Raw genomic sequence first — 141139 nt, 5'->3', positions numbered from 1 at the left:
TTGCTACAGACAGTGGATGAAACAACAAACACCTTTGGCTCCAGAACCAAACTGTTGGAAATGGGCTGAATGCTGCTGAACTGGAGCCGGGGGAGCGAAGCGCCTGGCAGGCATCAGGATCCTGACTGGCAGAGCAGAAACAAGGCCGTCGCTCTGCGTTTGTTTTCGCTTTTTGCTCATTTGGCTCATCGCCTAGTTTAGGTGAACTTCTCATGTTTGTATTAATCTGAATAGATCATGTGCTCCATCTGGCATCTCGCTGGTTCTCTTTGGTCAACACGAAAGGTAATTAAAAATAACTGTAAGTGAGCAGGTAGAGCGCCGATGTGATTCTCAGTGCGCTGAAATATTTAAAAACCACAACCTTTAAAAGCCAGGCTGGAGCTGCAGGGAGAACCGCCGAAATGTCAACATTACCACATAATTAAAGCAACATAAAAAGCTTCCCACATTCACACTCTGCTTTTTAAAGAACCTTAAAAGGTTTGACTAAAGGAAATAAAACCTGTAGTTCTGTTCCAACTGTTTCCAAATTACAAATATTATTTTTTAGGAATTGGTTTTGGGCGGCGTGTGGAACCAGCAGGCCACCATGTGATGAGGTCTGTCCTAAAGTGTAGAACAAGTTGAACATTTGTTCTTTATTTGCTTCATAGACATTATTAGACATTATCAGTTTATGGGATCAGAGTTCCTGCTGTTTTTCAATTGCAAAATTCATCTTTCACACTCAAACTTCTAATTTTCTTAGTCACAGTTGAAAAAAGTTTTGATATTAATTACAAATTTTTGCTGTACTTAAATTTTTTAGATTGTTTGTAAAAATTAAAACATTCTTTGCCACTTTTTATGTTAGATTTTTTTTGGAAAGAATGACAGAAACCAGTGAAACCAGTGCTTCCAGTGCAGCTGCCACCAGTTTAATGCCATCGAGTGAAAACAGTAGTTTTATCTGCCAGTTTTGGACATTTGTTTAATCTGTATTTTGTTTCTTGCTGTCTGAAAGATAAAAACATAAATGGTTTTGAAATGCAAACCAAGGTAATTTGGTGCAGCCATTAACTTCCCACTTTGCTTGTTACTGGTTGAATTTTTATCCCTCCTCCCAATTAGGGAGAGTTCACATTTAAAACACACACACACACACACACACACCCACCCCCACACCCACCCCCACACACACACACACACACACACACACACACACACACACACACACAATGCTGCTTCACAAACCTGCTTTGCATGGTTCTGAAGTTTGATTTTAATTTTCCCAGCTGAGGTTTGGTTCAGATGTGCCTGCATTGAAAACTCTGCTTTCATCCTGCCTTTATTTCCCTGCAGCTTCTGCTGTTTGTTTGTCTAAATTACCTCCAGTTTTTGATAGAGACGTCAACAGTTTGCATGAGTGAGTTGTAAGTTGCATTGATGCCAGATTTGTGATCAAAACACTTCAGTGAGACACATTTCTTGTCCCTGTGTGACTCTAAAGAAACTAAGAAATCATTAAAAGTTTCTGGCTTACTTTCTGATAAACTTTTATCCTTGATCGTAATCGGAGGAAAACAAAGCTGTGGAAAGTGATTCTGTTTGCTGAGATCCAATTTTCCTAACACAAAATGCTATAGAGGCTTTGATGAATGGCATTATTTGTTTCTTAAAGTGCAGTGGTGAGCAGATGTTTGGAAAATACACAGATAAGTTAGAGATTAATCTTTGCTTGTAAGCCGGTGAGGAAAAACCCAATAATAATGGGCTGGAACTGATTGGATTGACCTTAGATGGCATTTTATGATTAAATGTTTATTGTAATCTGACGCATCGTTCTGGGTTTGAACAAAGCAAAGTTATGTTTTGTTGGTAACTATCTACAAGTGAATCTCCATAAATTAGCATATCATTGGAAAGTTCAAACTAAAAACTCAGCCAATATTTAAATTCAATCAACTCAGAGTGATATTTAAATCATTTCTTTCAGCAAAACTGATGAATATGTCTCACAAAATCATAAACAGAAGTACTTTTAATACAGAAATGTGCTGTGATAACACAACATCATGTTTTTAATCTTACGCAATATTTAAATATTGTTAGAAACACAATGTTGTTGAACTCCAAGCATTATTATTTATTATTTTAAGAAATTGGGTCTTTAAATATGTTGCAGTACTTTTTACTTTAAACTACTGGATTAAAATAAGGTTTTAATGATATGCTAATTTATTTAAGATGCATTATATACTATTAAAATTATTGGTTTGCCCTTCATTTTGATGCCTGAGCAAGAAGTTGGAGTTTATTCCAGCATCTTTTATTGTTATTATGGGAGCAGTTTGTTGTTTCTGTTTCTGATGCATTAAAGCTAATGAGGTTGTGAGACTTCAATGTCACCGTCACGCTGCTGCTCCCATTAGGTTCAATTTAAAATCTCCATTTTGGCTGTCTCATAGCATCTCTGTGCTGGAGGAGCGTCCAGATTCAAACTCCAAGGCTCCAGAGGCAGGTGGATAAAATTAAACTTTACATCAAATAAAAACAGCTGCACAGCCAGGGAATACAAGATGAAGTGAGGAACGAGAGAGTGGAGGATCTTCAGTCTCGGGGAAAATATAATAAAATCTCTGAGTATCTGTACAGGAGGAGATAAATGAAAAGCAGCTGATGTCAATCAACTGGCAATTCAGATGGGAAATGAGGCAGAGAGGCAAACTGATGGAGGAGATTCAAGAAAACTTTAAAACCAAATCAATACCAGAAAACATCATTTCACGTTTCATTGGGGCATTTTATTCACACATACGACAACAAAAAGGAGGGATCCATATTCACATTTTAAAAACATTTGGATCATTCAGGTGGAATGGAAAGGATATTTCCCATACCCATATTTCTACCTCACCCTATGCTTAGCCAACCACTGTACCCCATGCACCTTTCACCTATAACCTAATCTACCCTACCCTTTACTGTAAACTACCCCACTCTACTTTTTGGGACTCTCATTCAAATCAAGCAATACTATTAAAATATTCCATGAAGAGATTGGACGTCCATTCAAGAAATGAACTAAATCTTCATCATTTCATAAACTGGTGGCAAAGCTTTATGTCATGGTAACTGGGCGCCTGGCCTGGTCCATACTGGTATTATTTATCTTAAGGATAAATTGGTCAATGTTTATTTAAAAAATAATAATGAGGATCAACAAAGCAAAACTGCGATACTCTAATAATATTCATGTTTATCCCCCTCATTCTTAGGCATTAAAATCTTACTTTTAAAGACCATGATAGAGAACATTTCTTTGTTTATGTTGCATTTGTCTGTGAGAATAAAGCAGTTTGAAATGCAAGACATCTCGACCGTCCTCAAACAAAATCATCAGGGCAGAATAAAGCCGAGGCCAAGACCTGGTAAAAAACTGACGATTGTGGGATAATTTAAAGAGACATTCTGTGCTCTTTCTCCTGAACTCAGGATCTCGTCTCTCTGGAGGGGGAAGCTGCTAAACTTAGAGGCCATGTGAGAGGAGCAAATGCTTTTTTCATGTTGAGTTTTTTGAGTCATGGAATAGCGTGTTCGTAACAGTTTCTCTAATTTTATTTATATATTTAGTTCTTATAAGAAATGTCATTTAAGGACATCAGTGCACTGAAATATCTCTACTGGACGGTTAAACAGCAAAGCTTTCCAGAAAGCCGTTAGTTTCTTCTTTAGGTTTTAGTTTCTGTCATGGAGATGAAAAACCCTTGGCCTGTAAAAAAACGTGGGAAAATATTTAATAAGATAAAAAGAAATTTCATGAGAATTATTATTATTATTATTATTATTGTATTATTATACCTGATTTAAAATCGTACACTGCCTCTGTTGAAAAACTTAACTTTAATGATAAGAAACTTGTAAAAACATGAACTCTTCTTCAGGAATTTAATTTTATCTCATAATTTAAATTATAGATAATATAATATTATCTCATAATATCCCTCTGTTATATTTTTTATTTTTCTTCTGCTGTAATAGAACTTTTATTTTATGTATTTGAATGTATTTTGACACTTTTTGGTAAGAAAATAGTAGAAAAATTACACATTGTTTTAATTGACCAATTTATTTATATATTTATTTAACTTTAGTTTTTTTCATTCTACTTTTAAAACCAACACTGTCAATGTCTGTTTTTATATTGTGATATTTGTGCTAAAGATCCTGTATGTACGTTAATGTTGTGTTTGAAATATAGTTAAAAAAAAATACAACAAAACTCTTACTTCTATTGCCATTTTGAGTTACCATGGAAACGTAATAGGTAAAAAAAATTACTACGCCCCAAAAAGCATTTTTGCTCATTTTAACTTACACACTAATGTTTTCACATTGAATGGAGTAATTTTGTGTTAGTGAACATGGGTCCATTTGTTTCTTACTGATTTCACATGAAATTTTCCATGTGAATTGGATCACATTCACATGTTCTCCCATGTGAACTTCATGTGTTTTTCCTTTGGTAGCTCTGACAGGATAAAGATCTGATCTGTTGCTCCATAACTCTAGAAAATCAGGAAATGCTCTTGAATTAAGAGGTTGATAATAAAATAATCAAGATTAAGCGTTTCCATGGTGACTGAAGGGTGGGACTTTCCCTCTGAAATGGGATCCAGAGCCAACATTCCCAGAGATTTATGCTGTTTCCATCAACCTGAACGCCCTGAACACATGCTCTGCGCCATGAGTTATGGGTCGGGTTTGACATTCACCTGTCTGGAGGATAAACTGCAGAGAACAACTCAGCAAATCTTCACCACACCAGAACCTCCAGGCCTGCAGGTGAGACGCCTTTTTTCCCCTTTTCTAATTAATATTCATCGTCAGACGGTCTCTTGTGCTTCCTTTAATAATGAATTTCTGCCCTGCACATGATGGCTTTCCTGAAAATACAACGATTTCAGTCCTCTGGTGTAATCCGTTAACATTTAGAATCTAGTTTCTCCGGCTTCATGTAAATGTTACAGAACAGACCTCAGAGGATAGAGGAGGTTCTGCTCCGTCTGCAAACTCTTTCATTATTGATTAGCTTCAACATTCTGATTAACCAACTCTCACAGTTCCCTTTAAGCAAAGTAATATTTTCTCTCTCCAGTATTGTTCTCTGGGATATTTGCTCAGCCATTAGTATGAATGTCCATGTCCAAATCTATATTAAAATTCCAAAAATGTAACGTAGAAGGAAGAGTTTCTCTCATGGATAATTCAGGAGCGAGGCTTAGATGTTGACCCTACTTGCTGACTTGGTTTGGCCTTTTGGAGTAATTTATTATTTTGTCTTCAGAGGTCATGCAGGTCTGACCTTCTTGCTGCTCGGCTGTGATTCACACCGAAGCTGGACGAGGTCAGCCGTAAAGCTTACTGGATGCAGTACATTATATGTCAGCAGTTTCTACTTTTATTGTAAAAGTTTTCAAGGAGAAAAGATCTCAAACGCTTGCTTGTGTTGGTGAAAATTTATATTTCAGGTTAGTAAAAAATTATTACATCAGAGTAAGAAACACATCTTTAACATCTGTAAAAATATATTTACTCTACACATTGTTTAAATTAATCTTTTACATTAACTAGTAGCCACAAAATAAAATGTATGCAAAGTTTTGCAGGTTAAAGTATGAAACATTAGCGAGGTGAGGACACTGTAGACAGGAAGTAAATGAGAACAGAGCAGGAAGAACCATACTCACCAAAATAAAACAAAGAACTTTAAACAAGAAACTCATCAATCTAAATGTAGTTAAAGAAAGTAAAGCTTTTAAACCCTTTGAGCAGCCTGTTCCCCTCCTCGCCTGTGGGGGCGCTGCATCAAGAACACTGATGGAAACAACACAAAAACCTCTGAAGAAGAAAGTGAGTGCAATTTCCTTCTAAACAAAAACTGTCAGATTTTAGCAGTTGTAGGTTTTCTGTTTTGTTTTTAGCTAGAGACCATGAGCCATTTCTCTCGTTTGGGCTTTTATTTTGGTTGTATTTACCCAGAATGCTGTGCTCTTTAGTCCGCCTGGGATTCAGCACCGGAGTTCGCTTCAGCCGAACTGAGACTGAGGTTTGAAGGTTGGCCAAAGTTTGATTTTTTGGTTCTCATCAGAGTTTGTTTACGCTTTCATACCTCCCCAAACTAAACAAACTTTCTAGGCTAACAAACTAGTTCAATTAAAGTTCACTAAACCGGGTTGGTGTGAAAACATCCTTAAATTTAACTTTATAACAGATTAAACATGACAGCTAACACATCATAGATGTAGTTAATTAATGGTATCCAGTGTCCTGGATGTCTTATGGTTTAACACAGCTGATTGAAATGGTCCAAGAATCTCCTCCTCAGTACGTCGTAAAGCTGCTAATGAACCATCGTCTGATTCAGCTGCTGAGCCAGAGAGAAAACTTAAACATGCAGGACAGAAGATCTAATTAATGAGTTAGACCAACTGTGTCCCAATGAGGCCAGATCCACTTGGTGCCAATCCAACCTGATGGGAAACTGCTCAGAGAAACATTTCTGCGTTTAAATGTTGCTGCTACAAACTACAAATTATGAGCAAAATCTTTTTCTCAACCCTAATGAGTCTAACCTTGAAGACAAATTGGAAGATTGCTCAAACTGTTGAGCCAAACTTTTTTTATTTTACTCTACCCTTTTAAGGATAATTTGGACTAGAAGGTACAACGACACACAAACACACGAGTGACCCAGTTTTCTGGCAGCATGGCAGGACAGTGTGAGCTGACTCACTGAAGTGCAGCCACCGTCAAATAGTTGGAGGAAAAGCTTTTATGTAAAAAAAAAAAAAAATGTTCCAACGGCAATAAACAACACAAAAAAGTCTCATCTGACTTCCCGTTTCTCAGCTCTCCATTTCGGCCATTAAGGCGTCCGCTGGGACTGGAGCGGGAGAAGATGAGTACAAATTACCTTCCTGTCGCAAAAAAACATGCACACACTAACCCTAATTGCATCCTTAAACAGAAGAGCAAACACGCACACACACAGACGTGAGTTAGGAGCACACCGGGAAAGTGTGGTTTGGATGGCTGGACATTAAAAATGCATCAGAAGTCAATTAGCATCGGCTTCAGGTTGGAGGTGGAGGAACAGGAGAGAAAGATACAGGACAGAAAACAGAAGCTGATGAAAAGAGGAAATAGAGAAGAGATAAAAGTGAAGGAAGTGAGAAAACCAGCAGGGAAATTAAACACTGCTCAATTACCAGTGATTGGTTTTATAGCTGATAATTAAACTCTAAAGCCTGTCCAGAAATCCAAATTCAGGCAGTGAAACAGTTCCTTTATTTATTAACATCTCCGCCAATATTTCATCAGTTCATTGTCTTCCAGTTTTATTTCTCCCATAGGTTTTCCCAGTTCACCCTGAAGAATCCCAAGAGATTCCTGGGAAAGAAAGGAAATATTTACTCAGTCCAACAGGTTCTGGTTCTGCTCTAGAGTCTCGTTCCAGTCAGACAGGTCAGGAAAACCTCAACAGAAAACATCCTGATCATTTGCCATGTATGCTACGTAGATAAACCGGTAAATAGAGAACTTTCTCTTTGAGCCCAGATCTTTTTTTACCCCAAAGCAGTGCCCCATTCCATCTACTGCTCTAAGAACGCCATCAGAACGAAGGGTGCAGCAGGTGGAGCACATCTCCAATGAAGATCTTCTGTCAAAAAGACTTACACACCAAACACAAACAGATCCTGGGGATATCGTCAAAGGCATTGGGTCATGTAAGAGCCTTCAGTGCCAAAATGGCTATAATCACTTCAACAACTTCCATGAAGAGTCACTGGACTCAATCTGCAGACCCAATCTGTTCACTGGATTGGGTAGAGGAGAGAACGCTCTCAGAGCCTTAGCTATTTGTTGTGGAGCTCAACGAGCTCAGGCAGAAGGACGATCAGGTTGTGTGAGTCGGGCTGCAGAGTGGTGTTGACCTTGGCATGCTGATTCTCTGCTTCATAATCTGTTATTTGTAAAAGGGAATTTCACCTCATGAGTGGGAACTAAGCTGGACCTGGAGCTTGAAGTTGATTACCAATAAATGTATTTGGAGGCAGCAGCATAAACACTTCAGGCTCTGGAAACCAACACAGTCAGTGCTATGAAACAGTATTTACCTGCTCACAGTTTTTATTAGCATCACTGGAAAACATGGTGAGGTGATGATCTCTGGCTGCTTTGCTGCTGTAGGATCTGGATGACTTGCTTTAAAACATTCTGGTTAAAAAAAAAAAAGTTCAAGTGAGCATCACTTAATTCTCATCAACTTGTTATTTGTACTCATCTTAAACAAGTGGCAGAAACTTTTGGATAAAGAAAACAAATATAGTAATTCTTTATGAGTTAATCTATTTAAATTGAGTCCATGCAACAACTAAAATAAAATAAAAAGTGAATTATTTGAAAGTGGTGAGGATTTCGGGTGGTAAAAGTTTAACATTTTAACAAACCCAGACACTACGCCATTTCTGCTCAAGCAGACGGAAAATGAGACCATGAATCTTTAATGTTTGTAGTAAATATATTGCTGCTGTTGTAGGCAGAAAAAAAAGAAATGTTGCTGAGAATAATATTTTAGATGAGTTTAAGAATATTTTGTACCATGGAAAAGTCTTGACCAAATAGATTATTCGCATTTAACTTTTAATGTCAAGATTTACTATTTAGTTTATGTACAACTAAATGCATTTAAAAAAAACACATTTAAAAACAAAATTGTTCAAGTTATTTTAGGATTGCAATACTTAAATCACACAATATAATTTTACTTGTGTTTTATATGTTGCAGTAATTGAGAAAATTGATTTGTATAAATTTAAGTAAATACAATCTATTTTTCTGCTTAGCCAGCAATTTTCCAGTTAGTTCCCCAGTCTGAACTTGTGAACAGTGTCTTGATTCAGTCAAATCTTCTATCCTGTATCTCCTGAACTCTGATATTCTACTACATCCACTCTGTGAATGTTTCGCTTGCTGGTCTTCATCATGCTTTGAATGCAGTATCTGGTTTCTCTTACTTTAACCCGCCCAACTTGCACCTCATGTTAGCCTTTTTGATACCCGCCCTGTGAGGCGGTGCTTCACAATACCCCTCCTGGTTGTTTCAGAAGATGAGAAGACATGGTGCCTGAGTTTTAGACACCAGTAGCCAGCTCATGCAGCTTTTACTAGATGGCAGTCCTAAAAGTATATACCTTTAAAATATGAATAAATACATAATATTCCATAATTCTTTGATCCAGCAGTGATAGAAGTTTAGTAATAATTCAAATCCTTCATCACATTTGCCCCACATTCCCTCCTAATTCAGGGATTGTGGTTTCTTAATTTCAGTGTTTTTGCTACTGGACGAGAAACAGAGTTAAAATTGTCTTTTGTTCCTCACAGCACCTGTGCAGATCGATCACTGTGCGGTTTGAAGAGTTGGGTAGGAACTGTGTTTGCAGCCCCGGCCCTCATAATGAAGAACGGCTCTAGGAGCCGGTTCCCATGGTTCAATTCAAAGAACCGACTCTAACAGCCCAAACATTCGGGACCGACCCATCAGCTAGATTCAGCAACCTATCTGTTTTTATTACGGATACGATAGTTTATAAAAACAGACATAGTATAAAACATATTTACTGAGATTACATTATAGAGTTCCAATTATAGCAGCATATTTTATGTTTCAGGTCAGTGTTGCTTCATAGACTGTCAGCTCCATCAGTATCAACCTCCAGGTAAAACAGCCGGTGTTGTTGCACAGGTGAGAGATCTCCTGCTGCATGTTTCATTGGTAATCGTTCTGCACTGATTGCTGGAGAACTCAGACTTCAATCATAGTAGCAGGCAGAAATGAGGAACCTTTACTGGGGTCAACAAAATGGAAGACACGGCGTGTCTTATCTCTCAAATATCAAATATCTCTACAAAAGGAAGAAAGGAGACCAACAGATTATTCCACCAGCTTTAGCTCTGTAGAGCAAATAATAATAATAATAATAATACAAAAGACTTTGAGGCATTTTTTTTTTATCACATCACAAAAGAGAAAACTTTTGTCTAGATTAGTTCTGGAGAGCCGGTACCTCAGGCCAAACGGATCCAAAGAGAGACAGCAGACAGAAGCAGCACAAAACCAAGAGTAAAAAAAAAGACAAAAAGAAACAGATAATATTTCTGTGGGGACTTAATGGACCAAGAACTGATTGATGGATGTAAGCTCTCGCTGATCTCCATCATCGCTGAGTGTTTGTGCTGCCGAGCCTCTTGAGGGGTTTAAAGAAAGGCCAACAGGAAAACATCTAAACGCGAAAATGAATGTACAGAATCACAGAGGAGGACAAAAAAGTCCCAATACAAACAGATAGCCAGCAGCGACGCTACATATTAAAACAAAGATTTAAAGGAGAGTATCATTTTTCTTTGCAACTTTCAGGTTTGTAAAAGTGTGAGTGTGTGAAAACTTTTGAAAGGTTTTATGTTTCATTGGACACAATGAAACAAATCTGGAAATCTAAATTCACACATTTTATGTAAATATTGCCAAAAAAAACGTCTCTCCATAAACTGCTTGTATAACAACATAGACAGTGTAACCAACGGTAACACATTCCAAAGATGAAGGAAAACTCTGTGATGTCACAACTAGAGTCATGCTTGTGATGTCATCAGCACTCTATCTATGTAACAAACTTCTACCTTCTTGTCATTGCTTGCTGCACTACTGAGGAGTTCAGACGCACGCAAAGCGCTTTTACAGTGAGATTGTTAGCCGACTGATTTGAACAAGTATTATTTTGTCAAAACATGGCACATCAAAGCCACAATTGTTCCATCAGTGATTTAGCCAAAGGACGTCAGTATGGGTGGGTAGGGAACAGACCTCCTCCCTTTGATTTCCACATAGAGATACAAAGACTTGGCTCTCTTTTAAAAATGGAGAAAGCAAAATTATTTGAGCAGAACCAAAAGCTGGATGACACCCAAACAAAACTGGAGGAAACAAAAGCTGAGGTAGAGACACAGAGGGCTCTTAAGGAGATTTTCATCGGCAGAAGCATCGAGTTGAAGAAACAACTACAGGAAATTGAAATGTGCAACAATCCAGAGACTCTCAGCCCAGCAATTATCGATTCCGAGGTGGACAGCGACACAAAACAGCAGCTGCAAGAGGACCTAGACCTAGTGAAGGTAGATCATATTGCCACAGAGCGAGCGTTCATGTCAAGGATTGAGGAATTAAAAGACAAAAACAGAGCACTCCAACAAGAGCTGGATGACATGAAGGCTAAATACGAGGAGCTTCAGTCCAAATCTGAAGCAGACATTAGTGAGAGGAAACGTCAGGCTGACATGCAGATGGTCAATGAAGAGAAGATCAGACAGGACCACAATTTAATAGAGAAAATGTCAAAGGAGATCAGAAGCTTCAAGGAAACTGAGAAATACCTGTTGAGAGAACTAGAACAGATTAATGGTTCATACCTAGAACTAAACTTGAGGTATGAAGCAGATGTGACTCATATGACAGAAGCTAATTTGGAAAAAACCAAACATGAACTTATTGAGCTCATCAAGGCACTCAGAGCAGAGAAGGACAACCTCAATCAGAAAACTGCAGAAGATATCTCTTTCCTCCAATGGCAATCAACTAAGGTAATAAAACATCTGCAATCTGTTCTGGAATTCGCAACAGTTAATTACCAAGAACTAAAAGCCAGATATAATGGAAATGTTCTGACTCTAATGCAGCAGTTAGAAACATTTAAGCAGCATGTACATAAAGAGTTTAAAACTTATTCAGAGCAAATGATGAGTGGCATGAAGATTATCACCGAGCTTAAAGCTGAGAAAGACAGTCTCCTAAAACAACTGACTGCTTTTCAACAACTTCCCTCCGGCTGTGAGCTTAACTCACAGCAGGAAAACATGAAAACTGATCATCAACACAAACACGAATTAGGACCTGAGAGACAAAAAGAACCAAACGAGAAAGACAAGGTTTCTGACACTGCGTCCATGGATCAGGACCGTCTGACAGAGGAAACCCTGTCAGAAAACATTGATGTTCCTGATGCCTCTCCCAACCAGGTAAACGACTTTACGGAAAACATGCAGAGTAACATAGAATCCATGGACGTGACGGACCGCTCTGTGGAAAATCTGTCACAGGAACCAGTGGGGGCAGTCGCCAAGGAAAAATCAGTGTGGAAGAAGATACGACACTGTTTGGGGCTCAGAAAACCACAAATGTTCAAGAAGAAAAGCAAGAAAGCCTCTGAGTCAAGCGACTAGGAAAAAATGTAATTTCTGAACCGTTTGAAACCCCAAAATATATTTCTTATTTTAGATCCCCCCCAAAAAAATGACCGTGGGTTTTTCTCCGGGTGCTCCGGTTTCCCACAGATTTCCAAAACCATATAAATTAGGGTTATTGACCAATGTAAATTGTCCTCAAAAAAGGCAGTATTAATTTCTGGAAAATTTAATTTGCAAACGGTTCCGATTGGAGAAACATTTGTGGTGAGAAAAGCAAGAAAACCTCTAAAACAAGCAACTAGTTAAAGAGTCCAGGTCAGTCCTGAACCATTTTCAAAACCCCACATTACATCTTACATTTTAGACTAAAAAACAAAAAAGGACAACACGGTGATGCAGTGGTTAGTGCTGCATCTTCACAGAAAAGTGTTTTTCATTCTCAACCAGACGCCTGTTTCTGTGGGAGTTTGTCTGTTCTCCCCGTGTTAGTGTGGGGTTTTCTCCGGGTGCTCCGGTTCCCCCCAGGATTTCAAAAATGATGTAAATTCGGGTTATTGACTAATGTACATTGTCCTCAAAAAGGTAGTAATTTCTAGAAAATTGAATTTGCAAATAGTTCAGATTAGAGAAACATAGTGAGAGTTGCTCTCCACAGGTTGCTCTCCACAGGTTGTTCTCCACAGGTTGCTCTCCATAGGTTGCTCTCCATAGGTTGCTCTCCACAGATTGCTCTCCACAGATTGCTCTCCACAGATTGCTCTCCACAGGTTGCCCTCCACAGGTTGCTCTCCACAGGTTGCTCTCCACAGATTGCTCTCCGCAGGTTGCTCTCCACAGATTGCTCTCCACAGGTTGCCCTCCACAGGTTGCTCTCCACAGGTTGCTCTCCGCAGGTTGCCCTCCACAGGTTGCCCTCCACAGGTTGCCCTTCCCCACCAGTTTCTAGATGCAGTCAAGGTTTTTTAATGGGATCCGTTTTAGTGGCCTTAGCATCTCGTCTCTGCTTTTTGCAGATGTGATGAGGTCCTATTGGCTTCATCAGCTGTGGGCAAATAATCTTTGTCGTAGGCCTAACAAGGCGAATGCCTGAACTGGAAAAGGAGGGGCCCTTGCTGTTGCTGTTGAGCCATGTTGCATTGCTTGATAGCTAGTTGTTGCCAGGAATAAACCCAGTCCTGTTTTTTTTCTTTGCAAAAGTTGTTCTCACTGTTGCTTTTGATATATTTTAAAGAAATGTTTATTGTCACAATAGAAGGAGCAAAGAGTCGGGGAGGAGACAACAGACCAGAGGCCAGCAGCAGGACCATGATGTAGGATCTTCTCTTACCTGAGAATAATTTGCTTAAGACGAGCAAATTATTACAGACACACAATTACTTATCTTAGAGATACGTAATAATTTGCTTATTATCTTAGAGATAATTTAATTATCTCTAAGATAATAAGCAAATTATTACTTATTACAGATAATAATAAGCAAATTATTACTTATCTTAGAGATACGTAATAATTTGCATATTAATAATAATTATCTTAATTAATAAGATAATTATTACTTATCTTACAGATATGTAATAATTTGCTTATTATCTTAGAGATAATCCACTTATCTCTAAGATAAGCAAATTATAACTTATCTTAAATATCAGTGATAATTTGCTTATGCCCTAATTTCCACACGACTCACACAAACACAACCCTAATGCTCTTCATGTAAGTGGAGCACAAAATCAACACGATGCTTATGAGCCACACAAATGTGGACACGTTGTGTGTCTGACCCACACAAACACAAACACGCACAATGCGACACAGGCACACACATATATTCCTACATAGCTTATTTCTTACAAATGAAGTAAATCATAAAAATAGTAAAATAAACCCCAGCTAGTAGATATGAACGCTCCTCTTGCCGGTGCTCAGATTCTGTGTCTGTGACACCCAGAGGAGGTGAAATGATCCCATATGCCCCATTTATATTTTATTTGTAAATATTTCTGACAAAATGTAACTGTTGTTGCACTAATTATTACAGTAGTTTAATTTTTAGCTTCACCGCACAGTCACATTTAGATATAGAAAAATCCATATTGGAATATTGGAATATTCCAATGTTAGCTATTGGAACAGTTAGCAGGCCATGACGGCAACACTGTCTTTAGAAGACTGCTTGATACTGGATATTACGACATTTAATTTCTATTTACATTGAACTGAATTGTTGATTTGCTGATGCATATTGGAGCATTAAATATTTGACTAATTCTGACATGTAGCAAGTGGTTTGTGGTTAAAAAATTCAAGCTTATGATTTTTTTACTAAGTGTCCAGATGAAAAGCTAACTGGGACTTAATGGCCAACATGGGAACTGGTACTTTTCCCCACAATTTTAAGGAATTACTAGTGATGTTACGTGATGTGCCGAGGCTTCGAGGCGTGTGTCGAGTAATGGAGGGGGCGTATCGAAGCTTGCTTTATTTAGGGGAGGAGCCGAAAACGATGACGTCCGAAGCCTCGCTGCCCGGCTGTACCACGTGACTGCTTCGGGAAGTGGCTCCGATTTTGGCGCGGGGTTTGACAGCTTTAGAAACCCCACAGGCTCCATTCAAAATGTGGGTTGTTGTAGGCGAGTTGCGGTCAGTTGAGAGAGTGGAGAAAGAGGAGGATTTCCCCTATGTGGGAACATTTCGATTTGATAAGCCCTAACAAGGTAAGGTGAACTGAACATTTGCAGATGCATTAGGTTTGCTTATGAGGAACTGTATTTTTCACTGTTTCTTATTTTCTGTAAAGGTGAGGTGTTTATTGTGCTCCAAGGAGTTGGGGTACAATAATAACACCTCATCCATGCTAAGGCACTACTGTGCCTTGCATGAGAATAGGGAGGAAACTGGAGCTTCACCCAGCCAAGGTATTTCATTACTATATTACAAACACACTATCACAATCTTTGCATGCTGATGTTTGCTTGTTGTGCAAATAAAGACAGGTAACAGACACTGTATTTATTCCCTTTTAACCAGCCACCAGAAAACAAGAGCTGGATGAAGCTCTAGTCTCCATGATAGTTAACATGGGGTATTCTTTACGCTTTCCTGTACCTAAGACAAGGAGCTGATGATTGCATCATAATAGTGTCCTGTGTCTGGTTCACCATCCCAAGCAGCCTGGTGTTACCGCTACTGTTTCTACACAGGGCAGGAGAACTACAGTGTTGTAAGCTGCAATGTTTGATAGAGAAGTTACACTTTTAGGGTTAAGTTAATGATATTTAAAATGTTTATCTAGGGAAATATTTATTTACTTTACTATTCTTATGAATTTTAACATTTTACTTCTTCAGTTTTTCCTTAAAGGGGATGTATAATGCAAAATTCACATTTTGCCTGTTTTTGTTCTTTATTTTGTGACTCTACTGCTTCTTAAAACAACCCCAGCGCTTAAAAAAGTCAGCAGTTTTTTAGCAATAAGTTAATATTTTTAGTGTTTAAAAACCTCTAGACTGTAACGTCATAATTCAGCCGGCTAGTGATGGGATTTTCGGCTCCTTTTCGAGATGCGGCTCTAATGGCTCTTCTTACTGTGGAGAGCCGGCTCTTTCGGCTCCCAAACGGCTCCCCATATATATTTTTGACACTATTAATTAATTAATAGTTTAAACCTAATTTTATAATATTTTGTTTCATTATTGACATTGTTAAGCACTTATGATGAGTAAAAATGCCGCATAACAATGCTATAGCAATACCGATGCGTGTGATGTCCGCATGTGCAGGTTGTTTGTCCAGCCTGCAGATAGGAAATGCTGACTTTGCACAGTCTGCACTCTGCCCTGGAGCTTGATGTAGCATTAAAATGAGTCCAAATCTTGCTCCGTTTTCTGTCACTCATTTATTTTCACCTATTCAGTTCTCACACTGACTCCCCTTCTTTCTGTGCTTCTTGACCGCTGACTGAGTGTCTGTACATAAACACCTGCCGACGAACGCTATACAGCTTGGCCAATTGCCTGCCGTTTCCACAAAAAAAGTGGAGATAAACTTTTATTTTCAGTGTTTTCCCGCCACATTATTAATTGAAACTATGTGTGATTGGTCAGATGTGTGGAGCACACGCTTGATATGAGGGCAGTGGACCGACCGAGGGAAAAAACTCTCAGCTCTAGCACTGGCAGAAGAGCAAAACGAGCAAGAAGAGGGAGAAGGAGGGGAGAGACAGCGAGGCACCGCAGGACAAAAAAAAAAAACGATGTGGGGAAAAACTATCGGCTCTGGCACTTGCAGAGAACACTTCTGGATAGATGCAAACTACATCTCGTTGCTTGTACTTGTGACAGTGCAATGACAATAAAGTTGAATTATATTCTATTCTATTCTAATTCTGAATCCCAATATGTTTTTATATATAAAATGCATCGTCTCTCACAAAGAATGCATGGATTATCTGTAGGTGTTGAAACTTTTATCATATAAATAAGAGCAGTGGATTAAGTGTTTATTGTTTAAGTGCAACCCTAACTGTTTTGTCAAACCTCATTTTAGCCAACATTTATCGACACCAGAACATAATTCTAGCTTCATAGCCAACACTTATACAATATTAAATAAATTGTGTGATTTTCTTCCCAATTAAGTCATATCATTCAACGCTTATGAACAGGTCTGTCAAATCATTTACATTTATTTAAAAAGCATAAAACAAAGCAATGCAAAATAAAATGATGAAGAAAAAGTTACAAAACTTTTAGCTTAAATCTAGAGAATCTGAGAAATAAGTTTCTAATCCAAAGTAATTTGCATCTTCATATAGTTATCCACTAAATCTCTAAATAAACTATTTTGTTAAATATTAACAATCTAAAATCTTTTATTTAGTCCAACCATTCTTTGTAATTTAGTTTTTCTGGAGTCCGTCTTGAAAATCCTGCCCTTATTTGGCATTTTTGTGACGTTTCACTGCTTTGTGCAGAAACAGCAGAGGAAGCATCAGACTCCCGGGCAGCATGAGAAACATGGTACACACCAAGACTAAACAGTAACGGTTTGAGTCAGACAGGGGCATGGCAAACCAAACTACAGTCATAGCACATCGCAGCAGCAGCACCATCAGGATCGATACAATAACGATAAAAGCTCTTCGCTTTCGCTGGTCAAGTTTCTTCTTGAGTCCAGATTTTTCACCTGGACCAGGACGGATCATACCTGCCTTGTAGGGAGAACATAATTGGGATCCAGCTTAGACACAAATGTCCTGAATCCAACGTCATCCACAATAGTGAAAGGCTGGGTATCCACACTAACTAAATTCACACTAACATGATTGCCATGACCTACATCAGACTGCAAGTTTTGTAAATTCACACTAACATGATTGCCATGACGCCGGCGCCACCCTGATGATGTAGAGCTGGAGAAAACCTCCGACAAACAAACTGTGTTATAATGGCAGAAGTAGTGGAACGTCAGCATTTAGAGTCAGCTCTAAGCAAAGACGAAAAGTTACTTTCTATAATCAATCTATTAAGAGACAAGTCAAAATCTATTAGAAATCAATTAATTAGATTTATTTTTAAATACCAGGGTGGTTGGGCGAACTCCCATGCACCCTCCAGGACCCTGCCGAGGGTGTAGAGCTGGTCCAGTGTTCCACGACCAGGACGAAAACCACACTGCTCTTCCTGAATCCGAGGTTCGACTATCCGACGGACCCTCCTCTCCAGGACCCCTGAATAGACCTTGCCAGGGAGGCTTAAGAGTGTGACCCCTCTATAATTGGAGCACACCCTCCGGTCCCCCTTTTTGAGCAGGGGGACCACCACCCCAGTCTGCCAATCCAGGGGAACTGCCCCCGATGTCCATGCGATATTGCAGAGTCGCGTCAACCAACACAACCCTACAACATCCAGAGCCTTAAGGAACTCCGGGCGGATCTCATCCACCCCCGGGGCCTTGCCACCGAGGAGCTTTTTAACCACCTCGGCGACCTCGCCCCCAGAGATTGGAGAGCCCAACCCAGAGTCCCCAGGCTCCGCTTCCTCAGTGGAAGGCATGTTGGTGGGATTGAGGAGGTCTTCGAAGTACTCTGCCCACCGGCCCACAACGTCCCGAGTAGAGGTCAGCAGCACACCATCCCCACTATAAACAGTGTTGGTGCTGCACCGCTTCCCCCCCCTGAGACGCCGGATGGTGGGCCAGAATCGCCTCGAAGCCGTACGGAAGTCTTTCTCCATGGCCTCTCCAAACTCCTCCCACGCCCGAGTTTTTGCCTCAGCAACCGCCCGAGCCGCATGCCGCTTCGCCCGCCGGTACCCATCAGCTGCTTCCGGAGTCCCACAGGCCAAAAAGGCCCGATAGGACTCCTTCTTCAGCCTGACGGAAGGCGACTTGGAGAAGGCGTTCGACCGTGTCCCTCGGGGAGCCCTGTGGGGGGTTCTCCGGGAGTATGGGGTACCGGGCCCTTTGATACGGGCTGTCAGGTCCCTGTATGACCGGTGTCAGAGTCTGGTCCGCATTGCCGGCAGTAAGTCGGGCTCGTTTCCGGTGAGAGTTGGACTCCGCCAGGGCTGCCCTTTGTCACCGATTCTGTTCATCACTTTCATGGACAGAATTTCTAGGCGCAGCCAAGGTGTTGAGGGGATCCGATTTGGTGGCCTTAGGATCTCATCTCTGCTTTTCGCAGACGATGTGGTCCTTTTGGCTTCATCAGATCGTGATCTGCAGCTCTCGCTGGAGCGGTTCGCAGCCGAGTGTGAAGCGGCCGGGATGGGGATCAGTGCCTCCAAATCCGAGGCCATGGTCTTGAGCCGGAAAAGGGTAGAGTGCCTTCTCCAGGTCAAGGGGGGTGTCCTGCCCCAAGTGGAGGAGTTCAAGTATCTCGGGATCTTGTTCACGAATGGGGGAAGAAGGGAGCGGGAGGTCGACAGGCGGATTGGTGCAGCGTCTGCCGTTAAGCGGGCGTTGTACCGGTCCGTCGTGGTGAAGAAAGAGCTGAGCCAAAAAGCGAAGCTCTCGATTTACCGGTCGATCTACGTTCCCACCCTCATCTATGGTCATGAGCTTTGGGTCATGACCGAAAGAACGAGATCGCGGATACAAGCGGCCGAAATGAGTTTTCTCCGTAGGGTGGCTGGGCTCTCTCTTAGAGATAGGGTGAGAAGCTCAGTCATCCGGGAGGGACTCAGAGTAGAGCCGCTGCTCCTTCACATCGAGAGGAGCCAGTTGAGGTGGCTTGGGCATCTGGTCAGGATGCCTCCTGGATGCCTCCCTGGTGAGGCGTTCCGGGCACGTCCCACCGGGAGGAGGCCCCGGGGAAGACCCAGGACACGCTGGAGGGACTATGTCTCTCGGCTGGCCTGGGAACGCCTCGGGATTCCCCCGGAAGAGCTGGAAGAAGTGGCCGGGGAGAGGGAAGTCTGGGCCTCCCTTCTGAAGCTGCTACCCCCGCGACCCGACCTCGGATAAGCGGAAGAAGATGGATGGATGGATGGATGGATGGATGGATGGATACCAGGGTGTTTAATCTTATTTAAAAGTATGTATACCTATAAGTATGTGTATGTATATACACATACGTATGTGTACCTAAATACAGACGCCATTAATGTCTGTATTGATGTTCACACTCCTTACCGGCAGGTGGCGGTAATGCTTACCTATCGTTTTTTTTGTTTTTGTTTTTGACCAACCGCCAATAAAACTGAAAAGAAGAAGAAGAACTCAACCCGTTACCCAAAACATTTTTTGAGTCATTTTTGCCTTATCAACCAAAATCTGAGGTAAAAACGACAAGCAAGGAAACATTTTCAACGAGTCCTGCATCAGGTCTTTAAGGTTATTTGCGGGAAACAACGTAGAAACCGTCGTTAGAGACCAAGTCTTTCTCAGCCAGAGGAAGAATGAGGGAGACAAAGTCTCACTGGGTGCGTGAAAGCTGGTGGGACGCGTTTTGTACAAGAAAAAACAGGTGAGAAACGGAGCCTAAACTGTATGAACGGAATGATTGAAATATGCTATGAAATATTTAATTTGCAGAATCCTGGTAATAAAGCTTAAATTGTAAACTGAACGATTAGATTGCCTCTAGACACAACAGAATCGATAATTAATAATCATACTATGGAAATGACTAACAAGATCTGATCAAACAAGAAACTTGACTACCTCAAGGGATTTCTGAAGTTGGAGAACGAACCGTCTGACTTTCTTTAGCCGATTAAATTTAACCTTACCAAAGTTTTGCCTTAGAGCGAACAGGTACTGAGATTGAAGCGGATCAGATGCCTTCAGCCGTCTGCTAGAGCTGGACTCTGGCCTTCCTCACTATAAATTAATGGACGGAACCGTGAAATCTTCCCTCTACCTCAGAATTATGGACAAATCAAGAGCTGACCTTAGATTTACGTACATTCAGTTTGGCAGAAAGGTCCAAAGCACACCAGCAAGACCACCTCTGAATGATAAGTAAATAAAAAATAAAGAAATACCATGAAGCTTGTTAAAGTCTTGACTCAAAAACCCTCCAACATGGCTGAACTAAGACGGTTCTGTGAAGACAAGTGGACCAAACTGGTTTCCCACCAGAGTGAAGCCTCCTGGCTACTCACTATAAGAGTTTCCTTGAGGTCAGAAGAACAATAAATCACATTGTTTTTCTAGATTTATTTGGTTGCTTGACTGAATGCACCTGAAACCCATTCTTTATGTCTTGTTAATGGAGGCGGATGAAACAGAAGAAGACATCGATGTTTCTCCCGTTGCTGCAGCCCAGCAGAGGCTCAACCTTTTGACACCACCAGTCAGTTAGTAAAGCTGTTGAAACTGCTGCAGGGACTGGAAAACTTTCGTCAGTGAAAAACGTCGGCCCAGTTGACCCTCGGTGGATACATTTCTCATTTGAGGATCATGGCCAGAGGGATTTATGGAAATCATCTGGTCTTCTCTGAGAACTGATCGTTCTCTCATTATTCAGCTCGTTTTTCTTTATACGTTGTCAAATCTTTCTGAATCTCTTCAGCCTTTGCTTCAGTTTTGTTGACCTTTAATGTATATTTTCAGGTCAGAAGAATTTAATCCGAGTGAAGATTTGACTAACTCCTCCAGGTTTCTCTGAAAAATGCTGCCTTTCTATTCCTATTTCCAAAAACAGTCACAAAACTCCACGTTTTTTCTTTGTACGACTTTGACAAAAAAAAAAAAATTCTGTGAAAGAAAGCTGACCCAGTCACAGCTCTTTTCACCGTAATGAATGGCACCGTTGGGTGTATTGTATGTTATCTGTAGGCTGCTTCATAAGGCCTTTCAATGACGTTAAATGAGTTTATGAACCTTTATGGTCCTTGAGGTGCAGCGGCAGTCAGAGAAGCCTGAGTGCTTGTGAAATAGATGTTTGCTCAGCCAGATGTAAAATTGGGGTCAAAACGTTTTGCCACAAAACACTGAAGCAGTTAAAACCCTGAATACTGATGAGGCAGGTGGAAAAGAGGAAGTCCACTCCTCATGAGCTCAGCGTAGGCGTTGGACATTCGTCTACTTAACTAATGTCTGTATTCACTGTAAACTCTGTGAAAGTTTTTAACAAACCATTTATAAGCTGCAAATGTCCTTATTTGTAGAGACAACATGTAGAGAAAGCTGAACTCTTTGTTTAATGGTGGTTTGACTTTTGTGTAGAAGCTCCAGTGGTTCCCAGCATTTCCTCTGGTTTCCTCACATCTAGACTTTGTGTTTCAGGTAGCTTTCTGTGGTCAAAACTTTTTCAATATTCTGCTGTCAAAAAAATGCAACTTTGCAATTGTGATGTTTCCATTACATAAGAGATGCAATAAGCCTCCTTATGACGAACCGTTGGATGCTGTGAGCTCTGGTGGAACCAGAAGCATACTGACCCAGGAGACCAGACAGGAAAACCTCCTCAGCCCAACGCACAAACGTTTTATAGAAAAATGGGAGTTTTTCATAAAACCACAGGCTTGACTTTTTGTTTATTGGTTTATTTATTTAGCACGGATGCTGCAGTACTTCCTCCTGGTGGACTGCAGTAGTATTAAGATTTCTTTCTAAGCTCTCTAAAACAACTAAAACTCTCATTTTTTCTAATTACATAAAAATGTTTTATTGTTTTATTGGTTTACTTGTTTAAATGTTTTGTATACTCTTCACCAAAGCTCCTCTGCATTTCCCTTAATTTCCCCTAAACAAACTGAAGTGTGTTTACTCTGATTTATTGAAGTAATTGAAGGTAAACTGAATGAGTGTGTCATGTTCTGTAACACGAAGGGGACGTGTGCAGTTTACTGATAAAACGTGCCAGATGTGTTTAACGCTGACCGCTCACTCATAACGCCAAACATTGAAATCATCTTCAGATCCAGGCAAAGCTTCAAATGACTTCCTGTTAATAAAAGCCGTTTTTTCCAGACGTGACATCTGTCGGGAGCCTGTGGGGGTTTAAATCACTAAACGCTCTCTTCTCACCGCTCAGTCTTTGTTACATTTACGCTCTGAACATGAAATTCCACTTACTTTATCATCTGGGAATAACCGTAATTACCTTTTCCTGTTACACTGCTCAAGTCATAATTAGTGACTTGTGAGTTAATGACGCCTGGGAAAGCAAACAAATTTACACGCCTCATTTCAACCAACCAAAGTGTGCGTTGAGTTCGGCTTAATTAAAACCAAACATCTAATACAACGGCCTATTTAACCCTCAAGAGTGATAAGACGTGTCATTTAAGACAGCAGAGATAACCAGGGTTTAAACTCAACAGCTCAGTATATGTTTATCTTCTTTATGCCTTTTTATTCTCTATTTTTTATATATATGCCTGTAAAAGAAAATGTCTGGTTACCTGCTGCAGTAGTTGAGTTTCCATTGTCATATAAATGCTCCATTTGACATTACAAATATAAATTTGCTTATTTGCTTAATTTGGAAAGGAGTTCAGAACTGAGTCATTATCTAACAATGACTTTGTGCAACAAAATGTAATGGAAATGTTTTCCATGGTCCATCGACCAGTCGGGTGGTAACTAGTTACATTTACTCAGTTATATTTACTTGAGTAACTTTTAAAAAAATAAAAATAAAATAAATACTTTTAGGAGTATTTTTACAACGCTGTACTTTTTACTTGAGTAATTTTATTATGAAGTATTTCTACTCTTACTTGAGTAAAATTTCTGGATTTTCTACCCACTGAATGAAGAACAAACTCCAAACATTCACCAGACACAAACACACACCTGCTGTTTTTTTAAAGTTTCATAAGTTTCCAAATCAACTTTTTTGGAAAATGTTACTGTTAATTTTTGTTGCTTGTAGAAATTATTGTAATTTTTAAATATTAAATGATTGCTAATTTGATCAGTTACTTTGACCTCAGTCATTTCTTGCTATGTTTTATTTTTAATTGAGTAAAATATGTTGAAGGATTCCTGCTCTTACCTGAGTACAGTTTTTAGGTTTTCTGCCCTATATTGAACCGGTTCAAGGAAGAATAACGGATCACCTTTAGGGCGATAAAAACTGAATCTGTTGAGAATTTTATTGAATGTTTTTGTAACGAGGAGAAAAATGTAACATAAACAAAGTTCGTCCGCGCTGCAGACAGACACAAATCTATGTTCTGAAACCAAACATCCTCTTCCCACTCCCACTCCAGATGACCTTTACATACCAACAGTCGGAGCAAGGCTCCAGCTTACTCCACCTAGTTGATATATAACAGACACTCCCTTCTCTGTGGTAGGGATTAACTATTGTGTGCAGAAATAAGAAAATACAAAGTCAAAAGTAAAGTTTTCCATTACACTCCCAAAGCAACTTTTACTGCATAAACTCATATTTCTGCTCAGAGGATTAAAGTTTTTGTTCCTGAGTGTCTCTGGCACTGCCTGCTTCATTTTTCATCTCCTTCACTGTAAAATAATTGTCTTAATTCAGGTGTCAGTTAAATAACTGGGTTTTGGGTGTCCATGTGTTTACTCAGCTGCAGATTATATTTACTTCAGCATTTTTCAATGTTTTAGTTTTAGTGTGAACAGACGTGTGCATCAGTGAGGCTGCACTGTGATTCCTTTACTAACAGAAACATTCATTTAAAAGCAGAATGCCAGCGGAGGAAAGGCTCACTGATCTCTTTTCTCCCTCTGGTGGTTTAAACAGGACTGACATCTGGATGAGTCTGAAACTGACTTTGAATCTGTTTGTACGATTGGATTTTATTATTTTAATTAGTAAAGTTCCTTGAGATGATATTTGTTGTGAAATTGTTCTATATTATGGATAAATAAACCAAACTGAATTGAATTAGTATGCCTTCATACAGTCCATATTCTGACCTTCTCTAAGTTCAGGATGGAGAGATATATCGACCAGAAATAATCAATAATCAGTTTGTTATTATATGTGATGTTAACTGTTAGAGATTTCTGATGTTTACATGGTTTATCCAGCACTTGTTGCATTGCCTTTGCTCTGAAAGCAACATTATAATGACCTTAGTGAGACAGCAGAGGAATATGTATTACTGGACCTACAGATGCCAATAAAACCTTTAAAAGATTCAAAAGTTCAAATGGTTGATTAAAGATTCTTCCCTTCTTGGGGAAAACGTTCCAATTAATTTTGTGTTTGAATTACTGTAATGAGTTATTGCGCTTTGACCAAGCAGTTAAGTTTAAGATTGTAAGTTTTATTGCTTCCTTGTTGGTGAATAATTGACTTGTCTAAATTGCATTTAGCTTTCATTAAAATGTCACAGACTGTGGTCTCCAGTCACACTATAGAGCAGCGTTCAGAGAGCATCTGTGAAGAACCTGAGGTAATATGAATCACAATAACATTTCATTTCCCTCTGGGATCAATAAAGTATTTACGAATTGAACGGAACCGTTTACCTGCTTTGTAACCCCAATTTATCGTATCTTAGGTTCCTGTGCAGCTAATAAATGTATCAAAAGTTTCACCTGTAGTGCTAACCTTTGGACGGTTGGGGGCAGCACAACGCCAGTTCTGCACCCAGGCTGCCGTCTACACGTAGTTGAAGAAGAAACGCGGAAAAACAAACGCTGGTGTTGGAGGAGCTGAGTTTTCGCTGTTTTTTCAGCTTACATGTTATATGTGATTACGGCTTGGTAAGTTTTGAGCAGGTTAATTCATTTGTTTGACTCGGTGTTAAACGGCCGGAGTTTAAACTGACGGAGACCGGCTGCTTTAGTAAAGCTGCTAAAACAGACACAGCATGGCGTCTGTCTGAGCTTTTGTATCTTAAGCTCAGACGCGTATATTAAAGTAATTCAATGAAAGATTTTCACTTTGTATCCGTTGAAGTTGAGGCTAAAAGAGGAAAGCTGCGCTGTAGCCGCGGCTCCGCACCATTTCTAAGCCGGCGAGACAAGCATCGCCACACGAAGGAGGAGATTATTCTGTATTTCTATCCGTGTGTCGCTCAGCTCAAGCGGGGAAAGACGAACAGTAACAGTCAGAATAGGGAAATAAAAATGTTTCTTTAACTAATGGATCTCCGGAAAACAAAGGAATTAAAAAATATATATTAACAGCTTTCACTCACTTGGTGACATTACGTTAAATTTGCTCTAAATTAAATGCTACATTAATGTCCTTACTGTTTAGTAGAAGTGCCTTTTGGAGCAGCGTAATTAGGTGACATGCTTTCAGTTTTCTTTCCATAAGTTGTTAAGTAGAGGCATTAAATGAAATAAAACAAAAACCCTTTTTATTTAAGCTTTAAACCGTCTATTAAAACTGAGCATCCAGCCTGTGAATTTGAAATATGAACAGAATAATAGAATAGAAACATCCTTTATTGTCCCACAGGAGTAAGTTAAAGGTAAACAGAAGCATGTAGATACAAACTATGATATAAAATAAAAAAATGAAAATAAAAATAGCTCACTAAGATTGAAAGAATGTGCAACTGAGTAGAATAAATTTTGAAATGTACAATGTTTATGCATAAAAAAACAACAGATTGTTTTCAAGAAATGAAAAACCTGTAAATGACATCAGGGATGTAAAACATTTTATTGCTCTAAAGTCTTAGCAGCTGCTGGAAGGAAGGATCTATGATTACGCTCCTTTGTGCACCTCGGATACGGAAGAGGAGCTCGTCTGAGGCGGTCGTTTGTGCACCTCAGATGCAGACTGAAGCAGATCTCTGGGTTTGCAACAGCTTAACAGGAAATAAACAGAAATAGACATAAATGCAGTTTCTGTTTACCTCTTTGTGTTATTCTGGTCGATTTTATCGAAAATGGCGACTATTTGCGGCAGCCTTTGAGCTCTGGTGTGTGTTTCTGTCTAAAACACAGTGCTGGTGTGTTTTAGACAGACAGTTTGTGTAAAACACAGTTAGACGACAGTGTGTAGCTGTGTTTAGACACTGTTGACAACAGTTAGTTTAAGTGCAGGTTCTGAGCACCAGTATTTGGTCCGAATGGTCCCGGTTATGATGTTTCGTGCTGTTTTCCTTGTTAAAACAGGAGGAACGGTTTCTGGTTGCTTTGCAGAAATTACAGCTGCAGCCTGCAGATGCAGAGCTGCAGGATTGCTTCAGTTGAGTCAAAATGTCTCCAAGCAACAAACAGAAATGTCCTAATTCCATGTGGTGTCATCATGGTTTTGTTTTTTTATCTTATCGTATGCAGAGATAACCGGACGGGTGGAGCTACTAGCAGACAGTTGAATGGTGGTGCTGCTCCTTTATCTCGCCTCTGTAATGCTCAGTGAGCTGAACTGTAGATGTTGTCTCATGTGGCGCAGCAGCCTGAGCCCAAACCTCAGTCAGACCTCAGTTCAGCGCTGCAGCCTGCCGCACATCAAACCGTTCTCTGAACTTCCTCAGACATCAAACGATAAACTTAACAAAGTTTCCTCTCGTTTCTTCGTGTCTACCTTCAGGCTCTGTCTGTAAGGCTGGTTTGGATCAGTCGATCTTCGCCTCTCTGGCGTCTCTGTCTGGTTCTTGAAGGACTCGTCTCACCACAGAACCCGTCGACCTGGTTACCGCCACCTTTAGGAGGAATGTTAGGTGTTGTTGCGTCATCCTGTGTTCCTCCGGTTGCTGCCTGCAGGTCTGGTTTGTTCTCTGCTGCTCAGTCTTGTCTCTAAAACAAGACGCTCTAAAACAAGTTGTGGCCAGAAGCTGCTGCCGCTGCTGGCCACACCCCCCGACTCAATGTTTACACTCGCAAGAGACACTGTCTGCAATTATACAACTGTATATCTTTGAAAAGCAGTAGTAGAGCCTCCTGCACAACCAACAAGAAAGCAGCGAGTGGTTTCTGGACGGTTAGTCAACAACAAAACACTTGCTGTTGTTTGATCAGACATCGTATCCAGCTGACCAAACGTTCTGGAGCTCAGCTTTGGTCGCTAGGTGACCAGGTGGGGTTGCTAGGTAACGGCAGGGCACGTTGGTTATGTCTCAACAATTGGGAGTTTTTTTTACATAGATTGTTTTCCTGACACCAAAAAACATGAATTTGTGGCCAAAAATCAGCTTTAAGTGCTTGTGCTGTTTTTAGAATGAAATTAAATCATTAAAAAATTGGAATTTTTCATAATAGATCCCTTTAATAAATGAATCAATTTTGACAGATAGAAGTTGGCCAACATTAGGAGTCTATAAATAAGTAGACAATGTATTCTTTTAGATTTTTTTAAGTATCAATAACTACTGTTGTTGGACTTCTTGTCAGTGCTTTTACGCAGGCTTATTTTTGGGCAGCACAATGCTGTTCCTGCTGTTAAACAGCAACATTAGATCATAAAGATCCTTCTGATTATTACTCTGTAAACAATACAGTTATCAGTGAAAACAGCTGGACTTTGTGTCCTTTTGAGGACTGTTTGATTCTTCAAAGATAATATCTTATATTTGACTAAATAAACCTACAAAACATTTAGATGTTACGTCCTTTTTTTAAATTAAAATTTCTCATTTAAAATCATTGTTTTCACTGCTAAAGTTTTTAAATTCTCAATGAATCTTTTTAAAATCTGTTTCCACTGAAGAATGTGAAAACTGCTGAAACGTTTCGGTCCTAAATCTGTAGTTCCACCAAACAATCAGCAGATGGCAGCAGAATCATTCGGTTCAACCTGAACGTTCAGTTTCTGCAACATCTGGACCCAGGAAAGGGTCATCACATTTATTGAATATTAAAAAAAATGCTGAAACTGGAAAAAATAAATATTGAAACCAAATGTCAAATTTTGCTCTTGAGATCTGAGAAGTATGAAAAGTTTGTTTAAAATAAAAAGGAATGAAGCCAAATCTTTCTTTTTGAATATAGATTGAGTTCATTGTTTATTACTCAATTGTATGTTTTCAACATTTTCTTTTGCAATTTGTCAGTTTCACATTTTTTTATTTTCAAATTCAAATCTGTCTTTTCAGTTTCGAGTCTTTTTTTCACTTTCAAGTTGATTTTTTATTTATTTTTTCAGTTTCAGATCTTTGTTCCCTGTTTGATCCTGTATCACGATCAGCAGGCGGCAGGGTGTCTGGCCCTTATCATGTTACGTTCATGAAGCAGAGAAACAGTTTCTTGGTTAAGTTTTAGGTTTTATAAATTATATTTATTGAACTGTTTTCCTTAGATAACTTAAAGTACTGACAGATTTAGCCATTTTAATGAATGGATGAAAGTTATTCTTTTTTTAACATGATCGTTTTTACATGAAGTTTCCACTCATTGTGTTTCTAAGCTCTGCATATCAGCCTTTACTGTAAGCTAGAACTGCTCTGCATGCTAATCACATGTTTGTTATTGTAGCTCAGACTCTGATTCCTGCACTGCCTGTGTGTTTCAACGGGCTGAGACGCTCACAGGGAGACATGATGAGCTACAAAACAAATCAAAATTTATTCTGTCACCGTTTTCTCCTCAGGGCAATCCAAGCCTCCCCTGTGTCTGATTCGAACGCCTGTGAGCGGAGCGGACAATCCTTTGGAAATGAGAGCAGGAGATCGTTCTTACGTTGCTCCAGACCTGCAGGAACAATGCAGCCAAAACCGGACAGGCAGAGCCGGAGATTTATTTTTTTTATCCCGGATTCAAACCCACGGAAATGTGCAGGTGTGAATGTTTTTCTCTTTACTCTGATGCAGCAATATTTTTATTTGAATGAAGATCTGTGGACTTTAATATTTATGTTTATGAAAATATTTTAGCTCATAAAAATGGTTCCTGCTTCAAATTAAAAATCTTCTCTTTATGAAGACAGCAAACACTCAGATCTCTGTAGGACCTGACAGAAAAATAAAATCATGATAAATCATTTATAAACTTTGCAACTAGATCAGTGAAATCTTTCCATACTTGGCCTGTAGGGAAATGCTTACACTAAAAGTCTATGGTGACCCAGAAGGGTCAAAAAATGCAAAAACCACAACAACAGAAGTTATGCTAATACAGAAGCTATGATAAACTTGCCATACGATAGCTTTCATCTTATCATAACTTCTGTTGTGGCCTGTGCATTTTGTAGCTAGTTTTGCAAGCTAACAGCTACAGTAACTGCTAGCTTTGAGATAATGTAGCTTTTATAGCTTGTTTGTTAGCACTTTCAAGATAAGTTTGCATATTCTCATATGATTAAATATTGTATAAGCCAAATAAAAGGTTAGTAGACCATACTAAATTAACTTGGAGTTAATTTAGCTAATATTGCAAGCTAACAGCTAAAGTACCTGGCAGCCATGAGCTAAAGTGGCTGTTAGCACGATAATCAAAATATTTGTTATAAGTTTGTGCATAAAAATCTCCTAACCAGGAGCTAATATAGTAAGTTAACAGCTAAACTGTCTCCGAGTTAAAACATACAATATTTAGTAGGGCTGAAAGTCAGAACTGTTCAGTCGGACCTTATAAAAAAACACAAATAATTAGTTATTGGTTTTAATTTTTCACTTTTATAATGGTAGAACATCAACCTGACTGTGAGTACTCAATGAAAATTAACTTATTTTCTTGGCAGGTTTAAAGAGACAACAATCCGAAATGTCCCTTTTTAGACAAATAAGTAATAAATGCAAAATTATTTCCCTATTGGTGATTGATCTAATATTGATTAGTCATTTTCATAATTGCTGTGAGAGGTTTGTCACTGTTGGCCTTGAAGCAGCACAGACTGGGATGCCCGCATGTCCAGCAGCATGTTTGAGTTTTCTTTATGTTTACTTTATTGCAGAGAAGAGACACAAAGTACAGAAAACAGCCAACGCAACGTTCAGTGTCGGCAACAGCTGTTGCTCAACTCCAATCAGCCCTGACTGTTTCTGGTGAGTCAGAGGTTCAACAAACAGAACCAGGAGGATTCAAAAGATCCGACTGCCGCGCTGCAGGAACATTCAGGATCTTCAGAGAAGAAGAACGACAGAAGGATGAAGAAGCTCAGTTTGCTGCTCTGCCTGGTTTCTGTGGCCATAACACAGGTGAGACAAAACTTATGGACTTTATCATTAAACTTTACTTTCCTAAAACAGCTCTAGTGAACATTTAACGAACCAAACAGTTCAATATATGCAAAGGTTTTGTTGAAATTGTTCTTTTTTTATCCTGAACATTCGTCTCCAAACAGAAGATAAATGTTTCTCTTGTGTTTTTTATCCAGGCTACGTTGTTGGACCCAAGAGGAGCCCGTCCGGTGGAACCGGCCACCAGAGACCAGAAATGTGCCACCCAGAGAGAGTGGCCTTTCTGCACGGACGACGACTGGGTAAAGCAGCAATAATAATATGAAAATTATATTTTTAATACAATTAACCTTCTGTCGAATTGGATTCAATGATTTTTGTAAACATCTGTAAAAATAAGCCTGATATGAGGCCAAAAGGCTTCAACTGTTTAATTTCCAGAGGGACGAATTTAAAGCAACCAACAATGAAATACAATAAAACTAACATTTTCTTCGTTTTCTGATTAAAACCTCGATGCATTAATAACGCTTCATATATAAGCTGCATTAATAAGCTTCATAAAAAATATCTTGGAATATCAATATTTCTTTTGGAAGACGAATTTGTTTGTTTTTTTCCAGCACAATCAGCTTTAGCACAACTTTGTGTTTTTAAGATGAATTTTAGATTTGTTGGAGATTTTCGAGCGATTGCTTTTGCACTTTAGACTTTATCTTACTGAGGATTTTTCTCTATCAGCCTTTTTAAACCTGTTATTTCTAATTATTTAGGCTTTTTATGGTAACACTTTGTCAGTAAACCACTTAATTAAATTCTAGTAAACATCCTTTTGTTTTTAAGAAAAAGCTGTTTTCTTATTTAACCCCACAAAAATGTCAATTGTACAGCTTCTATCACAGAAAACATTAAGTGCTACATTAATGCTACCTTCTTAGCTGCAAGTAACGTTTGTGTAAACTTCACCACGGATAGCCAAAACTCTGTTAATACCAGGTTATATTAACAGGCGTATTAACTATTGCTGTTTGCAAACTTAAATCTGAATTAGTTACTGCTGCCACAGGTAAGCTAGTTAGCTTTATTTGTTACTTTTTTATTTTCTTTTTTGAGTCTTTAGTGTAAATATTTATAAAAAATCAGGTTTGTCATCTGAAAAAGACATTTTTATTAGTTATTATAACTTGATATGTCAACTCATTTACACCAGTTACTAATAAATTTTATTTATTTTGTGTCAGCAGCTTAAAGCTCAACATAAAAAAGCTTTTATTTTAGTTTGCTTGCTTATTATTGTTGTTAAATTATTCATTTCTTTTTAGATTCTGTGAAGTTTTAGTTGATCTGAAGGTCCACTGAAATGAAAATGTTTATTATTTTTATTATTTCAGGTTTTTGGTTTATATTTTGTTCATGCGTTTTCCAACAGTACTCAAAATGCCCGTCAGGCTGCAGGATTCAGGGCCTGATGGATAAAAACGACCATGAGCTTCTGAAGAAGATCGCAAAGATCCGCAGCCTGCTGGATCAGCACAAGGCCCGACATCGCTCCGTGGACCTGGTGTCCAAGCAGACCTACGACATCCTGACGGAGAAACTCACCCTGGACACCGGTCAGCCTCCATCACTGCCTTTAACCTTGTGAACATTTGGTAGAAACAGGAAAACTAAACGTAATAGCGTGTTAGGTCAAATTTAAATACTCTTTATAAACCATAAAGGCCTTCAAAAATTACATTTATTAATTTTTTTATTTATGATTTATGATCAGTACCCATTTATTTCCCAGTTTGATGCTAGTGAGTCGTCTCTTTTTCCTGCAGGAAATGACAACATGTACTACAACCTGGCCCAGACGCTGCGTCAGCGGATCACTGAAATGAAGGTCCGGATCGACAGGCAGCACAAAGCGCTGGCCGCGCTGAAGGCTCGGGTCAAAGACCAGGTGGTGGAAATGCAGAAACTGGAGGTACGCAGAGACAAAAACAACAAACGCTCCAATCAGACGTCTGGAAAATAATTAGTCTGCTTGTTTTTTATTAGCATTTCATTTGGCAGTAAAACAAGGTTTTTATTCTTGTAATGCTGAAAATACATGTTTTATTGGTTATTGATAAGAGTTTGAAACATTTTTGATGTGCTATCTTTAAAAAAAAAAAAAAATTTAAAACCCTGATCTTTTTAAAATGGATCTTTATTTTACATAGTTTTATTATATTTCCTACCTCATCCTGTCAGGTTTGAATAATTTTGGGCCTAGTTGTTCAAAATTCAGGAAACTCCAACGCTGTAAAATAAAAAAAAATTCATTTATTTGTGAACGTTGCTGTTTGTTTTTTTGTTTTAAAACAGATTTGAATTAAATCAGTAGGTTTTAAATCATAAATCTCAAGTACAATAATTAAAATTACGCTCTACAATTCTGTTTTTATTTGGTTTACCATAAGAAAAGTAAATGTCACAATCTGGGAAAGAAAAAAAATAAGGCAGCAGCAAAACTTAATTTATCTTTGTACTGATTTTTATTTTTATAACTTTTTCTCCTCTATTAGATCGATATTGACATTAAGCTGCGCTCCTGCAAGGGATCCTGCGGCGCTCACACCGTGTACCAGGTGGACCGGGACAGCTACGTGGCTCTGGACAAACAGGTAAACACCCAGGAAGATATGGCACTCCTAACATCAGTGTAGCTTCATAATTCATAAACTGTATCTACTGAGATTTATGTAATGTATGCAAACTTAGTTATTTTTGCATCCAGGTTACATAAAAAAAGTAAAAACTGCAACAAAAAAAATAACTGAAGCTACAAAACTCATAATGAAGAGAACAAATTTAGTAAAAAGAATCATGTTTAATGAACTGGTGGTTTATTATAGCAGAAACTGTTTTGCTGACATGTGTTTCCTCCCCCAGGTGAACCAGCTGGACGCCCAGGTGGCCCAGAGCGTGGACACGGTGGGGACGCTGTACGTCATGAAGAGCCGGCCGCTGCAGGACGTGATTGTCGACTCCAGGTTCAAATCCAAGGATGTGGCGGCTCAGCGGACGGCGGACTTGTTCCCCCAGGTGAGGAACGCTTTGGGTTCTCCAGAAACAACCGTTTAAAGAGGTGTGTCGGATTTAAGCAGAAAGAAACTGAAGGACTTAAGAAATAAATCCCAGAAAATAATAAAACAATGTTAATTACTTCACAGAAATTAGTTTCCAACTCCAGATTTCGAAGAGCGGTACCATACTGGGTTTTGATATGTTCTTTCTGTTGATTGAAAGTGCTGGATTTTTTCATCAGAACCTCATCTGGTTCTGCAGAGGAACGTCTAACACCGGGTGTCCAAAGTGCGGCCTAATATATCTGTTAGCTTGCTACATTAGCTTCTATCTTATAAATCCCAGTATTAACTGAAAAACAACTGAATTGGGCTTTAATTCCTAGATTAAGGTTTAATCTTCTGATTAAATTACCGCTTGAAGATTTCAAGTTAAGAATATTTCAGTTAAAGCAGAGACTAGCAACCCAACAGCTAAATTAGCTCCTAGCTACTGGTTACTTTAGCTGTTAGCTTGCTGTGTTACTTCCAAGTTAGTAGATTTTTAGTTTTTTTTTTAACTTTTACTTGTAGACCATTTAGTTTGAGGTCACAGCTGCTAATCGTGATTTTCAGTTGTAGCAGAAGACTCACTCATCCTGAATGTACCGATTAGCAAGCTAACATGGCTCTGAGTTATTATAGCAGTTAGCTTGTGTATCGGCTCCTAATTAACTAGGCTTAAAGGTGTTATAAGGTTTTACTTGTAGTATACAGCAGAGATCTGGTTTTCTTTCTGACCAATGCAGTTTCTTTATTTACTACTTATGATTGTAAGTATGCTTACAATCTCTGTAAGCAAAATTTTATCATGCGATTATTTTATTTAGTGATGAATTTATTGTTAACTTCAGCCTGATTCAGTGTGAACCTTCCTGAGTGAATTTGTAACCACAGAATAATTAAATTATTGGCTCCTGTTCTTAAATCGTAGTTTCTTCTGTTTCCAGGTGAATACTGTTCAGTTCATCCTGGAGGAGGAAGGCTCCAGCTCATCTCCGGCCACCGTCTCCAAGGTCCCAGGTACTTCCCACTCAACGTCTCCCTCCTCATCCTCATCCTCATCCTCATCCTCATCCTCCTCTTCTGGATCACCGTCTAAATCCATCACGGAGCTCTCAGGACGCGGCGACGGCGATTTTTTCAGCGACTTCGACGGCACAGGACTCCAGGGCCAGCCCAGCGTCAGCATGAGCACCAAAACCGTCAGCTGCACCAAAACCATCAGGAGGACGGTCGTCCACACCAAAGACGGGCCGGTGGAGCGGGTGGAGGAAGTGGGCGGCGGACCCGGATGTGACGGGATGGGTGGCTTGACAAAGGGTGGCCTGGGCTCCTTGTTCCCAACGCTCACCGGCTCATCCTCCTCATCCTCCTCATCCTCCTCTTCATCCTTCCACTCCGGTGGATCCAAGGGAAGCATATTGGCAGATTCTAAATCCGGGATGAACCCGTTCGGAGCCGACTTCGGCGCGTTCATGACCGACAACGCAGAGGACGACATTCCTGATTTCCATGCTCGCAGTGTGAAGAGCACGGTTGTGGAACGGCAGGCGGACTTTGTAGGAACAGGTACCAAAACCACCGAACTGGAGTAGGATCTGTAGGAGACGGGAAGGAGGCGGCCAGACAGCTAGCTAGCTAGCTTGTTAGCTAGCCATATGTACCAAAAACAGGAAGTGAATACAAAGCTGCTATTTTATTGGTCCTAGTTTCCACATTTAAACATTTAATGTGACATAAAAGTTTGCCTAGCATTTTTGAAAAGCAAAACTAACACATTGATTCTCCAAGGACTTTATAACATTTTTATTACCGTTATCAGCTCTTTAACATCGACCCATTCTGTAACAAATATAACTTTAAATGTTTCCAATGGTCCAAACTAGGGCTGGGTGATATGGCCTAAAAATAAAATCTCCAGATCCGATTTACGACTTTAGTTGACTTTTTGATTTCTTTTCTAAACAAGAAATTACAAATGACACAAAATATATTAAAAATCGTGGTCTCAGTTTGGTTGAAGTGAACTCTGGTGCGGTTCAAATGCAGATGTGAAAGCCAAACAAACCAGCAACCGCTCCAAAAGCAGGAAGTGGACTACAGTGCAGGGCATTCTGGGTAAATACAACCAAAACAAACATGAGACTCTCATGCTCTTACAGAGAAATTTGACAGCCGGCAAATCTGAAGCTGCTTGTTCACATTTTGTGGAGGAGGAAGTTGCGCTCAGTGTTCAGAGATTGTCCTCTTGTTTCCTTCAGGAGTTCTTGGTGCAGCGCCCCCACAGGCGAGGAGGGGAACAGGTTTTTCTAATCAGTTTGTTTAGTTTGACAGTGAAGTGAGAAAGAGAAACACAGCAGCTGAAAATGCAACAAATGTTGCAATTTTGGTCCCAAATTGAAGAGAGAATACCAGACTACCAGGTGGAAAGAGCGCCAATAATTGATTGATTGATGAATTTGATTTATTGCCCAGCCCTGGTCCAGACAGAGTAGAACTGGGAGATTTACTGTTTAAAAATGATTGAAGCAGGAAGGAAGCGGTTTTTTTTCTGCAGTAAGTTTGAGCCGGCTGATCCAAAGCCGTCCTCGCTAATTCGCGGTCTTCGGTGTGTGCCCCTCTGTCCCCAGATTGCGTCGACGCCTACCAGAAGCACCTGAAAGGTGAAGCGAACGGTCTTTTTAGGATCAAACCTGCCGGCTCCGCGGCGGCCGTGGAAGTCTACTGCCACCAGGAGGGCATAATGGGCGGGTGGTTGTTAGTCCAGCAGAGAGAAAGCGGCTCCATCAGCTTCAACCGCACCTGGGCCGAGTACCGTGACGGCTTCGGCTCGGTGGATGCTCTGGGGAAGGGGGAGTTCTGGCTGGGCAACCAGAACCTCCACCTGCTGACCAACCAGGGGGAGACCATGCTGAAGGTGGAGCTGGAGGATTGGGAGGGGGGCGTAGCCACGGCTGAGTACACGGTTAGGGTGGGCACCGAGGACGAGGGCTTCCCCCTGCAGGCGTCCGGGTACACCGGAGACGCCGGGGACGCTCTGGCGTCCCACAGCGGCGTCAAGTTCAGCACCTTCGACAAAGACAACGACGGGTCGGGGGAGAACTGTGCGGAGGCGTACGGCGGCGGGTGGTGGTACAACAGCTGCCAGGCGGCGAACTTAAACGGGATTTATTACAAAGGAACATACGACCCAGAAACAAACACACCTTACAAAACTGCGAATGGCGTAGTGTGGCCCACTTTTAAACCGGCCACTTACAGCCTGAAGGCGGCGCGGATGTTCCTCCGACCAGCCTCCTTTTGATCCAAACCAGGGCTGGAAAACTCATGTTGGGCCAAAACAGGATCAGGAATGTTCTCAAAGAGACCAGAATATATCGTTAAAACCTCTTACAATATTCTAATTTAGATACATTTGCAAGAGTTTTTGCACTTATGACTCCCAGTATCGATCATGAACTATAGCTTTACATCATGGCTGAGGCAGCAGAGTAGTAGAAGTAAGAAACACTGCCACCTGCAGGTGGGGTTAGCATCACTTAAACCCACTTTTGCAGAAAATTTGCAATAAACTCACAATTATGCATTAGTACAAAACATGCAGGGATTTGTTGATTTTGCTTAAATTTCTGGAGGAACTGATTGATTTAATTCTGGAAACTAGAGGACCACATAAAACACTAACATGGGCCGGATTTGGCCCCCGGGCCTCGAGTTTGACACATGATCCAATCACTAAACCTCATAAACATCTAGAAGTTTGTCCATTTACTGCATGAAGACAGAAATGAGGATGTGACTGATGGTTCACCTGTTGGTGAATCATTCAACACAATGTTAACCAATGTACTGAACTGCATCGATCTGTTAGCTTGAACTGTCCAATGTTCCCAAAGTGACCCAATGTTCTCCATGTTGTTAAACTCTGAGGATCAGAGAATGAAATCTGATCAATAAATAAAGACTCTGTTTTCACTTCAGCTGCTGTTTGTTGTCTTGTTTTTCCAACTTAAAAACTTTTTGAAAATTGTAACGTTACAGAAACTCTAATGTGTTAATAATCTAAATAAAATCATCCAAAGCTAACGTGCTACTTAAAGTATTCTTGAATACTGTATGTACACTTCATTATATTCTTACAAAATCACAAGAAAGAAATGGGAACATAATGTTTAAAAATATACCATGTAGTCTATTTATGGATATCCATTTTAAAATAAGATCCTTTATAAAATGCAGCCCTTTGAATGAAAAGCAAAGATCCAAGACTTTTATGTAAAAATGGAAGCAATATTCTCTAAAAAGTCAAATCTTTCTTTGTCAAAAATGGGAGAGGAAAAAGTGCACTTCCTTAAAAAATGTAAACAAAATGGTGTCTCCAACTGAGAACTGAAGGTCCAAGAAAGGCAAAAAGAAAAGTGCAGATCAATAAATATCAACAAAAGAGGAGTCATCTCTGTTATAAACTAAATGTAAGCATGAGTCTGTACATGGATCAAGATATACTAAGTATTAGTACCTTGTGGCAGGAAGTACATAAAGTGCAAGTGTAAGCTTTAGTGTTAAAGTATACAATAAGTGAATGTCTTAGTATTTATGTTCTTTTTTCTTTATGTTTTTATGTTTATGTTTTTATATCTTAGTATTTATGTTCTTGTTGCTGTGAAAGCTGGAACCGATTGAAGGAAGTAAAATTTGTTTATATGTCACATTTAGTCTCAAACGGGTTTATAAAGTTGCATGTAGTGTTTTAATTTCCTAATGGACTAATAAGATAAGGATGGCAAAAACATATTATGTCAATGCAACTCAAATACTGAAAAGGTTTAACAGCATCACGATCTTTGACTGGTCCAAAGATCCTTCTGCTCTGACCAAGAGACAAAAACAAACACAGCTATCGTCTTCTTTTGGTTTGTCCAAACATAAACCGACCTCTGCCTTGTTTTTCTCTTCCTCTTTAGTGTGTCAGAGGTTCAAACAGCAGAAACAAGATGGCCGCCGCTCTGCAAGTGGCACCAACATGTACAGGATGCAACGGTGCTCGACTGGATCACATCTCTCTCTGTGTTCAGATGATGATTGGGTAAGAAGTTTGAGTCTGAGGAAGTGCTCTTTTAGGCAGTTATTGATCAGTTCTAAACAGAACAATAACTGAAACCAGAGTTGGTTTTTGTGGTTTACAGTAAACAAACAGAAAACATGCAATGAAATACAATAGATGTGTAGTTACTGCCAACTGAAATTGGTAGGATTGTTTCTAAAGATTTAGAAACAAACAGTGAATATCCTTTAGTTTATTGATAATCCTTTTTATGACTAAAGAAAAATGCAGGACCGTGGGTAGAGCCTTGCGGTGCTCCACCTTTAACTGGATCAGTGTTTTCGTTCTGTTAGGAGCCACTGGCCCCAACTTTCTCACATCCAGCTCCCATTTCCTCCTCCAAAGGTCTCCAAATGCCCGTCTGGCTGCAGACTGCAGGGTTTGATGTCAGAAATGGAAAGTGACGTGGAAAAAAAACTGCAGATGTTCTGTCAAAAGTCAAGTGTTTATGAAATCGCAATGGAGAAGTCCATGGCAGAGATGACGCACATCTACAACTCTAACCGCAGAGCCATGGTCAACAGATACAGTTAAGATTCACACAACGTGTTCAGTTTAGGCTTTTTTGGAATAAATAACAACGTATTAAAACTGGATTTTGTGTTTAGTTTCAGAACTGAAGTTTGTGGAAAGTGCAGACAAACTGGGCAAGAACCTCAGAGAACTACGACAGCGATCACGATTTCTGGCACAGAAGATAAAGGAGTTGAGCGACCATGTGAGGAAACAGGTGGAGGAGCTGTATCGAACAGAGGTGAGGATACCACAAAACAAAGACAGTAAATACAGCTGTGCACATTTTTCAAGTGAAAGGAAAATTAGACATTTTGTTGTGAAATTTTTTACAGATAAAACGGAGAAGTTGGTCTTTTTGACAGAAAATTCTGCAGTAAACCTCAATAGAAAGCTACCAGAGGTCTGTCATAATACCTTTTGCTGGACGATAAATTGTCCCAGAAGTTATTGCGATAAATTATAATATTGCTATTTTGAGAGAATTTTAATCTGATATAGTGGTAATGACATAATAGTGCAAGTACACTCTCTTAACCCTCAATACGCTTTAATTTCTAACTGCAGGACATTTCAAATATCCAAAATAAATAATATATTCTTTTAAAAACTAATAAAATAGATACTAAAGTCTCTGTAAACAAAATTGTTGTTCAAACAAGACAATAGTTGAGACCAAAGCACCAGATTGAGGCTTTTTATTATCCAGTTTTTGGTAGAAAGACACAAGAAAAACAATCATGCAAATGCAATGATCACATTGTGACTATCATCACATTCATTGATTTATTGCTTATTGCTAACATCTTGCTCCTTACATCATCAGGTGGACGTAGACATGAAGCTAAGGACCTGCCAGGGAACCTGCCGCGTGGCACTGATGTTCAGCGTCGATCACCATGGCTACCAGACTCTTCAAACGGACCTACGCCTCATGGACAAAACCATGAAACAGAAAACCAAACCCGCCAAACCTCCCCAGAACATTCCCAGAGTTACGCTGCAGCCGGCGAACGTCGGCCCGCCGCCGCCAGCAGAATACAAAACGATCCCGACGGTCCAGAAAGAGCTGCTGACGCAGTTTGAAGACATTGAACAGAACCGTGTTGTTCTGGTGGACCAGTCAGACCAGGCGAACACACTCAGAGCTGCAGGTTCTAATCTGGAACCAACAGCTGAGGGAGAATCATTGTAATAATACTTAATAAAGTCAGGCAGACTTCACTTATTTATGTTTTCCTACAGAAAGACTCCTCCGACCTTTAAGTTTTTCATTTTTTAATGTTTTATTTATTAGTTTTCCTCCTGGCCTGATTTAAATTGATAGAAAATGAGCAAAGATACAAAACAAAATACATTTATTGAAATGAACTGATCACTTATTCTTTTAGTTTAAAATTACTGATTGTGTCATTTTGGAACTAAGAAAGGATATTACTAAGCCTTGAAAAAACTTGTTTTTGAGGATAAATATTTAAATAATGTCCTTGATTTAAATATTAATATAACTTTGTTATTTATTGTAACATTGTTTTATTACAGTCATGTGGTCTGTCTTATATAATCAACTTATTTCACCTAAAGAAAAAGGCATTTCTGTCTTTGTAAATAATTTATAACTCTTTTCAAACATCTCTGGTGTTTTATTTAAAGATAAATACATTTATTTTATTGACTTTGTTCTTTGTGCAGCTGCTAATAATAAAATTTGTCCCAAAGCAATAGATTAAGTACGATATTGCTTCTGGTTGAACTGTGGTGGTGATATAGTGATGAGGTGGACTTGAATATATCATGACATGAAGTTGAACTGGTGAACTGTTTGTGTTGAACATTAGCTGAGCTGAAGATCACTAGAGCTGACCAATCAGAGCAAAGAAAGCGTTTCGAAATCTAAATAACTGTAAAACTGTAAATAGACAAAAGAGAAAAATTAATTTTACCTGTTAAAATTAACACTGTAAAAAGTTTATATCAATAGGGTTAAAGTTGAGTGTGGTGTATTTTGTGGATCTACTTATTACCTCATGACTTCAGCAAGTTTTTCTCTGTTTTGTATTTAAATAGTTATTTACACACATGATTGACGTTTAGTTGCTTTTCTTTTAGTAAACGGACATTTTGAGAAAATGGATAGAACATATTTTCTCTTCTACTTTTTTTTAATCAAAATTTGTGTTCATATTAAGATGTGGCATTTTCACTTTACCTGGAAATTAATGGGATTAATAAAGAAACACGACCCAGATACTCACAGGTTCCTCAATGTGTTTATTGAGTAGCGCAGGACAGTTTTATTCACTGTTCCTTTAATGCAAACGACGTCGCCACGCACAACAAGATAAATCACAGCATATGTTTTCACAACAAATCTGATTTCTCCTCTTTTGAAGAATATGACCTTTTGAAAATATTTTTATTATATAAGAATAAAACCTTTTACACCATTTTTTTAAAACTCAGTTGTGTATAAATATGCATGTGTTTTTTTTACCATATTATTATTTCTACCAAATCAACTACGGATTTTGATCCCTTGATGAAAACTCTTCTGCTGGTCTTTTATTTTGGCAGTTTCCTGTTTGTGTTGCACGTGCCCGCCCCTTTTGCATGATTATCTGGAGGCATAGAAAGGTCTGATCTTCATGCTGATGGCCTTCAGTGAATACCAGCTGCCCTTCCAGTTCATCCACACCACACCGTCATCTGTGCCGTGCTTTGTCATTTTTGACGTATAGGCTCCGCCTATATAGTATCGCCCATTTGGATTGGCTGAGTGGCAGCGGTTGTACCACCAGCCACCTCCGTCCTCCCTGGCGCACTGCTTGGAGGGATCGCCCGGCGTCCTGGAAGCAGCAGACATGGACAGGAAATGATGACGAACAGGAATAGTTGAAGCAACATCTGTGAGGTTCAGTGTTTGCTGGTTGCCTACCAGTTGTCGTTGTCTCTGTCGTAGGTGCTGAACATCATGCCGTTGTGAATGGTCATGGTGCGGTTTTCTCCATACAGCTCCAGAGCTCCTTCCAGGAAGCAGTTGCCAGCGTTACCAGAGTAACCATTGACGGCCATCACATAGTTGGAAGTCTCTGTCTGGATGGTGAACTGCTGGTATTGGGCATAGACCTTATAGGAAAAGGAACGGGAAGGTTTAGCTTCAGTTGAAGTCAACTTTTTCACAAGTAAATTCAAAGATGAAAGATAATTTCTACTTTTTCTTTAGATTTATTAGAATAAAAGTCACCACATTTATGAAAAGACTCACCTTGGCTCCTGTCCAGTCCTGCATCTCGATGAGAACCTCAGTGGGGCCCATCTTGGACAAATGGCTGATGCGGTCGTTTCCCAGCCAGTACTCACCTGTCACATGACAACAAAGGACAGTGTGATGTTCATCTTCATGGCATAGTTGGGATACAGTTCTTTCAGTTGTTTAAAGTCTTACCAGGAGTCTCGCAGAAACGTTTGCTGGATTTAAAAGCGATGTTTCCAAAACCACGGCGATATTCGTCCCATCGGCGGCCAAAGTCAACGCTGCCATCAAGCCTGTTCTGGATAAGGACCCATCCTGGAAGAAGACATTTTGAAAAATACTGTGACTTTAACTGAAAACAAATACTCAAAACTTGCTGGATGAGTTGCACTCTAACCTCCATTCTGGGAGGTCTGATCACAGAAGACCTTGTACGGTGGGAACAATGGATCCGGCTGGATGAGATACATCTGGGAGTCTCGTCCTCCACGCCGGTAAATGTCCTCACACTCCTTACCTGGATCGCAACGAAGGGAGGTAATCAAAGAAAACCAGAGGTAATTCTGTCACCCACTGTTTTTCTCTTTGTGAAAAACATTTTGCCGTCCTCACTCACCAGAAACCACCGGTATCGGACACTTGGTTATGCACGGATCCCTGCACTGCTCATTCTGGGACAGGATAGCCTTTTCAAGCTTCTGGATCTTCAGCCTGATCTTGTCTAGCACCCCCTGTAGGCACAACACCATTCACATTAGAATCACCTTTTTTTGTCTGTCATGTTGGTTCTTTTCTTTATATAATACAACTCATAAAAATAGATTCACCTGTAGCACTCTGATGTTGGAGGGGAAGATCGTGTCGACGGTCTCTTTGATGTAGGCATGTTGTTCCTCTACTTGATCGGTGTACTGACTCACCGCCTGGTTGTTGTCTGAAAACATCAGGAAATGGAAAGATGAGAAGTGATTGTCTACAAAGAGACTGCAACCTAGATTGCTCTAAAAAAATAATTTCTAAAGGGAAATTTGTAGTCCAAAATAAATATCCACTCAGCAAACATGCAGACAACTAGTGATAAAATAAACATCCAACCTCACAAACAGGGATGTCTTGCTGTCATGAGTTTCTCTTTAAATAAAACAACTGTTTAACTTAAAGTAGCATCATATTTTGCACCAATTATCCTTACTGTCGAAGACACGCTGTCTCTCCCTCAGAGAGTTGGAGATGCCGTTGACGTAGTTGTAGACGTTGTTTGACGAGCGGGACAATTCCTCAATCTGAGGCTTGAGTTCAACAATAACCTTACAGGGAAAAAGATCCAGAAAACAGAAATTAACATCTGCATCACAAAGTTTTTATTTTTGAAACTTGAACACATTTGAATCTTTGATCTCCAGAGATGATCTTATAAAAAACTTTCCATTTGAATAACTTGAAGAAAATGAGTGAAATTTACCGCTTTGACGTTCTTCTCCTGCTTCAGCAGAGCGTTTTTCAGTTCGCAGCCAGTCGGACACAAAGCACCCTGATGGAGAACAAAACACTGATGAATGGCCTGAAGCAAAATCCTCTCTTTGTTTTCTAAGGTCCGAATGTTTTCTAAATTGTTAACCTGTAGTCAACGAATTTTCTGAAAACTTTCAGCTTAATGACGACGCTCTTCTGGAAGTCCTCTAACTCAGTCTTTTATTTCTGAAATCTTTGCTGATTTCTCAGACACTCATAAACTAAATAAAATCAACTCTACAGTCTACGATAAGTAAACTGAAAATGTAAAATCCTGTTAAAACTTGAGTCAGTCTTGTTTCGTAAATGCTGAAGGTATTTTCCTACCAAGGCCTCTGAAGCATGCGTACATCCTCCCGCATCAGGCTGCTCCTCTTTCTCCTGCACCTGACTGCCGACGGGAGCTGGGGTGGGCCGACCGCGGTACCTGAACAGAAAACCATCAGAAAACCATCAACCTACTGAAAACACAACAGCAAGGCAAGTTTTCATTCTGACACTGAGTTTTTGGGGTCAAACTTTGGACAAATTAAATTAAATGGTCCAACCAAGTCTGACATTTAAAGGTTTTTGTCTAGAATGAGAATATCAGCTAAAAAAATGATCAGTTTTCAACCTTTTGGGCTAAAAATAGACCAGAAACTGGTTCATTTGCTTTTGTTTTGTCATTGTAAAGTCCATTTTAAACATCTATTAAAAAGCTATTTTATTATTAAAGTGTGTTTAGTTTCATGAAAGATGCAGATAATGGGCTTTGTGGAGTTGTAAAATAAAGATAAATATGTAGTAAATGGTGTTTAATTTTGAAAGTTAAGAAAATGAATTTAAAATATAAAGTATATTTCTATTTTCAGATTTCAGAGCTTCTATAAATTTTGAAAAAAATAAACATTAAGCTTCTTTTAAAAGCCTTGCCCAGCTGTTGTAAATTTCCTTTTTCTAAAAACATGCAGAAAAACTACAGAAACTTTTTTCATTTAGTTTTTATTGCCTTCAAACAGAAAGATATTTTATTTCCTCCTATGCAAACAACAGGAGTTGGGCTTCCTGATGTAAGAGGAGGATGTCCAGATAGGAATATAATGTCCTAAATTTAAATAGAACTTTTAATTAAACTATTTAATAATTTTGTTCAAACATTTTCTCAGTGTTTCCTGGATTTGATCAGTTTTCTATATTGACTCTTTAATGTGGGTCACCAGTAAAATGAGTATAAATAATGTGGGATTCGCTCCATTCATCCTGATGCCAGGTGTTGGAGTGTTTTAGTCAGGTGAGGCTGTGGGCGGGGCTTACCTCTGGCCTGAGGTGATTGGTGGAGGGGCGTATCGGTTTGGGCTGTACGAATCTCTGCCACTGCTGACCGGCCGATGACCTCGAGCATCAACGGCTGATCCTTCGCTCTGCACAGAAAACAAAGTTAATATCATGTTAAAGATAAATATTACATAGTTCTCATCAAAGGTAACATATTCCTCAAGATAAATGGTTTTACATACTGTGGTGTTCTTTGCTGCCGCCTTGTTGTCCTGTGAAGAAATATTAGGAATAATTGTTAGGAATTCAATCTGGTTTATTGGTGTTTATTGGTGTTTATTGGTGTTTATTGGTGCTCTGTTTCTCTGGTGTGGTTTACTAAGATTAATAAGACAAAAAGATAAATGCATATTTTGATTGCATCAAAAGCTGATGTAAAACCAATTTTTGTGGAGAAAAATGTATTAACTGTGAAGTTTTAAGACATAATTGACCGAATGATCTAAAAGAAATTAGCTATTTATTAAAGTTTATATATATATATAATTATACTTCAGTAAACTGAAATTCAACCATAAAGTTTACATCTATTGTTTTTATCAATTATTTGCAAAAATTCCGAATTTTTCTGATTCTATTTTTTCTATATTGTATAACTTTTTAATTTGCATGATTCAATATGATCAAATAAAATTTAAAGAAATGCGTAATAAATGTTTAGTACCATCACCAATTTTAAATAACTTTTTATTTCACAATCTTTTTAAAATATTACTAAAATGTCTGAAATTGTTTATTTAATGATGCTGCTGAAATTTTGATTCCCTGAAACAGATGAGAAAAATTACATAATGAATCCATAAATTCATTCGCCCAAAACGTTCACTGCAGATTAGCACCAACACGGATGAATGGATGGACATTCATTTTATTTTATAATTAATTACGATTATATTTTTTACATAGAAATGCTTTAAAACTTTTACAGGAATTACTGAAAAAATAAACATGAAGGAAACAGCATTCACTTGAAAAAATATTTAGTTTGAATTGAAAATTTTTATTGTTTCTTTCAATTTTAAATTAATGTCAATTTGTCCAGAATATTTTTGTTGTTTTTTAGTCCCTTCACATGATTTAATGACTTTTTTTTTGGTTGCTGGATTGATTGTTATCAGACATCATGACCCACATTAATGAAAGCCCATTATTGACCTTTTAATTGAAACAATAATCAATAAACAGTAATCATTTAGGAACAAAATAAATACCATAAAATGCATAATCTGTTTTAGCAATAATAATCAGAACAACATAAGCCTTTAATATTACTGTTACTGATAAGCAGAGACAACTTGAATTTATTTTCCTCTGGCTGATTTCACAGATTTGTCCGACATTAAAATACTCACGGGGTCGTAGTCGTCGTATTCTAAGACTTCCTGAGCCCAGGTGACATAGAGGCACAGGTACAGCACCAGCAACGTCTTCATCATCAACTTTGTGATCTTTCTCCGTTTTCCTCTCTCTGCCTCCTGCTTCTGACCCTCTGGTCTTTGCTATTGAGGTTTTTATCCTCTGATCTTCTGCTCCACCTGCCTCCCCCGGGTTTTATTGATCTGCTGCAGTTGATCAGTAACCGTCTGCTGCGGTCGGTCCAACCAAACCTGACTCAGCTCTGAAATCAGTCAAGGAACAAAAGGGCAAGGAGTCACAATTTGTTTAACAAAAAGGTTTACTGTCAGTCTGATGAGTGATGTAACATCAAAACACTTGAAATGTTTTGAATTAAACAGAAATAAATGAAATATACTTTTTATTTCAGATTGGATGTAATTTTAAATTTGCAGCAAGCCAAAATACACACATTCCTCATTTTCTGCAGCTTAAAATGTTTACAGTACATTTACATGTAGAGACAACAAAATTATTTCCTCAATTGTCCAACTTGTTGATATTTCCCACTGAAGACTGTGAAAGATTTTAGGTTTGCACATGCACTTTCATAATCATAACACTTTAAAGCCTCAACATTATTACTTCATATGTCGCTAAGTAATTTGAAAAAAAAAACAGATATCACAAAATATGTGCATACAGAGCAAAACGTTAGACACAAAAGACTCACATTTTTTAATTTTCACTGGAAAACATTTTTTTTAAGTTTTATTACTGAAATGCTGTAATTATTGCAGCAAATAATGTCTAAATTTACTAAATATCACCATAAATTGCTAAATGGATCAGAAAAACAAACATTTTAATGGTTTTGAGTTAGGAACTAGAAATGTGGACTTCTTTTGGATAAAATTATCTATAAACTCTGGGGGGGGGGGTTTCAGTATTTTTGAATAGTTTTATTACTCATAGTCACTGAAGCATTTATAAATAAAACCCATGAAGACAGATTAATTTACAGTTACACACTGCCTTGCATCATTTAAACATAAATGTTCATCCTCTCTGTAATGTAATATTTGTGCTTAGTTTTTCTGAATTTGTATTATTGATTTACTTCATTATGATCTCAATGATGAATCAGAGTTTCATTGCACATTCAGTTAAACACAGCATGTCACTGCCTGGAAGAACTCACTTCAGAGTCACTGCTGTTTGAGTCCAAAAGGGTAAAAGTATCGCATGACGAAACAACAACCCACACAAACATCCACAAAGCTGTGCTAACAAGCATTTCAGCCACTTAATGAGGAAACATTTTGTTTTCTTTAATCCACACAGAGAAGCAGAAGGACAGTATGAGTTCAAAAATGGGTCAGTTTTTGTTTTATTTTGCTAAATATGGCTGAAACCTGTATTAGAGTTTTGTGTTTGCAGCTCAACATCTGCAAAATGTTCCAAATAAACTCAGCAGAGTGGACACCTTTCCATAATTTGTATAAAGTATCAGTAATTTATCATTGAAAGTATTGAAAATGTTCCTCTTGAAGTTGTAATCAGCATATTTCCATAACAGAGTAACCAAGTTCTTACTTTTTGTCTGCCCCAAAATGTTCATGAAATATGCAGATAATGTTCTGTGAACAGTTTATTTCACATATTTCCAAAGATAACCTATAAGTCTACATCACCCTGAGGTTTATTGTGGGAACAGAAATTTAGTGATGCATCTCAACAAATTACAATATCATTAATAAATAGTTTTTGCAGGAACTAAAACAAAAAGCAGAACTGATCAAATTTAGAATCAAGTGAGAGGTTTTGCAGAAAAGAGAAATTGTTTAAAGTTGAACTTCTAAAATAAAGCTGAGAATCAGCTCTGAACATTCAAAGACACATAAAGACGATTACAAAGTCAGCCATGTGAAGAGCAACATTCAGGCTCCACTAATCTGGAACAAACTTCCTGGAAACTGTGACTTCCTTTAAACCTATTTGATTAGAGTTCACTTTGATTTATAATAACCAGAATATCAATTCATTCTGATCTGGATTACAACTTTACATCACTTCTCCTTACTTTTCCTCTGTTGTTGTTTTTTGTTTGTTTATTTTTTGTTGTTGTTTGTTCACTGTATTGTATTTTTACCATGTAAAACATGTTGAAATGTCCTTTTGCTGAGAAGTGGGATATGAATAAATAATCTTGACTTTATAAGCTTGAAAGAAAGAGTATGTACCAGTAATAATAATCCTGTCAGTTAGGCTTTAAAGCAGACATTAGGGTTATGGTCCAGTGCCTCCTGACATTTACATATGATGTTACAGGAACCCAAACAGTTTACAACAACCTCTGGCTGCTTTACTTTGCTTTCACACTTAACTTTGTGGTAGAAAAATCATTTCTAGTTGAAAAGTTATTTTTTGTATTTGTTTTTTATCGCCCAGCCAGGGGTCTTTTGTGGGCTCTAGTGTCCCTTTTTTCAAAGTAGGCTGACAGGAAAGGGGGAAGGAGAGGAGGCAGACATGCGGTAAACATCGTCGGGTCTGGGAGTCAAACCCGCCACATCCGAGACGAGGCCACGTTGCCTCTTCATGCCTCGCTAACCCCTCCGCCACCACGGCACGCCCAATTTCTGTATTTTTAAGTGATTTGGTCAAACTTATTTTAAGTTTGCATAACACTGGAGGATGTTTCCTCCACAAACTAACTCTCATGCTTACTACCCCTTTTTAGTCTTGCTTCCAGATGCCAGTGAAGAATTTAACTTCCTCTTGTTGAAACCATAAAATCCCCTTATCTCATTATTTTTGCCACTTTCAGTTTTAGACTTTAATATTTACTCCTTCAGGAGAATCTACTCTGGAGCAAACTGGGTAAGACATGTTCTTGGCATGAAATAAAACTTTGAATCTCAGCAGACGTGTTTTCCACTTTGTGACAAATGTGATTGCATCTGAAATCATTCAACAGTTTCAAATAGAGAACAAAAGAAAAGAGAAGCTATTAAACGTGATAAGAGATTAAAAATCAGTAAGAGATTAAAAATCAGTAGATTGATTTCTAACCCAGGTGGAAGTCAGATACCGCAGCATTAAAATAATATTTAAACCAAGGCTGGTATGGTTCTGTGTCAGATGTTTTCTGATGGGTAATGTTATAGCAATTGAAAGCCGAGCATAAATTGCAGCATAAAATTGAATGGATTTACAACAGCACTCAAATATAAAGCATCAAACATGAACCAACTACTTATGGTATATCTACAACTACTTTTAGGTATATCTGCTTTAAACACCAGAACTGCCAGAGGCAAAAGTAATGAGGACGCGTCACTTTGGTCCAAAATCAGCTGTGGGTCGTATCTGGAGCACATTTGATTCAAAAAAAGAAATTGTCTATGAATTTTACTGACTGATGCTGAGCAGATCAAATGAGAGAAAATAAAGTAGAACTACAAGAATCATACGTGGGACACAAAAACAATTTGAAGATTAGAGGATTAGCAGAAAACATCACCCACACTGGTGGAAGTAGCTAAATGTGTGTAAAAGGTCAGAACAGAGATGTTCATGTCCACTAGAGCGTTAATGCAAACATTCATGGGAATTTTCTTTTTTTGTTTCTGCTCACAATTTAGTTTTCTTGAATCACACTTTTTCTTTTTGTTATAATATTCAGAAATATTCGTAATTATTTCTGTTGTAGCCGAAGAAAATCTGCATGTGAACAGAAACAGAGAAAGTGGAACCAGAGAAACACATCGTTCTTCAGCTGATCATTTAGAAAACACCTTTTTGTGAAGCTTAAATCTGTTTAATTCTGCTATAGTTTGATTACTGAATTTTAGGTCATTTTACGTTTCTATTGCTTTACTGAAGCCTTTATCAGATATTGAAGTTATGTGGTAAATATACTATTTCACTGAAAATGTTTCACGTTGGCCCTGAGCTGAGTGAAAGGGAAATAGTCAAAGTGAAACCTAGTTTTGCTCAGATATTTGTGTTTTCTTCTGGACAGATTCATAAAGACTTCCTGAGATGATAAAGTAAAAAAAAAAAACAGTCTTTTCCTGTTTTAACAAATCACTTCTCCAATGTGTGCGTTTCACTTCTGCGTCTCGCTCAGCTCGACAGATCTGCTCTTCCACTCTGCAGCATGAGACGTCTGACTTCGGGCTCCCTGGCCCTGCTCCTCCTGTTGGCACCTCTGATCCGGGGTCAGAAGGTCGACGGGGGTGATGGGAGGCCGACCTGCAGGCGCTGCGACCTCCATCACTCCTGTAACTGCTCCTACAGCGGATTCACCAGCGTTCCCATAGTAACAGACCAAGCACTGAGCCTGGACCTTTCCTTCAACAACATCACCATGGTGACCCAAAAGGACCTGATGGGACACTCACGACTGAGGGCTCTGGATCTCCATGGTAACCATTGTTTTTGCTGCGTCTTTTCTATTGTTTTTGCAGCCAGTAGAATTGAATTCAGATATTTCTGTCAGCAGGAAAAGTTTAGTAATAACTATTTACATTTACTCAGTTACATTTCCTTGAGTAACTTGTTTATAAAAAAATACTTTTAGGAGTATTTTTACTGTGCTGTACTTTTTACTTTTACTTGTTCAGTTACTCAGTACTTGACTAGACTTTCTACCAACTACTTTTTGTGCTATTACTTGAGTAATTTCTTGGACAGCTACCTTTTACTTTTACTTGAATAAGAATAAGTTTAAGTAGTGTTACTCTTACTTGAGGACAGTTTCCGGGTACTCTGCCCCCCTCTGCCTGCAGGTAACCGGTTAGCTGAGATCCATCCGTCAGCGTTCGACTCTCTGTGGAGCCTGGAGGAACTGGATCTTTCTGACAACCAGCTGAAGTTTCTCAACCCCAAGTGGCTCAAAAATCTGGCAATTCTGGAGCATCTCAACCTGCTGAACAATCCGTACAGGTGAGGAGCTCAGAGCCCCGCAGAGGCAAAGCTGCTGCAAACGTAACTCCAGAAATGAGTTTTTAGCCTTGATTTAAAGAAACTTAGAGTTTGAGTAGTTCTGCAGTTTTCTGGAGGTTTGTTCCAGATTAGAGAAGCATGGTCTCCATGTTTGGTTCTGGTTCTGAGGATGCTGAGCAGAACAGAACCAGAAGACTGGAAGGTTGATACAACAGCAGCAGATCTTTAATGTATTGTGGTGCTAAGCCGTCCAGTGATTTATAAACTAACAGGAGTATTTTAAAGTTTATTCTCTCAGTGGAAGGACTTTAAAATCGGGATGATGTTCTCCACTCTCCAATCATGACACCTAGAGGATATAATGTGAAGCTGTTGCTGTAAAAATTATTATATACACCAAACACTAAAACACATCCATTTATAAACAGAGATACAGAAAATTAACACTTTTCTACTACATATTATTTATTGTTTATTGTTATTATGGCATCAAAAAGCAGCAGTGCTTTGTTGTTAGTGTATTTAGAGACTGTAAGAACTTTGAAAAAGGAAAAAAGAAAGAAAGAAATTTGGCAAGGGGTCAAATATTTTTTACACTCTGCACCGCTCACATCCTCAGATCACAATATGAACGGCTTCCGTCTGCCACATGGTATGGAGTCCCCACCTACAGACTTCACAGGTTTAAATGTTCATTAGTCTCTGCGCCATCAGAATAATAAATAAGGTAGGCAGACGGTGCGATTGTGCATTGCTGGTTTGATTGCTTGTTTGTTGGGAAGGTGAGATTTAATTTTTCTATTGAGCATATATGTAATTTTTATTTTATTGTAGTTTAAGTGTCCAATATGTATTTTAATGTGTATTTTCTTTTTGCAGCACATGAAGTCCCAGACAAATTTCCCCTGTAGAAACATTAAAATGTGTGTCTGCGTGTGACGTGTAACTAGTCGACACACAGGCTGGATGTTCAGAAAACGTCGTTTTGTCTTATAGAGTCTTTACCAGTCAGACTGAAGGACTTCTTGTTTTTTACTTGTTGAACTCCAGTTTCAGAGCGTTTGAGTTCCTCTGTGTTTCCAGTAATTATTATCTTAGTAAGATGTATGAGACATTCACACATGTAAGAATATTCAATTGTTTCCATATTTAGTTTGGGAGGGGACAAGTGAAAAGCCTTGTATGCCCTCATATGTGTTTAATGTGGATTGGCTTTTACAAAGGAAACATGCTTGAATCCCTCTGGATTTATTCATGCATGGATTGTTCCTCACCTAAAGCATGATTCAGTTGGAAATCATGTTAGATGTGTAATAAAAGGAGCAGAAACTTGTAAATTCACCGTGTGTTTGGTCTCGTCCAGCCGCCTTGGTTCCCCTTCGATGTTTCTTGGACTCGTCAGACTGAGGAGGCTGATGTTTGGAGGTCCAGGCCTGAAGGAACTACGGAGAACAGATGTGTTTGGAGTCACGGAGCTGGAGGACCTCACTGTCCACGCGAACAACCTGGCCAGGTGTTCCCACATTCGTCCTATATGATGCAGTGACCTTTAAATTATAGTTAATATTTGGCTTTTCCTTTCTTTTTTCTGTTCTCTGCAGTTATGACTCTGGCACATTAGGAGACATTTGGCCTCTGGGTCGTGTCACCTTAAGCCTCCATGGTCCGTTTCTAACCAACGTGGCCTTGGCTGCAGCTGTGCTTGCGGATGTATCGTACCCTGAGACTCCGATCATCCTACAGGACCTCAATCTGACTGGGCGTCAGTCTGTCCAGCCCTTCAGAGAGTCAGCCAACAAGAGGATCCGGTTGGAATATCATGCTCTTTTCAATTTGTTCCTGCAGTAACACATGCTTTTATTAACTTTTCTTTGTTGTTGTCCTTCAGATCTCTTTCTTTACGTAACTCTTCTGTGTCCGATGCCTCGCTTGTCGACTTCCTGATGGTGATGAATGGAGACCCGCTCTCCTATCTTCACGTGGAAGACGTCACGTTGAAAGGCGAAGGGAGGTAGGAAACCAAAACCTGCAGATGTTCAAACACCCAACGGATGTAAATCATTGCCTCCACTAATCTATAAAGTTTGTGCTTAGAAATCAGATTGCTACAAAACCCACATCTATATTTATGATTAGAGGATTTTTTAAAAACAAAAGTAATAATTTGACCATGTTGATTTCTTGGAAATGAACAAATCTATGTAAAATTACTGACACATTTCCATTAATCAGCCAACAGTGAAGTGAACTGTTTAAACACTTTGATCCCCCAGCTTTACCTAAACTAAGGAGAAATGCACTTAAAAACCTGCTAAAACGTGAATTACTCACTTCCATAAACACTGGCAGTGTTGGTGTATTAAACTAAAAGACCGACAGTGACACCTGCTGGTCGTGACGCAGGATCACAGATCATTTTCACTAGTTCAGATTTAGAAAGGGGCTGGTGAAGAACCTGGGCAACAGTTGCATCTCATCTGTTGAAGTTTGTAACTCCTTCTTATAGGCACTGAACTCATGTAGAGGTAAGAAAGCTCCACCAGTGAAGAATTTCAAAACATGAATGTGACAGAAAGGATTTTTTTGTCCACAGCATTGATTTTTTTACTTAGTTTTGAATAGATATGATTTGGCATTTTTCCTTGCTTACATTTACTGATGTTTTATGATCAGCTGACTGTTTGTCTGTGGCAGGTGGGAGAAAGCCAACAAAACTGATTACAAAAGCATCGACGAGTTCTTTCTCCGAAATGCTGTGGTGGTAGATGTCTACAAGTTCACTGCGTTCCTACAGCTGGGTTTTCTTCTGTATTACCCAAGGAAGGTGTCCGTCATAAACTGTGGGGTAAATATGTGCTGATAGCAACCACTCCAAAGTTTCCAGGCTCTGGTACTGACCAAAGTCTTAACAAAACTAAAGACCGGTAGAGGAAGCCCTTTTGTATTTAATTAGAAATTATTTGTATTCCTTTTAAAAGTTGTTTTTGTCTTCAGGTGTTTGTGATGCCCTGTGATACAGCCAAGCTGCTGGTGAACCTGCAGTACCTAGATTTGTCTGACAATCTACTGACCGACCTGACCATGGCAGAATCGCTTTGTCATGGAGCGCCAACGCTGAAAGAACTCAGAGTTTTAAACATAAGTGGAAACCCTCTGAAGGTGTCTTTATAGTTAAAGCAAAATCTGCGTAACTTACCAGGAATCAGAGTTTCTTGGTTTCAAGCTTTGTCCATTTCTGTCCAGTCTTTGTCACTGATTAGCCATCTGGTGACCAACCTCCTGAAACTGACCCACTTGGACGTCAGCAGAACTCTGTACAGCTCAATGCCCTCGAGTTGCTCCTGGCCCTCCACTCTGAAATACCTTAACATCTCCAGAGCTAAGCTAACCACCACCACTTCCTGTTTACCAAGATCACTAGAGGTAAAGAGACTGAACCACACAGAAGCAAACTCAGCAAATTCAAAGCAGTCACAACCAAAATATGCTTAACTGACTGAACATTACGGACAGGTGCTGGATCTGAGCTACAACGATCTCAAAGGTTTCTCCCTGGACTTGCCTTTACTGAGGGAACTGTACCTCTCTGGGAACAAGTTCCTAGGATTACCCGCTGGACAACCCTTTCCAAACCTACAAACTCTTACCATGCAGGTAAGAAAGAATCCTGTATTTCTAAATAAAGTCAACTCTGCGTTCTCCAGTATGTGACGCCTTTCTCTTTTCAGTTTAACACTCTGAATATGTTCGGCCTCCCAGAGCTTCAGTCATTCAGGCGGCTTGAGAACCTCCAGGCTGGTTACAACAAGTTCATCTGCACCTGCGGTTTTGTTAACTTTTTCCAATCACAACTAAAACAAAAAGGAAATGTCAAGTTAACGGACAGAAAGGACGGTTATGTCTGCGACTCCCCTCTCCACCTGCAGGGCGAGTTAGTGAGTCAGGTCCGTCTCTCGGTGGAAGCGTGCCACCGGGTTTTGTTTGTCTCTGTGAGCTGCGGCGTGGCCCTTTTAGTTGGGTTACTGCTATGTGTTCTGCTGTGGCGACTCCATGTTTTCTGGTACCTGAAGATGACTTGGGCGTGGCTCAAGGCAAAGCGAAGTTCCCAAAAACAAAGAAGAGACACTACAGACTCAGAAGCGCTGCTGTCCTTTGATGCGTTTGTGTCCTACAGTGAGAGGGACGCTGGCTGGGTAGAAAACTTCCTGATACCTGAGCTGGAGGAGCAGAGGTGAGTATTTTTAACTTTTTAGCTCATATTACACTCCAACAAGGATATTATGCCTGTCAACTATGCATTTATGTAAGAAAAACATTCAGACAAATATATAAATATTCTTGTATATTCTGTATAATCATATATAATGTATAATGTATTTTGAGGATCAATTGTCTGAGGTCTTGAGGATTTCCATACTATCTGTAGATAGTATTTCCATAATACACTCCGGTGCAGTTGACCCACTGCACCGGAGTTCTGGTCCGGTGCAGTGGGTCAACGTCCCTCTGACGCCTTCTGTTTTCCAGTAACATGAGATGTTACAATTTGCCAATCGTTATTTCCTCCTTTTCCAAACTTGTGAATTTGTAATAGTCAATCCTCTCTTCCTTAATCATAAATGCATTATTGTAAACCACACTCATAACAAAACACCATGAAGTTTATTGTTTAGGAATAATGAATAATTAGACAGTTTCACAGGAACTCTGCTAGATGTTATAACCGTAACCCTTTGCTAAAATGAGCGTCCCGTAATACGTGACCATCCGCTGTCAGTTTGACTTCAGTCTGACTATGATGGACCCTTAAAGCACAGTAGAAAGTGGATCCATAATCTGGTTTCTTGTTTGTTTTTTCACCAGTGAGGATGGTTCCAGTAGTACCAGCTCCTCTCGGCCCAGTAATACCAGCTCCTCTCGGCCATTTTCCTTGTGCCTCCACAAGCGAGACTTCCTTCCTGGACAACCGATCATGGACAACATCATGAGCGCCATCGAACGCAGTCGTCGTACTATCTTCGTCCTCTCAGAGAACTTCGTCCAGTCCGACTGGTGCCGCTATGAACTGGACTTCTCCCACTTCTGGCTGTTTGAGGTCGGCGGAGACGCTGCCATTTTGATTCTGCTGGAGCCGCTGTCCAAGGACGACGTCCCCAAACGTTTCTGCAAACTGCGCAAACTCATGAGCTCCACCACCTACCTGGAGTGGCCTCAAGAGGAGGAGAGGAGGCCGGAGTTCTGGAGGAGTCTCCGCAACGCTCTGAGAGGAGACAATGACTGACAAAATAGAGCTTGAATGTATAGGGGAAGGAAAAAACATCAGATGCACTGAGGACTTTCTTGTGTAACTTAACCAAATTATTCATGAAAAACTTACTGTATTTTTGGGAAAGTGAAATATCTATGTGCAATGCTATTTGGCACTCTGTTGGCTGGTGTTTGCAAAGCAACCAATCCACAATTGGATTTCATTTTCCTTGGTTCCTATTGGCTGAACCTCCAAGAGTGGAAATAAATAAGATGTTGGATTTTAGCTTCTGCAGTAGCGCTAACATGGCTTTCACTGTGTGTATTTATGCATGTTGAGGTACATTTGGTGTTTGAACTATTGAGAAAGACATCCACTCATTTTTAGAAGGGATAAGTTATGTAATTTATATTAGACTATGATCCAAGGGGACTGACTGAAACATAGAAACTGGAAAACATGCCATAAGTAATGCCTTGAATAAGGTTGATAACACAATCAAAAGATGCACTGTGCATATTGAAAAAAATAAAAACATACAAAAGAACAATGCTGAAACTATTCCACCAATAATATCACCTAAGGAGCAACTTTACTTGATGACTAAAGTTTTTTATTCATAATTAACAATTATGAATTGTAGCTTTACATGAAATATTTTGTTTTGGATTCATGTTCTTAAATCTTTTTTTTAAATAAAAACACCACAAGTACTTATCTGTAGAAGCCAAAAATATGTTTTAGCTGCAAAGAATAAAGAACAAATAAAAAACGAATATATTTTCATGTCATTTTGTGTTGCTAGGCGATGGATCCTCCTTAGATCCACAGCATCCCTGCTGAAACTTGGTCAGCAGGTTGAAAACAGGCATGAATCCTCATTAAGAGCAGGAATAATCTGTCCTGATACGGAAAGAACAAAACATTAAAAATAACACACTTTCTTCTCTAATTATTCATTATTCCTAAAGGTTCTATGAAAATATGTATTCACACTGTTCTACGAAACATTTCTCCATTAGATTCGTGAAGTAATCCATGTTTTGTGATTGTGCACTTCCACCTGTCTGTCTGTCTGTCTGTCTGTCTGTCTGTCTGTCTGTCTGTCTGTCATATGAGGGGCATCGACTCCTGACTGCATGTTATGAAACTGATCTGCTTGTTCACTTCCTGTTTCACACTTGAACTTGTAGTTCCTCTTTATGATGGGATAAAACCCTTTTTATTCTCCGACTCATTGACTTTCTGTCGTCCATTTCATCTCATCTCACCGGATACTAAGGTAAGAAACATCCACTGAGTACTGAAGAAAGTATGTTTAAAAATACTTTTATCCATCAAAATTACATTTTTTATGCTTTTTTAAAAAAAAATCTGTATTCCTTTACTCTTATTGAAAAACAGATTTTACAGTAGATAAATAATAAAAGTTAACCTGAAGGGAGTTTCTCCAACACAACCTGTTGATCTCACAGCTTGTTGCTTTTCCTCCAGAGGAGCTCAGTTATTATTGTTCAGTTGAGAAAATGAAATGCACAGCAATAACGTTAGAAAAGACACAATATGGAGTTTGTTCAAAGTACTGAACAAACTTTGTTTGTTCAGTACTTTGATTTAAAAACATGTTTTTAAAAACACATGTTGTTTTTAAAAAAGTGATTCTTATTCCCTTTTTAGTCATTTTTAATAGACAAACACATTACAAACTCAACACAATTCACACCATAAAGACGACCTGAAGAATGTTTGTAGGTTTAGTTTTCATTTGCATAATTTATTCACATTCATGCTTCATGGAGTCGACTCACAGCTGGAAGCTGTGAAAAGGCACCGCAGCCCAGAACTGTTTGCTCAGAATCAGAATCAGCATCTATAGACGCCATTAACCAGGAGCTGGTCATCCTGTCATAGGGTCAAACACAAGTTTTCTGTTTTCCTCTTTACTTTTTTTCTGTCTCTTCGTTCTGTGTCTTTTAGGTTAAAACTATTTAAAAGCATTTGATGTTACTTAAGCTGACCAGCTGAGCATTTGCACCACTTCATTTGTTTTCCCTCTGTGAATCTTCTGCACAAATTTTATTCATATTTTCAGAAAAATGCACTTTAACCACAAAGTGCAACATCTGCTTTCTCACTGTTTTTATGAATTCCCAGCTGTTAATAAAATAGCCAGGCACGTTGAGACGGTCTGTATTGGACTGTCAGACTCTCCTGTTATGTTCAAGCCTTTTTATTCCCTAAACATCACATTTAACCACAATGATTGTTCCTAAGTCACATATAAAAAGCCATAAAAACCTCCAGAGAACTTCCCTCTTTAGCAGCTCTGTGTTTTGGGATGCTGTTAATAATCAACTGTCGTGCCAAAAAGACTCGATTTCCTCATGAAATGATTTCCTCACACCTCCTGCCAGACTTTCACTTCTGCGTCCCTGTCATGTAATACAAGCTGCAGGATGAAAAAAAAAAATCTGACTCATTTTTCTGCAGAAACAGAAAAATGAGCGTTCACCAATAGAGTGTTCAAGTTCACCAACTTAAACACTCGACTTTCTCTGCAGGAGATGAAGCATCTGAGGATTCTGGCGCCGTTCCTCTTCCTCTCGCTGATCCGGGATCAGACGGCGAACAGAGATGATGGGAGGCCGACCTGCAAGCGCTGCGACCTCCATCACTCCTGTAACTGCTCCTTCGGTGGGTTCACCCATGTTCCCATGGTAACAGACCAAGCACTGAGCCTGGACCTTTCCTTCAACAACATCACCATGGTGACCCAAGATGACCTGATGGGACACTCACGACTGAGGGCTCTGGATCTCCATGGTAACAATCAAGGGATTCAAACTGAAATAACCAGTAGAGCGTTTCTGAATGCAGACGTTTCTGTCCTGCAGGTAACCGGTTAGCTGAGATCCATCCGTCAGCGTTCGACTCGTTGTGGAGCCTGGAGGAACTGGATCTGTCTGACAACCAGCTGAAGTTTCTCAACCCCAAGTGGTTCAACAAGCTGGAGCCGCTGAAGCATCTCAACCTGATCAACAATCCGTACAGGTGAGGAGGGCAGCTTACGCTTTGACGCAGAGGCGTTTATCCTTTACATTTTGTGAATAACCCAAAGCCTTACCACGGGTTCTCAGATGGATGAAGGTCTTTACTTTGAATGGGCCATTTGACCACATGAACATGTTTAAATCGAAACCATCCCATTGTAGCTCAGGATAAACGTTTAGGGTTGTTGTCCTGTTAGAAGGTGGGCCTCCATGCCAGTCTCCAGTCCTGTGTGCAGCCCAATGCCTGAACAAAGACCAGGCAAACAAAGACCAGCCACACTCATCACCATTCATGTCCTTCTTGGTCTCCTACAGCTTTCTCGGCTCCCCTTCATTGTTTCTTGGGCTTTCCAGACTGAGAAGGCTGATGTTTGGAGGTCCAGATCTGAAGGAGCTGAGGAGAGAAGACCTGTCAGGAGTCACCCACCTGGAAGAGCTTACTGTTCAGGCCAACAATCTGGACCGGTAACCAGACCTCATTTTTCTAGGTTTCCCTTTCTAGCACTGAGATATTGTCAGAGTTTTTTAAAGTGCTCTTGATGAACAGTTCTCCAAAGGTTCTGGTGATCTTTGTTTTTCATTGGACTTTATTGCTTTTTTGCTTCCCTTTCTTTACATGTCCTGTCCAGCAGTGTGGGAAATTTCAGCTAAAAACAATAAATTAATAAATAAATGCCAAGCAGTTTATTCACGGAAATAAATAAAAACCAAAGTCCAAACCCTTGATCCACTGTCTTTCCTCTTCCTTTGACTCTGTCTCCCTGCAGGTATGACGCTGGTACTTTTGGGGACATTTGGCCCCTGGGTCATGTCACCCTCAGTCTTCACGGCCCGTTTTTAACAAACCCTGCGTTGGCTGCAGCTATGCTCAATGACGTGTCCTACCCTGAAACTCAGCTCACTCTGTCAGACCTCTGTCTGGCTCATAATGTGTCTGTTCAACCTTTTAAAGATTCAATCAACATAATCAGGTTTGAAAATAACCTCCATTTTAACTTAAATGGAGCAAAATGTTAATCAAACGTTGATTCTCCTTTGGTTCCTCTCTCCAGATATCTGTCTCTCCATAATGTGTCGCTGTCTGATGACGCATGTGGCTCCCTGCTGGCACTGCTAGATGGAGTCCCGCTCAGATCCTTCTCCTTTGTGGGTTTAACTCTGACAGGCGAGGGCAGGTAGGAACCCAACCTGTCAGCTGTTCATCACTCTTTTAGTCAAACTTTATCCATCCATCCATTGTGTGTACCCAGTTATCCTTGAAAGTTTGTAGAGTTTATAGAGTCCATCTTCAGCAGTCGCTGAGCAAGAGTCTTTCCCGGCAACACAGACATAAAGAGCAAACAATCATCCACAAACGCATAACTAATGGTAATTTAGAGACACCAGTTAACCTGAAGATTCAAGGCACTCTTACTGGGTTACCTCAAAACATTAATACTAATTCCAATCAGGCGAAACATCTGATGAGACTAATAATGGATGAATAACTTTGACCTTGACTGTTCTTCCAAACCTGAGTATTTAGTATTTAATGTGGCTAAAGCCTTTCCTGACTTTGCGCTAGGTGGGTAGCGGCTAAGCAGACAGATCTGAGCAGCATGGACGAGTTCTTTGCCAGTGACGTCATAATTTTAGACATTTTGAAGTTTGCCATGGATTCAGAAATACAGTATCTGGTGCAACACCAGAAGAAGCTCTCCATTATTAACTCAAAGGTAAAAATCACACTTCACATACAAAACATCTGCCTGCATGGTGGTAATGTGAATCAGGCTATGATGCTTTTTATTCTTAAATCATAGTTTGATCAATAGGCAAATAATTTTTCATCTCCTTCATGTCATTCATGTTAACCAAACAGCATTTTATTTTAAATTCATAATTTTCTATCATTGTGAGAAGAGTTCTGTATTTTCGTGTGGTAACATTGCAAATCACATTAAAATAAATCTCAGAAAATAAGAAATGTTTTCCTCACAGATCTGTTCTCATTTTACTTTCAGGTGTTCCTGTTATCCTGTTACATAACCAAGAAGATGGTGAACACATTATACTTGGATGTGTCCGATAACCTGCTAACAGACCTGACTCTGTCTTACATGCTGTGTGACAACGACGAAACTCTCCAGGAGCTCCGAGTTTTAAACATGAGCGGAAACCTTCTGAAGGTGTCGGCGTTAAACCTGAGGTACAATTTGTGTAAAATTGCTCAGAGCGCCAACTGTTGAACGTTTGTCTACTTAGTCTTTGTCCACGTTGAGTCGTCTGGTCACCAAGCTCACCAAGCTCACCCAGCTGGATGTTAGCAGAACCAGCTACAGATCCATGCCCACCAGTTGCTCCTGGCCGTCCACCCTGAGGTACCTCAACATCTCCCGGGCTAAGCTAACCATCGTCACTCCCTGTCTTCCAAAATCTCTGGAGGTACAGAGTCTGGGTCAAAGACCAGAAAACCTTCCCATTGAAAAGATGCTTTCTATTTACCTCCCTCTTGGTTCTTTAAAGGTGTTGGATTTAAGCTATAATGATCTCAAAGAATTTGTGTTGACATTGCCAATTCTGAGAGAGCTCCATCTTTCTGGAAACAAGTTCCTGAGGTTACCAGCAGGGGGCCCATACCCCAATCTGCAAACACTCATGATACAGGTAAAAACCAGGTAAAAATTCAACACGTTGTGTCTCTGTGTTCTCCATGCTGATCCATTTTGGTTCTGTACATTACAGTCAAACACCTTGAACATGTTCAGCCTTTCAGACCTTCAGTCATACAGACGACTTGAGAACCTCGAGGCGGGACACAACAAGTTTGTTTGCTCCTGTGGATTCGTCACATTCCTCCGCTCACAACTAACAGGAAGTGGAGATGTGAAAATAACAGATAAACATCAGACCTATGTCTGTGACTCCCCTCTCTACCTGCAGGGGGAGGCAGTGAGTCACATTAGCCTCTCCATCATCCAGTGCCAGCCAGTTTTGTTTGTGTCTGTTAGTTGTGGGGTCGCACTGCTTCTTGGGATACTGGTTGCAGGCCTGCTTTGGCGATGCCACGCATTCTGGTTCCTGAAGATGACCTGGGCCTGGCTCAAGGCCACGAGAAGTTCCCAACGACGACGGCGAAACAGAAACACGGAGGAATCAGATCCATTGCTGTCCTTTGATGCATTTGTTTCCTACAGTGAAGAAGATGCCAGCTGGGTGGAAAACTTTCTGGTACCTGAGATGGAGGAGCCAAGGTAACCTTTAAAGGTCTTTCTTTGCAATGGTGCTTTCTTGACTGTTGGCTGTTTCCATGTTGCTTTGGCTCTTGTATCCTAAATCAACTGAATGGGTCCATGTAAATTATGATTTATCGTAATGGTTCAGACACCTTCACTAAAAAAGTAACAATAGGAAGTCTGTCAGTGAACAAAGTCATACTGGTGTGATACTGAAGCAATAGGATGTATGAAGCTGCAACAAATACCGTTCCAAATTTTCCTAGGTGAGCTCCTTGGATCTCACCATGAAGTTCAAAATGCCAAACAAGGGGTCTCCAACCATATATTTACAAGTTTTTTTATTTCCCCTGGTCAATGGGCTTATTGTTCAAATTATATTAATAATAAAAGACATAAAATGACCTGGATTCTTATCTGGTTACAGCGACTCAGAGAGTCCAACATCCCCGTTGACTCTCTGTCTCCACAAGCGAGACTTCCTTCCTGGACACTGGATCATGGACAACATCATGAGCGCCATCGAACGCAGTCGTCGTACTGTCTTCGTCCTCTCAGAGAACTTCGTCCAGTCCGACTGGTGCCGCTATGAACTGGACTTCTCCCACTTCTGGCTGTTTGAGGCCGGCGGAGACGCTGCCATTTTGATTCTGCTGGAGCCGCTGTCCAAGGACGACGTCCCCAAACGTTTCTGCAAACTGCGCAAACTCATGAGCTCCACCACCTACCTGGAGTGGCCTCAAGACGAGGAGAGGAGGCCGGAGTTCTGGAGGAGTCTCCGCAACGCTCTGAGAGGAGACAATGAGCAGGAGAACTAACAGATAAAAAACTAAAGAGAAAGAGAAGAACTTGTACCTACTGTCACAGAGTCAGTCGACAATGTACCTAATAAACACCGAGATGGATTGCTGCTTGTTGGTCTGTACTAATTTCATGCAAATTGTAAAAAATATCCCAAAAAAAATCCATGCATATTAGATTTTTAGTTTAGTTTAGTTTCTCTTGCTTGTGAATTGACTTGTGGTTTAGGACTAAAGATATAAATCTCCAAAGTCAAGATTTATCTGTGGGCAAAATGGGTCAAAACACTAACTTACCTGAATCTGACAAGTCTAAGTTGAAGAAATAATGCGGAAATTAACTTCTAAATATTTGAAACGTGAAGATATGAATAATTTGACCTTCTGCTGCTGATTGGACCTTAAGGTGTTTTTATCATAGAAACCAAATAATGACAGAATATCAGTAGGTACAGAGTAAATCATTTAATAGGAACTCAACACGGAAATTGACATCAAAGCAGTGAATGTTTGAAATGTTGTTCAAAAATAAAACACAAAGTTTAACAATTGTAGAAACTGAAGAACCACTGAATAAAATGGTGTAAAATAAAACAATAAAATACCATACCACAAAAAGCAGTAAAAATAAATAAATAAAACAAACTGAAAGTATAAATAAACATGGAAGGAAGCCATTTTAATTTCATGAATAAGTTACTCTAGTCCTGCACATAAAACTGCCTCCCTGTTTGGAGCAGGAAGCAGCTCTGCGTTGAGTGAAGATGAAAAAACAATAGAAAACCAATTCAAAGTACAGAAAACTGATGAGTCATAATTTTATTGACCTGATATGTTCCTCGCTTTACTAAGATAAGATAAGATTTATTTGTCATTGTCATCAACAGATTACAACGAGACTGAGATTTGCTCGACTCGAGTTAAGATGCAGGTTATGTGTATATACATAATATACAAAGATAAAGAAATAAACAGTACAAAATGAGAAATAAATTTTAACAAAGTGGTGTCAAGAGCAGCAGTTCTTATGCCTTTGAATTTAGTGCCATGATTGCCATCGGGTAAAAACTGTTTTTTAGGCGATTTGTCCTGGTTTTTATTGCTCTGTATCTCTTGCCTGATGGCAGCAGCTGGAAGAGACCATGGCCAGGGTGTGAAGAGTCATTTAAAATGTCCAAAACTTTCTTGTGGAGCCTGGAAGTGTAAATCTGTTCCATAGTGGCGAGGGGGCAGCCTATGGTTCTCTCTGCTGCCCTAACAACCCTCTGGAGCGCCTTCTTGTCCGCGGATGTGCTGCTGCCGTACCAGACACACAGACCGTACGTGAGCACACTCTCTATGGAGCAGTGATAGAAGGCCTGCAGCAGGTCTGAGGGGAGACGGTTCTTCTTGAGTATTCTCAGAAACTACAGTCTCTGCTGTGCCTTCTTCAACAGCTCCTTGGTGTTGGTGCTCCAGGTTAGCTTGTCCTCCAACTCCATGCCCAGAAACCTGAACACTGGGACCCTCTCCACACAGGTCCCACTGATGGTGAGAGGCTGGATGTCCGTTTTGTTCTTCCTGAAGTCGATCACCAGTTGATCTACTAATGATCCTGTCGGAAACCATACCAAATATTGGAGACATGAATGATTCCTGGATGTTTCTCCTGGATTGGGATCATCTGGACCCATTATTAAAGCACACTGACAGGCAGGCTGTGGGTTTGGCTGTAGATAATTACCATATAGTATGTAAAACATTCATCAGATTGAATGATTTACATAATAACTGTAAAACATTTATTATGTAAAGAGATTTTTTCCTCTGGAATTGAAAAAAAACCCCATCATTATTAGGGACACACTGATTGCAGTTTTCTGGCTGATTGTCAACCACAAAAAAAAGCCTAACCTGGTGATTCCAGTTTTGGTCAATATCGATTTTTGGGGGGATGGATGAAAAGTCACTGGAGATTATTTCAGACATGATTGGTATGAGTTGGCCCTCTGTCATGGCAGAGCAAAAGAGAAGAGTGGCAGATTTTTAGACCATAAAGGTCGCTCATGAGATGGGAGTCGCCTCAGTAAGAAATATTGTGATGTTTAATATGAGATCTCATACAACAAGACCTTTCCACTCCTACTCAGGACTGAACATCAACCTTGTAAGGTAATCATTATCAGATACTTCCTCCCTAATTCTTTCCAGCAGCTGCTTTTCTCCTCTTTTCCTTAGATTGCTCACAAACTTTTTAAATATTGTGAGCGAAGGGATGGCATACTCGATGACACCGTTTTTAAACTCTGGAAACCCGTAGTCATACCCTCCAGTGTGCAGCCCAATAACTTGGCCATGTCCATCAATAACTGGAGAACCAGATGTTCCACCATACATGGGACAACGGTAGGTTATGACCTGTTTTTCTCTTATTCCACTTTTCATTATGTCACCAATGCCTTGATTCGTGATTATTTGTTTGATTGACATCTGGGTGATAATCAAGTCTTTGTATTGAGCTAAATGATCATTTACAGCTTGCTCCCTGTTTTCTACATCGACAATAGATGTGTGTTTGGTGGTCTTCTTTCTCCCTGCAGGGAACCCAATAGACCCGACTCTACCGCTCTGTGGCACTGGACCGAGTCTCTTAAGGAGTCCTGGTGGAAACTTTACTTTCTCTGCTGTTGGGTCCTCAGGTATGAGCTTAAATATGGCGTAATCCAGCTCTTCATTAATGTCAAGAAATATTTTCTCCACAGTGTACGACAGGTTCACAGTTTCTAGTTCAAAATCAACAGAAACTTTTATGTCATCCAGCAACTTTCTTCCAACCAGACAACCTTTGAACAGATGTGCATTTGTCCAGATGAGGCTGCCCAACCACACGGAGCCTGTTCCCTGGGAAACACCATGCACAACAATTTTGCAAACAGATTCCTCTCTTTCTTTCAGCAGACTTAGAAACTCTTCGTCACTCAGGTTTGGTGCTTCCAGTTTACAATCACCTAGACGTTTATAGATAACCATTGATTCAAACTGGCGGCCTGGTGGCTCATCTGCCTTCGGTTCAACTCTTCCCCTCTCACTCTCTACATCGTTCTTTACTTCTTTATTTGTTGGAGAATGTGCTTTATATATGTTTGGAAAATACATGTTAACCCTATTTCTGGATGGAGAGATGGACTCTGGACTTTTTTCAGACCGCTGTGCATTCAGGTCTCGTTTCAAACCCTCCTCTTCTGTCATCCTCTCCTTCTTCTTGACACCGGGGTTCACTGGATGTGGTCGAGGATTGTCCAGCTGAAAAATCACACTTAGATTAATTTCCAGGCTACATATTAAATCTTCCTTTGCTTCCCTTTCTACTCACCGGACACCTGCTGCCATTGGAGTCGTTGGTCCCCAGAGGAGTCTTTGTTTGACTCTGCAACACATTGCAGGTCTTAGATTATTGGTAGCAAGTACACTTTAAAACATCTGAGCCTCAGTCTGTTGTGTCTATGAACTTCTATTTTTTAAGTGAAAAAAATCATGCAAGTTTTATATTTTGAACTTAAATGTGTGAGTTTGTGTTACAGTGGTAAGTGGTGTTAACTATTAATCTTGTGATTGATCCAAGAATTCAATAAACGAGTGTTTTTAAGTAAAAACTTAAAATATTTAATAATACTTAATAATTAAATAATCACTAATTTGAGCCTCAAATGTAAAATACTTGCTGTAATATTTTAAGCATGACATTTTTAGGGTGGATTTAAGTGACTAAAGAAATGCATCACACATTGTCTCCCAGATGGAGGAGCCCTGTTTGAAACCTGGCAACGTTGTCACTACATTTAGAGATTTTTTAGATTATTCTGGCATCTTCCTTTCAGAAAAGTCACAAGTAACAAATCAAATAAATTTTTTTCTGTGTTATTGGAGAGTTTGGCGACACCTGAAAGCACCACGTGCTCAGCAGTAACTGTCCTGACTATATTTCCCAGGGTGCTTAGCGGCATGTTTTTGTATCCTGTGTTGCACTATGAGTGAACGTTATTAAGGCAAATAATAATTTTATGTATCTGTATGTTTGCAAAACAATGTTTAGACAACTTGTCTGATTAAGTTAACGAACTTTAATCTCTGAGTTTAATCAAAAACAATTTTCGAGTCAACTTGCATTTTCATATGATTTTTAGAGTGTGGGGTTAAAGTTAGATCTGAGTAATAATTATAAATGATGATTTTTAACAATGTAAGTTTGTCTTCAAAACAGTGACGTGTTTACAGTAGTGATGGAGAGGCGGTTCTTGGCTAACTAAAAACCTGAAAGCTCCCAAATGGTTCCTCTGATTTTGTTGCATAAATTACTAATGAAAATCGTCCAGTTTGAGATTTTTCTCTCTCTCTCTCTCCTGGGGTGTAGTGCTGTGTTTGTAGCTCCTCCCACTCAGTGCAGACACACTGAGGTCACTGAGGTCACTGAGGTGACAGTTGTTGATCTAAATGGAGGCAGAAAAATCTTCAGTATCTTCTGAACCTGCAGCTCACCTGGACGCCTGGAAATACGCTCCGTTTTTTCTTAGGTGGACTGGAGACGTCAACTTGTTTGACCTGATGAACAGAACAAAATATTAAAAAATAATAATAACCAACATGTGCAGCTGCTCATTAATCCTATACAAGATGCAGACATTTATTTTACAAATGCTAAGCAATGATGACTGAACAACCAAAGTCTTACTAACATTTTCTTTGTCACAATCGGTCTTGTTGTCCGTTTTGTTTTTTGTTCGCTTTCTTTTGGCTGATGTCTTCATCTGTCAACACAAAAGTAAAATTAGGATCAAAAACTGAAATATAAGTAACTTCAATAAAAGTTTTTAGTGGACAGGGACTCACCATGTTGTTGTGAGCTAACAGCTCTTGTGGTTGTAAATCCTGTAGCTAAGAAGTTGATGTGCTTTGCAACTAGAACAGTAAAGATCAACATCCAGGTCAGAGGGCGTTTTATCACATCTGTTGCAGGGTTAAGCTAACACTCCGTTTTTATTCTAAGCCTGTTCTGAACAGTGCAAGCAGCATTAACCAGATCAGAAGAGCATCAGGGCAAGATTTGCACACATTTTTACAATGCGGCATATAACAATAGAAAAACATTGTTTAAACTATCAGGACCAGTGATCTCTTCAGGTCCCCTGCAGGCTTTAGACCTTTTCCATAACTGGATATCTGAGAATCCAAATAGATTTTTATACAATTTGCTTTTCATCGACACATAAATTCTGTTTAATATCACTAAAAATGTGGCTTACTGCTCCAAATGTTGCTCAATATAGCAAGAAAGTTGTTGAGTTGGACACAGTGGGGTCACTAATGTTAACCGTAAACATGCAGACATAACCTGAGGGCCGGTCTGTCAGTCAAACCTTTCTCACTGGAGAGCAACAGAGGACAGTGATTGATTCTTAGAGCTTTGCCAAACCAGATAAGATCGGTGGATAAGATCAGCTTCACATGTAAAAATCCACCGATCACTGATCTCCCAAAATGAAGGAAATCGGCACCAATAAATCTGCTGGCTGATAAATCAGTGCACCTCTAGTCTGCAACAAATAATGCGGCGCTGATGTCACATATGTGACCATTGTCACTGATTTTCCATACAGTGGAGGAAAGATGGCTGCTATAGAGAAGTTCTGTTTTTTTACGTTTGTTCAGATGCTTTTTGTTTGTTAGTTTTTACAAGCCCTACTGCTCCAACATGGCGAGTTGCAGAGAAAGAGTGGCTGGAAATCAGCTGTTTTAAACCAGCTATCCCTCCCAATATGGAGGCACAATGTGGTTCAAGCTGCACATGCTTACAGAGACAATGTTGATTCCCAGTTGTCTTGTGTTTTAACTTTACATTTTAACATGCTATTTAAAAGTAGCTCATCCTCTCTATCTGTCCACACAAACGAACCTCAGGACGCCATTTTTAATTCCTAACAGGAAGTAGTGGTTAGGCTGTTACCCCAGCAACCCGACCCGCATAAGTGGAAGATGATGGATGGATAAACTTGATGTACAGAACTTGAACTTTGTTGTTTTTGGGACAAATTTGCTGCTGATGTAAGGCAAACATAACAGCCCCACCGGATTTCCCATAATCTTGACATTAAACTTGACTTTAATTCACCTTTTTCAAATTTTCACACAGGTGAGTGTTAAAGAACTTAAATCAGTTGCAAATATGTAACAAATGTTACAATATTCATACATACTAATGAGCTTCTAAGCTCTTCCTGCTAAAAGCAGCAAACTTTAAAGCACAGTTCAGTGTTTTCACCAAACCAGCAAGCAAATTATGAGTTTATCTTACATGTAATCAGCTCTTATACAGACATAACGTAGCTTGTAATTATTCTGTTATAAACATCTTGCACTTACTGGGACTTTGCTGCAGAGTTGCATCATGCACTAAAAAGAAATGAAGTAAAAACCAGACAAACTTACAAGTCGAAGTTGAAGATGGAGAGAAAAGATCACAGACGGTCTTTAAGTGAAATAAACGGAGGATAAAATAGTTTAAAATGTGTTTAGTTGTGCAGCAGAACCGCGGCGCGTTTTGCTCCGCTCTCACTTCCTCTCACTTCCTCTCTCTATCACACTCTACTCTTTGGCATTTAAATGATGTGTGTTCTGTTTTGTCATTGTGTTGTTGTTTTTGTGCAGCACTTTGGTGCAGTCTTGTCTGCTGTAAGGTGCTATATAAATAAATTTGACATTGACATTGACATTGACTCTCTGTCGACAGATCTGAAGGTAGAGAAAATGGAGTGAAATGTGCTACATTCAGGTGCAGCTGGGAATTAACGGTTTCGCCCTTCAACCATAGGAAAATATAGGGTTAAACACCAGAGCTCTGTATTCCTGCATTTCACTTTTCTTGTTAAAATGTCGCCTGCTGCTCTCTGTTGATTTAGCAGCCACGTCATATATTAATGTTGTGATTGTAAATCTTCATATTGTCACGTTTCATGACGGCCTTGAACTTCATCGCAGCGAATCGCAGACATTTAAGTCTTGCAGAGGCGTGGTTAAACTTGTGGTAAAATAAACTGAGTCATAAACTCAGAAATTAATAATGGTGGGTGTTTCTTCAAGTAATTCACTTTAAAACAGATAAAATTTATATTAATTCATTAAAAAACATCACTTAGTTAATAAAACGCAGCTTTAAGTCTTATGATCTTTATGATTTTTCTAGCAGCCCTTAAAATGTTTATTGTTATTGTTATTAGTTCCAACAAAACGTAAAAATACGATTTTAATTCATTTTATTTTTCATTTTTAAAACGTACCTGTTAGTTAAACACATCGTCATTTATCAGGATAATTGACACAATATGTAATTTGCAGCAGCACCAATACAGCCTCATTCTCAGACATTAACCTGTTTATACCTTCTGTAACAGGTATAAATGTCATAAACCCAGAACCTTAGGTTTTAATTTACTTCACTTATTTTGTGGCCTTCTACTTTCTTCTCTCCGTTGTAATAATAAATTGGTTTGTTTTTTTAAAGAAATAATCACAAAAACTATTATCTTCTAATTCCAGCAGGTTTTCCGCTCACCTGCAGTATAACTATTTTATTGCAGTGTGCAGCTTTGTCCACTTGATGGCGCTGTTGAGTCAAAGCTATTACTGTACTTGAAGTGTTGGAATGAAAAATCTCAACTGCTTCTTAAAGGTTCTGATATTTTCTGTTATTTTGTTCTGCAGAATTTGAAAAACGTCAAGAATAACTGGAGGGTATTATTACACTTATCTGGACGTTTTATATGAAATTTAGATTATATGAAAGAAAAAAACACACCATAATTTCTCCTAAGAGAAATAAGAGCAGCTATCTTCTATGTTGGATTGTTTTCTGAGGAAAGTGACCTGCTGCACCTGCTACCTTCTGTTTGCTTGTATTGCAACACCTGAACACACGAAGCTTTTAGCACCGGTTCCTTCTAGTTAATGTGTTTATCTTGGTTCTGTTTGGTAAGAAATTTCTGAATTAACAACTAAACATAATTTACCAATAAAAGGAGCAAATCATAGATATTTTGCAGTTATTTTTCAGAAAATATATTAAAAAACAATCAACGTGTCGCCGTAGAAAATTTATGTTAACATCTATAGTATTCCAATTATATTTCTACAAAAGGTCCTCTGTAGGTCTTAAATGATATAGTAAGTTAATAGTTACTTACTTACTGCATGTCTCTATTTCTGGGTTTTCACTTTCACTTGAACTGCAGCAGCTCCAAAAACAGTTAAAATGATTTAGAGAAAACTTTTCTTCTTTAAAAGCCAGCACAGACCAGCTGTAGTACTCAGATCCTCCACCAGAGGGCAGAATGAAGGGTTATAATTAGACTCAGCAGTAAAGAAACATCAGAAATAATCTGTTCTGTTCTGAGACACACTGGATTATATCTGGAGTTTGTGAGACTATTTCTGTGTGAATCACAGCTCAGAGTAAAAAAGGTTTAACTAACGACGGTTCCTCTAAAGATGTTCTGGTTCTGGACTTCTGAAAGTCCAAAGGAAACCTCTGGAAAATCTTCAGAAAATCTGGAACAATGAATTGTTGCTGTGCAAATAAAATAATCTAGTATTGATTTTAAAAAGTGGAAGTCATTATATTGTTTATTTTGGGGTAACACATGACAGAAACATCAGCAATAAAACATTACAGAAACCAAGACATGTACATTTAAAGTACAGCGTATGAAACCTGATTATTAACTAAAAACAGCTGAAGGCATATTCAAAGCAACTCAATAAAAAACATTATTATCATAATGTAGTCAAATGACGTACAGTACAATTTAATAATCATTATAACAGAAAGCACTCAGAGTCAGTTAATCATACTTTAACATTTAAGAAAAGTTTTATCTGATTCATACATCCCACATTAATCTGGATCCTACAGATATCTCTGGATTATTATAAAACAGAACCAAAACATTTCTTTAAATGGATCAGAATAGTCAGAGCAAAGGGAATATTTGTTACAACACATTTCTACTTGATTAATAAAAATAATCCAGTTCCAGAAAACATCCAACATTCAGACTAAATTTAATAAAACCTTTTTTATGTGGCCCTCTAGATTCACTAAGTGTCCTTAAATATTATGTTGTCAATTAAATCAATGCAGTTTTAATGTTTACTGCCAAATTACATCAATCAGTCCATTCAGTTTCTTGAGAATTGTCATGCAAATTCAACAAATCCCCACACTTGTTTGGGATTGGGATTTTATTACAGATTTTTTATCAAAAATTGTCAAAAACTTTATGACTTGTACTAAACTGATGCCTCAGTCTTAACTGATGTCAGATTATAGTCCATGATCCATATAAAACATAACATTTACCGTAAAAAATATGCTATTTCTCTTGACATCTAATTTAAACACTAACTTTGCTCCATTTCCTCCTCAGGAATGAATTGTTCTCCTGTTTCATCTGTTCTCCTCTGATTCTCCACACAGAGAGTCTGATCTTTAGTTTGTTTCAGTCCAACAATGATCTCCTTAAGGTATCCGTTTCCCTGTGCTTCATTCATAATTCTCTCCAACAAATCCTCCCTACCAGCTTTATGGAGTTCTTCCAGAAGCTTTTTGAATACATCAAGCAGTGGGTAGCAAAACTCCATAACACTGTGACCAGGAATTACCTTGTCATAGAAAAATCCACCAGAGTGCAAACCAAACACCCGTCCAGAAGCATCAAACACTGGGGAGCCAGAGGAGCCATGATACATGAAGCTGTTGTAGGTCACACACTTCTCTGCAGAGGGATCTCTTTTGATCTGATAATTAGTTGAGCAGACAATAAAAGGTTCATAGGACCCTAAATTCTCCTTGACCCTCTGCTCCGTGTCCTTGTTCCTGATGATACATGTAATGTCCATTTTCTTCACTCCTCCTGCTGGATGACCAATAATACAAGCCCCACTATCATAAACAGGTAGAGGTACTGGACCAAATATCTTCAGGAGACCTCGGTGTTTTTCCTTTAGCTCTTCTAGATCAGGGATTTGGATGAGCTCTAACAGAGCAAAATCTAAATCCTCACTTTCACCAACTAGTGTAGCCTGATATTTCATCCCTGGTTTATTTTCAAAATTGAACTCTGCAGTAATATTCAAATAGTTCCTCCAGTTATTTATTTCCACCCAAGGTTTAAACAAGTGGGCATTGGTTAGAACAAAGTTGTCAAACAGAACAAAGCCTGTGCCCTTCACAGTTTTATTTAACTCAGTTAAACCTGAATTATTCTTCTCCTCTATGATCAAAAGACAAATGGACTTGCTGAGCTCCAGCAGCTCTCTCACAGTGTGAACTTCACTAAAGGAATTCTGGATCTTTCCAAAGTTCTCCTTTTTCAGTTTCAGGGTTTTGTCAAAGGAACGACCAGTAAATCTCATCTCCATCCAGGATTTTAGTTGTGGAAACTGGTTCCGCAGAAGGTCATTGATCTCATTAAGGTCAATTTTAATCTTTAATTCTTCTATTGCTGCCTTTATACTGACACCCTTTTGTCTTGCATGCTCTAGAACTGTTACAGTTTGACTCGTCTTCTGTACTTTGGTTGATCCAGAAGCATCTCCCTCCTGCTGCTGCTCATGGCTGGTCTGTTGTTTTGGGTCTTGCTCTTGAACTACTTGTGATGGATTTGTTGCTTTTGTTTTTTCTTCCTTCGGAAGATTTATTTGGAATTTCTTCCCATCTAGGTTGTCAACTATTTCTGTAGAGTTTGTAAGGGCTTCAGCCTCGTCTTCAGACAAATTGAAGTTTCTGAGACCGTCAACAAAGCGACCGTCCCGTCTTAAAACATCTTCCACTGTCATCCCTTTTGCCCCATAAACACAGAAATACCTAAATCGCGTAAGAATGCTGTTACATCTAAAAATGAGATTTGTTTTAGTTTTGGTGTTTTCTCCTCCTTCTTTATCTATGAAGAAAACAAAATACTCTCCCTTTAGGAGAGCTCTGGCCTCTTCTGGCTGTTTCTCAACAACTTTAGCTGATGTAGTTATTGTGAGAGTCTCTTCGTCCTTCACACAAGAACAAGGAAAATGTGTTGCAACAATGTGGGAATTATTTCCTTTACCTGATCTAATGATGATGTTTTCGTCTGATATTTTTGTTTTCTGTGATTTCTTTATATATTTGTTATATTCTTTGGGTTTCTCTGATTTTATTGTCTGAAGAACAGTACCTGGTTTCTTACAGTAAACCATGTGTTCTCTACCATCTGAGCCAAATTTGACTATGAAGTTATGATTATGGTCATCCAGCTGTAAATAAAGTAAACAATAAAAGTCAGAAAATTTAATATTAACAATAGATTAATGTAGTGAAATGATGCAAATGAAATGAAGGAAATGACAAAAACACAAACCTCTGCAGCTCCATCTTCTTCCATCCTTTCTTCCTTCACCGTTGGATTCATCTGTAAAAAAGAAAACAAAATAAGCCACATGGGCCTGATCCATTATAAATATTTATTTCATATAAATATGTTCAATTCTTTAAATATGTGAAATATGTAGGTCTATAAAAGGTTCTTAATACATCTCTATTTTTCTGTATATCATGACACATTACAGTTAAACAGAACAAACATGAGTGATGAAATTCTGTGACTGAAAGCAGCACCTGAACATCCAGACCAAACTTCATGAGTTATGTTTTATAATTAGAAAGTTTAGACTGAACAGTTAAACCATGAGCCTGTAGCTCACCTCATTCTCTGAAACTTTAGGTTTTTTTCTGTTTCTGCTGCTGGAACTACCAGGAACATCCTGTAAAGTAGATGGAAATAAATCTCCATGCAGTTATTTAACATCCCGACACAGTTATAAATGAAACATAATGATCACTAATCAGTGAGTAAAGAAGATTGTCATCAACTCAGGTCTTACATCTTGCTTTGTGAGAAAGTCTCGTATATCTTGATTGTTTTCTTCCATCTTTGGTTTCTTTGGAGCCATTGTTTCTGCCAACACAGTGATAAAGTTTTGATAAAGAATCTGTTAACTGAAATATAAACTATTCTATCACCATCATGAAGGAAAATTACTCACCTTTAGCTTCTAGTGAACAAGTGGACTAAACTCTCTGCAACACACATTAAATATTAATTTAAAAAAAAATCTATCTGTTCCATTGATGCTAAAAATCAAGTTAGGTTTTAAAGCACCAAATAAACCAGATTTGTCTCTATATTATTCCAGTTGTTTGATTAAAGCATGAGGTCACTTCTATCTTACCTGAGTGAAGGTTGTGACCGTTTCACCCTGATGTTTTAGTAACGGCTGTAAAATGAATGACCTCAGGGGGCAATGAAAACACCTGGAACCTTGACTCACTGCAGACACAGGAGTAAGAAACTGGTTATTTTACTCAACAAGTGGAAAGTAACGTAATTATGTAGGATTGAAGTTTTTATTTTCATATTTGTCTGAACTCTAATTTGAAGCTAAAACAGCAGCTACAGCCTAAAAGTACATTATTTATTTATTCATTATGACATATTGTAGAAAACACCAAAAGATTTGCAGTCATGATTTGTTAAAGTAGGGCTGCACAGTGGTGCAGTCGGTAGCACTGTTGCCTTGCAGCCAGAAGGTCCTGGGTTCTTTCTGCATGGAGTTTGCATGTTCTCTCTGGGCATGGGTGGGTTCTCTCCGGGTACTCCGGCTTCCTCCCACAGTCCAAAACCATGACTGTTAGGGTAACTGGTCTTTCTAAATTCTCCCAAGGTGTGTGTGTGTGCATGGTTGTGTGTCCTGTGGCAGACTGGCAACCTGTCCAGGTGACCCCGCCTCTCACCCGGAACATTCGCTGGAGAGGCACCAGCACCTCCTGACCCCTCTAAGGGACAAGGGTGGTAGAAAATGGATGGATTTATTAAAGATTTCTTTAAAAAGATTGTTCAGTAAACAAAGTAAAGGGATATGGAGTTAAATTTGTTTCACAATTATTCATTTTAAAAAACCTAATGTCAATTTAAAAAAAAAAAAAATTGTGATCATAACTTTTGGAACTGGAAATGGTTTTTTTTTAAAACAAAAACATGTTCGTTTATGTATTTACTATATGTATTTTTTATTAAAATCACTCAATTTTGTCTCATGAAGTAAAGACTTATTTGCAAAACATAAGCTTTTATTTGGGCTTCTCAAACTTTTGCTTGCAATTCTTAGTTTCTGTATCATTACAGTTCAGTTTTATGTTTTTTATTGACATTAAGTTTTTTTGACTGAATAATTCCATCCATCCATTTACTAACACCCTTGTCCCTAGTGGGGTCAGGTGGGGTGCAAGTGCCTCTCCAGTGAAAGTTTCGGGCGAAAGGCGGGGTCATCTAGACAGGTCGCCAGTCTGTCGCAGGGCAACACAGAGACAGACAGGACACACAACCAGCACACACACACTCACACCTAGGGAAAATTTAGAGAGACCAATTAACCTGATAGTTATGTTTTTGGACTGTGGGAGGAAGCCGGAGTACACGAAGAGAACCCACCATGCAGAAAGACCCCAGGCTGGGAATCAAACCCAGGACCTTCTTGCTGCAAGACAACAGTGCTACCAACTGCGCCACTGCCAATTGTGAAACAAATTTATCTCCATAAAAGTATGTATTTTCCAAGAACATGAAGACAGAGATCTTCATTTGGCAGCTAGCATACTCCCAAATGAGAAAGATCTAGCTTCAGCTGAGAGTTTCAACCAATGGCCCATTTAATTTGGGAAATCTAATCTTTAAATTTTTGACATATAGTAATATAAGAATAAATGTTAATTTGAAAAATTATAGATTATTAACAACAATCTTGAAAATAATGAGCTAAAGTCAAATATTCCACATTCAAAATGAATAACTGAAAATCTAATGAAGGGGGAACATTTTTATGTTCCCACCTGGCTGAGTTTATTCAGCACACACCCAGTTCCTGTAAATATGTAACGCTGAGTCACTGTAAATATGTGCAGTTCCTGCCAATGTCCTCATAGGTGGGAAGAGATAAAAAAAGTGAATGACATCTATGTTAGACACCTTTCTGCCCCTCCTCCTCCCAGCCCATTATGTAAATGTCAGTTTTTATTGGTAAATGTTCCAGCACTGAGAATAAGCGAGGACCAACAAAGGGTGTGGTAACTGCATTAAATGTGACTCACCCTGAGCAAGTATAAAAAATGACATGCATCACATGGTAAGTCAAGCTTCCCTGCTGAGCTGAAGGTTACACAACAATACTTTTGGAAGGTAACTATTAAAATTATTTGCTTTTAGTGCGACTTTGAATATTGCAGAAGCAGGGATTACGTGATTGGGTTGCACACAGTTCAATTAATCATCTATTAAACTAGTTTTATAAGCCCGCCAGGCTTATAATATACATCTCCCTGATATTATTAAAATAGGCTTCTGTTTAACAACAAACCAGACATAGACAATATGAACAAAGCTGCATTTGATCAAGCATGTCTTAGCCAGTATTCAGACAACGGTTTCTTAATAAATAGAAGAAGTAACTCTTGGGTATGATGAAGTATTAGGGCCATTGTAGGTTTGAGGGAGATAAATAATTGGCCAAAACAGAGTATAATTACACACACACACACACACAAAGAATGTAAGAAATTCAATGTGCTAAAAATGCTCAACAAAGGCCATTTCCATTTTATTGTCCCCATGTTAACCACCTTCAATATTATCCATCTTAAAATGCTGCAAAATAAAAAATAAAAAAATACAGCAAATAAAACAATTTGTCAAAATCTATGAACCTAATTAAATCTAAATTTGCAGAGATTTGAAAATCATCGGGATTTATACAAAAAGGGCAGACTTATTCTTTCAAATGTACAAATAAAATTAAAGCGGTCTTTTAAAAACTGTATTAGTAGAGAAAAAGAAAAAAAAAACATGCTATAAAGCTCTGATGGAGGCTGTGTGACTCAAACAGCTCACATGCTCAGCTTTTGAGTCATACTGGGAGGGTTTTAAGATCTCAGTAAGAGCGGGAATTAAGCTCTTACTAGCGCTGTTCAACCACTTTATGGCACCCCAATAAGGGCGCTATAACTTAGTAAGGCGTCTACTTGCCATATAAAAAACTGAAACTGATTTTCATTTTTCCCCTATTAGAGTGAATGACTCATACACCTAAAGTTGCATTTTACAGGGGGGTTTGAACTAACTATCCAAAAATGTATTAATGTTCTGCAAAATAGAGGAACCGCCTTTTACTGTAGCTCCAAAGGAAGCTACAGATCAGAAGCTAACTTCGATGCTGTCTGGTTGTCCCTCCTGTTTAGTAACTTCACACCACTGAGTGTATAAGCAATTAATTACATCAACAGAAGTTCGCCATTTACATAAATTACATAAATTTCCCATTTTAAATTTAACATTACTTTTTTTTACCATGTTGTTAAACACTTGACCATTACTTACGGAGCTTTTCTGCCCGTGGAAACTGTTGTTCGTTTTAGATGTACAATAAAAAGTGAGGAAAACACCATAAACAACCGGAAGGAAGGATACCGACAGTGGAGGAAGAGGTCCGAGAGGATTTATGATTGTTAACCGGCAGACATTAACCCACCAGTGGGTGTTCAGTCCCGCTCTCTGTTTTCTCTCCTGCGACACTGACCTGCTAGGGAATTTATAAAATGGCGCCGTGTTCCAGCGCCAATCGACGACTACCACGTAGTAATATGGTGCATTCAATTACAACTAGGAATTCTAAAACTGAAACGAACAAACATAAATTTTAAATCAAAATTTTACATAATCCGTTTACAGGGTTTTCTTTTCGTTTGCTAGTTTCGTGTATGTTCAGCAAAGTTAATTTTCCCCACACCGTCAAATAAATCCAAGTTGCGAATCCAAGTTGTATGTTTCCTGTTTCTGATTTTATTTGAACTCAACCTGGAATGGTTGCCTTCCAGTCCACGAAAACTTTCTAGAGTAATTTCGCTTTTTTGATAGATTCATAAGATTGTTGGACTAAACTGTAAGTTTAACTGCATGTATTTCATATCACATGCAAATGAAACATTTAAAACAAGCAGACCTGAAAACACCTTTTAGGAGTAACCAGAACCATTTGCAGATTTTTTCCAGCTTGACAACAGTGAAAAAGATGATGCTGCAAATTTATCTAAAAAGGGAACCCCTGAGTACGACCGCCTGGGAAAGTTAAAGCCTCTGCACACCAAGATGAGAGAAGCTTGTCGCCAGCATTTTCATCCAGGCCAAGAAATTGCCATAGATGAAAGAATGGTTGCCTCCAAAGCCAGGGTTTTCTTCAGGCAACATATGAAGGCAAATCTGTGAAGTGGGGTTTCAAACTTTTTGTTTTAGTCAATTCCAGTAACAGCTACACCTGGGATTACTTTATTTATGAAGGAAAGACTGACCCCAAAAGAGACAAAGGCTTAACCCATGACGCAGCTTTTGAATACAAAAACTTGGGGTCTGGATACAAGCTGTATGTAAACAACTTTTACACAAGTCCAGCCCTCTTTGCTGACCTCCTCGAAAAGAAAATCTGGGCATGTGGCACAATCAAAGCAAACAGAAAAGGGTTCCCAAAAACAACTGAAAATGCATTGGACAGGAAGTCGGAGTGTGGCAGCATCCGCTGGATCCGGAAGGACTCTGTCCTTTTTGTCCAGTGGAGAGACACCAGGGACGTCTGTCTGTGTTCTGCTTTGCACACAGCACATGCAGGGGACACGGCTGGCAGGAACGTCAAAGACAGAGATGGAAGATGGACCAGGAAAGAGATTCTGGTTCCCCCAGCTGTGAGGGACTACAGTCGGTATGTATCCTGCAAAATGTTTGGCTGAGTTTTATGGGTACAATCAGTGGCACACTCAGAAAACGTAATCTGGCCGAGATTACATGTAACCCAGACCCTCAACCCAGAGACGGAAGTTTTAAATTGTGTTGAGTGATATATATATATATATATATATATCTTACAATCTATTTAAGAAAAAACAGAACTGCACTGAATGGAAGAAAATTCCCATTTTTAAATTGTTTTTTAAAGGAAAATTATATTTTAAAAAAAAACAAAACAAAAAAAACAAAGAAAGTGCTAGAATAGATGTCTAGGATTTTTCTTTTAATTTTTTACCTCAAAGAAGATTTATTGTCCCAATGTTAAGGGAAACTTTTGTCACTGTTCCAATGTCTCTAAACAAAAATGTTGATTGTGATAATGAAGTATTTTGTTAAGTACAATGTTTGGCAAAAATTTTATTCCAAGTCTTTTGGATCTTTGAAGCTTAAATATGAAAAAGTATAGATGAAGGCGAAACTGGCCATGAGTTTACTTGGTCTCGGATCCCGTTATCGCTCACCTCTAGTTAGCAGATGCTAAAATGGCGCCGTGTGTCGAGCGCCAATCGACAACAAATACGTAGTTATATGGTGCATTCAATTACAACTAGGAATTCTAAAACTCGAACGAACAAACATCCCTTCAGGTTACTGTTTTTTATGTCTGTTTGCTAGTTTCGTGGATGTTCAGCAAAGTTAATTTTCTCCACACCGTCAAACTAGAGGTGCGAATCCAAGTTGCTGTAAATGTTCTGTTTCTGATTTTGTTTGAACTCAACCGGCAATGGTTGCCTACAACATAACCACAACAAAAAATACTCGCCATCAAACAATATATATATGTTGGACTAAACTGTAGGTTTAACTGCATGCGTTTCATATCATGTACACTTTGAAAATATTTCAGAATTATTTATTAAATACAAAGTCAGATTCAGCAGAGGTTTTGGCAATTAAATATTTCATTTGACAAAACGGACATTTTTGACACTTTAAAATCAAACTTCTGTATTTTTCAGAGAACTACTCATTCTCTGAGTTGATGGTTTAGGACAAACAAACCAATAATTTACCTGTGAAATTAACTTAAATGGACAATATTTAAATAAAACAGGAGCGCCAAATGAAACGTCTAAAACAAGCAGACCTGAAAACAAACAGCTTTTAGGAGTAACCAGAACCATTTTAACAGAAGTCCTTATGTAAACACTGTGCAAAGAGCTTTAGATAAATAAAGCAGAAACTCATAACTGGAGTCAAACAATCCAGCAGCAAAGAGTGTGCAAATAAAACCCAATTAAATCTAGATAATACAAGATGAATTGGTGTTTCATTTAAACAAAACCTGACTGCAAGAAGCAGTTTAAAAATACTGGATCTGTGCCTGAAGTTTCCTTTGTGCTGGCAGCAGCTTGATTTTGCAGCAACCTCTGGAGTTAAAGTTGCAGCCCAGAAGAATTAATCCTGCAGGAAATTCAGCAAGAGTTCAAAACAGCGGCCTGAAGCAGTCCTTTGTGGCGCCGACTGCAGATAATCCTGTAGCGGTGTTCCTCAGGGCTCTACTCCAGGCCCAGAGAGAAGTTTATTCCATGAACGATGCCGATGATGATGGGTTGCCAGGCGACTAAATACCGCAGCCAGTCGAGCAGCTGGCCGTACAAAACGTGGGTTTTCTCCCAGCTGGAAGCAGAAGGAATTAAGGAGAACGGCACAGAATACCGCTGGTCCACTACATCAGAATTAGAAGATTCCTCAGTTTTTATGAAAGCAAGAACAGACTGAAAGTTTTTTATCTTCAGGGTATCAAGCTTTTAAAGTCAATGTGCTTTAAGCTTTTGTGCAGCTATTAATGCAAATGACAAACGTATTTATTATTCTTACTTTATGTGACTTTTAAAAATATATATATTGTTGAAGGAAACTTCTGGAATACAACTTTCATTGCCCATTTTTCATGTTCAAACTCCTGTGGTCATGTCATACTGTATTTATGGCATGAAGTTTATTTTGATTTCATATCAATGCTCTCAGGACTCACTCCACACAACCAGAGGTTTCATGAACGTTACTCAGTAAAATGTACCTCTTAATGTCCGCCATCAGTCTTATACCAGATAAGTGACGTTTTCCATTAATTTTTTTGTTTCTTAACTAAATTATATTGTGTTTTTACATTAGAAGTTATTTTGGGTTGTACAGATTTATTTTTGCTAATGTTAAATTATTGAAGCTTTAGGTTTTTGGAGGGAAAACACTTTTTGCTCCAGAATTATGTTATAATTCGTGCCACAAAACATAAGCAAAAAAAAAAACCAAGGATACGGGTTGTTCATCATCCTCTTCAGGTCCACCTTCTCGTTGCAGTAAGGACACGTCTGCTTCTTACCCACAATGCACCAGCCCCGGATGCAAAACTCATGGAATCTGGCGGAGAGTCTGTGAGTTAAGGATGCAACAGGAATGGCTGACAGGCTCCACATGGAGAGAAGGAGCGTTTCCTGACCCGGAGTCACGGTCCTAAGAGAAAAGCCTGATGCAGGGAGAAACGAGAGCAGCAGGATACATGTGACCACAGGAGAGCTGGAAGGTGTCTTCTATAAATCCCTCCTCCTCCACCTCCACCAGGATCCTCTGACCGCACACGGCACAGATGCCTCCGCTCAGGCTCCTGCTGGGCATGCCGCCCTTGTTGTAGTACTGAAGGCAAACAGATGGGTGATTTTTTAGTGTTATACAAATAAGACAATCAAAGTAATAACCAGAACAGGATATGGAGTTACATACATTTTTCTCTAAACATTTATAGATAAATAAAATGTGTTGATCCTGCAAGCTTGAAGTAATTTTTGTTATTTTCTGCAGAATTTTCTGCATTTAGAGTAAATATTAACTCAGACTGGACGGTTTTGTGCATTAAAACCATGTTGGGTTGCAGTGAAATGGTCTCTGCTGAAGGCTTCCTTTACCCCGATCGTAGAAGCCATGTAGTCAGAGCAGATTTCTGCAAAGTCTCGGCCCATGACGCCGTAGTAGAGACCATAAAACAGCATGATGACGCCCACGTCCATGGAGTCCTCCGCCTTGATCCTGCACAGGCAAACAAACAAGAGCAAAACAAAATGTTTGAAAATAGAGTTAAAACTCACATTTCTTTATTTACATGTATATTTTTCATTCAAAATAACATAACCGTGCAGCTGTGGCTCTTTTTATTATATTTGTACAAATAATAAACAAGGAAAACAAACACAGTAAGGTTCTTTTGTAAGGGTTTGTTTCCATTTCACTCAAATTTTAGGATTTTATGTAGTTTTTAGAACATTGTGCACATTACTGTAAAAACATGAACCTTATACTGGTAAAATGGTTGCAAGATGTTTTTATCTACATGCACCAGAATGAAAATGTTAGTGAGTAAATGGTAAAATCAATGTGTCATGTTGCAAATCAAAGACCAATCATGTCAATTTAACAAAATGTGAAAACTACTACATTAATAAAGCATTATTAATCTGTCCTTTAGGAAATGAAAGAAGGAATCATGTTTATTTTCATACATTTAAATAACACCAACACCTCTGATGCTGGACGTCTGTTTGTGTTGGGTTGTGACTGAGCTGACCTGAAGAAGACGTTGAAGCCGAACATGGTGAACATGATGGCCAGGTAGCCCAGGACGCCCACAGCGTAACTCAGCTTGTAGATCAACAGGAACCACTTGTAGACCATCCTGGAGAGGAAACACAAACACAGCGAATAAAAACAATTCAAGACATCAACAAAGAGATCCATGTTTATTCAGGTTTCACAAGTAAAACAAAGAATTTGATGTTTCACATTTTAAAAGAGAAAATCTTCCTTTTGAAACTGTTGGAACTCAAAACCAAAATGTCTCACACAGAAACCAGTAAAACCTTAAACAAACTTCCATCATGATCAGGAGCTTTGCTCTTTTTTATTCAATTCAAAGAAACTTTATCTAAATGTCATAACTTGTATTATTCAAATATCTTCAAACAGCAAATCTGAAGAGGCCTCTGACTAAAGAATGTTGCTATTATAGCTACCAGCTCTATATTCAACAGTAAAATATCCAGGATCAACTGTTAGCAGCTCTGCTGATCCACCTCATTTGCTTTTGCTGCCCTTTTTAAACCTCTGTCTGGTTGTTTGGTTAGAAACTTGGAAGACATGGTTTAAACTTCCTCCTCTCTCTGCGTCCATCAAGTCTCCTTTTCACCACCTCTGGGATTTGGGGTCAGAGTTCAGGTATTATCTGAGGTTTTAAGATGCTAATCAGCTGCTCCAGGTTGTAAAAACAACACTTTGTTGCCACGGTTACACGTCCAAGCAACTGTCAGCAACTTTATTTCTTCCATCTGTGCCAGACATCTCTGTCTTTTTGTGTTTAGCTCTCATGTTCTACCAGCCAAGAAGAGCCTCGCTTTCAAGTATGGAAGCCGCAGCAGCCAAAATGCTGCAGAAACTACTTGAACTTCCTGATTATCATCATTTATTTATTTCTGACTAATTGTCAGCCAGGTTCTCCTCTTATTATTAAATCTGTATGATTAGTTTATTTGATCATTTGTAGTTTTTAGCTCTGGTTCTCTGAGTCGCCCTCCTACCTGGGGGTCCTGCAGGACAGCGGCTTTCGGGTGGCTCTGAAGATGATGTAGCTGGTGATGACGGAGAACATCCCCCACATGGACAGGAACCTCCACCAGTACAGCTTGATGGTGAAGTAAAGTGGAACCACCCACATCTGGACCAGAGTCACCAGCTGGAGGAAACGACAGAGCAGATCACAACTTCACTCCAAGTCCCAAATCTGGCAAAACTTTAGCTAAAAACCACCAACAGTTTTTACATCAATCTGGTTTTTAGGATGTTTAAAGGAAAGTTTGGATTTTTTAAAAGTGGATTTTGTTGAGAAGCCACCAGTTGTTCATTTCTGACCTTTGGTTTTATTGAAAGGAGTTTACAGATTACATAAGAACAGACCCTTGAGGTCACAGGCCCCATCTGGGTCAACTTTACAGTTTTGTAAAAAGTACTGTAAAGATTTCTTCCTGATGAACAGGGCAGTTTCCTCACCCTGAGGGCACCATGGTGAAACATGGTAGTGGCAGCATGATGCTGACATCATGCTTTTCCTCAGCAGTGGAAGCAGACATGAGCTATTTAGCAAAGATTAAACTAAATTACACTCTTAGCATATAAATATAGTAAGCATTGACTCGGGGGCTGAATATACAGGCATGCCACACTTTTCAGATTTTTAGTTGCAAAAAAAAAAAAAAAAAGAAGCATGTTTCAATTTTCTTGCACCTCACATTTATTAACTACTTCATGCTTGTATATCATGTAACAAAGTAAACTGAAGTTTGTGGCTGTGAGGAGACAAAACGTGGAAAAGTTTGTAAGAAAAGCCACCAGCTATGTTTGTGTTTCCATGGAGACAAGCTGAATTTGTCTGGATGAGTGGAATCAGATCGTGCTCACGTTGTAGGAGCGGTGATGCCTCTGCTTCCACTGCACCAGGACGATCTGAGCCACCACCAGCGTGGCGATGAGGATCAGCACCATCTCCGCATGCATGGCCTCATGACCCCGGTGCTTAATGTGCAGCCGCTCATGCTGCACCCTGCAGAGAGGAGGAGGAAGCTGGAGTCACAGCTGATGATGCCTTTCCCCACAGCATGATGAAGGGAGCTGCCACCACTCACCTCCAGTTCTCCCGGTGGGTCATCTTCAGCAGGTCGTCCTGAAATGAGACGCAAATAGCAGCAGCTGGGAGGTTTGAACTCTCTGGACATTTAAATGTAGGTCAACGCGACTCGGCCGCTCAGGTAAACAGCTGGAAACAGCCGGTACAACCCAACCAAACGTCATTTAGCGGCGGGTAGATGACATAAAAGCGGTTGAAACGTGTGTAATAACATCGCTGTAATGCCACGTCAAAACACCAGCAGTCAACAGCTAGTTAGCCTGTTAGCTTGGCAACAGTTATCCGCGCTCATTTCCGGTTTTTTTAAACGTAAAACATCAAACAGTTCGCAGTCAGACCAGAATAAAATACTGATATTTTAACAGTAACCACTGACCTGAGGCTGAACCCCCGCCATGGCCTCACCCTGTCCCCTTGTGGTGAAGACAAGCCGGCCGGCAGCGTTAGCGGCTACGAGCCCAGTGTACGCAAAGCCGTGAGGGACAATACGCACAACATCGCATTTTTTAAAATACCATTCCTAAATAAGCACGTTAAATATAAAATTTAAAACATAGATTTTACACTAGTAAAGCTTTGTATACGGAAGATTAGGGCATCTGAAAAAGTCATTTTAAAAAAGATTAAAAGCATCAATGTTAGACGAAGTTTTATCATAAAATGATGCAACTAGCTTTTCCTCCATCATTAAATCAACTTCTGGTAACTTTATAACTTGTGTCTGTTAATACATAGTCTTCATTCTGCTGGTATGACTATTTTCATGTTTACTTTATTCTTGGAATACAAAACAAATCTTAGTCTGACCTGATTTACCATCATACCAGTCATGAAAAGAAAAAGTCTTTCTACCAGAATTATATTTTTCTTTTGCACACTGATCAATAAATGTCACTCCTCACCCAGAAAAAACAACATTTAAAATAAATCTTTAGAAAGTATAACAAGCCATCAGCCAAAACCTTAATAGCCCAGTTGGTTGAAATCTAAAAAGTTCACATATTTAAAAATTTATTCTCAATTAGCTCCATTCAAAAATAATAATCAAAACATTTTCCAGGCCTTTGTTTTGATTGGTCCATGTTAAAGTTAAATCCAGATGAATGACAGCACACAAGATTCTTCAGACAGAAACAAAACACTTTCCTCAGTTTCATTTACAGACTTTATTAAACCTCTTACACCCTCAGGGGGTATAAATAAATTTCTGCCTGACAAAAACACACAAAAGTAAATCACTTATAGCCTCACAGCTATTAGATTTAAGAAGAAACTTTTGACATCTTACCTCTGTAAAGATAAGATGTCATAGAATGGTTTTCTGGTGTCAACACCATTGTAGCTTTGACCCTGCCTGAAATATTAGGGACAAAATATTTTGCATTTTTTTAACCTCGCCAAAATTTTCTTTGAAATAAACATTGCAAAACACTACCAAAATATTATTTATAGCACAAAAAAGTAGTACAGACTTTTAAATCTAAATGTTGTGTAAAAGTATACCAAATTTGGACTCAATCAGATGAATCATATTTATTTTAGAATGGTATTAGTGAGAAATTTCTTAGGCGGAGAGGCCATTTTGGCACATTTATCCAAAAATGTCACCAAACTGTGCCAAATGGGTTTTTTACATCAATACTGGGGGTTTGTTAAAATTAAATAGCTTATTACCATCTAATGACACTTTCTACATATAATATAACCATTGGTCATGACATTTACCCCATTTATATGCAAAATGTACCATTGTGCACAGTATAATATGTATAATAATGATGAACTGAAAACTCTTTCTTTGACTCCAAATAGAAAACTTTTATTGAAACAAGGTAAAACAGTCAAAAATACTTTTTGAAGTAATTTCCAAGAACAAATAAACAATTTTGAAAATCCACCACCACCACCAAAAAAAAAAAAAAAAAAAAGTTCAAAAATAAAAAAAAAACTACACAACTACACTACCACAAACTACAACTTTTTGTGGTAGTCCTCAAAGCAATTTCTGTCTGGCTGAAGACAGAGGGCAACGTTACATTTGGGACAGTACAGTGGTGTTTTTCTCTTACTGCCATTCTGCTTGCACCACACACAAATCCTTCGCTTTTCCTCTGCTGTTCCCCCAAAGTATCTGGGAACTGACCCAGGGCATTTGAATGCACCGGGTTGAGCCGAAAATGATGTGCTTGGTTGAGGACAAGCTGTTTCTCCTTTGGACTCCAGTATGAGCTCCTCCATGAGTTTCTCTCTGAATTGCCGTTGGGAAATGGCCTTTTCCTCTCTTTTTTCTGCAAGCATTTTGAAAATAATGAAACTATTTACAACAGAAATGTCAATAAAATGGTAAAAAAAAGTCTTATACCACTTCATTGTCTTGTTTCTGACTGAGTAGTATTGGATCAGGGCATCAGACAGATCAACTCCTCCCATAAATTTATTGTAGTCTTTCACAGAGTCAGGAACGGGAATATCTTTCACTACCCAGTGCCCTGCCTCTTTGACTCTCCTCTTTACAGTTGCTCCACTGAAAGATTTGTGGAAGGTGCTGCAGACCGCCACCTCCTTGGTGTCCTTCCACTTGTTAAATAGGAGTCCGTCTTTTCTGATCCACCGCATCTCTCCCCTCTGTGCAGATCTTGGAAGGCTGTTCTGTGTTGTTTTGGGGAATCCCACAAGATTTTGCCGGATGGTGCCACATGCAGCAGTGCTGTTTGAAGCCAGTTTTTGAAATAGGTAAGGACTACTGTAGAAATTGTCCACATATAAATGGTAGCCCTTTCCTAAAAGTCCAAAATCCATGAGGTCCATTACTGATGTGGTGCCGAGACCTTCTTCCCGAACAACGGCAGACTTCCCCTGGTAAATGAAAAAATTCCAAGTATAACCAGTCCTGGAATCAGCCAAAACAAACAGTTTATACCCAAACCTGGTAGGCTTGTCCCTCATAAATTGCTTGAAGTCAATTCGTGCTTTACTGGCCACCATCCGTTCATCAATGCATATTTCTCGCATTGGTTGAAAATGAGCCTTGCAGGCAACTCTGATGTCGTCATAAAGTGGTTTCAGTTTAAATAGCCGATCATAATGAGGAGTTCCCTTTTTTTGCTCATTTTCTTCATCTTTTTTGATGTTGGACAGGTGAAGGGACCAAAGGATGGACTCAAATCTGTCACGGGTCATGCAGCTACGTGGAAATGGAAAATTATATGGCCATTTTGTTCGCCAGAAATCTGGCTTTGAAGGTACTTGTACCAGTCCGCTGAATATAATTATGGCTAAAAATTTGTAAAAATCGCCCACTGTCAAAGGTGACCATTTGAATTTTTTTCCAGCTGCAAGTAAACGCTGTGCATTTTCATTTGTGTTTTTGATTATTTCCCGAATGGTGTAGACACTAAAGAAAAGCTTGAACAAGCTCAGGGGTGACCAACTTTTTGTAGAGTCAATCTGAGGTCCTGGGTCTTTCTTTGGAGTAAATAATGGACATCCGGGCTCCGTATCAAGTTCCTCTTTAGTGTGCCAACAATCCTCGCCTTGTTGTTGGTGCGCTGAGGAGCTGACTTTCTGTCGTTTCCTTGCCTTTTTGTGTGTGGTTGTTGTTCTTTTTGGGGCTGGAGCTCTTCTACGCCCTGAAGACCTCAAAGGAACTGGTGGAACATAGTCTTCATCAGCCTCTCCTGCACGATCTCCACTGTGGAAACAGAATGAAATATATTGAAGACTAAATTTGACAAAAAATGACATACTGAAAATGAAGCTGCATCACATAGTCTTATAAAATAAAGCAAAGACACCAATGTTGCACTGTGACAACACATTTCTTATTTTGTAACAATTTTTTTGGCATAATGGACATCTTACCTCAAAGAAGATGAAGAATCACGAGAGGTGGGGGGAGGTTCAGCTCCATCTGAGCTTGATGGTTCGGCTTCCACTTGACTATAAATAAAAATAAAGTATTTGAAGAATTAGAGGTTTATTACAAAGTAATGAACCAAAGTAAACATGAAATCCTTACTAGTAAAATAAAACATATTTTAGTAAAACATAAATAAACAAATAACCACATGGTTTTACTTCCTGCCGTTATTACAAGCATATAATCACAGAAATAAATAAATAAATAGAACCAAAACATCAAATATTTTGTGTGAAATTGCGGGGGAAAACTTACACATCACCGAGATCAAGTCTGTCAGCTGTGTCCGGCTCTTCCTCTTCCTCCTCGTCCGAATCCCACCAGCTATCAGAAGAGTCTTCCAGCTCAACATCGCTCCGAAATATTTCTTCCAGCGTCTCCACATCTGACATCTTCCTCCGCGCCATTGCAGTTGAGCTAATTTTTGCTAGAGTTAGCTCCTGCTTTGATGCCACATCATTATTCCTTAAAAGACAAATGAATAAATCTTTAGTTATGACGTATAAATAAATGATTGTACAATTAAAAAGGTTTTAAAATTCGCTCAGACATCCAAGGAAGATTTGGCCATCTTTGGTCCTTAAGACCTCTGGTGGAAACTACGAATGGCAGGAAAGTCGTCATCACAGCGACCAATCAGACACCTGATAATGTTTTATCACAATACTAACCTGAAGGTTTTCACTGCAGCAGCTGCTTTGATGCCACATCATTATTCCTTAAAAGACAAATAAATAAATCTTTAGTTATGACGTATAAATAAATGATTGTACAATTAGAAAGGTTTTAAAATTCGCTCAGACATCCAAGGAAGATTTGGCCATCTTTGGTCCTTAAGACCTCTGGTGGAAACTACGAATGGCAGGAAAGTCGTCATCATAGCGAAAAAAAACCAAAACAAGTTTAATATGAACTGAATCAAAGGTACCAGTTAGATGAGCAGTTATAGCGGAGAAAGTCCAGCAGCTTCATCATTTGGCAAGAAAATCATCAGGACGACATTCAGCCTGTAAACAGATGAAAACCATTAATTTTCCCCTTCATGGTGAAATCGTTTGAACAACTAAACTGTTATCTGTAATCCAAGGAAGGTTTAGATTGAATTTCTCTCAACTGAAAAATTGTTCCAATACTCAGAACCAGCAGCACTGCCACATTAAACACTCATTTTAAGACTTAGAAATATTCTCAATTTCTAGTAACTAACAATAATTTAGGCAAACTCATTTTTGACGTTCTAATTTTAAAAGACTTTAAAGCAGAGACCTACCTGCCAGTTCTTAAGGTCTAGGAAAGTTTTGCTTTCAAAAAATGTTTTAAATTATCACCCTAAATTCATACTAAGTCATCAGCATTTATTGCTTTCTAACATGATTGCAGAAAACCTGCCTTTGACAGAAGTTTAGAACCCTGTTTTAACAAATGCTGTTCCAATTGACATCCATGTTACAATTATAATTGCATTCAATATTCAGCAGTTTTCCAGAGGCCTTGATTAAAGGTTTCCTATATCTGTAATATGATGGTTCAATGGCGCCCCCTGGAGGTTTGAAAACAAACCTTCACAAGAAAGTTTAGGAAATTGTCCCTCCAAAAAGTGATTTACACTGACTAAAACCGATAATATATATCTATAATGAATAAAGCAATCATCACACAGGTGATTTACCTTAAACATTATCTTTAAAATAAAATGTAATTCCAAAGCTTTTACAGAAATCCTTCACACCAAGTATTTTTTCCATCCATATTAGATTCCTCCCACTTTTTTAAAGCAATTACTTTAAAACAATTTCACTGAGTTAAGGTGGAAACACAGGTAGAAAGGAAAATGTTTATTATGTTCAATAATTTACTTGAAAACTCGGGTTTGATTAAACTTTTATTTGATTATACTTAAAATAAATTCAAATAGTTTTTATAGGCAGAATTTCTCTAGATATTTCAGATTTAACCAAAACAGATATTATATCATTAATACTCTACCTGAGGAGATTCTTTCCTTTCTTCTTCTTCTCCTTAATATATCAGTAGAGGCCCACCAAGCCTCTACGGTGGCTGTGAGGGCCATTTTCTGACCCAACCAACAGAACCCTGTGGAAACAGTTGTTGTCACAAAGGAACCAGAACAAATGTACAGTCTGGTGAGAACAGTAAATCGCTCAGACATCCAAGGAAGATTTAAGCCATCTTTGGTCCTTAAGACCTCTGGTGGAAACTACGAATGGCAGGAAAATCGTCATCACAGCGCAGGAAATGACTGCAGCCAGGATCACATGGAGGAGACTCACCTGGTCTGAGCTGCTGCTGGTTCAACGCTAGCAACGCATCAATCCTGTAAAAAAAAATAAAATAGAGGAGAAATAAACCAAATTATTCAGAGCTACACATCAAGATGCATTTTCCTAATTAATGTAATAAAATAAAGGTAACATAATATGATGTTTGAGTTAATTCGCACATTTTCTAAATGTACGAGTAACAAGTCTGGCTTAGTTTTCTGCTCCTAAAGAGATTTTTCTCAAAGGAAACATTTTATAGGGTTTTGCTACAACGTTTGATTAAAATGATGTTAAATGTAGCTACAAAAAAATGTAAGCAATTATAAATCATGTTATTTTACTAAAATAGGCAATTCATAATGAACACAATTCATTCTTCTGCACATGTTCAGTAAATTAAACTATTATTGTAATAATCTGTAATAATCTAGACATGTTAAGTTTGGTCCATTGCTGAACAGCAAGAAAATCTACAACTTTTATATATATTATACAGGCTGAAGCCACAGAAACACGGCAAAGCTACAAATAAATAATTTTATAGAAAAATTCTGTAAGTTTATCGGTAAAACGCGATGAATTAAACGCAAATTCATCACTTTAAACCCAGAAAGTATCGTGAAATGAGCTCGTGATGCGTCACAACGTGGAGGTGAAAGTTTGCGACAGAGACAAGCGTGAAACAATCCAACTCCATCCACCAAATAAAGTCATCATCTCGTCTTCACATTATCGGATAACGATTAAACGTAGCACATTTAAACAGACTGATATGAAATTATACATTTTAATCTATGAGATAAACAAAAAATCAGCAGTAAAGACAGAGTTACCTGCTCCTCTCGCCTGGCTGTGGGAAAATGACCGAGGCAACGTTCCGTCGCTGCTTAAATACGTCATGGCGGACGGGCGCCGCCTGCCGGACGGGAGGTGAAGTGTGAAAAAAAAAAATCCAATGCTGCAAAATATTGTTTAGATTTATTTATTTATATTTTTTATTTATTTATATTTTTAAACAAAGAACAAAAATATTTAAGAAAGTTTCAGAGATTTATCCAAGGGCATCAAATGTTACATCAAATGTTTATATGAATACATATCGTAAGCAGAATACTTTATATATTTCCAAATATGCTTTTATATTTTAAGTTTTTTTTTTTAGAGTTTTTCTTATGTTTTATGAACGCTATTCTGAGTTAAAATTGGATTGATAATGATAAAAAAGCAGATTTTTCTGCCTTTTAAATGCATTTTCACACACTGAAGTACTTTTTCATTATCTAAAAATATTTCCAGCAGCTACTGAACACCAGATCTGTTTTCTTTTAAATTTTTGATTCTTGAAATTAATTATTGTATTTTTATTCTTTCCTGCTTGGGTTTCTTAGATTTTACTTTTTGTTTTATTATTATTAGTACTTTAAAACCCTTAGTTTTCCTACTGTTTTCTGCTTTTTAAAATTCTAACATATTATATAATGTTCTTGCTATACATAGCGTACCATCTATACATGCAAAAAAAAAAGAGAAAAATCTTGTGACTATTGCAGGTCAAGAGACACTAAAATGAATTGAGAGTCATTGAGAGAGAGTATGTGGACATATGGACCAATCCCCTCTCTCCTTTTGCCTCTATCTTGCTCCTGATTGGATGTTCAAAGTGCAGATTATTTGAGCCCCCTCAGCCTCCATCCCTCCTCCTCCTCGGTGGTGGTTGTTGCTGCTGCAAGCTGCTGGTGTTGCTGTGACGATGATATCCTCCCCCTCTTACACACACATACACACGCAGACGAGGAGGAGAGGAGAGAAGAGGCAGCAAACAAGACGGTATCATGACGCGATGGCTGCAGGCTGGAAAACAGACGCTCCCACTGATGGCCTGGAAAACAGGGTGAGAGCTGGATGCATTTCCTGGGGACAGAAGGATGGATGGATGGATGGAGGGGTGGATGGATGGATGAGTGATCGATGGGTGGAGGAATGTTTGGGGGTGACAGCAGCAGCTGTAGCCTGCCTCAGAGAGGGGGATGATGCAGAGAGGACTGCAGGATGGGAGCAGGGATGGAGGAAATGAGGACGGACCGACTGAATGCAGCGCAAACTGATCAGCTATCTGTGGATAAATAAGTGAGTGTGTGTGTGTGTGTTTGGTGTGTGTGCTGTCAGGCCTGCATGCACACGCTAGCATCCTGTCTGCTAACAGAAACAGAAGGTACGTCACTTCTCTGAAGTGAAACTGAGGTCTCATCACAGCGACATATTCTGTTTATAGGAACATGCAGCTCCTGCAAAATTCAGATGGATCAGTGATCAGATGCATCCGATCAACTGATTCTGTAAAAAAAAAAAGATGTTTAAAGCTGGAAAATCCAGTTGAGTGAGAAGAAATGGATGCAAAATAAGCCAAATAGAAAAACACGACTGAAAATATCACTAAAAATATACAAACATCAACATAAAGGGGAAAATATAACTTATCATGAATTCAACAATAATTGCAGGTAGGAAGAGATGCAGAAGAAAAGACAAATCAATTCAAAATAAAGTCGATAAAGAAGCACAAAAGCTTCATAAACAGATTCAGATTGATTTCTAAAAAGCAGCTGATGGATAAATGTTAAAATGACAGAACAGTTGGACTTAAAACTCTGAATAAAAAGTTGTTATAAGAAGATAAGAACAAGAAAACAAGTAAAAAGAAAACTTGAATTAAAAATAGGATCAAATCGACTAGAAAGAGACAAAACACTAGAAACGAAGCAATAAAATGGCTCAAAATATTACAAAAAGATGCAAAAATGGCAACAAATGAGACAAAGCAACTTTAAAAACATAAAAAGAAAAAATAACAACTGTAATATCGTTCATTTGTTTCTTTTTATCATGTGGATTTTTAAAATAAATGTTACAGATTGGCTTTCATTTTGAAGTGTCAGATTATTTTACTGCATTTCAGGATTCTTCCAGATCTTTACCATCCAAACAGCTACAAATGATTATCAATAAAAATTAAAACACATCAGTTAAGCCACTGTGAAAGTATACAGTCATTTTTTATTGCCACAGAATAAAATTATTACATGCAGAACCTCTTTCTGAATCCCACACAGATATTAAAAAAACACTGCAGAGATGCTGGGATATTTTATACCTTCAACACTTACAGTAGCAAAAATGAAGCTTCTTATTGATTTCATCCCAGAAAGGGAGAAGAGGAAGAGTATGAGTGGGACCAGTACGTGATGAATGAGTGATTACAACACAGAAAAACAGAAAGTGGACACGAACATTCCCGTGGGAACGTCAGAGGAGACGGATCAGATGAACCCAGTGTGTGTGTGTGTGTGTGTGTTGTGTTTTCTTTGTCTGATTGCCACCTTTTTGTTGATTTATCGACTTGCTACCAGCAGGTTTCCCTGAAATTAGTTTTTATTGAGCTTTGCAATCAGGTGATGGAGCCTCGTCTGCTGATCCAGACAGAAATAAGCAGTTTTTCAATTAACTGAGTGAGTTCTGGTTGGTCAGACGAAGCTCATTCAGTCATGAATGAACCAGATCGCTGCAAAACCCCTGAAATTAAACAGAGATTAACCCCATTTTCAAAAACTGGATATTAAAATGTTATTTGCTCCAGAAGGAGAAAGTATTTTCTCTTTTACTTGTTATGAGGGGTCCCTCAGGGCTCTGTTTCAGTCCCCATTTTTATCTCATTGCAGAAATTTACTCAATCAATTCCTGACATTTAATTGAAGAGAAGTGACCTTTTCTCACAAGAAAAGGTCCAGTCCTTCGGCCTGTTGCTGATTTGGTGAGATTTATGTGATAATCAAGCCAGTATGTAGGTGAAACAATTTAGCAGAAATGTCAGCAGCTTTAATGTAGTGAATTAAACACACAACGTCCATCGGACGTGGATGACCTTTATGTTTAGTTTTTGAAATCAAACATTGACCTTAAACACAAACTTGTGGAACTGATTTGGGAACTAAAGTCTGAAATCAGCTCTAAATCCAAGACTAGATGAGACGTTTGGTACCAAACTTCTCAAATTCTCAGAGTTTTCATGCTTCTTGTAGGAGATGATGCCACCATGATAAAGAGGCGCAATACGTCTCATTCTGAGTTAAACACTGACCTTTTAAACTCTCATTTAAAATAAAACTCAGCCACAATTTAGTACCAAGAATTATGAATTTCCCTATATAATTCTGTATATATGTGAATAGATGTCAAATGTCAGTTGCCTTCATAAGTATATTGGAGTATTTACTGGTTGTTCTGTTGTAACTGTTGTACGTTAAGAGCAACTGGAATTGTTTCTGGTTGCAGAACAGAGATGATTATGCTTTTAGGCTTGTGTGGACACTTGAAATCCATCTTATCTTTTTCTGTGTCACTAATAAACAAAAGCTCTTCCGGCAGACTGGTCCTCGAGTGCTGCCTCTGCAGATGTGTGTGTGCCATGTGTATATGTTGCAGAGCTGACCTGAAAACATCCATCTGATTGTGTTTTCATGAGTTTTATCAGTGAGAGTCAGCTGCCATGAGGCACACCAACAGGTTAGACCACTATTGTTCTGGTGTTTCTGTTTGGTGATCCTTTTGTTGAGCGTCCTCAGCTTTCATCGGTCCAGTAGGTTTCCCATTCTTTAAATGGTGTGTCTGATTGCTTTAAGCCAAAGTAATGACAACCACATTTATAGCCGTACCCCATCTAAAGTAGAGACAATAGATGACTGGATAGATAGATAGATGACAGCTGCAAAACAGTTGTTTCAGGAAGAAAAAGAGCCAGTCTGTGCAGCAAAGATAAGTTCAAGTAATAGCTGAAGACACAAAATCAGATACAGGGACTTTGTACACCAGCTATGTTATTAGGTACACATGTTAGTGCAAACAGAGAATCAGCAAATCCTGTTGTAACGTCTCAAAACCTTCAGGTATCTAGAAGCAACAAAGACAACCAGCAGAAGTTCAAACTGAGCATCAGAAAGGAGCAGGATGGAAGTGGCTCTGATCGTCTCATAGTTATTGGTGTAGAAAGTATTGATCTTTAACAAAGTAAAAACACCCAATGAGCGGTAGATGAGGACCAAAATAACCCATCAATGTCAGAGGAGAATGGGCAAACTGGTTCAAGATGACAGAAAGGGAACACCAGCTTAAATGAGAACTTATTACAACCAAAGCATGCAGAATGCCATCCCTATATTCATGACATTGAAACACATAAGGTTACAGTTCACACAGATTCTCCAAAAATCAGAGTCTCAATTCAAAACTTTAAATCATTTCATAAAAATCCTGAAACAACATTTTCTGGAGTTAAACAATCAGCTCCTCTCAAACATCCCTCTGAGTTTCTCCTTTGTAAAACCCAAAACAAGGAGGCCTTGAATTGTCTGCAGACCCGTAACAGCCACAGACCGTCGCCAGACACACAACCCACTGCAACAGAGAGTCCCACAATCCTTTGCTGCATTGTAATATCAGAGCATGAGTGAATGGAGATGTGGGGGTGTGTATCCTGAAGATTTCAGAGGAATCCTTCTGCTGTATGATGTGTGTGTGTGTGTGTGTGTGTGTGTGTGTGTGTGTGCTGAGCAGATGTGTGTTTCAGACGTTAGGAGTGTGTTTGTCTGCAGGATGTGAGGCTGATCAGAACATCTCAGGGGACAGAGGCGTTTGAACTGGATTACAAGCAAAATCACGCCGAGCTGCAACCCCTCCCCTCTATGAATTATTCACCAGAACATTGGGCCTCGTGTTTTTACAGAGAACCTGGAACAGAAATTGCTTGGCTGGCAGAAAAACAATCAACAGACAGATCTAAGGAATCAAACCTGGTTGTTGAAAGTTGTTACCTGCAGAACTTCCTGCTGCTGAAATTCATATTTTAGACATATTTTCCCGTTAGAGGTTTGATCTCCTCCTGACTGAGGCCCAGACAGATTTCTTGTTCACACCTAACCATCATCATCATCACGATGTGTGCATCGCTGATGAAGAGGGGAGCCGGCGACCCAGAATGCTCTGCATCGTCAGTGTGAACTCATTCACATGCTGAAGGATAAATATAGGGTTCTGGGGATTAAAGAACCCGCCGCCGCTTCACATTTTTTCTTCCATTTCTTCTCGATGGTTGGTGTCACCACACCCCCACTCGCTCTGTGCAGTCTGTTGCCATGGAAACCCCAACCTTCCTCCCTCCCTTCCTGTTTTTCCATCACTTTGAAGTCGGTTCGGTGACCTACATTAAAAGCTCTTTATTAGTTTTTGACTTTACAAGTTCATTCTGAGGATCATAGCATGGCAGAGGCTTTCCCTGCTCTGCGGACCGAACCGTCAGGGAGCCACCTGAGCTGTACATCAGTCTGAGAATTGATTCATCTTTGCTCTGCTGTCATTTCTTCAGTGCATACAATAACTCCTGTCGCTGTGTGTTTTAAACGTGTCTTTGTCGGTTTTGTGTGAGCAGTGAGTTAGTAGAGCTAATTCAGAAGAAGAGAAACGGTGATTGAAGCAGATTGAAATCGATAAATCCCACAGATAGCGAGTGTAATCCAGCCATCCATCATCCATACCTGCTGGCGTCTACCTCTTGGAGAATTACCGTCGCTGTCATGTTTTTGTCAGTGGAACGAAGACAGAATACTTGGAGAGAATCCAATGCATGCAAGGAAACACTGCAAACAACTGCACAACCTTTCAGACCTTTCTGGATTAATGTTTGCTAAAACAAATGTCTGATGAAAATCCCAGATCTTATCTGATGTCGTTTTTATTAAACATCACATCAGTTTCCCCCTTTGCCAACTTAAACCTCAGATTTCATAACCTAAAGTTTTTATTTTGGCCTTTTTTTTTCTCTACTTTGTGCCTCTATACGTAAACCAACGTTGTCACTTTATTTATAACTGTAAAGTAAATAACTCTAAAAATCTCATCTACAGTTTATTGTAACCATACATTTCTGAAACCTTTGTTTAGTTTGTTCATATTCAACGTATTTAGGTTGTGATCCCTGTTTGGTCAATCAGTCTCCTGGTGATAGATTACTAATTGTAGTCATAACTACTTTACCTGGCAACAGATGATGAGTAAAATGTGGAAAACTACTTTAAAGGTGGACATGAATTTATGGCTGAAGCATGGAGGGTAGAAAATACTGTTTGTGGCAGAAAGCTTCAAAAGTCAGTCACAAAATGACTAAAACTACAAATATGAAATGGAGGGCAGCCGGATTATTGATTCTTTTTCATGTTCTCCTGCTAGTTTAGCATATGAAAGGATGACTGTTGGAATATCTGGCAGATTTTCAGACATTGTAAAATTTCAGTGCTTCATTGTTAAATGATCAAGTGATCAAAAGTAAAAAAGTAAATTTCAAAATACACGTCAAATATCAGCAGAGCAAGAGAGCAAATAGATTCAGGCATAAGTAGACTGCCACCTGGTGGCTGTTAGGTGAACTGCAGGAAGAAGCGTTTCAGCTCAACCTTCATCCTTATTAATGCAAACCTCACAGCTGCTTCCTGCTCAGGCCTGCAGAGGGGCATTATGGTGATAACGGGTCTGGGGATTATCCGCAGTACTGAATAAAATATAAAATTAATTTTGTATACCCTTTATCTGCTAGCATGATAACACATCAAAACACAAAGGACTAAATTATTCCTTATCATAAAACAGTGTGAGCCAACCTGCTGGTGTCACTGATGCTGTTCAAATGAAAGCATGTGGTCAAGATTTTAATTATTTCTCTATATTTCTTTATCTAAATCTTTAACTCTTGTCATTCTTTTCTATTTTTCTCCTGCAGGAATCAGTGGATTCATCCTCAGTCCTCTTCAAATGAAGTCAATTGAACTGATTATACTTGAATCATTCCTGAAGGGAAACAATCTGCTTCTCACCTTCTTCTTTTCGGTGTTTCAATGGATAAATAACCATCTGGAATCATCTGGATTTACATGGAATCCATGTTTAATCAGGAATGTGGGGCAGAAGACTCTCAGATCTACAGAAGAATAACGTTGATGTGGATTATTGACTAAAACCAATCAAAACTAAGAGCAGTGCAGATCTTTTTAATGTTCAGAATGTGCCAACAGTTTCTACTGGACTGTTTTTCTCCTTTCTCCTGCATGTAAAATGGAGTAAAAAACAAAAAGAGTCGGGAAAAAGAACCTGTAAGAAACCAAAGCAACAAACCCTCTGCTTGAAAGCAAAGCGTCTTCCCCTGGCTGCGGTGAGGACGGAGGGGTGTGTTTGGAGGTTCCCCCCCAGCAGGCTGCCGCGCGCAGATGGAGGCCCACCAACACTCCCCAGATAGCAGCAGTGAGGAGTGCACCGTCCTGGAGGCTGCGCCCAGCAAGAACAGCTGCCTGCAGCATGCAGGGAAGGTAAGAACACCTTCGAGATCACATCAGGTTGAACTTTACCAACACATGAACCAAACAGGACATTTACAAAAGACAAAATATAATAAAAATATAAAAGGAAGGGAATAAAAACATTATAAAAGAATATTAAACCAAAAAATACAACAGTATTTATATCAGAGTTTCCTGATATGTGTACCTTGATAATAAAATATGTGAAATAGATATAATGTGTACAATTATACAAAATGAATTCATGTATTAATCCTAATGGCACCAAATTAACATGAATAGTAATTTATTTAATGATGCTTCAGATGTAAGAGGGGTGGGTGTAAAAATAACACTTCTACACTTTTCCAGATATACTTTTCTATTGTTCCTTTGTTTTGTTTGCTTTTGTTTTAAATTTATTTTGTTTGTATATTTTGTTTATTCTTTTGTTACACTAAGTTCAATAAAGTCAAACTACAACTGAATTTGACCTTTGAGAAGTAATATTTTCCCTACTTCCCTCCATTAAAGGTGATGAACTACCTGGCTTGGATTATTCAAACTCTCACCTCCTTCCATATCTTTTAAAGGGGCAATTTTATGTATTTTTCATATTGCCTTTTTATAGCACAATCAAATAATTATGCTACATTCAGTTGTTATAAAAATGCTATGTATATACCAAACATGACTTAACATTTTTTATTTTGCAATTCACTGCCTTGAACTTGGGCCTCTGTCTCTTTCAAAAGCTCCTGCTCTTTCCGACACACAAAACTTTAATAAAACCTCCCTTTAAATCAGGTTATAATCTATTTGAGCTTGAGTCTGAAAAATCAACTAAAAGGCATAAATTTGATGGGATTATGAGATGTATAGTTAATTCATCACTATTTGTGCCTGCAGGTGGCTGACCTGTACTGCTCGGCCTGTGAGTGTGCCCTGTGTGAGGACTGCTTACCTGCCCATGAGGATCACCCCAAGGTGGCGCTCAGCCAGGCTCTGGAGCAGCACCGGAGCCGGCTGCAGGAGAGACTCGGGGCGGTCCAGAGCAGGTACCAGCAGAGAAACCCCGAAGACCACACATGGACATTTATATGCTAATATTTCTGTTGTGATCTAAAATATGAAAAGGAAAGAACATAAATGAGGTACAGCTAGAGTGGGGGTAACCAAAGTTACCAACACCTCTGGTGTTGGTAACTATCACCAGGGAGAGAACTAAAACATGCAGAATGGCCCTTTAGGACTGATGCTTTGTTCCAGTTGTACTCATAAATGCTAAATTCTGACTTTCCAGTCACTGGAACGCCCCACAAACTGGGATTTCCCACTGGGAAACTGGAGCAACCCCAACTTCCCCCAGTAATGACTTGTAAGGCTGACTTTGCGATTCAATATGGCCGCTCCACACATCAATAGTAGGAAGATGTGGTGGAAACATGTTTATTTTACAAGACACAATGTAAAAGTGAGTCTAAAATCATTGTTAAATGTATCGCCTGAAGCTCTAACCTGAGCTAATTAAAAGTGATGTTTGCTAATGGAAATTAAAGATTAAAATGATGTTTGTAAGGGCTACAGTGTCTGTGGACGTTGCCATATTGAAATTCCAACTTCTTAATTAAAACTATTTTACCTTGAATCGGATGTCAAATCCAGCTCTGAGTTCCCACTTCCCAGTAAACCGGAACACATCGTGGTTTGGGTCTCTGAGCTGGAGACACATTTGCAAATGGAGAAACACTGACATCTGGTGGCCATATGGGGAAAAACAACATGAAGGGCACAAGATTTAAGTATTTGCTGATTGTTTAAGAATGAAATACATGAAATAGAGAAAAACAAGAACAGTTTAGTATGAAATTATCCTTTTCCCTCCTCCTCTGCAGACTGCCCCAGATTTCAGATGCTCTGTCCCTCGTTACGGAGATTCTCCAGCAGCTGAACAACCAGAGAGCTTCCATCGAAGAGGACATCCAGTCCAGCTTCGAGGACCTGCACAAGCAGCTGGACGTTCGGAAGAGCGTCCTTCTGATGGAGCTCGAAGTCACATATGGGCTCAAACAAAAGGTGCAGACAGATGTGACAGAGTGTATTTGCCAGTCATTTGGACTCTGACTTTGCAGGAAGAGAAACTTGGAAGTATTGAAGAATGATCTATCTGTCTTTAGGTCCTCCAAGCCCAGATAGACAACCTCACGCGTGGAGACGGGGACATCACGGCCACCTGCACCCAGACGGAGGAAGCTCTGGCTGAGGAGGCGAGCGTGGCGACGCTGGAGGTGGAGCATGAGCTGGAGGAGAGGCTGAAGGAGCTGGCCATTCTGAGAATGCCGTGCCAGCCAGAGGAGAACGACCAGCTGGACCTGGTGATGGAGACAGATGGACTGAGGAAGTCCATTCACAACTTGGGGACCATAGTTACAACCAGGTGACGATACAAACAGAAAATACAACAAAACGCTGATTATTCTGTATCTAACCCTGCTCTAATCCTTATTTATCCCTCAGCGCTGTGGCAAGTCAGAGTGAAGCCATGGGCACCGGCTTGGAGCAGTGCATTGTGGGACATCCTGCTTCAGTTACTATAGTAACAAGAGACAAGTCAGGAGGAGCCTGCAAGAGTGGCAATGCCATCTTATCAGCTGAGGTTTGTTTCAGAAAATCAAAAATCAAAATACAGACAGAGGGAAAACCTAAGCACACCTCTACTGGGTTTAAAGAAACTGAGGAAAATACTTAATTATTTGAACTTCAGCAAATGTGTCCATCTCTATATATCAAATAATACTTCTTGTTTGCAGATGTAACACAATGACAGCAACTGAGAAGGAATAAACCAATCTACAAATTGACTGGATGACTTTATTTTGTTGATAGCGTTTCAGAAAATTCAATAAAACGTGTGTGGATGCAGGTATTCACCCCCGACGGCAGCATCGTTGATGGCGAGATACTGGACCACAAGAACGGTACATATGAGTTCGTCTACACGGTGCCCAAGGAGGGCAACTTTTCTCTGGCTCTCCGTCTGTACGACCAGCACATCAAAGGAAGTCCCTTCAAACTGACCGTCACCAAGGCGTCCGAGGTAGAGGTCGAGGTGGGTCGGCTAACCCGGGTGAACCTTTACAACGTAGGATCAGTGGTTTATAGAACTTTTGTAACTTTCATAGAGTATGTTTACTTATATATACAGATATATATATTAAGGAAAATATTGAAAAATAATTCAGTTTGCTCTACGATGCCCAAAAATTCAACCCACACTTTCAACCTATCATTCATGAAACATATTAAGATTAACACTAATATCTATTGTTTTCTTTTCTCTGTGGGTTTTCTAGGTGTCTCCATCCACCACCACAGCAACTAACTCGGCAGCCAATGCCACCCCGTCCACAGGCTCCTCTGACGGGACAAAGAGGCGAGGAAAGTCGCCCGGCCAGAAGAAGAAAGGTTCCAAGAGGGCCAGCAGCGCTCTGGGAACCCCACGACGAAAAACTCAGAATCCCATCGAGGACGACCTCATCTTCAAGATTGGTGAGAAAACTTGAAACAATTCCCTCTTGAACATAAAATCTGGGCCACCAATCTGGATGTCTAGAATGGTAGACATGCTAGAAGGAGCTAAAAAAGAAGGCGATGCTTGGTACAAGTTCACAGACTCAGGAGGCAATGACTTCGGGTCAATAGTTAGAACCTTAATTAGCAACACAATGGACAACGTCTTGGGCTTTAGTAAAATGTTCTTCTCTTTTTCAGGAACTAAGGGTAGAAATAAGGGTGAGTTCACCAACCTTCAAGGAGTGGCTGCCTCTTCCAGCGGTAGGATTCTGATAGCTGACAGCAACAATCAGTGTGTTCAGGTATACTTCAGTTCCTCCAGTCTTGACAACTCACAAAGGTAAATTCAATGAAACCTAAGTTTCAGGTTGCAAACTCAGAAATTCATTTGATCCTCAGATTTTCTCCAACGAGGGTGAGTTTAAGAGTCGTTTTGGGGTGCGTGGGCGATCTCCTGGCCAGCTGCAGCGGCCAACCGGGGTCGCTGTGCACCCGAGCGGTGACATTATTATTGCTGACTATGATAACAAATGGGTTAGCATCTTCACGTGCGAGGGCAAGTTCAAGGTAAGTTGTTCAGTTCCTCAGTACTGACATTTCTTTCCATCATGACTGCTGAGGCATATTTTGGACATAACTGGTACATCTGTTGTGTCCAAGGCGAAACTTGGCTCAGGGAGACTCATGGGGCCAAAAGGTGTGTCTGTGGACCAAAATGGTCATGTGATTGTAGTCGACAACAAGGCGTGTACAGTCTTCATCTTCCAGCTAACCGGCAAGCTAATTGCTAAGTTTGGGAGTCGGGGGAATGGTGACAAGCAGTTTGCAGGTAAGCCGGATTCTCCATTGAACTGCTGTGTAAATTAAAAACTGTCTGTTAGAGACTCCTGTAAAACTAAGTATGTGTGGAGTTTACTTTAATTGTTCAGTTCTACACACCTTGTAAGACAGTGCTGAAGAACAGCTTTCATTTGAAGCTTTTAATCTTTTGGCTAATCCTTTCATGAAGGGAAGACATTTTGATATAAAACATCTGATTGCTTCCTTGTTCTCGTCTTGAAGGTCCACACTTTGCAGCAGTGAACAAGAATAATGAGATCATCGTGACAGACTTCCATAACCACTCTGTCAAGGTACGCAACCAATTACATTCACCCCCTTGTTTAGAGTCCAGTCAATCACTGAACATAATCTGATGTCTTTGTGCTGTCAGGTTTTTACCACTGAGGGAGAGCTGGTGTTGAAGTTCGGCTCAAACGGGGAAGGAAATGGCCAGTTCAACGCTCCCACTGGTGTAGCTGTGGATGTAAATGGGAACATCATTGTAGCTGACTGGGGCAACAGCAGAATACAGGTACAACACTGATTTATGGCGTTTATGCAGCATATTAGCAACAGACCCCAGTCATGTTTCTCATTTTCATTTAATTTTCTCAGGTTTTTGATGGCAGTGGCTCCTTCCTGTCCTACATCAACACATCAGCAGACCCGCTGTACGGCCCACAAGGCCTGGCGCTGACCTCGGACGGTCATGTGGTGGTCGCCGACTCTGGTAACCATTGCTTCAAGGTCTACCGCTACCTACAATGATAAAGACTTAGGAGAGGAGAACAAGGAGGCCAGTGGTGAGAGTGGAAAGCTAAAGCTCACAATGTTTAACTCCATCTATCCATTGCATGAACTTGTCCTGATGGATTAACTGAAGGAAAGAAATGCCAAGGAAAACGTTCGGCCTCCGTCCTTACATGACCTGAACTTCAGAGGAGATGTCTGATCTTGGTGATGTCTGGAGGAATGAAGCCAGAATGGAATATAAAGGTGAGATGTTGCCTCTCCAGAAACGTATTTCTGCAGTACTTTGCAGAAATGGATTCCTGTTTTTAATGAAAGATGTCTGCCTTCACCTATAGCGGAAAAGATTGACCAGCCAAGTAATGAATACAAGTGGAAAATTAATGGTTGCAAAAAAGGAAGAAGACGTACTTTGGAAATCTTGCATATTAAATCTATGTTGTGAATGTTGGATTGACGAAATGTCAGTGGCATAAATGCAGATGTCGAAGTAATTTGGTGGGAATGATTTGAATTATTGACAGTTTGACAATGTTCTGCCTTGATGTATTGTATGTAAAAGACAAAATAATGTCTGGTGAGGTAAAAGGGGTCCAGAGCTTTGACTTTTCTCAGTTTATTGTTCTAAGACTTCATATCAACTGATCAGATTGTCTTTAAGCAAAACAGTCAGCTTCAACTGATCAAGTTTTCAGTGGAGGCTTGATGGAAATGTAAATATCTGGGCAAGATTACGACCCAAGGAATTCCACTCAATTTCACTAAATTAAAGCATTATGAGAGGATTAGGGTCACTGTAGATTAAAAAATATTAATATGGCCACAGAGCAGTCAATTTTACATATTTACTAGAAACATGGTGGATATTCTCTAATGTGGGGTAAAGTTGTAAAATTAAAGGCAAACAATTATCAATATTAAAACTCAGAAATTTTAATGGAAAACCTCAGAAGTTTACCAAGGGTTAGGGACCTCATCCGTCTTTTACTACCTGAGACCCTCTCTAAAAACTCTTATAATTACCTATTATAATAGTTCAAACACCAAATATACCTTAATATGCATTAATACGCACAGTGGAAACCGTCCCAGCAGTACTGGTGATGCTAACATCCATGGTCTTCAAGGTACAGCTAACGAAAATAAACAGCGCTATTGATCAATGCATCAACATATTTAAATTCTCTAAGCTCTATTTTCTTTTGAATACTTCAAACATGCGTTACAAAAACGTCAAAAAAAAATAGGAACATTTTCTGTGATATTTCCACCAAATAAAAAATCCATAAAAACTGAGGTGTGAATAGGAGGGTCCACTCTATAAGAGTTTTTTCTCTGTGGCCACATTTCTTTATTTTATCATGTACAATGCTCCTAACAGTCGGCAAACTACAGACCAATGGCAATACTCCAACCTCCATTTTCAAAGTGATGACTCTGGAGACATTCGATAGATTTGGATTAATTCCTCCGCCTTGGACCACTTTTAGCTTGTTGAACATTGTTTGTACATATGGATTGTTTTAATTATGGAATGTTTATTTCTCCCATAAGATTGAATCCTTTAAAAATCTTCAACAATAGATTCATCATTATAAACAACTGCTTGTCTGACTGTTTGACTCGTGGAATGGGACTTTCGACCCACAGCATCGTCTCTGTGCTTGGCGCGTGCGGTTGTGTGTTACACAGAGGAATGAAAAAGCTCTATAAATCTATCTTATATATTTATGAGAACATTTCTAACATTTCCGGGTAAATCAACATTTCAAATCGTATATCTCTGCTTGTTGTCTTGGCAACTGTGAAGAGAAGGCGGGGCTTCTAGAATGTTCAGATTTGGGTTTTTCGTTAATGTCCACGGTTCTAGAGCGCGTTTAGAGTTCTATCGAGTTTCAACGTCAAACTGTAGAATTTCACACGTCATTTCATGTGGAAACATTACCCCAGTGTTGGAGAAGCATGCTCTTGTTATCACCGTTTGCTTCCATTCAAGCATTTAGAAGTCATGTTGCCTTCTGTTGAAATATTTAGGATGCACCAAATGTGGACCGTTCAGGGACACTGCGCTGCAGAATGTACTGAGGATAGCCCAAAACTTGGTCTGATGGTTTAAAGCAGCGAAATTTCAAAAACAATGTTTTCCAAAGTGAAGATTTAAAGGAGACAACATCAATACTTGTGTTATGCATGCAAAAACTACACTGATCTTGCAGCTTATTGGGTTTTGTTTTCCTTTCTGTGAGATTGTAGATAATGTCCTGGAAAGATTGACTACTGACAGGAAATTATATGGTCCACTCACATAGAGTTTTACCATGACAATAATAAATTGCTTATTTTGCTGACAGTCATCATCCAGCAACATATCCAAATTTCTAAAACTAAAAACCAATTAATTTGAGTCACTATTTTTGCAAAATTGCATAATTAACAGAGTATTTTCTTGTATATCTTAATAAACTGCCTGAACACTGAATTAGTCAGCAGTCCTGGTAAATTATCAATATATTCACAGCTCCTGCATCGATTTTTTTAAATGCCCATCTATTTTTACTGCATATTGTAGAGGTCGATTCCTCTCTCAATGGTCTGCAGTTATGATGCCAATCTTAATTTTTAATGTCTCTTGAGATACTGTCTCATTAGCACAGAGAAGAACAATACTGGTGCTGAGGACTCAGTGAATATCTTCCAAGGCTTTTACAACCTGTCATAAACCAGTTAGCTGCCATTTAAAATACGTCAGCATTGAGCTAAAACATTTGAAATATTGTCATATCTTCCAGTGGTTTACACAATACCTTGATAAATCAAAAATAGGAAGTTATTCTCTTCATCATATCTAGGCTTGACGATCCCAGTGACAAATGACTTTCGTTTATTATTTGCTATTTATTTGGTTCTTTATCTTGCAGTTTGATTGTTTGTTTCCACCATGTGCTTTGAACTTCTTAAGTGCCCGTATTGTTTTGATACATTTCATCAAGTTGTCTGAATCAAACTGCGATTTCCTCGCCTGTTGTGGTTGGAATAATTGTGCAGTCTTATTTATTTTTATTTATTTAATTTTGAAAATAAAGTTGTCTTAAAGGAATAACACAAAAGTTAACCAGTTTGAAAACCATTGCACCTCATGGTTAACTAGCTAGCTAAAACTAGCTTCTACCATGTTAGTTTTAGCTATTTTGGTTAAAACTAGCTAGCTAACTAACATGGCAAACCAGCTAAAACTAGTTAGCTAGCTAATACTAGCTAGTTAACCATGGGTTAAACACTTACTACAGCTCACTGGATAGAATCGATGTTGTCAAGCCTTTAATTACAAGTACAACTCATTCAGTCTCTTTTAAATGCTAACTAGCTTGCGGCTCTTCAGTCCACTCACGCTAGATTTACTGTAACCATCCAACAATTGCATGTTTGTCAGAATAAATAGATTAAAATTAGAGTTCTCATCAATCTGTTGTTTCTTTTTCTATTTTGTGCTGATTGTCAGTTTGTGTAACTGGATTTTCTGATTGTTAGCAAACAAAAGTGCTGCTACGTCTGAGAGGTTTTTTTTGTCTCTCATTGAGCTGGAATGAGTTTTTTTCTTGTCAGTGGAGTTAAAATTAGGTTATTTCCTAATTTAATCCTTGTTTGCTGGATATTCAGCCTTATTATGTGTAAATAATGAATGTGGATAAAATGATTGAATTTCTTTCATGAACTTGGTTTGAAATATCCTATAAAACGAATCAGGTCCGTAACAAAAATACCTTTGATAACGTCATAAAAGTGATTGTTTAATTTCACAATGAAAGCCCGGACTGTAACCAGCTTCATGTACTGTTATTGCCTGTTCTTACTCTCTGTAACTACTGTCTGTCATGGCTGTTCATGTTTAAGGCCCATATCTGGATATTCACACACACTCAACACTGAAATAAAACATTGGTTCCTCTTGTTTTGGTTTATTTTATATATAACATATAATTTCAAGGGAATTTTTAAATATTTTTTGCTATTTTCTTCTTTTCTTTGAATACCAAGTGTTTAATATATAACATTAAGATAAAAATAGATTCAGAACTTGAACAACAAATATCAGTGTTATACATTTATGCATCTCTTCAGTCCATGTCCATGTGTATGTGGATATTTACTAAGGAGTTCATCCAATGATCACATTTTCTTGCTCTTGATCATTTGCCAACTAGAAGGCAATCTTCACAGCCTCTCATTCATTTTGCTGACCTCCAGAAAAACTTCTCCTGTTGACAAAGATCCTCTAATATCACCGAGAAAAGTCAAGGTAAAAACCCCACAAATGAACAACATAGTGATAACAGTGCAAATGTAAACATACTTATTAGTCTTTTGATTTGGTCATTTGCATCAAACCAGACTATAAAAAGTGATGTTATATTCATTAATATCAGATAACAATACACAAGATTTATTTTCCATTTGCATATTCAAAAGATACAGCATGCAAACAGCAAAACCTCTCTGTGAAAGACCTATTATTCTGCTTTGCATGTTTCATAAGCATAAATGTATCTGGAACAAAGGAGATGATGGCCGACCTCTCATTTCAGCTGGGAGTCATTTTCATAGTCATTAATTATCTCAGTTTACTAAAAGGTCAGATGTTTTCTCACTTCCTGTCATTGACTTCAGGTTGACAGAAAAACTTACCAAACAGACTAGGATGTTTTGGGTTTCCAGCAGTGGCTCTGTTTTTTTTTTTTGCACCACTTTCTACTTGTAAAGAGCAGAAACAGCTTCCTGTGGCAGACATTTTATTTGTTGATTCCTTAGTTGTGATATTTTCAAACCAGGTGATGATTGAAAATGTGAAAATCGACACATCAAACGTCTACAACTTCCTAAGACAATGGATCAGCTGATGACTCTTATTAAGGATCATACTTACATTAGGATAAAGTTTTATCATGTTATCAGTGACTGCAACACAAACCTCTGCTATCATTTGAGCATTTCAAGGTTTCAGAGTTTTACTTTTTGAGATGATCAAAAACAGATCTGGTCCTTACAGATGAAGTGAGACCTGCTATTTTGTGCTGCAGCATAATCTCCTGGCTTTGTGTAGGTAAAGGAGAAGTGACACCAAAGAGCAAGGCAGACCAAGCCAGTTGATGCCTACCATCACCAAACACTCAACGCTCCGGCTCACCAGAGCGGACCTGTTCAAAGAGTGGCAAGCAAGGAGGCTGACGAACCGGAGCCACACCACACTGGAGATGACTGTGATGGTGCAGAAAGCTCTGCGCCTTGAATGGTCCATTCTGTCTCTGTGCCCGCCCCCTTCTCTTGGTCCTGGACGAATCAGAATACAGAGAACCGAGACGCTGCAGAACGTTATGACCGGGATGGAGAGAGCAAAAAAGCAAAAAACAATAATGGCTGAATGGTGTGATAGTAAACTTGTAAGCATGGTTGTCAATCCAAAGCAGAGCAGCCAGGTGCATCCGATGCTAATGTTTCTGATTCTGATCCCACGATAGCTTTTCAGTCTACGGTAGGTGAGGGGATGAACTACGGCCAAGTATCGATCTACACATGTTAGCAGGTTAAAGATCAACTCACCATAGAATGGTATGTAACAAAAGTACATTCCTACTGTCAGGATCAGTGCGTGATTTGTATGTAAGCCAGCAGTAAAGAAGAAACACCCAAAGACCCAGATGAGCTCCATGGCAGCCAGGTGGTAGCTGAAGATGTCAGAGTGGCTCGCTGCTTTCAAGGAACGCTTCTGCCACCATTTTTGGTGACCGTGGTAGAGGACGAAGGAGGACAGAGGAAGGAGGAGGAGGACTTTAATCAGATTGTAGCCCATAGAGATGAAGTTGTGGAGCTCATAGCCAGTGCAGCGGTAGACCACATTGGTATACCAGGAGACCGAGGTGTTACCCAACATGTCTGCCACTTTCATCCGATCAGACCTGATGAGAAACCACTGGGGGGAAAATCAGGACAGAGAAAGTAAAACATCTTTACCATAAAACACAACTTTTACAGGTAATACTGTTAATTGGCAAACCCTAACATCATTATCAAGTCAAAGGTTTGGTTCAGAAAAGTATTAATTAGCAGGTTTTACCTGAAAATGCCCAAGTTCAACACTCACCTAGTTGGGGGTATTCAGTTCTTTTGAATCTTCGTTGATGCCTGAACTTTGCTCCCAGACAGCAGCAATGCTTCTGGTTCTGTTAGGGTGGAAATGATGCTTATGTTTCACAGTCAGAGCTTTGCATGATGCAAAACAAATAAAAGATTTATTTTGCAATCTATCACTTCAAATCCCCAACAGCTAATTTTATTTTATTAGTTTTATGGGCATAAATCAGACTGTATGGTAGAGCAGGGTGGAGCTGAACATGTGATTGTTTGAATCACTGCTACCAATAAAACCGACTCTTGAAAGGGACTAAACATTAAAAATGTGTGAAATTCAGCTTTGTAAAAATGAAGAAATAACATTGAATCCCTAATTTCAATCTCACTCTGGTTCTCCTTTGAGTGTGTTAAGAAAGAATAATTTAATGTTAACTTTGGACAAAACGTTTGGCTCTTTCCTCCTTAATGTCCCGGATCCTCAGCGAGTGGCGGCGGCGTGTGCTAAAGTGAAACAACAACAAAGCGCGTTGACGTCACAGATCACAGAGTTTAATCTCATACAAAGCAATCAACAACCAAACTGCAGAGGAACAGAGATATGCATTTTCTCATAAAAATAAAGACAGACAAGGGGAAGACAGACAAACACAAAGCAAAGACAAACAAAAAGGCAAAGACGCGTCTTTGGAGAGAGCCGATGCAAAAAGGCAAAATGGTGGCCGTTCTCTGTATTTTTTCTCCTAACACGTAATCTTATAGTAAGGAGGTGTTTTCCTATTTAATTTATGCACTCAAGGCGTTCCTCTTGTTGACCAACTGGAAACTCCCTTAAGCACTCAGAGAAACTTGGAACTCCCCCTGATCTACGCAAAGATCAAAGGGCCATCTGTCTTCTAGCGAGACAAAGAGCGCATCGCTGCGCTCTGACCCCCTGTGGCTCCCACGGTCATTCTGAGTACAGAACAACCTGAGATACAATCTCACAGATACCTGTGAAATCTAAAGTCTCTCTGCCCTGCCGGAAATGCTAATTTTATGGCCTCCTATGGCCCAGCCTCACAGTGGGGAGGCTCCTGCCTGTCTGAATGCCTGCTCATCTGCTCAATCCCAAATGCTCAACAGAAAACTGTTCCAAATAAGAGTGCTGAATATACCTTTTACACATGTCGTAAGATTAACTGTATTAAGCACTAAAAATAATCATTTTTCCTTAACAGTCCCCCTTTTGAGGTCTTCATAAAAGACCTCAATAAAAATTGATTAAGCCTTCTAATAAGAACCAAAAAACTATGTATTAAACTAATAAAAAGAAAAACCCCCCCGAAAAAAACAGAATAAAAAACCAAAAGAGTGACGTAGCCTAATTATATAACAAGTGATTTAATGATGCATTCACACCAGCCTTCTATAGTCAGCATTAATCAAACTAAAGTTTGCTTGCCTTGAAAGTTTGCTTTGTTTGGGGAGATCTGGATGCGCAATAGAAACTCTACGGACCAAACAAACCACTTTTGGTCCAACTGAAGACCTCGGTCTCAATTCGGTTAAAGTGAACCCTGGTGTGGTTTGAATGCATATATGGATTAAAATGGTCAGAGACTGCAGCACAGGGCATTCTGGGTAAACTAGCGGGAGAAATGGTTGGTGATCTTTTACCAAAGACAAAAGAGAATTCCTACACCGCTAAAATCTGACGCCCCTCCATGTATTTTTAGATTTCAAGAAGAAGGAAGTTGCGTTCAGTGTTTTCTTCAAAGTCTTTGGTCTTGTTTACTTCAGTAGTCCTTGGTGCAGCGCCCCCACAGGCGAGGAGGGGAACAGGTTGATCAATAAGTTTGGACCATTTGACATTGCAGTGTGAAATGTAACAAATGTTGTACTTTTGGTCCCAAATCAAACCGAGTCTACCAGACCACCAGGTGGAAAAACAACCGTAAAGTAAAAGTTTTGGGCCTAAATCTGTTTCAGATGTTGCCTTTTGACTTAAACACATCATTCTGCAATGATCCACTCTGGAAAACGTCTTGGGTCAAAGTTCATCAGTGGAGATCTTAAAGACTCATTGGCAGTTATCTCAAACTCTTGACATCTGTTGTTTCTGCTAAGTAGTTATAATGTTTATTCAAGTTATTTTATCTAATAACTTGTTAAAGTTATTAGATAAAATATTAAATTAGTTTGATTATTAAATTAGTATTAAATTAGTTTGATTATCTGTTCAGGACGTGCACAACTGGAGTTGATTGGATTTCGAGAGTCGAAGCTAACTCATTAATAAAAAGAAGAACATTCTGTATATCAAATACATAAATATAATAAGCATATAATAAATGTAGAGATCAGTGGGTCATTCTTTCATTTTTATGTTGTTTATTCAGCTGAAACACACAATAAAAACATTATGGAAATACAGATAATTATTTTACATTTGCATGAACATAAGTGACTTCACTTATGGAAAACAACTTATTACTTTAGTTTTGCATTATTCATCAACAGCTGGCACAGGCATGGACATGATGGCTAACCTGTCAGTTCAGATTCCACTACCTCAGCATGGTAGGAGACAAAACTTAATTTCTAATAGGACAGAGAAACACTTTTATATGTGGCTCAGAGTTTGCATAAAGCCTTTTTCTACATTTTAGATCAAACTTACATCTCACAATCGGCCTTTAAGCCTGAACTACTGACCATATGAGTCACAAAGACTCAGTGGAAAAGAAAGACTCACCGTCTAATCAGGAAAATCTGAGGATTTCCACCAAGTCCAAACAAAATCCAATATGGCCGCCAAACACAGAAACAGAGATGAGAAAGTAGCAAAAAACACAGATTTTTACAGTTTGTTGCTAACATCACATTTGCCTTTAGTTGATGGTTTCTTCACTTGGCCCCATAATTAGCTGATCCCCTGACTTTCTATCTTGTAAACTGAAAACAGATGAAGTTGGTTCGACAATTTCTAAAACCAGGTTTCAAGTAAATAAATGTACAGAAGAATTACATTTTGCTTTACTGATCACTCTTTTTGGAGAAACCAATATACAACATTCTTGCAACAAAAACAAAAAACTAAAAAACAACATAAAACCCACCAGGAACCCAACAACACCCAAACATTTGAGTAAAAACAAGCGACCACAACAACCGCAACCCGAAAACGGAGCAAATCTGGCTTCTTAACACAGGTGGTTGATTCAGTTTCACTCCGGAGTTTATTTGTAGGCTGAGACTTACAATTTTACAAAATTGTTATTTGCAGTACAAATGGTTTCTCATTTCTAAACCACATTTCTGAATGAATTTTAATTTTGGAGTAAATAGAACCACAAACATCCTGCAACTTTTACTGAAAGTCAATTTTGGTGTCGGAGTTTCTGTGTCTTGCTTTCAACTTGACACTTAAACTTAATTGATTGACAAATAATACATTGTTTTTTAAAGTATATTTTCTTTTTGAATTATTTGAGTTATGAAATTTCTTGAATCAGTTCTGTGTATTATAATCTTAGCAAATAAGTACAACTCTGCACCATGGAAAATAAGCTTTTAGCTAATCTAATCCTCATATCTAGTGCAGATTGGTCAGCTAGACCAATCTGCTAGACAGATTATCTGCTTATAGCAAATGGAGGTCAATGAAATAAATACATCTTCCTTTGTGACTTCATAAAAAAATATGAGTTCAAAGTTTTCTCTACTTTCTTGTCTGTTTTCGCTTGATATCCTTCAGCTGCTAGTTTTCTAGATGTGTATAAAAGAGTTTAAAGATTCACGGTTGTATCACCAGCGTCCAGCAACTTTTAGATATTATTTGGCTTCATTACACCAGAATCTAATGATCAGGTCATTGGTGAAGTTCTGTTAAGGTTGATGTCGAGCTGAGGAAATAATTCAACCTTTAGGTTCAGGTACAGCAAATAATATGAGCTGCTTGGATGATTAGGAGAAGCTGGATCCATCCCTCCTTGGGTGGAGCATCTCTTATTTTATAAGTTCTTTACCTCTGTAATGTTCGAGTTTAGTCAATCAATCAGAAAATACTCATTGAAACCTTTGCGTACATCGAGGTAGTTTTCCTGCTCTCTGCAGATACAGAATGGGTAACACCAGATTGCATGGCAAACTGACCCAGGGAACAAATGCTGCCATCAGACATTTGTCCTCAAGATGCAGTAGTGGTACAGCGTAGAGAACATTACTGACCAAAACCCACACCAAGGTCAACAAAACAGTATTCATAATGGTTAGGATGGTGCAGAAAGCCCTCCTCTTGGTTTGATCAGTGTGCTTCCTGTCACATGCTGCCTGGCCTGGAGGTGGACGTTTCAGAGCCCAGAGGACAGAAACACAGCAGAAAAACATCACTATGAAGGAGAAGGATAAGTGAGAAACAAAGACCATCATATTGAGAAAATCACCCATAAAATGAGTTGAAACCACCCAGACAAGCAAGAGTAGCCAAGTGAAACCGATGACGGTGCTGCGGATCCGGCTGCCAGTCTCATTCTTCAGACCCAGGTACGTGACAGGATGAACAACCGCCAGGTAGCGCTCGATACAGGTCAGCGTGTGAAAGAACAACTTCACATACCAGCACACATAAAAGATAAAAAATCCAATTTCTGCTACTTCAAAGACAGCGGTGTACATGCCAGCTACGTAAAGGCCGCACGCCACGACTTCAATCAGTGCCATGGCGACCATGTTGTAGGTGAAGAGGTCAGACTGTCTTCTTGATGGTGCAGATGGTGGAGAACAGCATTTTCTGCACTGTTGAAAGCCCAAATGAAGGACGATGAAGTAAAGCGGGCCGATGAGGAGGACGTTGGTGGCGAACAAAGATGATATCATGTGTCTAACAGCTGTGAAATTATAGCATCTGCCAAAAACATGCGGATCAGAGACGTTGGATGAAGCAAAGTTAATGTGAAGTTTGAGATTTCCAATGGCAGAAGATTTGAGGGACATAATTGTTCAGTTAGATACCTGAGGGAGCAGCAAGAAAGACACGATTAAAGCAAAAGATGAGAAATTCTGACATTTCTAATGACAAAAAAAACAGAAAAAGGTGAACTTTTTCAACTTATAATTTATGAAGAAATCATGTTTTTCGGTTCCTTGAGTTAAAAAGTTAACCTTTGATTGACTAAGAACTAAATTCAATCATTAGCTAATAAAATTAAATTATTTCTAGTCTCATAGTTTCACATTTTTGACAAAAAAGACTTAAATGTTGGTAGATGACATTAACAATTAGAAAAATAAGTGAGACAACATGTAACATCAGCAAACCACAATTCAGTCTGAACTTGTTTTTCTTCTCACTTAATTTATTTTTGGACTTGTTTTATGCCTGAATAATTATTTAGTCAGTTAGATGGTGAAATATATGATCTGACCTCTTTTTATTTTAATGAAATAATTTTTGATTTACTTTGAAATAATGCTGAATTTTTAGTTTGTACATATAAATGAAAAGAAAAATGAAAAAAGAATAAAAAATCAGATAAAGAAAAAGTGAAAATAGTTTGAGTAACAACAAACCACAGCATACATAAAATATGCCTTTTAAATGCTGTGCTCACAAAGATGCGACATTAACCAGGTAAATATATTTAACTCACCTGTGCAGAGCTGTTCTCCTCTGTTTGTCTGGAACTGAAAGCCTGCAGGGTTCCAGTTTTAACGCTGGTGCGTCTTTAAAGCACAGATAGGAGCTGGACTTCAGGGTCTTTAACAGTCAAAACAGATTCACAGTCTCTGATTGCTTCACGGTTAATTTCTCCAGGCAAATATCCGTTTCCTAAAATAATACAGGACCAGATGAGGACATTATGTTTCACCCTGTAGCTCACACTCATTTATTTAGAACATGTACTTTCTCTGTGCTGCATTCATGAACATTGTTGTGAAGACGACACAACAAAAACACCAATCAGCCACTTAACTCAAAATTACGTCAGTCGATGAACTTTACATTGCATCACCAATTGATTTGATTATTGGTTTTCAGATTCATCCATGATTTAGTATGAGCATCATGTCTTCTGTGTGATGTGTTTTTTCCTGTTCCTTCGCTGATTTTGACTTGAAAACAACAGTGACAACAAACATTAACATTTCATGAAACATTAGTTTTACAAGTTACTCATTTAAGTAATAATAATTAATACAATTTAAAATTTATTTAGAAAAATGTTTGTGTAATCACTAAGAAGGCTGAACTTTACTGAGCCAGCCGTATTATTTCCTGTCTGCTTCAAGCCAACGTCTCCAAACGTTTCTGTTTCTGTTGGATGTGTCTCTGTGGTAAAAATGTTTGTCACATGAAACATTTTGCATGATGCAAATCAAATAATGATTTTTTAAAAATGTTATCTAACAACTCACATTATTTATTTAATAAAATAAAAAAAAACTTTCAATATAAATCAAACAGAACCAGAAACAAACTGTTAAATCAATGTCACCTCTAAAACTCGCTTTACTAAAACTTTACTATTTTAAAAACAGCTGACTGGAATAAAAGTGAATCGATTGGACTTTCTTCAACGTTATTACTTGCTGCTATTTCTTGCAAATGTTTGTGGGAAGAATGTAGACACAGCTCTTGCTTTGAGCATGCAACCATCAATTATCACCAAAAGCCTTCCAGGAACTCCAGCTTCCTGCTGAATCCATTGTTAGAAAACAAAGACCTTAGAGCAGGGGAGCTCAAGTCCAGTCATGGAGATCTACCATCCTGCAACTTTCAGATGCACCCCTGCTCCAACACACCTGAATCAAATTAATGGCTCGTTAGCAGGTCTGTTCAGAGCTGATCCCGGTCCGTTGGGGTAAGGATGCTTAACCCAATGGACCAATGGATGCTTACCCCAAAGTCCTGCTCAAGTCCAGGACTAGACTTGAGCAGCCCTGCCTTAGAGCAACACCAGTTCTCGAGAGCTACTGTGCAGCAACTTTTAGAAGTGTCCCTTTTCTAACTCACCTGAATGCAACAAGCTGCTCATTGCCAGGCCTCTGCAGAGCTGCAGGATGCTGATGAGGGAATTCAGTCATTTGATTCAGGTGTTGGACAAGAGAGACAGGATAGGAGCTGCTGAGGACTGGAGTTGGAACCCCTGAAAGTTTTCCCAGAAAAGCTGAAAGGTTTGGAGACTCTCTGGTTCACTTTCTTAAAACCTGGGCACTAAAGTCGTCAGCCTCTCCACTTTAGAGGAGTCATTTAACATATTTTCTCCAAAATATAACTGATCATTTATTTTAGTCAAATGAATTGTACTGCTACTCATTTTTGACTTACTTTATAAAACTGTCCAGTTGCCAAACTTTGACTTTGACTTTCTGGAAGCAGAACTTATAACCGGATATTTCTCAGACGTTATGTTTGTCATTCTGAACTTTGTTTGAAATGTTGTTGTTAAAGGTCACAGATGTGAAACTAGACATGAACCAGACTGTATCGTATTTTTATATCCGCTGATGGAAAGTTTCTGCAGAGAAGTGTGATTTGTGCACGTTACTGGGGGTTATAAATTTATGTGCTTGTTTCTTCATTCTGGTTTTTCTCTGAGAATCTCAACGGCCTTTTCTTTGACCCTTGAATAAAACATCTCAAAGACAATCATTCTCTGAATGACTGATTCAGTGTTTCTACCTTTTAATAAGAGAACTTTTAATACATAGTCAATAAACTTTCACTGTGCTGATACAGATGTGATTTATAAAATTCTGACAACAAACTGATACATTTTATTTTCACAGTTTGATCTGTAAATATATAAAATCAAACAAAAAACTGAACCTCTAGTGATTTTTTTTTTTTATTTCAGCAGTGAATTTTGTTTTCAAACAAACTTTTAAATAGTTTAATCATCAACATTTTACCAAACTAAAGCAATTCGTTCCTGCAGTGCTGAACATGTCATTCTGGACTTTTTTTTTGTCTTTTAGATATTTTTGCATATGTAGGATTTTCAACATAAAATCATGTTGGTGTGCATACAAGTCAGCCAATAAAATATTTATTTGTGTATCACAAAAAGACCAAAGGAAAAAAAAAACATCTGTAATCTGTAAAAACAGTTACCCCATCTTACTGTTGATCATTAAAGTTGCATGCTAGTTTTCCTTCTCTATGGAGAAACAACAGTGGTAATACCAAACTGCTGCACAGATTAAAGCCATTCAAAGCCATATCTACTAAACATTGGGCGGTGGAAGTAAACAGAAGTGATTTTCCCTCAATAACCCGAAGCAGAAGGAAAACAAACCACAAACACTGTATGCTCCACAGACAAATGATGGTGTGAAAAGCTCTGCGCTTCGATGGGTCAATTTGGTCGCGTTTTTCAAGGCCAGGCGTTGGGCGAATCAGAGCACACAGAGCATAGAAGCTACAGAAAGACGTGGAAAGAATGGAGATGATCAAAATGCACAGCAAAGGCACAGAGTTATACTCAGAGTGAACGGCTAAATTTATAAGCGCGAGTCCAAAGCACAGCAGCCACACACCACCAATGCTGAGAACTTTGATCCTGAATCCACGAGTGCTTTTTAGTTTATGGTAGATGATGGGGTGAACTACAGCCAGGTACCGTTCCACGCATGTCAGAACATGAAAGAAGATCTCTCCATAGAAAGCAACAAGAATTGCACAGTTTCCTAATGATGTAAATACGGGACACTCGTGACAAATGAAGCAGAAGAACCCAAAGACCCAGAAGAGCTCCATGGCAGCAAGATGGAACGTGAACAAGTCGGAGTGGCTCCGGAAAAAGCGCTGCTGCCGCCATCGCCTGACGCCCAGGTAGAGAACGCAGGTGCAGAGAGGAAGGAGGATGACGACCTTGATCACACTGTTCCCCAAAACGATGAAATCACATGTGGAGAGCTGGACGTCACTGATGGTGTTTGTGAAATTGAACATATCTGCTGCAAACAGGCAGAAAAACATCAGCAATCAGTCAAAGTGAAGGTACAAAAGGCAGAATATTTATTTAAACACTAACAGAGTGTAGCCTTTATTACCTGCTGCCAGAGCATAACGCTACATCAGCCGATTCAAAGTAAGAAAACACAAAAGAAAGAAAAACGTGTAGGGTTAGGGTAGGTAACCATACCCTAACCAAGTTTCTTAGTTATATATATATATATATATATATACTGTATATATATATTTAAAATTACAGACAAACTTTAAAAACATTGAAAGAAAGTCAAATTTTATAAAGTACATTCATTTTTCTAATCAGGATTTAATTTGTTTATAAGTTTCCAAACTTGTTTTTTACAGGTCAAGACATTTAAAAGCTGGACAAAAATTTAATTTACAAAAAGCCAAAAATATATTTTACCTTCTTTTACAATGCGTTGTTTAATTTCTACAAAATAAAAATGTATCATTTAAGCAAAGCTCACCTTTTTGATGTAGCAGTTAATTTAATTAGATTTGGATTTATCCAAAGTCAGCGTTCATTGTTTGTCTCCAGTTTATTACTGAAGTTCACACTGTAGCAGTCACTGGTTTTCACACACATGACCAGTCAGGATTTCCTGGTAGGTGTGTCTAAAATGTCAAACATAATTTAAACCTCTCAGTACAGATTCCTGCTTTGCATTGTTTAAAACACCTTAAGTGTATAAATAGAAATGCAGGATATCACCATTAAACCAGCGTAGGCACAAAGTAAATGGTATTTTCACCATTTCTCCTTCAAACTATTAGATCAATGAAACTTTATTATCACGTTTCCATGAGATTCTTCTTAGATTTTATTAATCTTTTCCACATGACAAAATTCAAACGATCTGAACACAATGACAGGTGGTTTATTAAAATAATCAGATGTGTCACTGCATTTAAAACTAAACTAAAACTGAAGTTAGACAATATACACAAAAGCTAGAAAAGCTATTGAAGCAAAAGGTCAAAATTGGCATAGAATATGGTGGTTAATTAAAAGAAGTTCGATTTTATGAAGAATTAAAACCTGACCAGACAGAAATTAATTTGAACAAAGACATGCAATACCCATATCTAACCAATAGGTGGCAAAACATTTCCATTAGCAGAACATCACAGGAAAAGAAAGATTCTGAGCAAATTCTTAAAATTGTAGAAAATTCTTGCTCATGTTTTCATTGCCTTTATTTATTATGTTATTTTTATGTGTTTGTGTGATGATATTTGACAAAATGTAATGTTTATCATTTGTTTCATAATTGGTGACTGCATGTTGTTTTTGTGTTTTTGCAGCTTTTCTCTGCACCACGTCTATGAAGTACAGCAAACCGAAGTTCAGTAAGGACCCCGAATAACACACCTGACAACAGACTGGTGGTAATGAAGGGAATATATTGACATTTGTTCACACAAAACAGATTAATTCAGCAATTTGAAAATAGCTAAACTGAGCACACTTGCTGAGTACAATAAAGCTGGGTTTTGGGATATACTACAGAGAATAGCACTTGAAATGTACCATACAAGTAGACTTGATTGGACATGTTCTACCAGCAACAGAACCGTTTTTGTGATTTGTTGAGGTAGAGCAGAGGAGCTATCAGACTGATGGGCAGATTAAACCAATCTACACTCGCCATAATAACACAGGTTGCATTTTTGTTCAGCAGTAATGAATTTCTCAGTGCATTCAAAACAATTAATCCAATAATCCACAACACCAGCACTCCCAGTATGGCTGTGATGGTGTTGAAAGCTCTCTGCTTTGACTGGGTGACCCTGAGTTTTTCTCCACCACCCTCTCCTGGTCCTGGATGCATCAGAATGCAGAGAACAGAGATGCTGCAGAAACTTATGATCATGATGGCAACAGCCAAAATACATATTACTGCTAAGGCTATGTAAGCACCTGATGCATCAGCATACAGGAATAAAAGTCCAAAGCACAGCATCCAGACACAGCTGATGATGATTTTTCTTATCCTTAAACCGCGGGCGTTCCTGGACGTCCGGTAGATGACAGGGTGAACAACAGCCATGTACCGTTCCACACAAGTTAGGACATGAAACAGAATTTCTCCCATGAAAGTAAATGTAAAAGTACTCATTCCTACAATCATAATTGCCAGATTATTCATTTGCATTCCACAAAGGTAGAATATGGATCCAGGAGCCCAAAATAGTTCAATCAGAGACAGATTGTAGGTGAAGATGTCAGAGTGACTTGCTGTTTTAAAGGAGCGCTGCTGGCGCCATTGTTGAAAGCCCAAGTAGAGGATGAACAGGCAGAGAGGGAGGATGAGGAAAAATTTAGTTGCCATCATAGCAATGAAGATTAAAATATTCTTTGAATCAGAGCAGGAGTATGCAAGATTATTATCAAGACTGGAGGTGGAGTTAACCAACATGCTGACTGATGTTTGTGGACCTGAGGAGACAGAAACACAAGGAAAGAGCAAAAGTTAGACACATATTTACCTGAACAGTAAAACTAAAAGAGGTGACTTTTTTATTCTCCATTATATAAAAACGTGATTCTTGATTCTTAAATTCAATCTTTAGAAAACAAAGTCATTAAATAAAAAAATAAAAAAAATGCAACAAAAAAATCAATAAAAATTTTGAAAAAATAAAATAAAAATAAAGCACTCAAAAAACAAAAGAAAATAAAGCAGGTAACATCCTATTTTCCTTTCTAAAACAGAAAAGAAATTTTAGACATTGATACATCTCAGCAGAGCGATGGGTGAACCCACTCTCCTTCTGCAGCTGTAAGGTTGGGATGGGCAGTTTGGAGTGGAATAAGAGCATATACTTCTTTGGGGTGAAAAGTATTTTTATTAAAACGTACCTTGCTGCTGCTGATGTTTGTTTTTCCTGGTGGCCTTTCTGTCCAAACCCAGTGTGTGTTGCTAATCTCCAAAATGCTGTGAAGCTGTGATGGTTTTGACCTGAGTGCTGCTGAGGCTCCTTCCTTTATCAGTGTCAGAACTGACTATTAAATTCAACATGATGTAAATGATAATAAAAAAATGATGCATTTATTCAAAGTGAGCAGCTTGGCACAAACTTAATGGGTTTGGTATATTCATAATCTATCAATCTAGTTAGCAATTTGCATAGTAAAACATTTATAGTTAAACCAAACATGAAAGTTTATTTTCAAATGTCAACCAATGCTGAACAACATGAATATGACAACTTTGATTTAGACATTTTAAAGAGTTGAATCAATGATTCAGTTCAGAGTTTAGATAAATTAGTTGGATTCAAACTAAAGCAGCAGAGAATCAACATTTTATTCTGAACTGGTGCAGGTCGTGTTTGATCATTTGTGACATGATCAGGAATTGAAAACAATAAAAAACAAGTGTGTAAATATTTATTAGCTTACAGAAAATCTTACATAAAACAGAAGTGACATTTTATTACACAGCAATGCCACATTAGGCTACCAAGCAATTTCTGAGATCCAGAAATGTTAGTTTCTCAGTAGCAACACCTTCATACTAAAAGGAAATTTCCTTTTATTCTGGTGCACTTAAAACAGTCATACAGCAAATCTACCGTTTTGACATCAGAGTTATCCATCCATGGACTATATCTGCTTGTCTTTGCAGGATTTGAGGAGGGGTTTCTATCTCCAGCAGCCATTATGACAGGACCCCAGTCCATAACAACTAACACACAAAAAAAACACATCAACAAATCTATGCAAGAAATGAGCTAAAAATGATTCAAAGGTAAGAAAGTGACATGTAAATTTAACAGGCAGCAAAACTGAGTAACTGATCAAATTATTAATCATTTAATATTTTAAAAATTACATTGTCAGCTGTAAACCCTTTAATCTAGATTTGATTGCTTGATGATCATCAAAATTACAATGAAATATTGAATTAGAAGATTAAAGATTGTAGTTTAATTTCAGGATGGTCATTTTTATTTAGAAAGAGTAAGAACAGTGTTCTGCAGAAGGGCCAACTATGGCCCTCTGGCAGGAGAAACACCTGAGGTTGTTTTCCTGTGTGATACTGGCGCATGCAGGACTGTTATTAAAACAAAGGTTCCAAATTTAAAATCTCCAAAACAGTCAGTTTGGGTGAAGTCTGCGGATGGCCAGACACACAGGGAAAGGATCTCGAAACCTACATTATTGGAAGATCCATAAACATTAGTAAAAGGAGCAACAATAAATGCTGAAAACATTTTCCACATAAGTAGCAAACCCGTTTTACCAAAATCCCTATTTAAGGCGGCAGCAGTATTGACACACGAATCTTGTCATGTATCAACATGGGGAGATGGTACCAATAATACAACAGCCTTTTACCACATATGGATTAAATTCTTATTTTAAAAAGTTTTGTACTGCATGACCAGTTTGTGTTAAAAATAATCCTCAAGGAAACATCCGACCAAAAAGAAGAAGTTTCCTAAAACCTTCTTATCCATTCCAGACAATGCATATGGATTTTATTAAAAATATACAAAGTGGACCATATAAATATTGTTTGGTAATAATTGATGCATTTTCTAAATGGGTTGAAATAGTCCCTGCAAAGCATGCAGATGCTCTGACAGTAGCTAAAGCTATATGCAAAACTATTATTCCAACACATGGCATACCACAAACTATTTATAGTGATAATGGGCCACATTGTGTAAACAAGGTGATACAAAATTTGGCTACTCAATTAGGAATGACATTGAAAAATCACTGTGCCTGTCACAGTCAGAGTGCAAGCCTGGTGGAAAGAACAAATGGAACAGTGAAAAGCAGATTGAGAAAATGTATGAAAACAACCAGCAGGCCGTGGCCAGAATGTTAAGATTTGGTAAAGTTGTACATGAAAATTACACCTACACAGGAAGGGCTAAAACCATTTGAAATAATTCATGGAAGACCATACAAATTACCTATGTTTTCTGCAGACTTACAGAAAGCAGATGAGGAGCAAACATTGGGAGATTATATGATCAGGACTCTGAAACAGAAAGAGGTGTCAAATGCAAATTTACTGTCCTCTGACTCTCCTCTCCCACAGGAAAACACTCCCATCAAGAGACTAGGTCTATGTTAAAGTCATAAAAAGTAAGAACTGGGCCAGTCCAAGGTGGGAGGGACCATTCCAAGTGCTGATAACCAAACCAACCACAGTAAAGATTGCTGAGAAACCTAGTTGGATACATCTGAGTCACTGTAAGTTGCACAGGGTGTTAGACCCCTAACTCAGAGTGACGGGGAAGCCTGACTTCAAAGGGGTTCTACCGTTTAGGGTAGTTTGTCTCAACGTCAGTGAAGAAACCGACAAATCCTCACTCTGCTAACCTGGGGGACCTGACATCTCTGTACTCTGAGCAGCAGTGAGGCTCCCACATGCCAGGTGGATCCTCTGCTGTGTTGTGACTGCAGCATGTCTACTGTTTTGGACAGAGAGTGGTCTCACCCTCAAAGGGACAAGGAGAGAAGTAGACCCATCCTCCCTCCAGACTCATCCACATGACTACAGCACCAGTCTGTGGTGGCAACTGATGAACAGGACTGCATATGAGGGAAATGAGACCAACTACTATGTGTGTGCACAGCTACCCTTCTCCACACACAACTCTGGTCTGAGACCTGGAAACATAACCACACAACAACAATTTTACTTATATGGAGTAAGCACACATCTAGGCCACATCAAATCATCTAATGTCAAGGATATTTGGGAAAGACAAAACTATTTCAAACTATTTCCCAATGAGTATCTGCACATGACACCACTGGACAACGCTCCGTGTTCCCCCATAGGTGATACCTTGCCCGTGCCACAGATGGACCTCTGACTACCAGAAGTAATCACTTTGGCTAGTCTTAAGTCAAGAGTATGTAATGTGTATAACAATGGCACCACCTTTTTGGAGATGATCCCATGGAACCTGTGTAACAAAATCTACAGTTTCTGTAACAAGAAGGCAGACTTTTTCGACTGTGAAGCCTGCAAAGAGATGAACCACATCAGCACTGCATGTTCTATAAGATGAAAGTCCGACCACAACTGTTCCAGCCCTAACCTGTTCAAGGTGAGGAAGTTCTACATTGGCAGCGAGACCAGGGGACGCCAAAAATACACCATCTGTAGCACCAATGTCCCAGGGGACAGAAGATCCTGGACAATGGCAGACTGGTACTTTCTGTGTAGACACACTACCTATGCTTCCCTTCCCAGGAATTGGGGAGGACTGTGTGCTCTGGTTCCCCTCTCCAACCCAGTGGCTTTTCTGAAAAAGGCTCAGGACTCTACCAGTCATGGACACTACCGCACCAAGAGAGACGTCATGCCGAAAGTCCAAAGGTGGGGAGGCCTTGCTACAAAATCTGAAGTTCCTTGGAAATTCAGGATCTGGGGCGGCGGAGAAAAGTTTATGCAAGGCCTATTCCCATGGGTGGGAGTAGCTGAAGTTTGAGACCATGTTGAGATTAACAGGTACGCCCTACTGCACCTCATCAACAACACACACCAGCTAGCCAACGGCACCATGAAAGAGCTGACTACATTGAGAAACATGGTCCTGCAAAACCGTGTTGTGTTAGGTTTACTCACAGCCTCTCAAGGAGTTGTGTGCAAGATCATATGCTCAACGTGCTGCACATTCATCCCTGATGAGACAGGAACTGGTGGAACATTCATGACGCCCTGCATGAATTGGAAGAGCTTAGAATCTATGGAAAGTGCAACTCCTGGATCACACCCTTTTGACTTTGTTTCTTGGCTCAACTCCGGACCCTGGTGGCAGCTTTTGTTGAAGATTGGAACACCCATCTTGACTGTACTGATCCTATTCTGTCTTTTCACAACCTGCATCATTCCATGTCTTCTTAGCATGAAGCTAAAGACATTTAACACTGCCATGATCAGCTATCAGATGGTCAGGGTGACCTCTGACACACATGAGGACTACATATTGCTCCAGAAGGATGAAGATGAACTGAAACCAGGAACATATGACGATGTCCTGTAATTAATAAACAGATTAAATCATTTGCTTAATGTCTCCTACACTGAAAATGTGAAAACAAGTGGTGTTAGTGATGAAGAAAAAATATGCATTTGGGTTTCTACTGTTTCTTTTATACATTATATTCCTTTTTATAGTAATCCATTTTTCTTTTTCTTAGATTTTGCATAGATTTTATGTAAAAATGATAAACAGAAGGGAAATGTTAGAATTATGTTTTGTTATCTTTGTTACACTAGTAGTTTTATATTGCTTGTTGTTGTTTAGTTTTAAGGTTTAGTGTTCTCACCCCAGAGAGGAGGAACTTGATAAACTGTATGTAAGACCTTTCCTTGAACTCACACATGTTTGCACAAGTGTTCTTTAGGGGGCTTTCCTGAGATACTCCTTAGTTGTAAAACTGTCTGTGTAGAGTTTAGTTCTGTTTATCTTTTCCTGTTATCAGGGTAGCCTCCAGTTTTGTTAAGATCACTCTCCCACATTCCATTCACTCCCCTTCTCTGCTAATAAAAAAACAAGTTCTGCAGCAGAATGGCAGAACACAAGGAGATCTGCTTGTAGGGGCTGATCCTCTGTGCCTGCTCAATTCTTGCAAGAATTGGGTTGAAAACTCAGCAACGTTGTCCGTTGTTCTTTTTATATAGGTTGAGACAATACCTATCAGGGCGACTGTGGCTCTTTGGTAGAGTAGTCGTTTTGCAATCAGAAGGTTGTAGGTTCGCTTCCACCTGCCACATGTCAATGTGCCTCTGAGCAAGGCACTTAACCCCAAATTGCCTACCGATCTGCTTATCAGTGTATAACTGTGTTTGAGTGAAACTGGGTGAATGTGACTCAAGTGTAAAGTGCTTTGAGTGGTCAAAATGACTGGAAAAGCACTATATAGGTACAGTACATTTAACCATTTTTTTTATCATACACAAATGTGGACATAATGGGTGGCTAACTAGAGGTATATTTTCATTATCTTTCTAGTTATCCATTTGCAAAGTTTAATGTTTAAGGAAATGAGCCAGAACCCAACATGCAGCCAAGATAAGGGAAGTGGTTACCAAAAGTTTTCCACCCCGAATAACACACCTGACAACAGACTGGTGGTAATGAAGGGAATATATTGACATTTGTTCACACAAAACAGGTTAATTCAGCAATTTGAAAATAGCTAAACTGAGCACACTTGCTGAGAACAATAAAGCCGGGTTTTGGCATATACTACAGAGAATAGCACTTGAAATGTACCATACAAGTAGACTTGATTGGAATTGATTGGACTTGATTGGACTTGTTCTACCAGCAACAGAACCGTTTTCGTGATTTGTTGAGGTAGAGCAGAGGAGCTATCAGGCTGATGGGCAGATTAAACCAATCTATACTCGCCAGGATAACACAGGTGGCATTTTTACTCAGCAGGGATGAATTTCTCAGTGCATTCAAAACAATTACTGCAATAATCCACAAGCCCAGCACTCCCAGTATGGCTGTGATGGTGTTGAAAGCTCTCTGCTTTGACTGGGTGACCCTGAGTTTTTCTCCACCAGCCTCTCCTGGTCCTGGATGCATCAGAATGCAGAGAACAGAGATGCTGCAGAAACCTATGACTATGATTGCGAAAACCATAATACATATTACTGCTAAGGCTATGTGAGGACCTGATACATCAACATACAGGAATAAAAGTCCAAAGCACAGCATCCAGACACAGCTGATGATGATTTTTCTTATCCTGAACCCGCGGGCGTTCCTGGACGTCCGGTAGATGACAGGGTGAACAACAGCCATGTACCGTTCCACACAAGTTAGGACATGAAACATAATTTCTCCCATTAAAGTAGATGTAAAAGTACTCACTCCTACAATCAACATTGCCAGATTATTCATTTGCATCCCACAAAGGTAGAATATGGATCCAGGAGCCCAAAATAGTTCAATCAGAGACAGATTGTAGGTGAAGATGTCAGAGTGACTTGCTGTTTTAAAGGAGCGCTGCTGGCGCCATTGTTGAAAGCCCAAGTAGAGGATGAACAGGCAGAGAGGGAGGATGAGGAAGCATTTAGTTGCCATCATAGCAAGGAAGACAAAAATACTACTTGAATCAGAGCAGTAGTATGCAAAATTATCACCAAGACTGGAGGTGGAGTTAACCAACATGCTGACTGATGAATGTGGACCTGAGGAGACAGAAACACAAGGAAAGAGCAAAAGTTAGACACATATTTACCTGAACCATAAAACTGAAAGAGGTGACTTTTTTATTCTCCGTTATATAAAAATGTGATTTTTGATTCTTAAATTCAATCTTTAGAAAACAAAGTCATTAAACAAATAAAATAATAATGCAACAAAAAAAAAAAAAAAAAATTTTTGAAAAATAAAGTAAAGCACTCAAAAAAACTGAACATACCTTTGTGAAAATCTGTACAGAATATATAAGTTAGAAATATCTGGATCATCAAGATAAACTTAATTTTTTGTGAATCTATGGAATTTAACCAAAACCAAGAAAAATGTTCATATACAAATAGAGATATATATTTAAAATATCTTGTATCTTGCTTATAAATGCACAGTTGTTCATTGTCCTCATGATTTAATAGCTTATAAACTACAAATCTGACAAACAGGATCATCCAGAATGAAGCAAACATTAAATCTGAAGGCTGATGAATCTGAACAACTGAAGCTCAATGATCTCAAACTAATTTTCTCAACATAAATCTGATCAGGTTAAAAAGGAAGCAACAGCATCTAAATAAAGAAGGTAACATCCTATTTTCCTTTCTAAAAGTATTCTTATTAAAACGTACCTTGCTGCTGCTGATGTTTGTTTTTCCTGGTGGCCTTTCTGTCCAAACCCAGTGTGTGTTGCTAATCTCCAAAATGCTGTGAAGCTGTGATGGTTTTGACCTGAGTGCTGCTGAGGCTCCTTCCTTTATCAGTGTCAGAACTGACTATTAAATTCAACATGATGTAAATGATAATAAAAAATTATGCATTTATTCAAAGTGAGCAGCTTGGCACAAACTTAATGGGTTTGGTATATTCATAGTCTATCAATCTAGTTAGCAATTTGCATATTAAAACATTTATAGTTAAACCAAACATGAAAGTTTTTTTTAAAAATGTCAACCAATGCTGAACAACATGAATATGACAACTTTGATTTAGACATTTTAAAGAGTTGAATCAATGATTCAGTTCAGAGTTTAGATAAATTAGTTGGATTCAAACTAAAGCAGCAGAGAATCAACATTTTATTCTGAACTGGTGCAGGTCGTGTTTGAACATTTGTGACATGATCAGGAAGTGAAAACACTAAAAGACAAGTGTGTAAATATTTATTAGCTTACAGAAAATCTTACATAAAACAGAAGTGACATTTTATTACACAGCAATGCCACATTAGCGATTTCTGAGATCCAGAAATTTTAGTTTCTCAGTAGTAACACCTTCATACTAAAAGGAAATTTCCTTTTATTCTGGTGCACTTAAAACAGTCATACAGCAAATCTACCGTTTTGACATCAGAGTTATCCATCCATGGACTATATCTGCTTGTCTTTGCAGGATTTGAGGACCAGTCCATAACAACTAACACACACAAAAAACACATCAACAAATCTATGCAAGAAATGAGCTAAAAAGGGTTAAATGTCAAAATTTAAACCCGAGTCTGCCTACAAATAATAATTTGTAACAATAGACAAGCACTATATAAATTAAGACAAAAGAGGAAATAAAACTTTATCTCTTTGAAGGTTGTCTTGAATAGTCTAAATAACTTTTGATTTCATATGAAGTCATTCATATCTTTCTTATTTCTGTGTTTTGGCAGCTACATGTTTTACCAGCAACAGAACCGTTTTCCTGACCTGGTCAGGTAGAGCAGAGGAGCTATCAGACTGATGGGCAGATTAAACCAGTTTGCAATCGCCAGGATAACACAGCTTGCGTCTCTGCTCAGCAGGGATGAATTTTTCAGTGCATTTGAAACAATTACCCAAATTATCCACAACACCAGCACTCCCAGTATGGCTGTGATGGTGTTGAAAGCTCTCTGCTTTGACTGGGTGACCCTGAGTTTTTCTCCACCACCCTCTCCTGGTCCTGGATGCATCAGAATGCAGAGAACAGAGATGCTGCAGAAACTTATGATCATGATTGCGAAAACCATAATACATATTACTGCTAAGGCTATGTAAGCACCAGATGCATCAGCATTCAGGAATAAAAGTCCAAAGCACAGCATCCAGACACAGCTGATGATTATTTTTCTTATCCTGAACCCGCGGGCGTTCCTGGACGTCCGGTAGATGACAGGGTGAACAACAGCCATGTACCGTTCCACACAAGTTAGGACATGTAACAGAATTTCTCCCATGAAAGTAGATGTAAAAGTACTCACTCCTACAATCATAATTGCCAGTGTTACGGCCCAAGGCTATTCCTTTGGGGTTTAGCATCCCTGCTCCAGATCTTCTGATTGGTGCTGATTGGAAGTGGAGGCAGCTGGCCAGTGTCTCCATGAATGACATCAGATCAGCTTAAAATGCACCACCTTTTTCTCACCAACACAGCCCTTTTTCTCTTTGTCTGTCAACCTCTCCTCTTTTTTTCCCTTTCCTCCCCAACCAGTTATGACTTTTGTTAAATAAATCCTATTTTAAGTTATCCCACGCGTTGCTTCCCTTTCATTTGTTATGGTACTAGAGCCAGACCATAACAAATTGGGGGCTCGTTCAAATTTATGTTATAGTTTGGCGCGACAGTTTTTTCAGTTAGTAAGCTTTTTGGGAAGTTAGTGTGGGAATCTTGAGTTATTTTTAGAGAAATGTTTTTTTTCTCTTCTTTTTCTGGTTTGGGGTAAGTAGTTTGCTTTCATTTCTTCTGACGACTCTAATGGTAAGTGTGATTGTTGACTGGTTTGTGCAATTAAGTATGACTGATCTGAACTGGTTCTCCTTTAGGCCTCAGCGTGTCTCCCCTTTGGGATTCATGTGCTCAAAATAGTAGTGTGAGATCATATGGTTAGAGCAATTGTCTCGGGGGCACAGCCGTAGTGTTGAGAAGGTTGCCAGTTTTCTGGTCGCTTTTTTCACTCTACTGGTATTTAGTGCATAAGTACCCACCGTCCCTGATCTCTGAAGACTAGGGTTGAGCTAGTTAGTGTCTGATAGGCAGTTAGAGGGGAGGTTCAGGTTGGTTGTTTTGTGTTGCACAAATTGTCAGCACTTTACTTTAAATTTTGAAACATTGTTTTCTGGTTAGGAATTTAATTATGTCTGTTGAAGATTTTAATAAAAATCCATCAGCAGAATTTCTGGATCTGTGTTCTAGAGAACAATTGGTAAAAATTGCTGAGCACTTTAAAATAAGTGTTGGTGATAAGCGGTTGAAAGAAAATGTTAAAGCAATTTTAAGGGAAAACTTAATTGAAATGGGCGTTTTGTCTTTGCCTTCAATGCCTGAAGATTTTGATTTAGAGGTTGTAAAGCCTAAATTTTTGGATTTTGAACAACAAAAAGAGATGTTAAGGTTAAGAATGCAACTGGAGAAGGAAAAGGAGTTGGCTTTGGAGACTTTATGACAGCAGGCTGATTTGGATAAGGTTCTTGCTTTGGAAAAACTACGACAGGAAACTGAATTGGCAAGAATACATTTAGAAAGTGAGAAATTAAATCTGATGAAAGACGGCAAATTGTTTGCGGAATCTTGTGTTATGGACTCAAAATGTAAGGCCTCTGACATTTTAAGTGACTTGCGTTTGGTGCCTAAGTTTAGTGAAAAGGATGTCGAAACTTTTTTCACTTTGTTGGAAAGGGTTGCAGAGACAAGAGACTGGTCTGATTCAGACCGCATAGTTTTGCTTCAGTGTGTTTTGGTTGGTCGTGCTCAGGAAGCTTTTTCTATGTTGAGTTTAGCTGATGGCCAGGATTATGCCAAGGTTAAAGCTACAATACTGAAAGCGTATGAATTAGTCCCTGAAGCATACAGGCAGAAGTTTAGAAACTGGAAAAAGGGTGACAAAACTTATGTAGAGTTTGCAAGGGATTTGGAGATTCATTTCAATCGTTGGTGCACTTCCTCTGAGGATGGAACACTTGGTGACCTCTGTAATTTAATGGTTCTTGAACAATTTAAGAACTCTGTTTCTCAATGCATTGCAGTGTACATTAATGAACAGAAGGTAAAAACTGTATCAGAAGCTGCAGTTTTGGCTGATGATTTTGTCTTGACACATAAGGATACTGGTGGAGATCACACCGATGGGATGAGTGCTCCAAACTGGCGTTCAACACGTTCTGGTGGTTTTTTTTCAGACCACAGTAACCGTGATCTGGACAAAATTTGTAATTATTGTCACAGAAAGGGTCATTGGAAGAAAGACTGTGCTTTGTTGAAATCTAGAAATAAAAATGGAAGCCAGGTTAAACCAGCAGCACTTGCTGCATCAGTTTTAAGTGTTTCTAACAAAATGACTGAAGTGCCATTTGCCGGAAAACCTGATTTGAGTTCTTACAAACCATTTCTTATGGAAGGAGAAGTTTCTTTAATTGGGAGTGACGTCAGGGTGCCAGTTACCATTTTAAGAGATACTGGTGCATATGATTCTTTCATTCTGGCATCAGTGTTGTCTTTTTCAGATGAGTCTGACACTGGATTATCGATACCTGTGTTGGGTATGGGCATGTCTGTGTTTTGTGTTCCAGTACATAAGCTTGTGCTTCATTCAGAGTTGTTTGAAGGAGAAGTAAGGATGGGTGTTAGACCTGCACTACCTGTGGTTGGTGTCACAGTTATACTGGGGAACTATATAGCTGGAGGGAAAGTCTGGCCTGATCAACCAGAATCTCCAGTTATTGTTTCAATACCTTTGGTCAGCAGTGGTCCTGACGAAAATGAAAAATCACACCCAGAAGTTTTCCAAGCATGTGCTGTGACACGAGCAATGAAAGCATCCAGTGATGTGCATCAGGATGGAAACTTTGGAAAAGATACACAGACGTCCTCTTTTTGTTGGTCTAACATTCCTTTGTCTATTTCACAGATTGATCTGGGGCAGGAGCAAAGATCTGACCCCACAATACAGCATTTGTTTCAGTCTGCATTGCCTGCTGAGGAGATGCAGAACCATGCTCATGGATACTTTGTTGAGAACAAGGTACTGTTAAGGAAGTGGATGCCATGTGGTGATGATGTTATTGGGCAGCCAGTTTATCAGGTTGTGGTGCCTTTGAAATTGCGTGACTTGGTTTTGCAGGTATCCCATGATGAGTCTGGACACATGGGAGTTAGGAAAACCTATGACCGCATTTTAAGAAATTTTTTTTGGCCACGGCTGAAAAAAGATATTGCTTCATATATTAAAACCTGTCACACCTGTCAGTTGACTGGTAAGCCCAATCAAGTCATACACCGGGCACCACTGTATCCTATTCCGACTATTGGTAAACCATTTGAGCACTTAATAATTGATTGTGTGGGTCCTCTTCCACCTTCACGTTTAGGTGCTAAGTATCTTTTGACAGTTATGTGCCAAAGTACCAGGTATCCAGCAGCATATCCATTGCACACACTTACTGCAAAATCTGTGGTGCGAGCGCTTGGGCAATTTATTGGTATTTTTGGAATACCTAAAGTCATTCAGAGTGACCAAGGATCTAATTTCTCCTCTCATTTGTTTGCGCAGGTTTTGAAGCAGCTACACATTCAGCATAATCAATCTACAGCGTATCACGCACAGAGCCAAGGAGCACTGGAGCGATTTCATCAGACATTAAAATCTTTACTCCGTGCTTACTGTGTTCAGATGAAGGCTGATTGGGAGGATAATCTGCCTTGGTTATTACTTGCAGCGAGAGAAGTAACACAAGAAAGTACGGGCTTTAGCCCTAATGAATTAGTATTCGGTCATACTGTGCGTGGTCCGTTAACAGTTTTGCGAGATGAGTGGAAGGATGCTGAACCACCACAAAACTTGTTGCATTATGTTAATGGGTTTAGGCAGAGACTCTTTACTGCAACGCAGTTGGCAAATAAGAAACTATCATCTGCACAGGAAAAAATGAAGTGTTTGTATGATAAGAAAGCTGAACATCGTGTTTTTCTTTCAGGTGATCAAGTACTGGCTTTACTTCCTGTTGTGACTTCACCATTTCAGGCCAAGTTTTCTGGCCCACACACAGTTTTGAAACAGCTTTCCGACCAAAACTATCTCATTGCAACTCCAGAAAGACGGAAGAAACAGCAGACGGTTCATGTAAACCTCTTAAAACCTTACCATGTTCGTGATAAGACTGTATTGGTGGATGACATTCACCCTGTGTGCATTAGTGAAACGGTGACATCTGCTGGAGGTGAATGGAATGGCGATGGGTTGCCTGTTCCAGATTCAGCCATGCTAACTGGTCGACTTATAAATTCTGAAGTACTGAAGAACTTGGACACTATGCTGAATTATTTACCAGAGACTCAATGTTTTGAGTTAATTCAGTTGATAAAATCTTACTATGATTTATTTGCAGATATTCCATCCTGCACACATCTGATTGAGCATGATATTGAGGTGGGTGATGCACAACCTATAAAACAGCAGTTTTACAGGGTTAGCCCTGAAAAACGCAAATATCTGGATGCTGAGATTGACTACATGTTAAAAAATGGGATCGCTCAAGCATCATGTTCAAGCTGGTCTTCACCTTGCTTGCTAGTTCCAAAATCAGACAAAACCTATAGGTTTTGTTCCGATTTCAGAAAAGTCAATAGCATAACCAAAACTGATTCATACCCACTACCTCGTATGGATGACTGTATTGACCAGATTGGTAATGCTAAGTTCATTAGTAAGATAGACCTGTTAAAAGGTTATTGGCAGGTCCCTTTAACTAAAAGGGCACAGGAAATCGCTGCCTTTATTACACCTACTGGTTTGTACTCGTACAATGTTATGCCTTTTGGTTTGAAGAATGCGCCGGCGACTTTTCAGCGCTTTATGAATAAAGTTGTTGGGTGTTTAGAAGGTTGTTCTGTGTATTTGGATGACATTGTTGTCTGTTCTAATAGTTGGTCTTCTCACCTGGAACAACTCACAACTTTGTTTGACCGTTTGGTGGATGCACGTCTTACAGTGAATCTAGCCAAATGTGAGTTTGCTCGAGCAACTGTCATTTATCTTGGTCATCAAGTGGGTCAGGGTAAAGTATGTCCAGTTAAAGCAAAGGTGGAAGCGATTGAAAAGTATCCCCCACCAACTACTAAAAAGGAACTCATGAAATTCTTGGGTTTAGTTGGGTATTATAGAGCCTTCTGCAGAAACTTTTCAACTGTGGTTGCACCTCTGACAGATCTTTTGAAAAGTAATGTGAAATACATCTGGTCCTCTGTCTGTCAGCAGGCTTTTGAAGATGTGAAGAGGATGCTATGTGATTCTCCTGTCTTGTTGGCTCCGGATATGAATAAGTCTTTTAAACTACAGGTTGATGCCAGTCATGTTGGTGCAGGGGGAGTCCTTTTGCAAATGGATGTCTTTTCAATTGAGAGACCTGTGAGTTTTTTTTCTAGGAAGTTTAATAGACATCAACTGAATTATTCAGTCATAGAAAAAGAGACCCTTGCTCTTATTTGGTCATTGCAACATTTTGAGGTTTATGTGGGTTCAGGTCCTTTAACTGTCTTCACAGATCATAATCCTCTGACCTTTTTGAATTCTTTTCGGTGCCCAAATCAGAGACTTGTGAGATGGTCGTTGTTTCTGCAGTCATTTTCTTTAGATATTCGTCATATCAAGGGAAAGGATAATGTCATCGCAGATGCTTTGTCAAGAGCACAAAGTCAGTAATTTATTTATTTTTTCCTCTTACCTGTCTGAGTCACTTCATGGTACCAGTTGTTGACTTGGGGATGGGATTTAAAAGGATCTAAGTTTTGTTTTCTGTTCCGTCTCAGCTTGTCTGAGATATTGTGAGTGTATTTAAACTTTTTTTTTTTCTCTTCAGATGTTGATACATAGGTTGCCCAGGGTTCCGGTGGGGACCCTGTTTTGAAGAGGGGGGGTGTTACGGCCCAAGGCTATTCCTTTGGGGTTTAGCATCCCTGCTCCAGATCTTCTGATTGGTGCTGATTGGAAGTGGAGGCAGCTGGCCAGTGTCTCCATGAATGACATCAGATCAGCTTAAAATGCACCACCTTTTTCTCACCAACACAGCCCTTTTTCTCTTTGTCTGTCAACCTCTCCTCTTTTTTTCCCTTTCCTCCCCAACCAGTTATGACTTTTGTTAAATAAATCCTATTTTAAGTTATCCCACGCGTTGCTTCCCTTTCATTTGTTATGGTACTAGAGCCAGACCATAACACCAGATTATTCATTTGCATCCCACAAAGGTAGAATATGGATCCAGGAGCCCAAAATAGCTCAATCAGAGACAGATTGTAGGTGAAGATGTCAGAGTGACTTGCTGTTTTAAAGGAGCGCTGCTGGCGCCATTGTTGAAAGCCCAAGTAGAGGATGAACAGGCAGAGAGGGAGGATGAGGAAGCATTTAGTTGCCATCATAGCAAGGAAGACAAAAATACTACCTGAATCAGAGCAGTAGTATGCAAAATTATCACCAAGACTGGAGGTGGAGTTAACCAACATGCTGACTGATGAATGTGGACCTGAGGAGACAGAAACACAAGGAAAGAGCAAAAGTTAGACACATATTTACCTGAACCATAAAACTGAAAGAGGTGACTTTTTTATTCTCCGTTATATAAAAATGTGATTTTTGATTCTTAAATTCAATCTTTAGAAAACAAAGTCATTAAACAAATAAAATAATAATGCAACAAAAAAAAAAAAAAAAAATTTTTGAAAAATAAAGTAAAGCACTCAAAAAAACTGAACATACCTTTGTGAAAATCTGTACAGAATATATAAGTTAGAAATATCTGGATCATCAAGATAAACTTAATTTTTTGTGAATCTATGGAATTTAACCAAAACCAAGAAAAATGTTCATATACAAATAGAGATATATATTTAAAATATCTTGTATCTTGCTTATAAATGCACAGTTGTTCATTGTCCTCATGATTTAATATCTTATAAACTACAAATCTGACAAACAGGAACATCCAGAATGAAGCAAACATTAAATCTGAAGGCTGATGAATCTGAACAACTGAAGCTCAATGATCTCAAACTAATTTTCTCAACATAAATCTGATCAGGTTAAAAAGGAAGCAACAGCATCTAAATAAAGAAGGTAACATCCTATTTTCCTTTCTAAAAGTATTCTTATTAAAACGTACCTTGCTGCTGCTGATGTTTGTTTTTCCTGGTGGCCTTTCTGTCCAAACCCAGTGTGTGTTGCTAATCTCCAAAATGCTGTGAAGCTGTGATGGTTTTGACCTGAGTGCTGCTGAGGCTCCTTCCTTTATCAGTGTCAGAACTGACTATTAAATTCAACATGATGTAAATGATAATAAAAAATTATGCATTTATTCAAAGTGAGCAGCTTGGCACAAACTTAATGGGTTTGGTATATTCATAATCTATCAATCTAGTTAGCAATTTGCATAGAAAAACATTTATAGTTAAACCAAACATGAAAGTTTTTTTTAAAAATGTCAACCAATGCTGAACAACATGAATATGACAACTTTGATTTAGACATTTTAAAGAGTTGAATCAATGATTCAGTTCAGAGTTTAGATAAATTAGTTGGATTCAAACTAAAGCAGCAGAGGATCAACATTTTATTCTGAACTGGTGCAGGTCGTGTTTGAACATTTGTGACATGATCAGGAAGTGAAAACACTAAAAGACAAGTGTGTAAATATTTATTAGCTTACAGAAAATCTTACATAAAACAGAAGTGACATTTTATTACACAGCAATGCCACATTAGGCTACCAAGCAATTTCTGAGATCCAGAAATTTTAGTTTCTCAGTAGTAACACCTTCATACTAAAAGGAAATTTCCTTTTATTCTGGTGCACTTAAAACAGTCATACAGCAAATCTACCGTTTTGACATCAGAGTTATCCATCCATGGACTATATCTGCTTGTCTTTGCAGGATTTGAGGACCAGTCCATAACAACTAACACACACAAAAAACACATCAACAAATCTATGCAAGAAATGAGCTAAAAAGGGTTAAATGTCAAAATTTAAACCTGAGTCTGCCTACAAATAATAATTTGTAACGATAGACAAGCACTATATAAATTAAGACAAAAGAAGAAATAAAACTTTTATCTCTTTGAAGGTTGTCTTGAATAGTCTAAATAACTTTTGATTTCATATGAAGTCATTCATATCTTTCTTATTTCTGTGTTTTGGCAGCTACATGTTCTACCAGCAACAGAACCGTTTTCCTGACCTGGTCAGGTAGAGCAGAGGAGCTATCAGACTGATGGGAAGATTAAACCAGTTTGCAATCGCCAGGATAACACAGCTTGCATCTGTGCTCAACTGGAATGAATTTTTCAGTGCATTTGAAACAATTACTGCAATAATCCACAACACCAGCACTCCCAGTATGGCTGTGATGGTGTTGAAAGCTCTCTGCTTTGACTGGGTGACTCTG

The 141139-nt window shown here is 38.9% G+C and overlaps 10 protein-coding genes and 3 non-coding genes across 15 annotated transcripts; 5 read left to right on the top strand and 8 right to left on the bottom strand.

The window, feature by feature from the left end:
* Positions 1 to 30532: 30532 nt before the first annotated feature.
* On the top strand, positions 30533 to 37812 carry fga (fibrinogen alpha chain). Its single transcript, XM_032583425.1, has 8 exons — positions 30533 to 30755; positions 30935 to 31039; positions 32167 to 32350; positions 32561 to 32706; positions 33290 to 33388; positions 33657 to 33809; positions 34780 to 35401; positions 36463 to 37812. The coding sequence occupies exons 1-8, from the start codon at positions 30705 to 30707 to the stop codon at positions 37134 to 37136; spliced, it is 2034 nt and encodes a 677-aa protein (XP_032439316.1). The 5' UTR covers positions 30533 to 30704; the 3' UTR covers positions 37137 to 37812.
* A 104-nt stretch (positions 37813 to 37916) lies between these two features.
* Positions 37917 to 41902, top strand: LOC116732872 (fibrinogen alpha chain). The gene is made up of 4 exons (XM_032583428.1): positions 37917 to 38918; positions 39282 to 39465; positions 39545 to 39690; positions 40276 to 41902. The coding sequence occupies exons 1-4, from the start codon at positions 38613 to 38615 to the stop codon at positions 40642 to 40644; spliced, it is 1005 nt and encodes a 334-aa protein (XP_032439319.1). The 5' UTR covers positions 37917 to 38612; the 3' UTR covers positions 40645 to 41902.
* fgb (fibrinogen beta chain) lies at positions 41705 to 47037 on the bottom strand. Its single transcript, XM_032583427.1, has 13 exons — positions 46884 to 47037; positions 45714 to 45743; positions 45511 to 45617; positions 44542 to 44641; positions 44165 to 44233; positions 43895 to 44009; positions 43530 to 43636; positions 43319 to 43433; positions 43100 to 43219; positions 42895 to 43017; positions 42715 to 42809; positions 42385 to 42575; positions 41705 to 42295 (listed from the first exon to the last, which is right to left on the bottom strand). Exons 1-13 carry the CDS (start codon positions 46965 to 46967, stop codon positions 42064 to 42066), a joined length of 1488 nt encoding a protein of 495 aa, XP_032439318.1. The 5' UTR covers positions 46968 to 47037; the 3' UTR covers positions 41705 to 42063.
* Positions 47038 to 50999: 3962 nt separating this feature from the next.
* LOC116732869 (toll-like receptor 2 type-2) lies at positions 51000 to 57614 on the top strand. Its single transcript, XM_032583424.1, has 11 exons — positions 51000 to 51296; positions 51660 to 51816; positions 53180 to 53329; positions 53418 to 53624; positions 53705 to 53827; positions 54511 to 54661; positions 54811 to 54975; positions 55060 to 55239; positions 55330 to 55470; positions 55545 to 56047; positions 56680 to 57614. The coding sequence occupies exons 1-11, from the start codon at positions 51029 to 51031 to the stop codon at positions 57095 to 57097; spliced, it is 2463 nt and encodes an 820-aa protein (XP_032439315.1). The 5' UTR covers positions 51000 to 51028; the 3' UTR covers positions 57098 to 57614.
* Positions 57615 to 58250: 636 nt separating this feature from the next.
* On the top strand, positions 58251 to 64240 carry LOC116732043 (toll-like receptor 2 type-1). Its single transcript, XM_032581972.1, has 12 exons — positions 58251 to 58346; positions 59626 to 59887; positions 59959 to 60115; positions 60430 to 60579; positions 60882 to 61085; positions 61167 to 61289; positions 61679 to 61829; positions 62118 to 62282; positions 62359 to 62538; positions 62620 to 62760; positions 62839 to 63347; positions 63757 to 64240. The coding sequence occupies exons 2-12, from the start codon at positions 59629 to 59631 to the stop codon at positions 64145 to 64147; spliced, it is 2430 nt and encodes an 809-aa protein (XP_032437863.1). The 5' UTR covers positions 58251 to 58346; positions 59626 to 59628; the 3' UTR covers positions 64148 to 64240.
* Positions 64241 to 65771: 1531 nt separating this feature from the next.
* Positions 65772 to 70747, bottom strand: LOC116732101 (uncharacterized). The gene is made up of 6 exons (XM_032582051.1): positions 70592 to 70747; positions 68996 to 69064; positions 68842 to 68913; positions 68645 to 68707; positions 67482 to 67535; positions 65772 to 67411 (listed from the first exon to the last, which is right to left on the bottom strand). The coding sequence occupies exons 2-6, from the start codon at positions 68996 to 68998 to the stop codon at positions 66251 to 66253; spliced, it is 1353 nt and encodes a 450-aa protein (XP_032437942.1). The 5' UTR covers positions 68999 to 69064; positions 70592 to 70747; the 3' UTR covers positions 65772 to 66250.
* Positions 70748 to 72752: 2005 nt separating this feature from the next.
* Positions 72753 to 79841, bottom strand: LOC116733488 (protein FAM111A-like). 2 transcript variants are annotated; one of them, XM_032584342.1, is made up of 7 exons: positions 79769 to 79841; positions 76421 to 76518; positions 76235 to 76268; positions 76073 to 76146; positions 75893 to 75952; positions 75550 to 75600; positions 72753 to 75445 (listed from the first exon to the last, which is right to left on the bottom strand). In XM_032584342.1, exons 4-7 carry the CDS (start codon positions 76139 to 76141, stop codon positions 73559 to 73561), a joined length of 2067 nt encoding a protein of 688 aa, XP_032440233.1. In that variant the 5' UTR covers positions 76142 to 76146; positions 76235 to 76268; positions 76421 to 76518; positions 79769 to 79841; the 3' UTR covers positions 72753 to 73558. The 2 variants fall into 2 exon arrangements, with proteins under 2 accessions (XP_032440233.1, XP_032440232.1); XM_032584341.1 differs by having other exon boundaries at positions 79618 to 79828.
* Positions 79842 to 81912: 2071 nt separating this feature from the next.
* On the bottom strand, positions 81913 to 87252 carry rnf175 (ring finger protein 175). Of its 2 annotated transcripts, none has more exons than XM_032583561.1 (9): positions 87123 to 87252; positions 86745 to 86782; positions 86521 to 86662; positions 85644 to 85798; positions 84638 to 84745; positions 83982 to 84102; positions 83579 to 83712; positions 83329 to 83439; positions 81913 to 82695 (listed from the first exon to the last, which is right to left on the bottom strand). In XM_032583561.1, exons 1-9 carry the CDS (start codon positions 87141 to 87143, stop codon positions 82575 to 82577), a joined length of 951 nt encoding a protein of 316 aa, XP_032439452.1. In that variant the 5' UTR covers positions 87144 to 87252; the 3' UTR covers positions 81913 to 82574. The 2 variants fall into 2 exon arrangements, with proteins under 2 accessions (XP_032439452.1, XP_032439453.1); XM_032583562.1 differs by having other exon boundaries at positions 83338 to 83439; positions 87123 to 87251.
* Positions 87253 to 88814: 1562 nt separating this feature from the next.
* LOC116732946 (piggyBac transposable element-derived protein 4-like) lies at positions 88815 to 93804 on the bottom strand. Its single transcript, XM_032583560.1, has 9 exons — positions 93781 to 93804; positions 92957 to 93000; positions 92652 to 92759; positions 91594 to 91672; positions 91337 to 91383; positions 90921 to 91129; positions 90608 to 90685; positions 89109 to 90437; positions 88815 to 89034 (listed from the first exon to the last, which is right to left on the bottom strand). Coding segments are annotated over exons 5-9 (1659 nt in total). The 5' UTR covers positions 91379 to 91383; positions 91594 to 91672; positions 92652 to 92759; positions 92957 to 93000; positions 93781 to 93804; the 3' UTR covers positions 88815 to 89033.
* Positions 91206 to 91297, bottom strand: LOC116733521 (small nucleolar RNA SNORD14). Its single transcript, XR_004342045.1, has one exon. It is a non-coding gene; the product is annotated as a small nucleolar RNA SNORD14 (small nucleolar RNA).
* Positions 91459 to 91550, bottom strand: LOC116733522 (small nucleolar RNA SNORD14). The gene has a single exon (XR_004342046.1). It is a non-coding gene; the product is annotated as a small nucleolar RNA SNORD14 (small nucleolar RNA).
* Positions 92824 to 92916, bottom strand: LOC116733523 (small nucleolar RNA SNORD14). Its single transcript, XR_004342047.1, has one exon. It is a non-coding gene; the product is annotated as a small nucleolar RNA SNORD14 (small nucleolar RNA).
* Positions 93805 to 94643: 839 nt separating the features above from the next.
* Positions 94644 to 110416, top strand: trim2b (tripartite motif containing 2b). Its single transcript, XM_032583539.1, has 14 exons — positions 94644 to 94838; positions 100770 to 101352; positions 102232 to 102380; positions 103218 to 103398; positions 103500 to 103759; positions 103840 to 103978; positions 104246 to 104431; positions 104676 to 104871; positions 105094 to 105197; positions 105295 to 105462; positions 105556 to 105724; positions 105958 to 106028; positions 106109 to 106249; positions 106333 to 110416. The coding sequence occupies exons 2-14, from the start codon at positions 101254 to 101256 to the stop codon at positions 106483 to 106485; spliced, it is 2016 nt and encodes a 671-aa protein (XP_032439430.1). The 5' UTR covers positions 94644 to 94838; positions 100770 to 101253; the 3' UTR covers positions 106486 to 110416.
* The last annotated feature ends 30723 nt before the right edge of the window (positions 110417 to 141139 follow it).

This window comes from Xiphophorus hellerii, chromosome 14, assembly GCF_003331165.1.
Source record: "Xiphophorus hellerii strain 12219 chromosome 14, Xiphophorus_hellerii-4.1, whole genome shotgun sequence".
In the NCBI taxonomy this organism is placed as follows: domain Eukaryota; kingdom Metazoa; phylum Chordata; class Actinopteri; order Cyprinodontiformes; family Poeciliidae; genus Xiphophorus; species Xiphophorus hellerii.
Note: the sequence above shows the minus strand (reverse complement) of the source record. Positions and strands in the feature narration are given on the sequence as shown.

What these genes read in the sequence shown, in the direction of transcription:
- fga (XM_032583425.1), top strand. Translation starts at nt 30,705, where the DNA reads ATGAAGAAGCTCAGTTTGCTGCTCTGCCTGGTTTCTGTGGCCATAACA. An exon ending in TCTGCACGGACGACGACTGG is followed by an intron (nt 31,040 to 32,166) that starts GTAAAGCAGCAA and finishes GTTTTCCAACAG; the next exon opens with TACTCAAAATGCCCGTCAGG. An exon ending in ACGTGGCTCTGGACAAACAG is followed by an intron (nt 33,389 to 33,656) that starts GTAAACACCCAG and finishes TTCCTCCCCCAG; the next exon opens with GTGAACCAGCTGGACGCCCA.
- LOC116732872 (XM_032583428.1), top strand. Translation starts at nt 38,613, where the DNA reads ATGGCAAAAACATATTATGTCAATGCAACTCAAATACTGAAAAGGTTT. An exon ending in AGCCATGGTCAACAGATACA is followed by an intron (nt 39,466 to 39,544) that starts GTTAAGATTCAC and finishes TTTTGTGTTTAG; the next exon opens with TTTCAGAACTGAAGTTTGTG. An exon ending in AGGAGCTGTATCGAACAGAG is followed by an intron (nt 39,691 to 40,275) that starts GTGAGGATACCA and finishes TTACATCATCAG; the next exon opens with GTGGACGTAGACATGAAGCT.
- fgb (XM_032583427.1), bottom strand. Translation starts at nt 46,967, where the DNA reads ATGATGAAGACGTTGCTGGTGCTGTACCTGTGCCTCTATGTCACCTGG. An exon ending in AATACGACGACTACGACCCC is followed by an intron (nt 45,744 to 46,883) that starts GTGAGTATTTTA and finishes ATTTCTTCACAG; the next exon opens with GACAACAAGGCGGCAGCAAA. An exon ending in TCCGATACCGGTGGTTTCTG is followed by an intron (nt 43,220 to 43,318) that starts GTGAGTGAGGAC and finishes GTTGCGATCCAG; the next exon opens with GTAAGGAGTGTGAGGACATT.
- LOC116732869 (XM_032583424.1), top strand. Translation starts at nt 51,029, where the DNA reads ATGAGACGTCTGACTTCGGGCTCCCTGGCCCTGCTCCTCCTGTTGGCA. An exon ending in TCAGCCAACAAGAGGATCCG is followed by an intron (nt 53,625 to 53,704) that starts GTTGGAATATCA and finishes GTTGTCCTTCAG; the next exon opens with ATCTCTTTCTTTACGTAACT. An exon ending in TACAAACTCTTACCATGCAG is followed by an intron (nt 55,471 to 55,544) that starts GTAAGAAAGAAT and finishes TTCTCTTTTCAG; the next exon opens with TTTAACACTCTGAATATGTT.
- LOC116732043 (XM_032581972.1), top strand. Translation starts at nt 59,629, where the DNA reads ATGAAGCATCTGAGGATTCTGGCGCCGTTCCTCTTCCTCTCGCTGATC. An exon ending in GAGGGCTCTGGATCTCCATG is followed by an intron (nt 59,888 to 59,958) that starts GTAACAATCAAG and finishes TCTGTCCTGCAG; the next exon opens with GTAACCGGTTAGCTGAGATC. An exon ending in GATTCAATCAACATAATCAG is followed by an intron (nt 61,086 to 61,166) that starts GTTTGAAAATAA and finishes TCCTCTCTCCAG; the next exon opens with ATATCTGTCTCTCCATAATG.
- LOC116732101 (XM_032582051.1), bottom strand. An exon ending in GCGTATTTCCAGGCGTCCAG is followed by an intron (nt 67,536 to 68,644) that starts GTGAGCTGCAGG and finishes AATGTGTTGCAG; the next exon opens with AGTCAAACAAAGACTCCTCT. An exon ending in CCAATGGCAGCAGGTGTCCG is followed by an intron (nt 67,412 to 67,481) that starts GTGAGTAGAAAG and finishes GTGATTTTTCAG; the next exon opens with CTGGACAATCCTCGACCACA.
- LOC116733488 (XM_032584342.1), bottom strand. Translation starts at nt 76,141, where the DNA reads ATGGCTCCAAAGAAACCAAAGATGGAAGAAAACAATCAAGATATACGA. An exon ending in CTAAAGTTTCAGAGAATGAG is followed by an intron (nt 75,601 to 75,892) that starts GTGAGCTACAGG and finishes TCTTTTTTACAG; the next exon opens with ATGAATCCAACGGTGAAGGA. An exon ending in AAGAAGATGGAGCTGCAGAG is followed by an intron (nt 75,446 to 75,549) that starts GTTTGTGTTTTT and finishes CTTTATTTACAG; the next exon opens with CTGGATGACCATAATCATAA.
- rnf175 (XM_032583561.1), bottom strand. Translation starts at nt 87,143, where the DNA reads ATGGCGGGGGTTCAGCCTCAG. An exon ending in ACCCACCGGGAGAACTGGAG is followed by an intron (nt 86,663 to 86,744) that starts GTGAGTGGTGGC and finishes TCCTCTCTGCAG; the next exon opens with GGTGCAGCATGAGCGGCTGC. An exon ending in CTGTCCTGCAGGACCCCCAG is followed by an intron (nt 84,746 to 85,643) that starts GTAGGAGGGCGA and finishes TTTCCTCTCCAG; the next exon opens with GATGGTCTACAAGTGGTTCC.
- LOC116732946 (XM_032583560.1), bottom strand. Translation starts at nt 91,378, where the DNA reads ATGATGTGGCATCAAAGCAGCTGCTGCAGTGAAAACCTTCAG. An exon ending in AGACTTGATCTCGGTGATGT is followed by an intron (nt 90,686 to 90,920) that starts GTAAGTTTTCCC and finishes TTTTATTTATAG; the next exon opens with TCAAGTGGAAGCCGAACCAT. An exon ending in GATTCTTCATCTTCTTTGAG is followed by an intron (nt 90,438 to 90,607) that starts GTAAGATGTCCA and finishes CTGTTTCCACAG; the next exon opens with TGGAGATCGTGCAGGAGAGG.
- trim2b (XM_032583539.1), top strand. Translation starts at nt 101,254, where the DNA reads ATGGAGGCCCACCAACACTCCCCAGATAGCAGCAGTGAGGAGTGCACC. An exon ending in CTCGGGGCGGTCCAGAGCAG is followed by an intron (nt 102,381 to 103,217) that starts GTACCAGCAGAG and finishes CCTCCTCTGCAG; the next exon opens with ACTGCCCCAGATTTCAGATG. An exon ending in CGTGCGAGGGCAAGTTCAAG is followed by an intron (nt 105,463 to 105,555) that starts GTAAGTTGTTCA and finishes GTTGTGTCCAAG; the next exon opens with GCGAAACTTGGCTCAGGGAG.